The 141616-nt window shown below is 41.3% G+C and overlaps 10 protein-coding genes across 13 annotated transcripts in view; 7 read left to right on the top strand and 3 right to left on the bottom strand.

Moving 5' to 3' along the window:
* Positions 1 to 6911, bottom strand: part of LOC137889172 (mucin-22-like) — a 19265-nt gene extending 12354 nt beyond the window's left edge. The window contains exons 1-8 of the mRNA XM_068732861.1: positions 6901 to 6911; positions 3314 to 3457; positions 3016 to 3154; positions 2614 to 2856; positions 2307 to 2520; positions 2010 to 2192; positions 1263 to 1405; positions 51 to 654 (exon numbers count right to left, since the gene is read on the bottom strand). Of these exons, the coding sequence (XP_068588962.1) occupies positions 51 to 654; positions 1263 to 1405; positions 2010 to 2192; positions 2307 to 2520; positions 2614 to 2856; positions 3016 to 3154; positions 3314 to 3457; positions 6901 to 6911 (1681 nt within the window). The remainder of the gene's footprint in view (positions 1 to 50; positions 655 to 1262; positions 1406 to 2009; positions 2193 to 2306; positions 2521 to 2613; positions 2857 to 3015; positions 3155 to 3313; positions 3458 to 6900) is intronic.
* A 2021-nt stretch (positions 6912 to 8932) lies between these two features.
* LOC137889246 (E3 ubiquitin-protein ligase ZFP91-like) lies at positions 8933 to 14863 on the top strand. The gene is made up of 11 exons (XM_068733019.1): positions 8933 to 9579; positions 9960 to 9991; positions 10091 to 10216; positions 10322 to 10358; positions 10470 to 10556; positions 10682 to 10846; positions 11116 to 11166; positions 11242 to 11320; positions 11441 to 11555; positions 11749 to 11848; positions 12907 to 14863. Exons 1-11 carry the CDS (start codon positions 9245 to 9247, stop codon positions 13748 to 13750), a joined length of 1971 nt encoding a protein of 656 aa, XP_068589120.1. The 5' UTR covers positions 8933 to 9244; the 3' UTR covers positions 13751 to 14863.
* A 5934-nt stretch (positions 14864 to 20797) lies between these two features.
* LOC137889231 (synaptopodin 2-like protein) lies at positions 20798 to 28200 on the top strand. The gene is made up of 8 exons (XM_068732995.1): positions 20798 to 20908; positions 22721 to 22830; positions 23064 to 23148; positions 23238 to 23433; positions 23664 to 24736; positions 24850 to 25661; positions 26687 to 26890; positions 26985 to 28200. Exons 1-8 carry the CDS (start codon positions 20817 to 20819, stop codon positions 27227 to 27229), a joined length of 2817 nt encoding a protein of 938 aa, XP_068589096.1. The 5' UTR covers positions 20798 to 20816; the 3' UTR covers positions 27230 to 28200.
* Positions 28201 to 28296: 96 nt separating this feature from the next.
* LOC137889223 (butyrophilin subfamily 2 member A2-like) lies at positions 28297 to 32718 on the bottom strand. Its single transcript, XM_068732983.1, has 9 exons — positions 32355 to 32718; positions 32093 to 32158; positions 31481 to 31846; positions 31075 to 31368; positions 30898 to 30990; positions 30775 to 30810; positions 30571 to 30594; positions 30434 to 30484; positions 28297 to 30324 (listed from the first exon to the last, which is right to left on the bottom strand). Exons 1-9 carry the CDS (start codon positions 32356 to 32358, stop codon positions 29726 to 29728), a joined length of 1533 nt encoding a protein of 510 aa, XP_068589084.1. The 5' UTR covers positions 32359 to 32718; the 3' UTR covers positions 28297 to 29725.
* A 1297-nt stretch (positions 32719 to 34015) lies between these two features.
* On the top strand, positions 34016 to 41417 carry LOC137889220 (major facilitator superfamily domain-containing protein 8-like). The gene is made up of 12 exons (XM_068732968.1): positions 34016 to 34460; positions 34676 to 34764; positions 34904 to 34947; positions 35343 to 35583; positions 35766 to 35879; positions 36030 to 36174; positions 36365 to 36420; positions 38389 to 38497; positions 38622 to 38756; positions 38850 to 38953; positions 39406 to 39623; positions 39749 to 41417. The coding sequence occupies exons 1-12, from the start codon at positions 34402 to 34404 to the stop codon at positions 39953 to 39955; spliced, it is 1521 nt and encodes a 506-aa protein (XP_068589069.1). The 5' UTR covers positions 34016 to 34401; the 3' UTR covers positions 39956 to 41417.
* A 144-nt stretch (positions 41418 to 41561) lies between these two features.
* Positions 41562 to 50860, top strand: LOC137889214 (uncharacterized). Its single transcript, XM_068732954.1, has 18 exons — positions 41562 to 41726; positions 41913 to 41932; positions 43476 to 43542; positions 43623 to 43792; positions 43892 to 43972; positions 44072 to 44137; positions 44237 to 44404; positions 44792 to 44956; positions 45092 to 45155; positions 45267 to 45357; positions 45446 to 45587; positions 46222 to 46326; positions 46512 to 46611; positions 46814 to 47027; positions 47741 to 47815; positions 47948 to 48050; positions 48545 to 48660; positions 50157 to 50860. Exons 1-18 carry the CDS (start codon positions 41702 to 41704, stop codon positions 50248 to 50250), a joined length of 1866 nt encoding a protein of 621 aa, XP_068589055.1. The 5' UTR covers positions 41562 to 41701; the 3' UTR covers positions 50251 to 50860.
* Positions 50861 to 54275: 3415 nt separating this feature from the next.
* Positions 54276 to 83052, top strand: LOC137889204 (zeta-sarcoglycan-like). Its single transcript, XM_068732929.1, has 8 exons — positions 54276 to 54613; positions 61193 to 61387; positions 65134 to 65235; positions 71549 to 71636; positions 72819 to 72941; positions 73252 to 73324; positions 80370 to 80493; positions 80867 to 83052. Exons 1-8 carry the CDS (start codon positions 54575 to 54577, stop codon positions 81056 to 81058), a joined length of 936 nt encoding a protein of 311 aa, XP_068589030.1. The 5' UTR covers positions 54276 to 54574; the 3' UTR covers positions 81059 to 83052.
* A 769-nt stretch (positions 83053 to 83821) lies between these two features.
* On the top strand, positions 83822 to 85989 carry LOC137889207 (dynactin subunit 6-like). The gene is made up of 7 exons (XM_068732942.1): positions 83822 to 83909; positions 84251 to 84315; positions 84414 to 84519; positions 84609 to 84697; positions 84969 to 85016; positions 85275 to 85417; positions 85533 to 85989. Exons 1-7 carry the CDS (start codon positions 83875 to 83877, stop codon positions 85629 to 85631), a joined length of 585 nt encoding a protein of 194 aa, XP_068589043.1. The 5' UTR covers positions 83822 to 83874; the 3' UTR covers positions 85632 to 85989.
* A 7181-nt stretch (positions 85990 to 93170) lies between these two features.
* LOC137889183 (RNA-binding protein with multiple splicing-like) lies at positions 93171 to 126032 on the top strand. 4 transcript variants are annotated; one of them, XM_068732897.1, is made up of 9 exons: positions 93171 to 93604; positions 106076 to 106153; positions 106795 to 106833; positions 109277 to 109339; positions 111426 to 111576; positions 113650 to 113777; positions 115700 to 115763; positions 122852 to 122968; positions 123698 to 126032. In XM_068732897.1, exons 1-7 carry the CDS (start codon positions 93542 to 93544, stop codon positions 115760 to 115762), a joined length of 585 nt encoding a protein of 194 aa, XP_068588998.1. In that variant the 5' UTR covers positions 93171 to 93541; the 3' UTR covers position 115763; positions 122852 to 122968; positions 123698 to 126032. The 4 variants fall into 4 exon arrangements, with proteins under 4 accessions (XP_068588998.1, XP_068588989.1, XP_068589016.1 ...); XM_068732888.1 differs by having other exon boundaries at positions 115700 to 115769; XM_068732915.1 differs by lacking the exon at positions 113650 to 113777.
* A 5056-nt stretch (positions 126033 to 131088) lies between these two features.
* On the bottom strand, positions 131089 to 133492 carry LOC137889178 (fatty acid-binding protein, intestinal-like). Its single transcript, XM_068732875.1, has 4 exons — positions 133359 to 133492; positions 132846 to 133018; positions 132398 to 132505; positions 131089 to 132309 (listed from the first exon to the last, which is right to left on the bottom strand). Exons 1-4 carry the CDS (start codon positions 133423 to 133425, stop codon positions 132259 to 132261), a joined length of 399 nt encoding a protein of 132 aa, XP_068588976.1. The 5' UTR covers positions 133426 to 133492; the 3' UTR covers positions 131089 to 132258.
* Positions 133493 to 141616: the final 8124 nt, after the last annotated feature.

The raw sequence follows: 141616 nt of genomic DNA, 5'->3' as shown, positions 1-141616 counted from the left end.
GGTGCTAGAGTTATAGGTGCTGCAGTTGCAGCCTTGGCAATTGTAGTTGCAGCTGTTGTAGGTGCTGCAGTCGGAGGTGTGGCAGTCGTAGATAATGCTGTTGTAGGTGCTGCAGTCATAGATGCAGTAGTTGTAGGTGCTGCAGTTGTAGGTAATGATGTTGTAGGTGATAAAGTTGTAAGTAATGCAGTTGCAGCAGTTGTGTTTGCCTTTGTTGTAGGTGCTGTACTCAGAGGTGCAGCAGTTGTAGCCTTGGCAGTTGTAGGCACAGCTGTTGTAGATGCTGCAGTTGTAGGTGAGGTAGTTGTAGGGACTGAAGTCGTAGTTGCTGCTGTTGTAAGTGCTGCAGTTGTAGGTGCAGCAGTCGTGGGGGCTGCTGTTGAAAGTGCTGCTCTGGCCGTTGTAGGTGTTGCAATCGTAGGTGCGGCAGTTGTAGGTGCAGCTGTTGTAGATAATGCAGTCGTAGGTGAAGCGGTTGTAGCGGCTGAAGTCGTAGGTGCTGCTGTTGTATTTGGCGCAGTTGTAGTTGCTGCTGTCGTAGTTGCAGCAGTCGCGTGTGCTGCTGTTGAAAGTGCTGCTGTAGTTGTAGGGAATGCAGTCGTAGGTGCTGCAGTTGTAGCCGTGGCAGTTGTCGGTGTGGCAGGTGTAGATGCTCTAGTCGTAGGAGCGGCCGTTGTAGGTGCTAGAGTTGTAGGTGCTGCAGCCTTGGCAGTTGTAGTTGCGGCTGTTGTATGTGCTGCAGTCGTCGGTTTGGCAGTTGTAGGTGCTGCAGTCGTAGATAATGCGGTTGTAGGTGCTTCAGTTGTAGGTACTGATGTTGTAGGTGCTAATGTTGTAGGTGCTAAGGTTGTAAGTAATGCAGTTGCAGCCTTGGCAGTTATATTTGCCGCTGTTGTAGGGGCTGCAGTTGTAGCTGCTGCTGTTGTAAGTGTGGCAGGTGTAGGTGCTCTAGTCGTAGGAGCGGCCGTTGTAGGTGCTAAAGTTGTAGGTGCTGCAGTTGCAGCCTTGGCAGTTGTAGTTGCAGCAGTCATAGGTGTGGCAGTTGTAGGGGCTGCAGTCATAGATAATGCTGTTGTAGGTGCTGCAGTCATAGATGCGGTAGTTGTAGCAACTGATGTTTTAGGTGCTAATGTTGTAGGTGCCGTAGTTGTAGGTGCTGCAGTCGTAAGTGATGCTGTTGTAGGCGCTCCGGTCGTAGGTGTGGCAGTTGTAGATGCTGCAGTCATAGGTGCTGCCGTTGTAGGTGATGCAGTTGTTGGTACGGCAGTTGTAGCCGTTGCAGTTGTAGGTGTTTTAGATGCTGCCGTTGTAGTTGCTGCAGTCGTAGGTATGGCTGTTGTAGGTGCCGCTGTTGTAGGTATGGCTATTATAGGTGCTGCAGTCGTAGGTGAGGCTGTTGTAGATGCTGCAGTTGTAGAAGTGGCAGTTGAATGTGTGGCTGATGTAGATGCTTTAGTCATAGTAGCGGCTGTTATAGGTGCTGCAGTTGTAGGTACGGTTGTTGTAGGGGCTGCTGTCAAAGGTGCTGCTGTTGTAGGTGCCGCAAATGTAGGTGCAGCAGTCGAAGGTGCGGCAGTTGTAGGTGCTTCAGTCGTAGGTGCCGCTGTTGTAGGTGCCGCTGTTGTAGGTACGGCTGTTGTATGGGCTACAGTTGTAGCTGCTGCTGTTGTACGTTCTGCAGTTGTAGGTGCCACTGTTGTAGTTGCCGCTGTTGTAGGTACGGGTGTTTTAGGGGCTGCAGTTGTAGCTGCTGCAGTTTTAAGAGTGGCAGTTGTAGATGCTGCAGTTGTAGGTGCTGCAGTCATAGATGCTGCTGTTGTAGGTGCTACAGTCATAGATGCTGCTGTTGTAAGTGCTGCAATCGTAGGTGCGGCAGTTGTAGGTGCTGCAGTCGTAGGTGCTGCCGTTGCAGTTGCTGCAGTCGAAGGTGTGGCTGTTGTAGGTGCCGCTGTTGTAAATATGGCTATTGTAGGGGCTGCAGTCATAGGTCCTGCTGTTTTAGGTAACACAAATGTAGGTGCTGCAGTCGTAGGTGAGCCAGTTGGAGGTGCTGAAGTCGTAGGTGCGGCTGTTGTAATTGCTACTGTTGTAGATGCTGCAGTTGCAGGCACGGCATTCATTGGTGCTGTAGTTGCAGATGCTGCTGTTGTAAGTGCCGTAGTTGTAGGTGCTGCAGTCGTAGGTGCTGCAGTCTTAAGTGATGCTGTTGTAGGTATTGCAGTCGTAGGTGAGGCTGTTGTAGATGCTGCAGTCATAGGTGCTGCCGTTGTAGTTGCTGTAGTCGTAGGTGTGGCTGTTGTAGGTACCACAGTTGTAGGTGCTGCAGTCGTAGGTGCGGCAGTTGGAGGTGCTGAAGACGTAGGTGCGGCTGTTGTAGGTGCCACTGTTGTAGGTACGGCTATTGTCGGGGCTGCAGTCGTAGGTGCGGCTGTTGTAGGTGTGACTGTTGTAGGGGCTGCAGTCGTAGATACGGCAGTTGTAGGTGCTGTAGTTGTAAGTGCTACTGTTGTTGGTGCTGCTCTTGTATGTGCTTCAGTCGTAGGTGCTACTGTTGTAGGTGCTGCAGCTGTAGGTCCTGCTGTTGTAGGTTTAGCAGTTGTAGATGCTGGAGACGTAGGTGCTGCCATTGTAGGTGCTGCAGTTGAAGGCGCAGCGTTCGTAGGTGTGGCAGTCGTAGGTGCGGCAGTTGCAGGTACTGCCGTTGTAGGTGCGGCAGTTGTAGGTGGTGCTGTTGTAGATGCTGCTGTTGTAGGTGCCGCAGTTGTCATTGCTGATGTTGTAGATGCCGCAGGCGTAGCCGCAGCAGTTGTAGGTGCTGCAGTTGTAGGTGCAGCTGTTGATGTAGGTGCCTCTATTCTAGGTGCTGCAGTTGTAGGGGCTGCAGTTGTAGGTGCTGCTGTTGTAGGTGCCGCTGTTGTAGGTGCGGAAGTTGTAGGTTCTATTGTTGTGGGTTTAGCAGTTGTAAGTGCTTTAGAAGTAGGTGCTGCAGTTGTCTGTGCTGCTGTTGTAGAAGACGCAGTTGTCTGTGCTGCTGTTGTAGGTGCCGCAGTTGTAGGTGCCGCAGTTGTAGGTGCTGCTGTTATAGCTGCTGCTGTTGTAGATACAGTTGTTGTAGGGGCTGCAGTCGTAGGTGTTGCTGTTGTGAGTGTTGCAGCTGTAGACGCAGCATTTGTATGTGCTTTAGTTGTGGGTGCTGCAGTTGTAGGTGCAGCCGTTGTAGGTGCAACTGTAGTTGTAGTTAAGTCTGTTGTCAGTGCTTCTGTTGTAGGTTTCGCAGTAGTAGGTGCTGCAGTTGTAGCCTTGGCAGTTGTACGTGCGGCTGTTGTAGATGCTGCAGACGTAGGTTTGGCTGTTGTAGAAGACGCAGTTGTTGGTGCCGCTGTTGTAGGTGCCGCTGTTGTAGGTGCCGCAGTTGTAGGTGCTGCAGTTGTAGGTGCTGCTGTAGTAAGTGCTGCAGCTGTAGACGCGGCATTTGTATGTGCTTCAGTCGTGGGTGCTGCAGTTGTAGGTGCAGCTGTTGTTGTAGTTGCGGCTGTTGTAAGTGCTTCTGTTGTAGGTGCCGCAGTTGTAGGTTCTGCAGTTGTAGCCTTGGCAGTTGTAGGTGCGGCTGCAACTGCTAAACCCACAACAATAGAACCTACAACTGCAGGTTCTATTGTGGGTTTAGCAGTTGTAGCTGCTTTAGACGTAGGTGGTGCTGTTGTAGGTGCTGTAGTTGTAGATGCTGCTGTTGTAGAAGATGCAGTTGACTGTGCTGCTGTTGTAGCTGCTGCTGTTGTAGATACGTTTGTTGTAGGGGCTGCAGTCGTAGGTGCTGCTGTTGTAAGTGCTGCAGCTGTAGACGCAGCATTTGTATGTGCTTCAGTCGTGGGTGCTGCAGTTGTAGGTGCTGCCGTTGTTGTAGTTGCGGCTGTTGTAAGTGCTGTAGTCATAGGTGCGGTTATTGTAGGTTCTGCAGTCGTCGGTGCTGCTGTTGTAGCTGCTGCTGTTGTAAGGACATTTGTTGTAGTTGCTGCAGTTGTAGATGCTGCTGTTGTAAGGACATTTGTTGTAGGTGCTGCAGTTGTAGATGCTGCTGTTGTAAGTACTGCAGCTGTAGATGTGGCATTTGTATGTGCTTTAGACGTAGGTGCTGCAGTTGTCGGTGTTGCTGTTGTAGGTGCTGCTGTTGTAGGTGCCGCAGTTGTAGGTGCTGCAGTTGTAGATGCTGCTGTTGTAGAAGACGCAGTTGTTGGTGCTGCTGTTGTAGGTGCCGCAGTTGTAGGTGCTGCTGTTGTAAGTGCTGCAGCTGTAGACGTGGCATTTGTATGTGCTTCAGTCGTGGGTGCTGCAGTTGTAGGTGCAGCTGTTGTTGTAGTTGCGGCTGTTGTAAGTGCTTCTGTTGTAGGTGCCGCAGTTGTAGGTTCTGCAGTTGTAGCCTTGGCAGTTGTAGGTGCGGCTGCAACTGCTAAACCCACAACAATAGAACCTACAACTGCAGGTTCTATTGTGGGTTTAGCAGTTGTAGCTGCTTTAGACGTAGGTGGTGCTGTTGTAGGTGCTGTAGTTGTAGATGCTGCTGTTGTAGAAGATGCAGTTGACTGTGCTGCTGTTGTAGCTGCTGCTGTTGTAGATACGTTTGTTGTAGGGGCTGCAGTCGTAGGTGCTGCTGTTGTAAGTGCTGCAGCTGTAGACGCAGCATTTGTATGTGCTTCAGTCGTGGGTGCTGCAGTTGTAGGTGCAGCCGTTGTTGTAGTTGCGGCTGTTGTAAGTGCTGTAGTCGTAGGTGCGGTTATTGTAGGTTCTGCAGTCGTCGGTGCTGCAGTTGTAGATGCTGCTGTTGTAAGTACTGCAGCTGTAGATGTGGCATTTGTATGTGCTTTAGACGTAGGTGCTGCAGTTGTCTGTGTTGCTGTTGTAGGTGCTGCTGTTGTAGAAGAAGCAGTTGTCGGTGCTGCTGTTGTAGGTGCCGCATTTATATATGTTGCTGTTGTCGGTGCGGCAGTTGTAGGTTCTGCAGATGTTGCCTTGGCAGTTCTAGGTGCTGCTGTTGTAAGTGCTGCAGTTGCAGCAATCGTTGGTGCTGTAGTAGTCGGTGCTGCTGTTGTAGGTACAGCTGTTTTTGTAGTCGCAGCAGTTGTCGCTGCTCCAGTCGTAGGTGCAGCAGTTGTATGTGCTGCTGCGGTTGTAGGCGCTGCTGTTGTAGGTGCTGCTGTTGTAAGTGCTGCAGTTGTAGGAGTGGCTGTTGTAGGTGCCGTGGTAAAAGTAACTAAATTATTATTATTAAAAATGTATATCAAAACAGTTTACTTTTTGCGTTACTTAACCATTCATGATATTATGGTTCTAATACATTAATATACACATTGAATGACATTTTGGCAAGAACTCTCCCATAACTTTATTTTTTGTTTTTCACCACAACTTTTCAACTCAAGAACCTTTAAAAACAATCAAACAACTTACCTATCAGAATAAGGAAAATCGATACTATCCGTCCAACAGCCATCTCGTTTTCTTCTGAATCTATAAAATCAAACAAAACAGAGATTTTCTCAGAGACACATTATGTCAAAAGATTTTACGCTACAGTTATTACTGACTACAATTACAACTTTTTAAAACAATAGCTTTAACATTCACCATTTTTTCCGTATATATCCTACCCCTAGTGTTCAAATTTGAACTAGATTACCAGCAATTTTACAAATTCAAGTCACTGGGAACAGTGGTTATCAGTTATTTTTGATAAAAGGCCCAGTACCTTCACACAGTTAGTCCACAAGACCTGATTTTAGCCTCCCAAAGTCAATGCAATACAAAGGCAAAAAGAAACTATGTCAGGTTTTCAGAATTTAGTGCTAAAACTGAACCGTCTGAAAAATTCCACCTGATTCTTCACACCTCACCGACACATTTCTTCTCATATTCTATCTTCAATTTCTCGTGTTTGTTTTTCATAACTTCTTATCCAATTTTCGCTAACCAATCACTAGAGATCAATGTATCTGCCTAAATGCAATGTCAATTTAAGTTGACAGATATGTGTTGCCATGACAACAGATTTTGTGCCAGTGTTTTAAGAGTGGAGCCGAGCCAGTTAAAAGAGAAAGCTGGAAAAACTGAACTAGCCTAAGATGTCTGGCGATATTGAATTTGACATGCCGTAAATGTTAAATGAATTTGTTATTCACAGGCCATTGAGTTAACAATCAAAGATGTTGGGATAATTCTCCCATATAGACCAGACGTCTATTCTGGGAGGATTTGTGTAAATGTTTCAGATTACTTGGATTTTTGTACATATTACAAAAATATCTGACAACAAAAAGGGCCTACTGGAAATCCCCTGGTCCATTCCTTCCTACAGAAGTGTAAAAATGCGAAGTTATTTTCAGGTTTTAGGACTCATTCCTCCAGCATTCTATTGATACTGTGTAATTGTCCATAAAACAGGTGAATGGAAACACATTTAATGTAATTCCTATTCAAAAACAGGATTGTACCTGTGAACATCAACATCAACACATAGTTTCATAGGATAGTGTCTGGGACCTTTGTCACAGCCCCCACCTATCCGTTCTTTCTTTCTCTCTTTCTCTCTCTCTCTCACTCACACACACACACACACACAGACACACACACACAAAACACCAGTAGTGTTCTTCTACTTCTAGAGAAACACCAACACAAAACATCTTAAAATGTCATTTACATAGTGAGTAAAACACAACTTGTACTTGAGTTGGAATTCAAATGAGCTGAAAAGGAATCTAAAGTTCGCAATCGTAAAATCTAAACTTCGCACTGACCTTTCAACACCATTCGTCTCTCATCTTGCATGGATCTTACACTGATAGGTGTAACGAAAAGCAATCTAATGTTGTCTCACGAAACCAGTTCTACCTGCTATAATCACACCTGTCAGTCATCATAGCAGTGACAACAATGGGAAGGCATCTGTATATTGTTAAACAGGCTGCTGTTCGCAGATTATGTATGAAGGAAGATTTCGGTGTGCGCAAATGTGTTCCATCTGTAATAGCGATTCGTCTGACAGCAGAGCCTGTTTGGATGAGCATGACTTTTCACTGGTAAAAGTGACAAAACAACAAATAGTTATTGTTGTGAGGAAGCTGTTCCTCCCAGTTCCTGGCACATGTTCTGATGGTTCTCATGGACATAAATAGCATCCTGTTCAGCATCAATCCTACCAGTTTATTTTGGCACAGTCATGAGCATAAAAATTCCTTTGAATTCAAGTTACCCTGACACACCCATCAAACTTAATTGTCTTGATTCAGTGGCTGAAAGCTGAAGCTATTTCATGCAGAAGTTGTTTTGTGTTGAGCTGGTAAGAACATAAAACATGAAAAATAAAGAACAATCTTACATAGGGGAGATTGCTCTCTTTTCCAATACCCTGCATACACTCATATCCACATTTCTGTTAGACGCCCAATGCATCATTGGCCTACAGTCTGATCTGTTGGCCATAAAGCAGCAGTGCTGGAGCAGACTGGGTTTAATATAGTATAAAAATATATGATAATGTAAAATGAAACACATAAATAGAATTTAAAATAAATATAAACAATAAACAGAAGAGTAAATCCAGTGTGGTTATATTGCAGTAAGAGAAATGAATAAATAGTCACAAATTTAATTTAGTGAAAGACTGTGGCAATCAGAAGTTTAAAAATTTTTGACTTTGGGAACAGTGAGCAAATCTGTCTCGACAATTCATATAAGAGCAACAGATCATAAATGTAATTTGCCCTAAATCATTTAGGACTTACATTTTTTTTTTAAATGTTGACATACAGGAAGCTGTGCAAGGATCTGACAACCGGAGTGATGTTTTACACTTTCTTAATCTTAATCCATTTCTTTCTTGCTGAGATGTGTACATTCTTGCTGTAATTCAAGGTGAAAAAAGGGCAGATTTTGCAATATTTTTAATGTGAATATTAGAATGTAGGTCTGAGTCGGTGACTACACCAAGATTTCTGACTTGGTTTGATGTCTTTAACATTGAGCACTGCTTTATAAGCGTTTGTCTTTGGCACCAAAACATTTTTTTGTTGTATTTTTAATTGAAACTTTGCACACCCAATCACTGATTTGTTCAATAATGTCCTGGCTCAAAGCCACCTCATTGTTATTGCCTTTAAATGAAAATGATCCCTCTACACAAGACCCACTGATCCTCCACATACCGTATGTTCTGAAAATAATTATTATAATCTGCAGTGAAAACCTTTCAAATTTGTCTGCCTGTACATTCCGATGCATTTTAGATATGTCTTGGTATTTATTCAGAACTAGTAACTCTCTGGCCCTTCCCAACCTTCAAATTTCAGCATCACATCTGTACCATATGTAACCATACTACATTGTTGGCACTCAAGAGTGGACAGTACTTCATGATCCACTTGGCAGTAGACTTGTCACCTTACATACCTGTTGTGACACAGCCTCACTGGGATTAGACTGTCTATTAGTGACCCCATGCTACATTATACAAAATGATTTGTCTGTTTAGATATTTATGAATTTATTTTTATGGATTTAATTGTTTTACATTCTCCAATGTAAGAGGCAATTAGGCTGTAGGTTAAAGAAAAGTAATTAATGGTAGTATCAAACTATTTTAAATGTGTGCCATTAAATGAAAGACACTAATAAATCAAAAAATATATTTTTAAATAGTCTAATTACATTATGGGACTCATGGGACCAAAATAACTGAGATAGATTCATATTGTAACAGGTTTAGCACAACTGCATGAAAACTAAGATCTAAAACGCATGCCTAAATGCAGAGATCCATGAGTTTTAAATTATAACTACATATCCCATAATCACCTTTTTCAATTAGTATGGAAGCCCTTGAGTCCAAACATAATATTTTCGCATATCTGCGCTACTGCTGCAGCTGCTCTTAAAGGAGACGCATCCCAAACGGGCCTATACTCGGTTTAAGAAATATGAGGTTTGCTATAGCTTTAAGAGGTAGATAATGTTAAATGTTTCTAGAATTAAATTATCATACAACGTTAACTTTGTTCTATTAATAAGCGAGTTTTTTAAACGCTAAAAGTCTCTACGACTCAACATTACCATTACTCTTGACCGAGCTAACATAACTTGGTCCCAAAAGGGCCTTCAATGTTACGTTGGTATTACATGTTCTATGTTCATAATTAACGTTAGGTCAACTAACGCTAATTACAAAGGTCTGTAAGGGTCATAACAGTTAAATATGAGCAGCATGGACACGGAGGAAGACGAGGTTTCGGGTATTCGTCCTGGGATTGAGATAACCGGAGACTCAACGGAGGCCGCCCATCCATCCTCGGACTCGACTGAACTGTCAAGCGGGAGAAGAGGAAGTAAAAGGCTAATGAAAACCACAGTAACCTCTCCGGAGTTCGGTGACTCTGGGTCGGGTGTTCGAGTTTTACGAGCCAGGGTAGTTGGAGCTGGCAGGACTAACGTTAATAATTCCACGAATGCCACTTACAGGCAAACACCTAACGTTAAGAGTATGCACCGTGGACGTGGGAGACCTGTGGGATCACGCTCCAAAAACACACAGTAAGTGTCTGCACAAACGCACGTCAAATACTTTGCAGTACACTAGCACTATTGCAACAAACTAACTAACTAACGTTTCGTATCACTCTCAGAGGCTAGTTAGTACTAGTGAGATTGCACTGCAAGGACGCTTAGGGCTGTGATTGTAGGAAGTGTGCTGTGGGGGTTCTTAAAGCTATAGGTTTACCAGATGTTGAAACCCAAACAAATGAGTTAAATGCATGCGTTGTCCTGTCTGTGCTCTTGTTATCCTGTTATTTTTCACTTTTCAAAGGGCAGTTGAGTTATAACTTACTGTGTATATTCCAAGGTATACTACAGATGTTTTTTTTATTTATTTGCACCTGGCTTTTATTTACTGTAGACTCTCTCTCACACAGACCAGCAGTAAAGAAATCCACAGCCAAAAATGGTAAAAAGACACAAAAGTCCTATTCATCTATTTGTAGGAATCTTGTCATTGCTATGTAATACATCTGTCACTAATGCTTGGGCACTCTCACCTCATCAGCATCCAAACACACTCTTGGATCAAAGCTGTCCAAATCTAGAGAAGGCAAAGGAAGACCTCCAACCCAAGCCTCTCGCACCACACCAGCATCAACAGCATGTAAACCTGAAGCGGAGATGGAGGCTGGTAAGACAAATACCACTTGCAGTTTTTTTACTACATACAATAAGACTAGGATCAACGGCAATCATCTGAAATTAAAAGAACATATTCATTATCTCTGTTTTTCAGGAGAGGAAACAGGTGCTTTGAAAGGAAGCAATGACAAGTGAGTGGTATACATCTTATTGAATGAGCAACAGAGAAAATGTTGGAATTCATGTTTGATTTGCCAGGGTGAATTTAATTGTGGCCAGTGTGGTGTGGATGTCCATATTAGCATTGCAGATCCAGATGCAGCTCTTGACGAGGACCCTCCATTCAGAGATGACCCCAAAGACCTCATCTATAAACCCGAGACAAAGACGTATGCTGAGCTCACTGCCTTTCCATAATGACCATTAGTCCTGAATGTTACTTTATATACAAACATGACGAATGTTAAAATGTTAGCTTCAATAGTAAATTAAGCTTTATCTCTTAACTCCTTAGGGAAAAATCAAGGCGGAATACAACGTTAAAACAAAAGGAAGTCAAGAAAGAGGAGTCAGAAAAGGAGGAAGAAGAAGAAGAAGATGACATTAAAAAGGAAGAATCAACAGAGATTGTTGTGCAGAGTGAAGATGGAGTGGGTTATAACACAGCGCCACCCAGGAAGTAAGCAAAATATGGTTTGATCATTAGTTAATGGAACAGAAAGACTGATGGCTGAACAAGCCGACAATAGGTTTCTTTCATACCTCATTGTTACCTGAAGCCGCACGCCCTCACCAACGTCTGACAGCCTGCTTACTGACAAAATGTTTGCACATTACATCATGAAGGAACTTAACAATATAGATATGATCCTATTGGACGTTTGGAAGGCAGGATTAAAGTATTGGTCGGCATTTTAAATTCTGTTTTGTAATCTGTTTTCATTCTAGGAGAGGCCGACAACAAAAAGATGACAAAGGCCCTCGGCTGCCAAAACAAAGGTAACGGTCTTGTAGTTGTATTACTCACTAGTATTTGTATCAACTATGATTATTATACAATTTCTGTCGCCATAGGAAGAAGCCCCCAGTGCAGTACGTCCGCTGTGAAATTGAGGGCTGTGGTACTGTCTTGGCCCACCCACGTTACCTACAGGTTTGCCGTCCTGTCAACTTTTTTTCGTTCTGTTTTAGATCTGTGAACTTACCTTAAGGTGCAAAGTTGGGTGCTTTTTACTGTAATATTTACTCCTTTTCTCTCATCTCTTTATTTCAGCACCATATCAAATACCAGCACTTGCTTAAAAAGAAGTATGTGTGTGATCACCCCTCGTGTGGGCGATTGTTTCGTCTGCAGAAGCAGCTGTTGCGCCATGCAAAACATCATACAGGTGATGTCATGGCACAAATGTGTATTTACTCAGTATCAAGACTGGCAATATACCTTATGTGTATTTGAGTATGAAAATAGTGATTATAATTTCTGAGCTGCTTGAAATGCCAAGGTGGTAAGTGAAAACCTTACATTTTCTGTGTCTATCCTGTCATGTAGTTTATTTATTCTGCTTGTCATCTGTACTTCAGATCAAAGGGACTACATCTGTGAATATTGTGCTCGTGCCTTCAAGAGCTCCCATAACCTGGCTGTGCACAGGATGATTCACACAGGAGAAAAGCCAATCCAGTGAGTAGCAAACTGCACAATATCATGTCACAGTGTGTGCTGTGGGCCAGGAAGAACTTGAAGTCTGGCTTATAGCCATTATTACAAGTAAGAAAGCACATTATTTCAGTTCAGTCTTATTTATGTAGAAATGAACCATTTAAAATAACCCCATAATACATATTGTCCTTAGTTCTTCCTTTAATGTTAACTACAAACATTCTCAGTGTTGCTTGCATGTAGAAATTCATTTTTTTATGCTTTTTTTGTAAAATCTTTTTTTTTTTTTTTTTTTTTAAACACACAAGGCTTCAGAAGATAACACACACATCAAACTTTGTTCTCATTGTTAGCTATTAAAGCGCTTCCCGTCACCTCACTGTTTTGATAAATGGAGCTAAGTTACTTGAATCCTCTACAGTTCACAGAATTAACAATACAATACATACAGTTTATAGTGTATAATAGTATATCAGGATATGAAATGAGAAATAAATTACAATCCATTTTTATAAATGACTTTCTTAACTGTACCTATTGATGAATCTGCATCATCCTGAGTTTTTGACACTCATATTTAGATATTGTGATAACAGCCTTTTCTGTCTGTCATTTCATTATGTGATGCAATTTTGTTGATTTTTTTTTTTTTTAACTTAAATACAGTTCTGAGGTACTTGTACTTTACTTGAGTATTTCAATTTTGTTATTTATTACTTCAACTCCAGCACATTTATCTGACTATTATGAGCATATACATTTTTAGTATACTGTAGAAAACTGCTAGAATCAGTAATATAGCATTATTTATTAATCCATTACAATACCATTTTAAATACTTCATATGAATGTATCAATAATAGTAATGATCCCAAAGTATACAGTATAATATAGCTATCACTGAGACCTTTTTGCCTGCATAGTGAGTACTTTTACTCACTATGTTTTACTTTATTTTTACTTTCACCACTGATTCTGAGTAAATTGTAGTGAAATTGGAGGTCAAGTGTTCACAGATGAGACTCGAGCGTCGGGTCCGTTCAGACTGTAACCTGGTCTTTGTCTCCACCCTGTGGCAGATGTGAGATCTGCGGCTTCACCTGCCGTCAGAAGGCCTCCTTAAACTGGCACATGAAGAAGCACGATGCAGAATCCTCCTACCAGTTCTCTTGCTCCATTTGTAGCAAAAAGTTTGAGAAAAAGGACTCCGTTGTTGCACACAAGGCCAAGAGCCACCCTGAGGTGCTCATAGCTGAAGCCCTGGCAGCTAATGGGGGCTCAGTAATATGCGGTCCCGCCTCGATCCCAGAGACTGTCCCAGTGCTCACCCAGCCCAACCAACCCTCTGTCAGTCTGGAGAATCAGGAAGTAGTGAATAGTACGCTCACTCCACTACAGCAGGTGGGGCTCCCGCTCCCCCCACAGACACAGATAGATGTATCTCTGGGCCAGTTTCTCCAACTGCCCACGCACCAAGTGGTGCAGGTGGCACATCAGCAGCAAGCCCCCACCTTGCTGCACCTCACGGCTGCTACTCCTACTAACTTATCCAGCATCAGCCACCCCCAGCTCATCCAGCTCTCCACCCATCCTGCCAGCACCGCCACGTCCATGACCGTCGCGGACCCTCAGAGCACCCTGCTCACCCTGAGCTCCGTCACCACACTGGCCTCCACAGCCTCCCTGGCTTCCCAGCAGGCTATGCAGTGGGGCAGGGAGACCGATGAGGACGAACACTTACCAGGGGAGGGTGAGCTGTGGGACAGGGTGGTGGTGGGTGGCGCTCATCAGGATGTAGGGGAAATGATGTGGGAGAGTAACGAGGAAAGAAGGAAGGAAGATGAGGGGATTGAATGGGAGAGGGAAGGAGGGAGACAGATTCTTTTACAGTGTGCCGAGGTTCATGGAGATAGTTTAATCTAGATAAAAGGCCACAAAATGTAAACAGGAACTTAATGCACAGGGAAGTTTTGATTTAAGAAAGGAACAAAAGACTGAAGGACATGTCAAAACTTAAAGCTGACATTCTAAATATTTAAAATTATAGACTTTATGTCCATGGAGTGTAACGCAGTAGTTATACAAAGTATGTAGCTTCACAGAGCTACTTATATCAGGGAGTATGATTTATTATGTTATAGATTACATACACTTCTTTTACCACTTACTGAATATTTTGTGACTCTTGTGTTTGTATATATGTGTGTATGTGAAATCATTTTTAGAGATTAAAAAGACTGCAAGATGATAGTACATATTGTACAAAAAGTAACAAATGACATATATATAGATATCCCTCATGTCCATATGTGAATGAATGAATAATTTGGTCAACTCTAGTAGTTTTAGTTCATTAAAACTTTCAGAACAAATTAACTGTGAGCAACAACTAAATGAGTTTCTTGAAGTAAAAAAATCTTTGTTGTAAGATTACAATGAAAGACATATTACAAAAAAAATAATAAAATTTTTAGTCTGGGCCTTTAGACAAATCTACTTTGACGGACAGAAATCTATACTAATTTAATATAATAATATTTAGAAATTCTTTGAGATAGGCAAGATCTTTTCTTTCACAGCAGACATTTTGACTTTTTATAGTAGGAAAAGCACAAGTGTTACTAATATTATTGATGACTCAAGTTTTTTTTAATTTATGTGTCCAAGTCAGTCATGACAGTGAGCCAGCATCCTATGCAACATGTTAAAATGTCTTTTGTGGAAAAGGCCTGTAAGAAAAGATCTAAAATGCCTTCCTTGTATTCACTGTCTTTGTCCTAAATTGTGCCACTTCCCTTCCAAATTGAACTGAACCATCTGATTTAATTTGTTACAGATTGTTGCCTTAATATATTTTTTTCACAGTTAAGACTATGCAGGCAGCAGTATAAGGATGGAAATAGTTTTTCTCATTCATTTTCTTTTGAAGCAATCTAAGATAATAAAATATACCTCTGTGCACTGCCACTACTACTGAGCACTCGTAATCTTATGATCTTAATTTATTAGAAAATGTGTTCAGATTAATAATAATAAACAAACTGTGTTTTGAAGTTGTTGTCTTTTATTCTTGACACATTCTTTAAAGAAGTTGATACATGTCTAGTTGATTTATGTATAAGGAACATAACGCACTAATTAACATCAATATGATTTAGTGGGATTTAGCTAAATTACTATATCTGTCAACATTTTAATGAAAAACAACATTAAAGTACATATGAAAACATATATTTGAATTTTGTTAACGGTCTAATAATTGATCTACCCACACTGATGCCCATATTGAATCCTCATGAATACACCTAATGGAAAATCTTTATGATATACCCATTAAATCAAACTTCATTTAGAAAACAAAAGATCATCTCTATTATATGTTTTTAATCCAACTTTGTTTACAACAATCACCAGGGTATTGTCTTTACAAACCATCAAAAAAAAGGAAATATAATAACCACACAAAATAATCCATCGATAACAGCATTCTTAATTAGTTTATTTAGTTTAGTCGAAATTGTAATTTGCAAATAATATTACATTAATTACATTTGAGAAGGAAAAGGTTTGTGTACATTTGTGAGTACATTTTGGAAAATCGAATTGGTCAGAACATATTTTGTATGGTGGTTTTCCCACATTAGTGTTGTATTATCTGTGGAAGGATGGGTGGGCCACATGGTGACGTTTTTGAGATGAGAAAAAAAGGCAGTACGTCCCCCCCACTAAAAACGCCCCTGTGGCTTGCGGAACCAATTAAATCCCCTCTTGTTTGCGTGCACGCCAACATGAACGCCGACACAAACACGCTCCATTGACGCTCGCCTGGGACGAGCTGCGGTCCGTGTACAAACTGCTAAAGTATCCCAAAAAAAAGAGGTTCCCGCGTGTCCCGAGTTGTTTCGGTGCCAACGCTGACGACGTTAGGGGGCCGCTTGTTTCTCTGCTCGGTCTTCCATCCAGCTCGCTGCTAAAGCCAACCTATATAAACAGGGCTGGAGAGCAAATGGCAGAGCAGGAGGAGCAGCAGCAGATAACCGCGCTGGACACACCGGTGCCTGGCCCGTCGCAGACGGAGAGAGCGGTGGCTCTCGCCCGGCTACTGCATCACGAGTGTGCTCGTCTGCTCCAGTTATACGTGAGTTCTCTGTTTTAACACACTCGTTCTGCTTGCCTCACACCCACACACACACACACACACACACACACACACACACACACACACACACGCCAGGCGGTGTGACCCAATCCCGCTAACGGTCCGTGTGGCTTCTTCTAATGCGAGCATGTTGTTGTACTGAGACAGCTGCCAGCTAAGCTACCTGTCGCATTTGAGTGATGTTTTACTTTTCCTGCGTGTATACAACAACATTCACCAGTACACTTTTGTGTATTCTTGAAAAGGGATGCAGTGTAATCATACTAAAAGCCCCCCCCTCCTCCATTTCCCCTGGGGTACCTAATGGATAGAGTGTATTGGATTTTTTTTGGTTTCCCATCTGTCATGCTTCTGTGCCTCATCCTCCCTTTCAGAACACCTTTTAATTGATCAATATGGCTGTCATTCAGTGCTAGATGTGTAATCGAGCTAAAATAAAATGTGAGGCACAAGTGCAAGGCCAAGAAGCACCTTGCATCCGTCTGCTTTGTACTCCGCATCAAGTTGAAGCAAACATATTGTTCCCGTCCTTTCAGAAAGAGAAGGAGACCTTCTTGTCGGACCACACCCCTGACGCAGGACGCATTGTGTCCCTTTCCCCAGACACCGAGGAGCCTAGCACGGAGCGGCAGGTGCAGTTGCTGCATTCAGCTCTGCGGCAGTGCCTGGGGCTGATCCACTGTGTCATCCTGAAGGAAGAGGAGGAATGGGGTGAGCTGGAGGGCGACTATGAGACCATGAGGAAGAACGTCCGACTGCGGCTGGAGCACTTGCTCAGCAGCACCAAAGTTCTGGTGGAGACTGAGAACGTGACCCTGGAAGTCACCCCAGACCACCAGTGTAATGAGGTACAGTATTTGCTAGCATTAAGTTTGGATTTCTATAGACGCGCACACACAAAACCACCATGTATGTTGATATATTTTGAAGTACCATATTTTCAAATAAGGTCTACAACGAATAGCAGAAGAAAGAAAAAAACAAATAAACTTTCTCCTGACGAAGAGCATTTTTCGTCATCTCCCAAGCTTTCTCAAAATAACTGGGTAATTTAATTTGTGAATAACCAACTCCGACGTGCATTACACACGTTTTAAAAGATTCATATTTTTAAATATTTTTAAAAATATTACTAAACTATTGCATAGTTTTCACAGTTTTTTACTGGAACAACAGGAGCAAAAATGCCCCAATTATGTCATACAGGTGTCTGAGGAACCCTGCACTGTGAAATTCAGCATTGTCTCCCACATGAGTTGCATATATGCTTTTATTATGATATAATGACAATAATTTTCTCATCTACATCAAATCTGTTTGGCAATATTCAACTCTAAAGGGCCCCCACAGTAGGGTATTTCCAAGCTACCAGCCCTAAGCCCTGTCCTAGTAACACAACAGTTAAATGTAAAACCTAAATCTACAGCAAGGGTGTGACTAAACCCTGTATTATATATTGTGTTGGGAGCAAAAACTTAAATCCTGGACTTAATCGCTTAGATATCCATGATAATCTTTAGATTGAGTTTAAAGCTGCAACAATCAATATTTTTATATTAACGATGGATTAAATGTTTAATTTGAAAGGTATCCCTCAAAGTGACAAATCCGAAAAGAATGATCACCCAACCCTGCAGGTCTCTGCTGATCATTGTAGCATCTTTCAGCTCATTGTTTTTGATTTGCAACCTTTGCAACCTTTGCAACTATTCTCAGCACCAAACAGCAGGCAGACAAAGGTAGCAACTGGCTGGCGAACAAAGTGGAGAATTTAGCAGCTAAAAGTTAATATAAGACTTGCATTTGTCAGGTAAACATAAACAGAACTGCAAATGAATGATGATGTTGCTCAAAAATCAGTTGGAACAGAGTTAGATTTATTCAGTTTTGTAAAACTTTGACTTTTTTGGAAGCAAATAGGAACATATTCATGAATGTCTTCGATATTCTCTTAATTTGTTGTTATCCTGCATATTTTCTTCCTCCATCCCTCAGACTTTCAACGTAGTACATTGAAACTGGACATTTACTCTGAAAGTTGAAGCGTGAAAAAAACGTAAACAGTGTTTTACTTCAGCCTACCAATCCACTAAACACCTTTTCTTATCTGTTTTTACGGTATCTTTGTTATGATAAAAGGCAGTGGATGTGAACTTGCTTTCTTCTGTGTAGGAAACCGATGGTGCTGGGGGAGTTTTCGGGCTCAAAATGTGGACCTATCGAGTGCTGCTGGAGCTGGTCCACTGGGCTGACCATGCTGCGCAGACCCTCCATGTCTTGCACACAGAGAGGGCAGGATCAGAAGACGTCTGATTGTCTTGGTTTCAATCCAACAACATCTATGAATGAATTAACTCAACACTAACAGCCAGCTTCCCCTTTTATCTATTCCAAATTGAATATTAAGCTCTGTTGAATATACTCTGTGCAAACTAGAGGTTAAAAAATTGTGCTGCTTAACTAAAATCACAACTAAGCTCCTTTTAACAAAGCCCTGTAGACAGCTTTTCCCAGACGTTGGTATTTCCACAGCAAGTGCTAAAATTACCTCTAGTTTGCCACAGTTGCTATTTTCCGTTGACAAAGAAGTGAGTGCAGACTTTTACTGGTATAAAGTTTGGTTTGGTTTGTGAAGTGGCCGAGTTAGACTCTCCAAAAATTAATTTTTTTGTATACAGTGTGTTATTTATTTTATTTAAGTGGATTTACTATCTGCTGTTCCTAACACTAGAAAATCTACTAACTGCTAGAATGTAGCCAAAAGTACATGACTGATGAACTGTGACTGATGTGCAACTGAATCTGTAGCCATTTGCTATTTTAATAGGTCACTTAGCTTTATTAACATATCTAGTCTAGATAATTCCATATCACATTTTAAATGCGTGTATTGATTTTGGTTTGGAACAATCTGTGATGATCATCAAGTGTCATGTTTGCTGCTCTGGTCACCAAGTTCTCCTGATGTTGTACTTGAATATGCTGCTACACTGTTCACAAGTTTTAACTATAAGACCAGTGCTTCTCAAATCTTTTCTGTCATGTCCTTCTTTGGAAGGTAAAAAAAAATACCTACTTTAAGACATACTGTATTAGACTAATAGTTAATGGTAGGATTGTACTTTCTGTAGCCAAATGTATCAAACACTCCGTAACACAACAACTTTACTGTAGTGTTTAATGCCTGACGCGGCATAATCTCGCTGAGTGAATGATCTGGGACTTCCAGACTTGATATTATGGTGGATTTCTTATTGCCATGCTTTTCTTTTATCTCTGTGATGATTAACTGGATGTGCATTGACGATTAAAACCCACTCTTAACACTTCTTCTTTGTTGCCTTAACTCTACTTTCGACATATTTTTTATAACCTTCTGCTGTGTGTGTGTGTAATGATATCAAAATTAATAATAGTTGCAAAATCCACCAATTTGTTTTCTTTTAAAGTATTTGGTAACACTGAATTTTAGATGTCCCTAATTTCCTGATAATTTTGCTATATAATTCAACATATTTATATAATATAGGACAATTAGAGACGGAGTTGAGCTGATAAGCTCCTAATTAGTTAATTATACATAATGGCTAGCATAGCCTAGAGAGTCTTCTAGTGGAAGCATGCAAATATTAGAAAATATATGAAGGATAGTTTCCTATAATATATTCAATTCATATTTTCTTGGGTTTAAATTGAACGGCTATTTCAAAGAAATGTCTATGTTCCCTACAATTAGAGGTAAATGTGTATTTCCAAGAAAATTCTTTGGACATTTTTAGAAAATTATGGACATAAATAAAGCTTTACGAAATATGTATTTCTTTACTTCTCTTATTGAAACCCTAAAAATATTGAAGTTGCGCAAAAGCTACTGTCAACACCAATCACAGATATGAGTATAGGGATATCCATTGTATTTAGTCCTGTTTTACACAGTGTTGAAAAGTAACTGTGTTGGAATTTACTTATAACACTTTTGAGGCACTATTACTGTAGTCGCGTATTTACATTTCATGCTATTCTATGTTTGTACTCTACCAAATATCAGAGGGAATTTGTTTTCTTCGTTTTAACTCTCCCATATTTATTTCACAGCTTCAATAACTAGTTGCTTTTCAGATGAAGACTTTGCAAAAACATAAGGTTGTAGACACCGACACCCGGACCCATATAGATTGGGGAGGCACTGGCCTAAAACTACCTAGCTGTTTATAGGGTAGGTAAAAATAGCTCCACCCAAACCAGCTACAAAAGTTAAATGCTATAGCACACATTGATGAATTAGTATTAAGTTGCAGGTTTTTTTTTCTGCAGAATATGTATTGGTAGTAAATTCAAGTACATCTTGTTGATAATTCTTATGTACTTTTACTCAAGTAGGATTTAGAATACAGGACTTTTATTTATGATGAAGACATTATTTTTGTGGTGCACTTCTGAAATATGCCATCATTTTAAAATCACGTTTATAAGCAATTATCGTGAAATTAAGAAAAGTAATTTAGTGACAAGCTGGTTAAACAGTGTTAAGTGTACAGATCACAACCAATGTGCCAATGTAGGCTTCACTTCAGTCTGTAACAGGTCTAATTAATTACAAGGCATTGATTTGACTGCACTTCCATGTGAATGCATGGAAGTTAAGTTAACACACCGTATTGAATAGCCGCAATACTGTATCTTCAATCAATTTGAATCTTGAGGTTGAAGGTCTTTATCTTCCTCAAGAGGTAGGTGCACCCCATTTTACCATTAGAACCCCAAAGGATGTTGTGCACATGCGCGTTGGGCAATCTACCGGAGCGCGAGAGGTAGGGGAAGGGAGTCCTAATGGCGGAGAATGTACGGTCGCCTTTTGACTACCGGGAGCCACCGACCCTCGACAGCGACGGGGATGGAAGCAAACCGCCGCCGCCAAGGGGGTGAGTGAGCACAGAAAGCCCCCGGTTTGTTCCCGCGCGCGGTGTTTTTCACCGGGGTTTTGTGAGCAAAATGCAAGAGCCTGAGACGCACGCGCTGCGACCGTGCACGTCTGTTTAGTTAACATTAGAAGCCCTTTTTTCGCGTGCATGAGTCCAGCGTTATAATGGAGAAAACGCAGCGGGGGAAGTGATTTTTCTTTGTTTTCTCGTTGCAGCTGTTGTGTCATGCGAGGATGCGTCTTCCCCTGGCCGCCTCGGCTCGCATGTAATCCCCAGCCTTTTATTTTTGATGTTTTGACGGGACCTAAGTCTCAACGTTAGCTGCTGGAAGCTAACAGGCTAGCTGTGGTTTAGCACTAATGTTAGCATGCACCCAGCAGGAATCGTCCGCTGTGTATGTTGCTGGCCGATGGTGTGCTGTCTTGTCGATAACCCCTGTCATGTCAGATTGTGTAGACTGCAGATCCCAGAACATAATATCCATCAAATCACCTCGTCCATTCAGTGTTATTGTGCTCTGAACACTGCTTGACTGCTCAGCTGGTGCAGATCATGACTCGTGGCTTGCTTGGCTTTGAGTAAACAAAGTTGCTGACCATGGCTAAAATGCACCTGAAAACAGTTGACTCTCACCCGGCTCAGTGCATTTGGGACGCTATGTTGTGCTAATCGGGTCTCTGTTAATGCATGTATACAGTCTGACGTGATTTGGTAAAGGGGTGGGGCCATTTCAATATACAGATACAAATAAATCTGTGATAACCAAGATAGCTGAAATCAGTTTACACACTAGCTGCCTGTTTATAGTAGATCTGTGTCCTCACATCAAAATCAACACCTGTGTTTACAGGTAAACCTAATGGAAACTAGCATTGATGTGGTACTAAAACATATTCTTCAATTATGGCGATTAAACCTAAGTATGATGGACAGGCTGTGATGAACTGTGTGGATTCTTTACTTGAACAAAAGACATATCTGATTAGTGCTGAAATATAAATAATTGATGAGGTTAGATAACAGGAAAATTATTGTCAACATTTTTTTATTTCGGTAACCTAAAGTCAGTTATTAAGGAAAATATATGTGCCGTTTCCAGCTATCAAATATGAGTATTTTCAGCTTTTCTTCTCTTTTTTTTTTTTGCATTATTGTAAATGGCATATTTTTGGATTCTAATGTGTTGATTGGGCAGTACAGGCAATTTAAAAATGTCTCTTTCAGCCCTTGGAAATTATGATGGGTATTTTCCACACTATCCTCTGACATTATGTGATATATGATGAATAGATTAATGGTAAAATTAATCAACATACTGATCAGGAATGTATGAAATTGATAAACTCTTAATAAAACCCTAAAAGGATAATGTAGTTGATGTGTCTCCTTATTTGTCTTTTATATATTTTTCAGGGACTTTTCCTCTACTGTACTTAATATACTAAAACCTGCAATATCTGTAGGATGTGCAGACATCTACATTGTTCAAATGTCTTTGTTTCGATTGCTTGCCCAATCAAAGACATCAACACTTTTCTAAAGTGGAAGAACAAAAATTACACTGTTTACACCACTGCTGCCACCATCACTAGTTAAGTAGTTTGTAGCCTTATTGTTGTTGTGGATGAGTCACCCGCCTAAGAGAAATGTTACGTGAGCAGATTCAATTACTGCTTTGCCACAGGTATCACATGCTCTGCTCATTTCAGCTGCCCGTCGTTCGAATATTTACCAGAGGAAAGTCTCGAGCACTGCTATGCCTGAACGTATCATCATGTTAAAGGAAGCACTGTTATTTCTTTTTTTTTACAGGCGAGTGTGTGGCAGAAAAAGGAAGGGGACACCTGTGAAGGTGTGTGATCGAGCGTATGTAACAGAAGATGAGGAGGAGGAAAGCATGTCAGAACACAGCTACAGCCCCGGTATATATATAAACACACACACACACACACACACACACACACACACACACATTTAACCACCTGCTGTTTGCGTTTTTATCCACTCTGGTGCTTATGATAAACAAGTGTACCATGTTGTAATTAGCAGTGTATTGTAGTACAGAGAGCCACCTTTCAAATTTCAAACATAAGGCTGGTGGTTTGTGATAAAGCAGTTAAGATGTGCTAGATTTAAAGAGTCCACTCTGTCCCAGGTGACGGCCAGTACCCAGAGGGGGCAGAAGACCGCCTCCCTCCACCTGGCAGTCCCTACTACTTGCCCGATCCCACTCAGCTCTGGTATGGAGGACCCTCGCTATAGTAACTGTGCTTAGACATTTTTCTAGGTTGGGCATCCATATTGCTAATGTCACTTGTATGTTTTCCAGTGTGCCAGAGCTGGGGGACGAGGGAGCGAGTGGTGTTCGGGGACCTGTCCTCTTTCATCCACCACCCAACTGCCGGATCAGAGAAGTCCACTGTGGGACCCAGGTGCGGTTGGTTGTCATAGCAATCCGAGACATTGCCAAAGGGGAGGAGATCACAGTGGACTACAGCCTGACGGACTGGGGAGAGAATGCAATGGTGAGATACTAACTGGGGATGTTCAATATTTTTCAGATTGCTAAAAATCCCATGAAAAGACCAAATTGCCAAAGCCTGATGTAGCTCATCCCCTCTGTACCATAAAGCATATTTTTGGGACATATTATGCCTTTAACGATGCAAGATTGATCAAAGAATGTAAATCTTGTGGATAATAGCTACATGTTGAGCTAATTTGGTTTGTTTTCATTTGAAATGTGTCTAACCAGGAGGAAGAGGCTGGCCCCCACCCACTGTCCCTCTCTGTTTCTGATTACCTTACCCCTTCCTGGTCATTATCACCCTCATCCTCCCCACTCACCCACTCGGAGCCCAGTGACTCAGACCGTGAGGAGGACGAAGAGGAGGAAGATGATGATGATGACGACGATGACGAAGAAGAGGAAATTGAGGAAATAAGGGGGCGAATGCTTCGTCGACGCAAGAAGCGCAAGCTGCCCGCAACGGTCGATTCGGAGAAGAAAAGCGCGCCCACCTCCTCCAGAGGCCCTGGGCACCCCTGCTCATCCTTTTCCCACCCAGCACCTGTCGCAACCCCTGCCAGATCCCAGTCCCAGCCCCCAGTCAGCGCCCTGGCACCCCCGACCACCAACATCAACAACAATATTAACATAAACATTGGAAGCTCCAGCGGTGCCACAGTGAGCCGGCGGCAGCACTGCCCATACTGCGGCCGCCACTATCGCTCTCTGGCACGCCACCTGGAGAAGCACCACGCCAACCAGCCAGACGTTAGAACAGCCATGGAGCTGGCACACCTGCACACGCACAGCGCTTCAAATGGCAGCGCCTCACACCCTCACCCCTCATCGTCCTCCGCCTCCGCCACTCACAGTCATTCCTTTGCTGTCCCTCAGCCCTCGGTCCCCAGCCCCGCTCCCCCTCCCCTCTTCTCCAGGGAGAGGGAATCGCCAGCTACACGCTCGAGCACGGGCGGTGTCTCCTTCTCTCTGTCGCTTTCGCCGCCTTCCTCTACTCAGCCTGCGGCCACCAAGAAGGGGCCTAGCGTACCACTGCCCACCTCAAAACGCCACGCGCCCCCGCTGGTGTCACGAGTGAAGAGTCCATCACCACCTCCCCCGTCTGCACCCAGAAGGGGTCGGAGGATGAAGAGAGAAAAGCATGAAGAGCAGCAAAAGGTGGAGGTGGAGAGCTCGAGAAGTCAAGAGGAGCTGGTTCCACCTCCTACTCCAGAACCAGACATAGATCCAAACGAAGATCTGGAGCTGAGTGGAGAAGGAGAAGAAGACGCACCAGAGGAGAAGAATGGAGAGATTGTAAGGTATTGTTGGATTATTATTACCAATTAGATATTTATTGTTCAGGGTTTTGGGGTAGTGTTTTGTGGTTTCAACTGCTTTTTAAAAAGACATTTTTCCCCTCTGTCTTTTCCAGCACACAGAGACATCACATGTCTCCACTGCTCTCTTCCCTCTCCTGTTTGGTCCTCTACCTCCGCCACCAGCAGCACTCCTCTTTCCTTTCTCTAACCCGTTCTCCTCACTCTGCGGAGTCCTGGCGCCTGCTCTGCCATTCCAGCCTGTCCCTGCTCATCCTCTACAACCGCCACAGGGAATGTGAGGTGGCCAAGCTCACTGTCCAGGACTACCACAACCGTATCACTCCTCCGGCCAGCTCCGGCAACATCTCCAGCAACAGCTCCTCCTCTGGCATGGAAGCCCTCCTGTCCCCCTTCGAACGCCATGTCCTCTGTAACCTTCCGCGGGCTAGTGTTTTGGGCAAGCGTGGTCGCATCCAGCCGCTTATTCTCCCGCCACACTGTGAGTCCTGCCTGGACCTACTCCTTCAAACCAGCCCCAATGTGGGCGTGGACCCAGAGAGCCCATATGTCTTCTCCCGGCCCTACCACTCGCCTGCCACACCGCTCCGGGGCACGGACCTTCTGAGAAACCTGGCACGATCCAGCGGGGCCAAAAACCCCGGAGCACTGACAGCGACGCGTGTACGGCGGCAGGTAGCGATACTTACTCAACTGCTACTATTAGATGAGGGCGAGGGCCAGCATGGAGCCACCAAACAGCTGGAGGACTTCCTTGAACGAGAGTACCATGTGACCCAGAACTGCTCCACTATCATACGGGATCCAGCACTGATGGGTCGTGTGGGTCGTGTTGTCCTTTATGGAGAGAAGGAGGGCGTGCTTTTCCGAGGGATGAGCCTGCAGCACATCTGCCTCGAGTTGGATGGTAAAGAGATACATCATGTATTATCTGTCTTCAGGTAAAATGTTGAACTGACTTGGGCCCATCAGCAGGTATTTCAGGCATGCGATGTTTAATTTAATGCAGGTTCTGCTGCCAAGAAAGGATGAACTCCCACCGTGAATAATGGTGTAATAATAATGCAAAGTGTCAACATAACACTCTGTGTTCATTTTAACAGATTATTTTGAATGTGGAATTATTGATGGACTATGGATTGGACTCTGCGAGGAATGTCAGCTTTTTAAAATATAAATATATAAAAGTAGAATAGATATGATATACATCACACTAACACTTCCACACAAGTAATAGGTCCAATGCATCTTTTTTATATCCACTTCTGACGCTACAAAGTATGACGGCTAGTTTAGTGTTCACGGCGTGCAGAAGCACCACTTCAGATCTATTGACGTTTTTTTAATTATTATTTTTTTTAAATCCGGTGCTCAACCTTCGTCAAACTTTCGTAGTGCACACGGCCCTTCAGTCTCATGCCCTTTTATGGGTGCAGACTCCACGTACTTAGTCCAGGAAATAGTCTAACGGTAAGCTAACCGGTGGTTAGCTGTAGCTTCATATTTGGCATACAGGCAGGAGAGCACTACCAGTCTTCTCTCTCATCTAACCATCAGCAAGAACGCAAAAAGCCGTATTTCCCAAAATACAGAACCACGCCTTTTTGTTTCCCTAAGTTGAAAAAAAGAAATCTACACTGTAACATTCTGTATCATGCACCTATACCATTTAATGTCTGGACTATTACATTGTGGAAACATTGTAGATAGGGTTTGAGTTGTAGAAACTTTATCTCCACAAATGTGTTTACAAAGAATCTGCCAGAGGTTCTGTTGGGTTAAGAGGTAGATCTTGCTAGTATCCACCACTTCATTAACAAACATTTTTAACAAGTTACAGCACCGCAGTTGATCCCCTTTCTTCAAATATTAAACTGTATGTCAGTCATTTGATTTGAGTTAACTACCCACCATTTCATCTCTGTCCCACAGTCTTGTCTGGCAACTCAGCTGACTCCTTCTCAGAAGAGTCCGAGGCAGAGGAAGAAAAAGAGGAAGTTAAGGAGAAAGCTGAGGTGATGGTGAAGAAGAAAGGACCAGGGCGACCGCCACGGAAGAAGAGGGCACCCATTCCCGCTCCAGCCAGCCCATCAATAGCCAATGTTCACAAGAGAAGATGCATTCCACCCAAATCAGGTAACCAACCATCTGCCAATATCGGTCTATAACCTCCCGAACTTCAGTCACTTCCTTATAAACCTGATCCAATGCATTCTCCTCTATCTCACAGGGAAGCGTGGTGTACTTAAGCGCCCGTGGTCAGAGGCTGAGCGTGTAGCAGTGGAGACTCACCTAAAGAGGAACCTCATGGAGCTGCGAGTCCCTGCGAAGGCGGACTGTGAGCGCTGCCTCGAACTCTGCCCTCTGCTGGTGAGCAACCAGCGAGACTGGAGGTCGATCAAGTTTTACGTTCACAACCGCATCCAGCTGCTGAAGAAGCAGGGGAGGAGGGAAAGCGCCGCCTCGGTCTGCTAGGTCAAAACAAAGACACGGCACAGGACACATACCATAATGTATAAACCACCAGCAATCATAATGGAGACACAAGGTGGAGTGCAGCTTCTCTTTTTGGGTGGCGTACCTGAAGTTAGGTGCATGCAATGTCTCATCACCCCGGTCATAAGTGAGTTGTGTAGTAATGAGTTGCTCCAGTCAAGGATCATTCACACTCCGTGTGGGGGATGCCCAGTGTCTGTTCAAGATGTACTTTTAAGCTGTTGGACAAGATGTACGCAAAAATGTGAATATGAGTTAAAACACAGTGACTGCTTTTCTTTTTTCTTTTTCTTTTTTTTGTTAAACTTTTTTTTTTTCTGTCATCCTTACTTCATGAAATAGTTGATAGTTGAGTGGAGAACAGCAGGAAACATAGGAGAGAGAGAAGGTGACATGCAACAAATGTCCCTGCAGTGAAGTCAATCCACAGGGTTGCGGTAGGTGCCTTAGACCACCAGGACACTCTACAGCATGTAATCCTTGGTCTAGCGTTTGCTTCCACTGAAGGCTGATGACCAAACATGAATGTGTAAAGCTTTGGAAGAAGAAAACCAATGGTTGTGATCTTTTAAGATCACCACAGATAGACTAAGTATGTACGTATGAACTTGTATAGTTTGTGTTTGATATTGACTGACGTTGTGCCCCCAACCCATGGCGCCCAATTGACGAGCGTATTAAAAAGTATTCTTCATAGTCTCGGACCATTATGCACCTGTGAAGCGGTTCTTGCATACCTCTTCTACCATGGTCGTAGTCGGACTACTGTCTCAAGGCACACCTACTTGAATTTATTGTGTATCAGAATAATTTCAGAATCAATTTATGGTCTTATCCATAATGTAAATACTTCCTAATCTATGAAAAATATACAGTAGTGATGGCATAGTATTGTGTTATGGTGTATATACTGTAAATACTACCTGTACTTATTAAAGTGTATGACATTTTGCTGTGTTTTCTTAAACTGGATTGTAAAGTGAGTTTTACATGGTGGATGGTAGAGTGAAACACAGAAAATAGAAATAACAGATAAATACAAGAGCACACATTGATTGAATTTTATTCAAAAAGCTGAGAGTCACAAAGAGTACACGCACACATCATAAAATAATTTTACATTTTAACATCAATTATTACAGAATAAAAAGTATGTTCTCTATTTAGTAATAGTGCCAGAGTTGGGTTATTGTTAGCTTTTGTATGTCAGTTTGCGGCCAGGCTCACCACTGTGTTAACGCTACCTTCTTAGATCCTTCCCAGTTTCTCTGTCCACCTCTCTCTTTGCCCCCTCTCCCCTTTTTTATTTGAAGGAACCTATGGGGACAAAGAGGAGCAGCCAACATACAACGCCCCTTTCCAGTCTTACTCAAATCCAGGTTTTGAGGTCCAGTAGGATCGCTCCGTCCTGGTTCAACCAATCAACCTGACGTGCCACTGTGTCATCCCACAGGTAATTTAAATCAGTTAACCCATCGGACACTGTTGAGTTTTAATGAAGTCAAAAGACCAGCACCAGCTCGAAATCATCGAGTGTGTAAATATCTTGAAGTACCAGTCCACTAGGAACTTTCTACTGTGTACTGCACCAGGAGATGGATCTTGAGAATACATTTCTAAATTTCACATGGAGCTCTCAAAACAATTTAAGAAGAGAGGGTTTATGTAATTTCTTAGTCCTACTCGGAATGTAACCTGCTGTGTTCGAGAATATACAATATAGTTGTGAATCACGTAAATAACTCAGTCATAAAATGTACTTAAATTCAAAAAAGGAGTCACAGCACAAGCAATAATAACTTCATAAATGATTGTAATTAGTGGGTAAATGAAGTTAGATTAAATGTCAATGTATATTTACTAATAGGGTATAAATGCACAGTAGCATACGTTTTTTTAAATCACTTAAAAGAACCAAAACTTAACAGACAGTGAACATAAAAAATGTAAAAAAAATAAATCTGTATGGGACTACAGATGGAAAATAGCCTCTTGGCTAACTCTGGCGCATTTACAGAAATGTTTTTATTAATGTGCACTGTCCCTTATCAAATAAACCTATAGATAAAATAAATGCTGCTCAATCAGTTTGGATTTGTTGCGGAGCGTTAGATGAGGAGATTGACACCACCGTCATATCTGGAGAGTGGTATCAATCCTTTACTGACGGATCTTTCTGTTATTATTCTGTCTGCAATTGGTCCCGAGTTTGAGCTAATATGATTGTATACAATAAGAAATTTCAACTTTAACATGACTTGTTTAGAAATGTTGGATGGTCGCCCATTTCAGTCACTCAACAGTTTTCCCTGAACTAAAGTAAGTACATAAGGTAAAACAACACTTAAACTTGGTTCCATTATTTTTTTTGTATCTTCTTTTCCCCCTTAACACATGATCCAAATACAGTGCTAACACACAAACACAGATCCTATCAGATTTCATCTGCTTCCTTACAACAGTTGATATCTGATATTAAGATTCAATCTCTTGTGCCGTTGGTTCTACAGAGTTCCCCATGTCACTAGACTGACCCGGTTTTTCCCTCTGTAATATCTCCATAGCCCCTTTGTCATCTTTACCAGGATTGAAAAATGGAAAAATTAACCCTGTGAAGGTAGCTGTTAAACTGCAAATGAGACTCTTATCGTCCACATTATAAAAGGAAAGCTCTCCGCTGTCGTAATTCAGAAACACACCAACCGTCTGGGGTCTGGAGTAGATGGGCAGTAAAACGTTTGGCTCTTTGCTAAACTGAAAGCTATCGGTTTTGTCAGGGGAAGAGGACAGGAACCAGAAACCATTAGATGTACTGGGCGAAAAATCTACTTCCCTAGGGATGAAAGTTGCACTTGTAACTCCTACCCACCAGGACTTTTTGAGACCTACTTTTGGATCTGTTGTCCCCAAAGAAACCTCCCAGTAGTGTTGTCCAGAAGAGAAGCCAGATGTTCCTTTGATAGCTGTGATACAGGTAACCTTACATCCATTGGGAAAGTCACACTGGGCGTCTCTCAGTTTATTATCCTTGACTGTGAGATATCGATTTTCCACTGTATCAAGTTTGACATTCACTGAAAATGTAAAACATTAAACAAACCCAATGAGAAAAGGTCAGATTAGAGATACACTTAGCACACTACGCACATAATTGTTAATTAAAATAAATTCTTAAGTGGTTACCATAGCACTTGCTAGCTGCTGATAGACTTGTTGGCTGGATCACTTCTGATTCTGTAAAGGTACAATAAACATTACAGGATGCAATTTTTGTGTCACTGTTTTACTTTGACTTGAATAGTGACCATGTTACTTCTTACCTTTTGGTAAAAGGGTAAGATTCTCTAGGGAAGAAAATACAAAACAACAGTTCACCCAAAGGTTCTGTTATTTTATAGCCCTCCATGGATTTTTCACATGAAGTTACATTTTGTTGTCATGTGATGTACTACTCAGCATTTTGGGAAATGTATCCAATGTTTTTGGAGCTTGACTCATAGTAGAGTGACTCTGGTTGTTCTTACCTTCAGCTCGGTCGTTATTTGATTTGGCTTTTTTCTCTGAAACATAGAACATTTTCAGGATTTCTTATAAAATATGTATATTTATTACATCACAAACACGTCTCCAAAAAGTCAAAGAATTACCTCTCCGTTTGAAGTACAGCACTCCAAGTAACACTAACATGGCTATGAGGAGCAAAGCAAAAAGCACCCATCCAGCTGTTGAGGATCTCGATTCTAAATGAAAAGCAAGTTTTTATGTATTGTATCTGAGCGAAGAAAAAAAAATTCAATCATTGAACACATTTAAATAATAGTTACCCTGTTTAACAGTTTGAGGCGAGTTTTCCAGGCGCACTCTTGCCTCTTTTGGCTGCTCATCAGAGATGCCTACTGAGCAAGAAACCTCAGTGGGGCTGGAGACAAGAAGCCAACTCTGGACTGACTGAAGACCAGACGAGCTTTTGCAGTAGTTCAGACTTTTTGGTTTAAGAACCTGCTTTTGATCCGACCAGCGCAGATTAGGCTCTGGATACCAGCCTTCAGACTCACAGCTCATATTCACCATGTTATCTTCTTTCCACACTGCTGACAGGAGTGGGGGGGTTCCTATTTCTAGGAAGGAGGAGGACAATAGAAAAACATTTATTGTGAAGCTGAAGGGAAGATTTTAAGATTAAAATCATCCCTTGGTTTTGTGTGTTTTCTCCACTTTCAATATACTCACCTGTCACGATGAGACGGACACTTGCCCTGTCATAACCTTGTTCACTGCTGACGTAACAATTGTAATCTCCTGCATCCTCAATTGTGGCTTTTTCCAGCTTTAGACTCACATCACCTGCCGTCAGCCCAACAGACGCTGCATCCTTTAAGCCAAACGAGACTCGGCCCACATACGAAGCTTCCTGGGATGCATTCTCAAACTTCTTTGCCCGGTAAAACATGACCGGGGAGTCGTAGTGAACACGATACCAAGATACCTCCAAACCCTCTGCACTTTGTGGTGGATTGAGCCAGCATGGTAATGTGGTTGTTTGGCCGCGTTGCACTCTGACAGGGGTCCTGATTAAAACCTCAAGGCTACCTGAAACTTAAATGTTAGTTACTGTAAGTCACTCTGGGTTTTGTTAATATTTAAGATAAGTGCCATTTAAGATGCCCATCAATGTATTACTTGTAATCGTGTTATGAGTACATATAGCTCCTAATTGCTAAAAAAAAAAAAAAAGACTTAATGGGGTTTAAAGGAAAGGTAACAATGGAGAGTCATGCATTGTAAAATACAAGGATAAGGAATATAACATGAATAAAAACAGATAGTAGAGAAGGGACTTACCGGGGGCTGCGCCACACAATGGTGCACCAAGAGCAGCCACAAAGCACATATGCATCATCAGTGCGCCTATAAAATGGAATGAATACAAATTATGACCGAAGGCTATTTGCATGAAAACAACAGCAACATCAGGAAGTCGAAAGGTATCCGCACCTCTCCGCAGTTCACAACATGGCTTAAATCAATACAGATTTAATAACGGCAATTTAACAAAAGCAGAGGAATATTTCGCGATTAATAAACCGCCCAACTCGCAGCTTACCCATTGTTGTAACGCCAGGGTGAAATATCCTTCACGCTACTCTTGGTAGAATATAGTCCTTAAATAGAAAATTAGGAAGGAATACAATTAGAGAGGATTTGAAGTCAGTTTCGTCTTTTTAAGAGTAATTTCTTCGTGAAGGTAGGTTAATGAGGGGGGAGAGAAACGTGCCCCAACACGATGTGTCCTTAGCCAGAGATTTACTTTCACTTACTACCGGAAACAGGCGAGAGGACTTTCATTTACAGTAAATGCTCTCCCGTGAAATCTAGAGGAACGTTTGTAGGGACTTAAATGCATGTGCAGTCTTCCACTTGTTCGTCAGAGGCTTAATTTACCTAAGTTTAACTTCTCCTGACAAAATCATTAATCGCATGAATGAGTATGGAACATAATCGAACAAATACGAAGAAAAACATTACAAAAAAAAAAAAAAAATTGTGAAGTAATTGAAACAAAAAGCGTAAAATTATAATAAAGGGTGTTTTTTTAGTTTAAAAAAAGAAAGATAAATTCGTTTCAAAATCGTATTTGAAATGGCATGTTCCCTTCAGGGTGCATTGTAACTTTGATGATCCTCTGACTTTTCCTCTAACGCCATGATCAGGTCAAATTTATAACATATCCAAATTGGTGTATGACTATAAAACCATGGAACTATGGATGTATAAAGATAACTATTGAAATTCCTATCAGCTAAAGCTTTACTCCCTGTTTGGTGCTGATAAGCAAATGTCAAATATATGGTGCAAAAGAATCAGCTGTTTTGTAGTCTACTGACGGAACGATACACTTTTATTAACTGCAATATCTTACCCATTTCCGCTGTTTTTCACGAGTTTCAAAGTCTGCAGTGTGAGGGAGTGGATCATCTGCCTGGTGTAGTCTATTGTCCAAACAGCAACAGGCTAAGGTTACTTAACGTTTCAGAATACATTCATACCTAAGACATAAGAACACTCAAATAAAGGAGCTTCACCAACAAAACAAATATGTGAATTGTAGGGCATTTTGTCCTTCATACGCAGTAAAATGTGTTATGCAGTTAATTTCTTTGTATTTGTTTTAATGGTTTACTTTTTTGCAAATCGTTTGACAAGCATGGACTAAATTTTGTTCGTCATGCTGCGCTATGACATACATTTTTATTATGGATGCAAAAGCCTAACCCAATCTAAGAACACACCGCGTGGGTTAAAAATAGCACAATAATATAAAATAATCTGTGCTATATATTTGTGCTGGCATAGAAGGTAGGCATTGTCAATCCCAGATGTGCAAACACAGGACAGGGGTTTGTGATTTGTGAATTATCACGTGAGAGCGCTGCCTCGAGATCAGCATTAGGTAAACAGAAGACACCGGATGTTTTGTGATGTTGGCTTCAAAATAAAGGCGTGTAGTTGGTCTCTGTCGAAAAATAGACGGGTAGGTCTTGAGACTGTTCTTTATTCACTTTGACAAACGTATTCGAATTATTTGGCTGAACAGCTCGTTATAAAAAGACAAAAAAAAAGTTAGATGTAATTGCAATTCACATTATTTTTCTACGTTTAACCGGAAGAAGTAGTTTTAATTCAGTTTGACTGTTTGTGTGGTCAAGATTAACGTTAGTTCCGGTTAAAAGGGCTTTGTTTACATTGTTGAATTGAACGGGTTTAGAACGGCTTTTTTATTTATTATTTCTAATAATAACAATATCATTGTGTTTAAATGACAAATGTCATAAAGTCATGCTCTTACACACTCCGGTACAGTAGGTGGCGGCATTCACCTCAAAAGTTAGTTTGTAGTCCGCCAATAAACTAGTTAATAAGAAGAAGCGTCTGTGTGGCGTACTGTCGTTTACACACTTCACCGGCGGTTGGAAACTACTCCACTTAATACTATGTTGTGGTAATAGTAGGTTAACGTAACGTTGTATGTAAGAATGTACAATTTTAGTTCGGAAGAGTTGTAGTTAGCGTTAGCAGTGTAGCTAGTTCACTGCTCCTCGGCTACATGTAGACTTAGCACAAGTTCTGCGTTGTTTACATTTTTAGCAAACATGGCTCAACTTGCTGACTCTGACGAGACAACTCCGTTGCTCAGGGATGATTCAAACAGGTGAGTGCAGAGTTCAATGGCTATTGACTAGACCCCTTAGCCAGTAACCACTGTTACCTGATCTTTAGTGCATTGTTTACAAAACAGACTGCGGAAGCACTAGTATTATCAACCCTACTCTAGATAGATGCATTATGTAAACCATTTCAGGAAAATTGTTTTGGTTTCTGTGTTGACACTAAATCACGTGTGCTGTCTTTTCCTCTTGTGTACAGTGATGACTCTCTGCCTCAGGATGAAGAGTACAAGAGTCGGTGGAGGTCTATCCGAGTTATGTACTTCACCATGTTTCTCAGCAGTGTAGGTGAGCATGCCCACGACTTTAAAAGTAGAAAGCCCATTGCAGAGACACTACACTCGGGGTTCAGCGTGATGTGATTCATAACACAACGTTTAGGATCTTTGACGGGGGGGAATCATCTAAGTTCCATGTGTTCTTTCAGGTTTCACTCTTGTCATCACATCACTGTGGCCCTATCTACAAAAGGTATGTACTGTATGGTTTGCCATGTTCTTTGTAAAAGACTGTTGACTGGTTCTGCTTATGTCATTAATACAAACAAAGACATTTTGTTTTTGTAAGTCTTGGCAGGGTAAAGAGGAAGTGAAAGAAGCTACAAAGAACATTTTGGGGACTTAGTTTTAGATTAGGCTGCACTTGACCTGTGCAGTAGTCAAACTTTGTAGAAAGCAAAGCTAAATACTAGGTCACATTCTAGTTATGAGTCAAATGTAACTGCATGCATCGATAATGGGACTCCCACTTTTAACTGTCTCATATATTTGCATTGTAGCACTGTCCTCAAACCGTCACGCTGCAGGGTATTGTGTAGAACGTGCTCATGATTCCACATGTTTTGTTTTGGGTTATGTTTCTTACAGATCGATGATAGTGCCAATGCCACCTTCTTGGGATGGGTCGTGGCAGCCTACAGTCTCGGTCAGATGATAGCCTCACCCATTTTTGGCCTTTGGTCCAACTACCGGCCCCACAGGGAGCCACTGGTGTGTTCCATCATCATCAACCTGTCAGCCAATATCTACTACGCCTACGCATACCTGCCCAGAACCAATAACAAGTTCCATGTGCTCATTTCCAGAGCCTTTGTGGGCTTTGGAGCAGGTAATTTGTGAAGGCCTGTTTGACATTATTTTGAAATGTCCACACACCTGCCTGTAAATAACTATCCCTCTCATTTAATGCCATGGATTTGCTCATAAACTGTACATATGGCTCCGCTCTACCACATGATAGTGTCACATAAGTAACTTGCTAACATTCGCTTTGGTCTTTTTTTATGTCAGGTAATGTTGCTGTGGTGAGGTCCTATGTTGCTGGAGCTACTTCACTGACGGAGAGGACCAGTGCCATGGCAAACATGAGTGCCTGTCAGGCTCTGGGTTTCATCCTGGGACCAGGTAAAGAAGGCTATATTTTGTTCATATTATGTAAACCATGCCAGGGTCGAGAGCAAATGATGCTGGCCTAGTGAATGATGTGGGGGGGACAACAACAAGCAAATCTTTGGTTTGTATGTTTTAACACTTGCATATCTTTGCATATGTCAGCTCTGCAGGCCTGCCTATCATTCATCGGTGAGCATGGTGTCACGGTAAAGGCTATAGACCTGCAGCTCAACATGTACACTGCTCCTGCTTTACTAGCCACCGTTTTCTGCTTCATCAACATCCTGCTGGTTGTTTTTGTGCTGAGGTGAGGCTTTCAATGCATATATATATATTTTGTTTCCTTGTTTTTCTGTAGACTTTGGAATTTGAGCACATCAAAGATCCACATACTCTTTAATCCATATAGCTATGCTTTTGTCAGTTTATTGTATAGTATTGAGTTTGTCAATGTTATTTTAGAGTGGCTAAGATGTCTGTTGGATATTTGTCAACAGAGCTCACCGTGTTGATGAGCGTGGACGTATTCAAGCCATCAACTACACATCGGAAGGTATTTATTGTCCTACTCCCTTTTTTTTTAATCCCAGATTTTGATTAATGTGGTGATATAGAGTACAGAAAAATAAGTTTGCAGCAGAGGCTTAAGAGATCTATAGAAGTGATAATAAGTTTAGTGTTTGACATCACCAGAAGAGAAAGCACGTCACAAGGCAGTCCTAGTCCAGCCTGTTCTATTAGTACTGCTGAGAAATATATATATATATATATATATATATATATATACAGTTGTGGTCAAAAGTTTACATACACTTGTAAAGAACATAATGTCATGGCTCTCTTGAGTTTCCAGTTATTTCTACAACTCTGATTTTTCTCTGATAGAGTGATTGGAACAGATACTTCTTTGTCACAAAAAACATTCATGAAGTTTGGTTCTTTCATGACTTTATTATGGGTTAACAGAAAAAGTGACAAAATCTGCTGGGTCAAAAATATACATACAGCAACATGAATTAGCAATTTTGGTGACTTAGAAAGTTGTGTCAATGAAATGAGCTTCATAGCATGGCCTCTTAACTTCTTGTGAGTGATTATGAGTGACTACAGCTGGTGACTTCTCTGAGGCCATTTAAATAGGGCTCATTGGATACAAACGCCCACAAACGCTACAATGGGAAAGTCAAAGGAGCTCAGCATGGATCTGAAAAAGCGAATCATTGACTTCAACAAGTCAGGAAAGTCACTTGGAGCCATTTCAAAGCAGCTGCAGGTCCCAAGAGCAACAGTGCAAACAATTGTTTGTAAGTATAAAGTGCATGGCACTGTTTTGTCACTGCCACGATCAGGAAGAAAACGCAAGCTATCACCTGCTGCTGAGAGAAAATTGGTCAGGAGGGTGAAGAGTCAACCGAGAACCACCAAAAAGCAGATCTGCCGAGAATTAGAAGCTGCTGGAACACAGGTGTCAGTGTCCACAGTCAAGCGTGTTTTGCATCTCCATGGACTGAGAGGCTGCCGTGCAAGAAGGAAGCCCTTGCTCCAAAAGCGGCACCTTAAGGCTCGACTGAAGTTTGCTGCTGATCACGTGGACAAAGATAAGACCTTCTGGAGGAAAGTTCTGTGATCAGACGAAACAAAAATCGAGCTGTTTGGCCACAATGCCCAGCAATATGTTTGGAGGAGAAAAGGTGAGGCCTTTAACCCCAAGAACACCATGCCTACCGTCAAGCACGGTGGTGGTAGTATTATGCTGTGGGGCTGTTTTGCTGCCAATGGAACTGGTGCTTTACAGAGAGTAAATGGGATAATGAAGAAGGAGGATTACCTTCAAATTCTTCAAGATAACCTAAAATCATCAGCCCGAAGGTTGGGTCTTGGGCGCAGTTGGGTGTTCCAACAGGACAATGACCCCAAACACACATCAAAAGTGGTAATGGAATGGCTAAATCAGGCTAGAATTAGGGTTTTAGAATGGCCTTCCCAAAGTCCTGACTTAAAATCCCATTGAGAACATGTGGACAATGCTGAAGAAACAAGTCCATGTCAGAAAGCCATCAAATTTAACTGAACTGCACCAATTCTGTCAAGAGGAGTGGTCAAAGATTCAACGAGAAGCTTGCCAGAAGCTTGTGGATGGCTACCAAAAGCGCCTAATTGAAGTGAAAATGACCAAGGGACATGTAACCAAATATTAGCACTGCTGTATGTATGTATGTATATTTTTGACCCAGCAGATTTGATCACTTTTTCTGTTAACCCATAATAAAGTCATGAAAGAACCAAACTTCATGAATGTTTTTTGTGACAAAGAAGTATCTGTTCCAATCACTCTATCAGAGAAAAATCAGAGTTGTAGAAATAACTGGAAACTCAAGAGAGCCATGACATTATGTTCTTTACGAGTGTATGTAAACTTTTGACCACAACTGTATATATTATAAGATAATACATGTACTACTAAATGTGTAGTCATTGCTCTTTGGTTCATGCTTTTATTATCTTCTCCCTTTTCCTGTAGATGGAGATGACATTAGTGAAGAGACGGAGGAGACCATTGATAAGATAGCAGTCCTGACTTCCAACATTCTCTTCTTCATCGTCATGTTCATCTTTGCAGTCTATGAGACGTATGTATTTCATTGCTAGAATAATAGAATATAACAAAGACACTTATTGCTGCTTCACTGCCTCTTTATACTCTGTTGTATATAGTTTTCAAAATCTGACTGTAGATTCTAAATCATTTTTCAGAATTGCCACCCCTTTGTCCATGGACATGTTCGCTTGGACAAGGACAGAAGCTGTGTTGTACAATGGCATCATCATCTGCTGCATTGGATTACAATCCATATTGGTGTTTCTAGCTGTAAAAGTGGCATCTCAAAGGTACCCTTCTTCATACATGTATGGATTAAATCAAAAATATATTTCAGTGTCAAACATTCTCCTCGATTAACCAAATTCATTATTTTCTTTCAGGGTCGGGGATCGTCCTGTGTTTCTAGCTGGCTTGGCCATTATATTCTGTGGTTTCTTTATTCTGCTTCCATGGGGAAATCATTACCCTAAAATCCAGTGGGCAGGTATGCACTGTTCAGTTTCCTCTGTTGAGTAATTAATAGCTGCAGAATGATTTGCCTTTTGGCTCGGTTTGCTGTTTGTTTGTTTTTTTTATTAAAATGATGCTGTTTGGCCTCTGCGTTGAGCGTGGGGACATTAGTATATTGGTGTTTAGTGTTGCCAATTCTTGGGGCTGCAAGAATACAGCTGAGAGTTAAACTGGATGACTTGGAAATGCCCACCGGGCTGCACGGTGCTGTGTTGGCTTGCACTGTCGCCTCACAGCATGTGAGGGTTCGATTCCCGGGCTAGACGGGCCTTCTGTGTGGAGTTTGCACGTTCTCCCCGTGGGTTCTCAGGCTTCCTCCCACAGTCCAAAGACATGCAGCTTAGAACAGGATAAGCGGTTAAAGAAAGATAATGGACTCAGTCTGGCTGAGAATTCATGTTCTGTTTTTTTCTTTTCAAAATACAGACCTCAAAAACAACTCTTTGGTCAGTCGCATGTCTAAAGCCTCCAACAACTCTATAGAGCCAACAGGCTGCCCATATGAACAGACCTGGTGCCAGTACACTCCTGCCATCCATCTGGCCCAGTACATCTCATCTAACATCCTCATCGGGGTGGGATACCCAGCCTGCAACGTGATGTCATACACACTGTATTCCAAAATCCTAGGACCCAAACCTCAGGTAAGAGGACTGTGTTGCTTTAACAAGTTAAAATGATTAGGGTGCTTTTAAACCACTTTGAATGTGCCCATACTTTTCTCTATAGAGAACCCAGAGTGTGGATGTTTTCTATTGTCTGTTTGCAGGGTGTGTACATGGGCTGGTTGACAGCCTCGGGGAGTGGGGCGCGGACAGTGGCCCCAGTCTTTGTCTCCCAGGCCTATACCATCCTGGGACCCCGCTGGGCCTTCAGCTTCATCTGTGGCATGGTGGTAGGGGCCATCGTCCTCCTCAGCTCTGTTTACCACCGACTCGTCACCTTTTCTGTACGCCATGGAAGGACTATACCATAAAGTGAAGATTCACACTGGACAGCCTGATTCGCCTGATATCAGACAGAATTGTCGACTTGTTACGGTCTGTTTCCATCTCCAGACTGACATTGCCTCTAATCGATTTCCATGGGGGTTCGATTTTCTCCAACCAGTGACCAGAGACCAACTATTCAGAGATGTTGGGGGTATTTGTCTCATATAGACCGGCCATCTATTCTGGAAGGATTTGTGTTCAAGTTTTTAGATGACATGTAATAGCTAAAGATTCTATGTAAAGAGTTGGCAGTCGGAGCTTAACGTTGCAGTTGTGGACACAAATGAGGAAGGCTCAAGAAGAGTAGAGGATCGGGGCCGTCATACGCCAACAAAGACGCCACGGAAAATGAAGCTGTGCCAGAGTCTCAACCTCGTAGCAGTACATTGTACATCAGCGCAGAGTGCTGTTCAATACTTTTAACTGATTTAGAACAGCCTTGATAGACGCATCAATGTTGTCTGTAGCGCTCTCCATTGTTGCTTGTATTACTACCCGGTTGCGGTGCACAACGGACAATGCTTAACAATAACGTTCGGCCAATCAGTGCCAGGTGCAAGCCTATCGTTATTCTCCCCGCTGCACTTATTGGTCGATTACGTTTCAAATTGAGAAACCGCTTTCTGATGCCAGACGAATCAGTCGACTGGAACTTGGAGTCGGCGGATTCAAAGGTTTAGATCCAGGCAAGTCACTGATGGAGGTTTCCTTCTGTTATTCTCAACTTAAAACCAAAATTCAGGTTATAATGAAGGCTCTTTGTTGCTGTTACTTACATTAACATGTGGCAACTGAGAAGCCTTTGAGAGTTTGTGACTCAGGGTTGACCTTTAAACACTAAATAAACAAGATAAGGCCAGGTTACTTCTCACCACTCGACCAAAGATGGTTGCTTTGCAAGTTACAGTAAACGGGAGCTTGAACTGCAGCTGCCCTTTCACTGGTTGTGAGAGAAGAAGCCATGTGATGCCTTTTCATAATCTTTTATGGCATTGCCTTGTATGAGGTGGGTCCTTGATGTCAAAGCAATAGTAGTTATGCAATTGCATCGTTGGTCTCAAACATAAATTGGTTAACATTTTTAATACCAGGGCTACTTTAGCAAAAGGTTCTCAGAATGTCTTTGAATTCATTTTTAATATTAAAGTGGAAAATGTAAAGGCATGTGGGGCGTGCATAGGAGCAGCCACCATGATCTAATCAAGGGTACTTTAAAATTTATGCTATCGAATTGTTTGATATTTAGTTTTCATCAAAAGAAAATGTGCTCACTACTGAATTATTTTTGACTAATTGGATGTGACATTCCGTGTACTGTATGTAAAATTGTAATTTTGCTGTTTTGAGTGGAGAAAATGGGAGATGTCAGTTTTGAAGAAGAAATGTAGCGAGAAACAGATTATATGGGGGAATAAATGGAAAAACAGTTCTTCTAATCAAAAGAGATATTAACATGCTCTTATTTCTGTTAACGGTGTCACTGGTGGTTGTGGTTTTGCTAAAATTATTCCGCAAAGCGGCTTCGCTGGTCTGTGCTGTCACAGCGCGCATGCGTACAATATAAAACAAGTTCCGTCCGCCCACGTGATGAAGGCAGAAGCTGGTCGAGAGCGCGCAAACAACATGCACGCCGCAAAAGTTACAGGCTGCTCACATTAATGCAACTTTGTGTGCAATTAACTTGGATTTACGAGTATATGAGGCTTTGGGAAAAGCAGGTGTGACTAAACATGGATATATTTAGAGACGAGAGTGGTAAGAACATGCCTATTAGCCGCTATAAAAAGTGTGTGGCTAGTTTAGCTAACAAGCTAGCTTGATGTCACAGTAGGAAGTTAGCTACCGCTATATACTGATACATCACCGAATAACCCTGTTGGTTTTATTATACACTGCTTCTACATGGAATTACATTGTTTGCTTTGTCTTTTTCTTTTTCAGAGTTTACAGATGTCCGAATGGTAAGTATGTTTTAAACTTTCTTTAGCTTTTGGGCACACACATCAAAGACAACACGACGTTAGCTCCCGTATGTTGGCTCTGTATGTGTGGGTATGATATTACTTAAAGCCTGGGCAACGGTCCGAAACGTTGCAGTAACCGTCGTCCATCTTGTAATTTGAACCTAGTAATGAATTCCCCAGACCAAACTTTGACCAGTTTTACTGCACTCTACACTGCGCATATTCACTTCCTGTTTATTTAGTCTTCATCAAAAGTGCATAGCCAACGTTAACGTTAGTTCCCATACAAAACAATAAGCCAAACAAGATGTGAGTTAGCATTGATAAGTAACTAATATACCCGACACTCTTATTCGTTTGAATTGGTCTGATATATTTAAAACCTGACGTTATAATGCTCATAGCGTCCAGTTGTTTACAGTGAATTACGAAACTGGCGTTGATATTTTTTCCAGGCATTTTGTGAACTAGCAACTGTCATTGTTAAATTTAAGTAGCGTATATATATATATATATATATATATATATATATATATATATATATATATATATATATATATGTATATATGTATATATGTATATATATATGTATATATGTATATATGTATATATGTATATATATATATATATATATATATATATATGTATATATATATATATATGTATATGTGTGTGTGTACAATTAGCCAGTTCACAAGCTGATTTTAAACCTATACAAATCTTAATTAGTGGTGGTCCACACGTACTGTTTACATGCATTCAACCAAAGCTTGCTACAACGTGATTAGTGAATTCAACTCTGACTACAAATTAAAACCAGAAGGTCTTGTCATGTTGCCAAAATCTTGTCCTCATTACCTACAGATGCAGAATCTGTTTATAGAGATTTGTGATAAAGCATAACACATGTGCAGAACCTCCTTTCCTGTGTTGAATGCTACATTGTTTACATTAGTGTCATAATCTCTTTAATTGGAATATCACTACCTTTTACTGCTTACCTGTACAGTTTGCTTATGGCCTGCTGCACGTCTTTTAAGTGGATTGCATCGCCTCACGTATGATTAGATAAAGAAGTTCAAACATTTGTCTTTGTTTACATGCTTTTGTTTTACTTCCTTGAGGCTTTGTCTCATGCTGTAGCTGTGTTTTCCCCACACGTGCCCAATGCTACTGTTGGTGACGTGCACTGCTCAGTTAGCGGCTCTTCTACAGAATATTTCACCAAATTTAGATGCAGTCTCCAGAGTTGTTAGCTATACATGTGTTGACTGTACTTAGCTTGTTGGTGTTGATTCAGTGAGTCATCTTCCCATGGGTAAATGAAAGTGAAACTTTAGGAAGCAGTGCTTTTGCATTAACTCACTGTAACTCCAGTTCACATTCAGTACTGGCATTGGCACACAGCATTGGGCAGCCTTGAGAACACACCTACCTTTCTTTTGTTTGGAGTACAATGGGGCCTAAATTATGGACAATGTTTCAAGGCTGAAGGTACTGAGCTAATTGTATGTATCGCATTTCTCTTTCTCCTCTCTAGCAACGGGTCATGGATTTGTTTGAGTGTCGTCCTGGTTTTCAAAAGATAGTAAGACTTGGCCTTGTTGGTAAGAATATGTCCCATTACACATCTGCCGCACACACAAGTCTGTTTTCAGTGTTTTATTTGTGAAATTATCTTTTCTAGCGAGTATGAAATGCGATGATGAGGATGGAACTGACAGGAGTAGTGATAGAGGATTAAGTGGGTGCCACACTCGGTCATCCGGCTCTATTTACCCGCTTCCACTGCATTACTACGCTTCATCACGTGAAGTTCCTTGCCCGCACTCTGTAAAAGTTGAAGCAAAGGAGAGTGTAAGTTCACTTGTACTTTGCCTGTCTTGTCAAATAGATGGCCTTCTTATGATGTGAAGTGGTTGAAATCTATACAATGTTTTTTTGCATCTATTGTAGGACTCTGAAAGAAGAGCCAGATTATTAGAAGAAGTAAAAAAAGTGAAGGAAAAGGCTGAGAAGAAGCGACTTAAGAAACTGGTAAATTCCGCAATCTCTAATATGAGTTTCATAGTGATGAGTTAATGCCAGATTGTGTAGATTAAACTTTTTTTCATTATGCATATTCTTGTCCTACAGAAACGAAAGGAGCGAAAACGGCTTGAGAAGTTGAGGGAAAAACAGAACCCTATAACAAGTGAAGAGGTAACGATCAACAGTGTCTTTTATTACAAATGGGATCCTCCAACACATTTTCATCAAGCTGCAAGCTTTAACTTTTTTTTTTCTTCTTCTGATTCACAGCAATCTAAAGCAGAGGGGAGCGAACCAGTTAATGATGAACCCAAAATCAATAACATTTCTAGTGATAAACAGTGTTCCTCAGCAAAAGATACAGACAGCAGTGACAGCAGTGAAGGCGAATCCAGTGATGAAGATAGCGACACCAGGAATGACTCGGGCGGCTCTGAGGTACCAATTGCTAATCTTATTCTAATTCATAGTCCTGTCATTTAAGAAGTGAGTCAAAAAAATAATCTGGAATTGATGTGTTATTTACCCCAAACGTTTTGTGTGTGTGGTGTGTCTAGTTTTGTTTGGATTTAAATGATTTGCATATCCTTAGAAGTTTCCCCCATAGTCAAGAGGAAGCATTCGGCTGAATTTTTCTAGATACACAGAGCTACAATACTTTACTACTTACTTTACCGGCCGAAATCTTCTTTCACAATATATGTAATTTCAAATCTCTAATGATATACCTGGTAATTCAATAAATAAATAAATAGTCACTTTGCGTTTCCCACCCCTAAAACGCGCTCGGTCTGATCGTGTCTCTGTTTGTTTTTTCTTTTTAAGGAACTGGACATGACCAGCACTTTTGTGAGAAAAGCTGCTCTTATAGCCAGGCGTAAATTGGAGCAGAAGCCCAAGCCTGAGACGAGGGAGAAAAAAAGGTCCCCCGTCAAAGAAGAACCTAAAATCGTCTCTGACGAACCTAATGAAGACCCGGATGTTGAAAAGGTGAGGGTTAAGTCAGATTCATGATACATGACACATGATAAATAATATTCCTACGACAACCGATTTGACCGTATTATTTGGATTTTGCCCTTTGTTTAGTTTGATCATCTCATTTCTGTCTTTCTGTCCAAACAGGATTCTGCCACCTGCAGCAGCCCTACTTTTGAAGATAATGTAAAAATAAGTACTGATCTGGCAGGTAAGTTTTACCTCATTTACAAACTCTCAGCTATAATTTGTAGATAAATATTTTGTCAATGAGACTTTTTTTTTTTTTTTTTAACTGAAGTTTTTCTTTCTTTTTCTATAGTTATTGGAAATAGGTTTGCAAGTGCTGGAGACTTTAATATGGCTGTGAAATACTTCACAGATGCAATTAAGTACAACCCTACAGAGTTTAAGTAAGAGCATGTCCCTTTACTTCATTTAAAGTAAATTTACACCACCACTGGCTGTTATTAAAGGTCCTAACTGTTATTTCTGCCGCAGGTTGTTTGGCAATCGCTCCTTCTGTTTTGAAAAGATGCAAGAATATGAGAAGGCGCTGACTGATGCCGAGTTGTCTCTCAGCATGTGGCCGGGCTGGGTTAAAGGCCTGTTTAGGAGGGGCAGAGCTTTGGCAGGTCTAAAGGTAAATGGTTTCCCACATGTGCCCTGTTATAAATGTCATGTTGAGTCACTATGGAAAGATAAACTAAATGTGTCCAGCACACAGACTAGCTTATTTATAGAAAACGTGGGCTATAGGTGTTAGCTACCGTGTTTCTTCACATTTAAATAGTTTTGTAATCAAGGCAGGGTAATGTTGATATACTGCCTTTTTTGATTTTACACATTAACTATATACCACAGTATACTTTTGTGTTAATTATAGCCCACGAGCCACTGTTTAGTGTTGATTTCTCCCTTCTATATATAAATCATGGTGTATATATCCATGGGTTATATATCAAAATGTTGGGAGTCCCTTAATGTGATTCACTTCTTAGCAATTTGGCCTTGCTGCACCACCACTGATTTCATTCAAAATGTCATTGAGCTGTGCAGGGTCACATCATTATTTACTCAGACTTGTCTTGACTCGCTGTTGCCTAAACATTAACTGATGACTAATAACTGGGTGGATTTCTCCAGCAGGATGACATTCAATGAGTTTGAGCTTTGATTTAGTCCTGATCTTCTTCTTCTTCTTCTTCTTCTTCTTCTTCTTTTTCTTCTTCTTCTTCTTCTTCTTCTTCTTCTTCTTCTTCTTCTTCTTCCTCCAGAGGTACGAGGAGGCTGGCCAGGCCTTCAGGGAGGTTCTCAAACTGGACAGTTCATATGCAGAAGCTGCCCAGGAACTGATGCGGGTGCAGATAACGCAACTAATGGTGTGTAGTCCCACATTATGTTTCCAGATATGATGTTTATTAATGTGTATTCAAGAAGTCACCACACTAAAAAGCAATGAGAGAGTTTAACTGGTTCTGGTCCTGTCTTAAATAGTATTGAAGGGAAATGGATAGATAATACTTCACTGAAGGGGTTTAAACTGGAATTCTGTGTTCTGTTTCAGGAGTATGGTTTCACTCGGGAGCAGAGCTCAAACGCTTTAATTATTCATGGGACGGTAAAAAAGGCACTAGAGGTGCTGTCCAAACTAAACCACCGGCCTGGTGAGTGTGATTTCACAATCAAGGATTTGATGTGTGTACTGCCATGCATCAGAGGAAATGAAAACATAGCTGTAGCTCACCTGTTTAGAGTTCATTTCCTAAACTCATATTGTAGCTTGAGAGTACACAAGCTACAGTATGAGTAGCTTACTTGCAAGTATGTTTGTACACTACCATTTTTTTATTGTGTCTTTGTCGGTAGGAGCTACTCATTCAAATGGCACTGTCCAACCGGCTCAAGTAGCAAATGTCACCGGAGTCTCTCCAGTCCTTTTGGCCAACACAATCCCTGCTCCTCAGTCCCATGATGCACCAAAACCAGCATTTCAGAACAAACCTTTAGGCCCAGTTCAGAACATGTCGAATGTCCGTAGTCAATCCATGAAGACCAACAATGAAGCCATACACCCACCGCAGTGAGTACAGATTCAGCCACACTGCAACGTTTTTATTATGAATTATTAAAATCAAAGGTTTACTAAATTGATTAACATCATCACTACAACTGCTATAATGTGGATATTCAGTGGCATTCTGTTTAATTCGTTGTTTTTTTAAAATATGGTCACATACACTTTGTGGGTTAGGGTCAACCCCTGTTTTAGTTAAGTTGCATGTTGTAAAATAAATTGGCACCGAGTCTGAATTTTTTTGCCCGGCCCAAGTGGCATCTTAACTGCCTTAATATTCACTATATAACTGAAGGTACTTGCTGGCAAATGAGCTTCATCAAGGCTTCTTCTATGTGACTGGAGGATGATTACTAATGATGTGGAGCTGTGTCCTCTGGCAACTCGTCTCCACTTCGAACAGCCAGAATTCTCCCTTAAATATTTGAACTTTGCCACGCAGATCAATTACATGTAAATTAAAACATAATGGATGCCAATATTGGCCAGTGTGAATGACTGTTAATTGGATGATCAGTTGTTGTATTAGACAAGCTTGTTACGTCCTCTACAGACTGTATACCTATCAGTATTGCTTCTCCTATAATTAGAAAATCATTGAATGCTTTCATGTGGTTTAGACTTTATGAAGATGGTGTTTTCCCTACAAAATGACTGTTGGGATCTCTGCATCCTGGGTTGTTTCACATGTTCTTATAGACTTACTTTTCTTTCAACAGGGAGTTGTTTCCAGTTTGGGTGGGAAACTTGGTTTACCCAGTAACCGAGTCTGTGATAGCCAACATGTTTAGCAGGTAAGAGCATTGGGTTCATTTCTGTGATGATTTTTTTTTTTTTTTTTTTTTTCCCCCCCCAGTTATTTCTTCAGCTTAACCTTTGTAGTCGGATACATGAGTTGCATATTAAGTGTTTGTCTTCTCTTGCAGGGCTGGGGCTGTTAGTAGTGTGAAGGTTCTGACTTACAAACGATGTGCCTTCGTAAACTTTACAAAACAAGAGCATTGTGATGAAGCAATCAGACGCTTCCATGTAAGTACACTTGGAACTCTTAAATTACAATGAGACTATAGACTGCCTAATTTATTTGCACTTCATGGATATTGTTATTGGGTGACAGACACATTTTCATTGTAAATTGCTCATAGCTCTTCCTGCATACATTCTAATGAGGTCAATTATATGCACAAATGTGCGAGTATGTATTGTAATGAGTTTGTAATTACCCCTTGAAGCCCGTGTAAAACTGTAGATGAATTTCAATTAAACAGTTATTTTCTATCTTAATGATGAACCCCTAATAGATTGCCTTAGATTTTCCCCCGTCTCAAAAAAATGTAAATTATTAGGAAATAAACGATTGTACTTCAATGTGAAAAATGCTCTGGAGTTAAAATGCTGCAATCTATTCAGCTCTTTTGAATTTGGTTCCCGAGAAAAATGATTGCTCCCTGTCCTACATGTGCACAGAGAGGAGTAGGTTTCCACCAGGACATTCACTCTAAAACTGTTTTTCACTTCTTCAGGGGTTTGAGCTGAACGGCATGAAGATTGCAGTGAGGTATCCAGATAGGATTCCTCAAGGTTTGGGGATTTCCAGATCTGCCATCAAAGCTGAGGACCTGCAAGATGAGAATATGAGGTCAGTGCTTTTTTTTTTTCTTCTTTTTTTTTTTTAATCCCACATTTTAGGAAATGTGTGAATTTACTTTCTTCTCTGGTGTTAGATAAGAAAGTTGACACCGCTCTCTCATCTCTGCAAGAAGTAGAAGTAGAGAGCTGGAGTTCAGACACAGTTAGCTTCGGGGGAATAATGGAAACTGCCGGCCTTGCAGTCTCGAAGAATAACATGTTATCTGTTCAGTGTCCTTCTGCTGGTTGCCTTGCTACTGCTAATCAGAAATGTTTGTAATTGTTTCTACATGGATTAAACAAAAGGCTGTACAAGGGTTAGTAGTAAGCTTTAGGGGTGTAACGGTTCACAAAATTCTCGGTTCAGTTCAATGCGATACAGTGGTGCCACGTTTCAGTACAGCAAAAAAGCAGAAATGCCAAATCCTCGCTGGGGAGACTCTCAATTAGTCTTTAATAATGAAAGGTCTCGTTTGATACTTAAGATCTTCTCTAAAATATTCCTCTATAAACTCAAACGGACACATTTCCACTCATAGCTCTGCTGGTGTCTAAAGTTTCTGTCCTGCTGGAGAGCAATCCATGTTTTGTTCCTTTATAGTTTGTGTGTTAACTTGTTGTACAGAACAAAATAAACAATAATAAGAACAGGAAAGTCCTCCGCTTTGTGTCCGTCCTCCCTGAAGCCGCTAACCGTTCCTTCAGACGGCCGCTCCGTAGGTCTGATTCCTCCGCTGGTCACGCCGCTCACTAATCGCTCCATTAACAGCTGCTTCCTCCGTAATAAAGCAGACTTTAACTGAACAACAGCTGCTAGTAAAGACAACACGGTCAACAACACCTGTCATCAGTTCTCATGTTGAATTAACCTGGTAGTCGATCGGTAATCAAGACTGTTGTTGTTGTTTGCAGTCTCGTGGCGAGTCAGGGAAGGACAGCGCGGTACGTCGGGTGGGTTGCCGTGTTTGAGTGCAGTGGCTCCACCAATTTCAGCTATATTTTTAATTTTTTTTCAAAAGCAATTTAATATTATTCAAAGGTATTGTTCGGTTCGTAATGCGTACCGAACACGTGTACCGTTACACCCCTAGCAAGCTTATATTTCTCTAAATGAACCTGTGCTAGTTTCCATCATAACAACGGTGTAATTAACTTTCTAGTTTCTGTGCTGCTGTTTTGTCCTACTGAACCCAGTTGATTAGATATAACCTAACTTTCATGAAGGTTAGTGTTCAATTGTTGTTGTACTGCTTTATACCGACATGCATTTCTATTATTGTATCCACCCCATTTATAGCAATGAGATTAGGCTCAATATGTATAAACAGCACCACACTACAGCCTGCAAAATTAAAAAGTGAACATATAACTCAAGAAGGTGGGATAGGACTAGCTTGGAGCAAATAACCGCTCCAAAAAGAGGATCTCGGTCCGCTTCTAAGTGGCTTGTTTATTAAACCGACCGATCACAGAATTAGAAATCATGAGCTCTTTGTTCACATCTAGGCAAAGCGAGTACGCTGAAGCGTGGAACGCAGTTGGAAGCAGAAGACCGTTTCGCTCTTACAGACCAGTCCCAGACTACAGAGGCAACTACTGAAAAGAAAGACGCCTATAAACAGGTCCGACCGGCCCGCTCAATAAAAGCATAACCACTTATACTGTCAAATACAGCATTATCACTAGTATCTACAGGGTTGTAAGGCTTTGCAAATAATTGAAGTATTATCAGTAGACAAGAGAAATTAATGTTTAATTGGTAGAAATTAGTTGTTTTTTAAAGAATAAATGTATTAGTCACTGAAAATGACCAACTTTAAAGAAATTATAGTTTTATATGTTCCGACTTAAAAAATATACTATTATGTGAGCTGATGATTCTAGGTTAATAAATGCTTCTTTATGCCAAAATTGTTGAAGCTTGACAGATATATTTTAAGTCTGTGTACAGTATATCACAGCTGGTGGTGAAGTGTTCAAAGTATTTGTCTGAGACTCTTAAATGATGGTATTAGGCTTTTAAAATGATTTAAAACTAAGCAAGACATTTGTTTTTTACAGTTGATGTACACATATGCAGGAATTATAGAAAAGCCTCACATTACGTTATCTAAGTGATCAATAATCAGAATCACTTGAATACATTTACTTTCATCTTACGTTGACTTAAACGTTGGTTCTTCATTCAACAATTAAAGATTCTTTTATAATCGGTTGTCCTGTCTCTTTACTTCAATATGGTCTTTAACCCAGAGTATGAATTGTTATGCTGATATTATAGCCGATAGCTGCAAGTAAATTCTGGCAAACTAATTGACCTGGGGACATTTGCCCTCTGTCCAGGTGGTAATGGAGCTGATTGAACGTTCAAGCCATAGGTGGCAGTACAAGCTAAGTATTTGAGTGAAGATTGAACTTGGAGAGCTCTCCAAATCTGTATTACTTCCTAGATGAGGGAAACTTCCTGATGGAGTATTTAAACGAACCATTATCGCACATGGAGACTAAGTCCTGTGCTGCATGCCTTCTGTAGTACCTGAAACTATAGTTTGATGTACTGCCTTTCTTAAGCTTCAAGTGAAACTCAGCTAGTGAATAGTAATGATTAATACTGTACCCTATAGATTTCTGTGCTAATTACATTTCCTTGCAGCAAGGATAAACTGCATTCAAGTAAATGTCTGCAGATCTGTGGATTGAGTATCAAAGTTTTATAGAGTCACGCAAGACTGGCATCCCGACAACATGGCTACACCGTGAAAAGATAAGTCCTGTTTATAAACCAAATAAACATACAGAAATGTTAGACACAATGCATTTTAAGCAGAAAAGTGAATTTCTGACCCTATATACTGAACCTGTCACAAATTACTCATTTTAACCAGATGAGCCAAAACTGATGGCGTAACTCCTTCGGGTAAAATACAAATTTGAGTCATTCTGCAGCATTAATGTTCATTCAGGTAGCATCATATTCATAACTCTTGGTCAGAGGTTATTTAAGTCTTCACGAGTGTCTATTTGAGACTTTTTTCGGCACACTTCTAACTTTGACATACTATACTTTCACTTTTTTCAACAAGCTATACTATGTCTCTTCATTGCATCCCCGTTTTCCCTCACTTGCGTCTTTGTCCCTCATGGAGAGAAGCAAGGAAAGCATGCAAGAAGCGTCTCGTTAAGCTATGTGGGTTTCTGATGAAGGCGGATCAGCTGATCACAGCTGGAGTTTTTTGATAGTGTGTCGGTACACATGATCACTGTAACAATACAAATAAAACCAGTCATTGTCACTATACTTATAAAGACAGTAATCATCACTGTCAGAGTAGAGATGTGTTCTCTGTTACCGGTTTAAAAACTGCATTGAATGGTTTTTACTGTGTTCTGTGTACTGCTTAGCACAGGATCTGTATGTTTTGAAATTATGATTGTGATGTCATTGTTAAATAACCCAGAATATGATTGATTTTTTTTTCCAGCACTGGAATTCATTTATTAGCCATACGTGACTGAATGGAAATGACAAATGTAAAACGTGTTTGGTCTCTCCAGCTCTTTGACTTTAATTGTATCCATAATAAAAATGATTGAGAAATAACAGATCATGAAAAGACAAATCTTTCTAATAAATGAAGTTGTTTGTATGACCTTTTCCATACACTATGACTTCTCTCTGACTTTTTTGAAACTTTTAAGACATACAATTTGTATTGCATACCATGCTATGACATTTTACCGACATACTACATCAACTGTCTTTAAAATCAGCTGCTTATAATGTAGAGACTTGACAGTCACAGTAGTTCTAGCACATTGATTTAGTGTTTCGATGGCAGCTTTGACATAGAATCAGAAGACTTGTGATGTGTGCTTGTTTGTGACTGCGCAGCAGCAGCAGGCTACAATAATATACGTTCCTTAAACACTCGCCTTGTGCCACTTCTGTCAGAATTGCCTATGTCTAGGAAAACTCCTGCGATGATCCAGCCTTCACCAGGTTCCTGTATAAGATGTCTCCAGTCATTTTCTCTCCTTATTCAATGTTCTACTGAGTGCAGTACAGGCCGGTGCTGTCTCTTCAAAAGGCAACAATAAGGATATGCAAGACTTTAAAATGTTCATAAGACACAGTGAAATTCTAACACTTGAATTCAAAAGTTTCCCTTCTTTGTAAGTTCTCAAAACTAAATGAAGAAATATGTGTTGGATTAGTTTTGTGTAGTAATCTTGTTTACCTCTCACACTGACAATGAAGGTATGAGAGCTTGAAAAAAAGATAACTCCACATCAGTTCTTTAACCATATAACCAATTATTAACCTATAGAAGGTATGCTCATGACATCGCCATATGCAGAAGTCACCAAGTGCATTCATTTTTGAGTGGCAAACACTCTGCAGGAAAGCATGGCCAGAATGTAAAATGCTGTGGTACAAAAAAATGACATGTATTCAGAAGGACTTCAGAGCTGCATTCATGTTTTACTGTTGATAAAAGCAGAGAAGAAAAGCTAAGAAGTAGAATACCTTGACTGTCTTTGGTCTAGTCAGTGAGTCCATCATCATTTATTTTCCTTTGTGCTTCTCTGGTGTCAAAACAATGTCCAAGGAGCCATTTCAATGATAACAGGCCCTTGCCTTTAGTGCAATTGTCCTTTTAGTTTTTAAGGTATTTATTTGCTTTCTTCCTGGTACATGTATCACAGTCCTTCCCATTCACGGTAACCATAGCAGCTGTGTCGAGCCACTCAGTGACGGTCAGGCGATGTATCATATGAATGCATGATCTAAAGACATTGGAATACATTATTTAGAAGTTTAAATCAAATACAATTTGTCACTTAATCTGGCAGGAAGACACCAGTATAATGTGTGTCACTATGCAATTTGGGCAAATGAGGTGAATCTTGCAGCATCTTAACTCACGCTTTTCTGTTGTGGAGTGACATTACAGGTGCATTCTCACAAACAAAATCTTTCATAGTGCATCTTTGAAGCATAAAAAACATCTGGACAAGGCAGCTGAGCTATTGTTAGAATGCCATCATGGCTCTTACCAAACGAGCCCGTCTCTGCCGCAGGGCGATGATGGAGGATGAGGAAGTGGAGTGGAGCGAGGCTTTGCACCCCAGCAGGCCTGCTGACACATGCCTGCCTCCCTCGCTCTCAGCTGCAGTGCCAAGGTCAGCCAGCCTCTCGAGTCAAACGCCACACTGGAGCGCTGTCTCAGAGGGAAGCGAGAGTTACTAGCAGGTAATGAAATGAGCGCATTTTCTTTTAATTTCACAAGTGGACTTCAAAACGTAAAATTAAGAGAATTTACTGAATACATGTTAAAAAAAAACACTCACCATAAGGTCTATTGAGTAGCTGTTCCAGAAATGTATGTCATAACAAATGATCCTCATCAGCATTTTAATGGAAACACCTGTGTGGGTGTGCAGATCAATAACATCTCCAAAAAAAGTGATATTAAAGAGATGCACGCGTATGCTCGGTTTCATGATCTTTATTTTTGAAAGTACCGGAAGTACCACTGCTAACTCTGTCTGACTTGATGGTTGTTGAGTTCCGAAGGAGAGCGAATCGTCTCAGCTCCCTAAACGCAAAGAGAGCAGCGGACAGAAGCAACGTCCGTACCTGCGCGTGTTAATTAGTGGCTTCTTCGGTCAATAGTTACGGTCCATCAGAAATACCTACAAAGTACTGTTGGTGTGCAGATAAAAAACAATTCCGACTTGTTTAAACCTTTTGATTTTTTTAACTGAATGGGAGTGAGGAATTGCAGAAATCCCCCCCAAAAATTGGATTTCACGTCTAAGTGGAGCGACTATTGACAAGCAGCACCGGGGGCTGAATTTCTTGCGGTTAGCTTTGTTTCAACTTTGTGGAAATATGTAAGTGGGACAAATGAGACTGAAACATGGAGCAGTCGGCTACTCTCGACATAGAGACGCTTAAGGTAAGCGAACAATGGTTTAAAAAAAAAAAAAAAAAAGGTGCACGTTTGATATCATTCTGACAGTTTATCGGCGGAATGTCGACTAGTTCACGTGCAGCAGGGAAGTTAACGTTGTTTTATTCAGCGGTCCAAACTCAAGTTTCGACACGAGTCCTCTCTGCAACAGGTGCACCCACTCATGTAATTATTCCGTTGAAACCCCTGCTAATTAAAGAGGAGCGTAAACTGTCTTTCAGTGGTCTCTTCGCATATGTCTTGCTCCGTACAGCTGATATTCTGTGCATTATGAGCCTATGAATATTCTGCCTGCATGCTTTCCTCATTATCATTCCACTCTTAGCAGAGGAGGCAGTATAACATCTGGGTACAGTATGTGTGCGTCTCGTCTCCGTGCTGCAGTGCATGGAAGCTCGGCGTCGGAACCCCACACAGCAGAGCTACTGTTCGGCTGTGCACTCGAGTCCAGTCTATTGGCCCGCCACATGCACGCACGCGCGCGCACAGCGTCTGTGTCATACTTATCGGTTAAAAAATCGCACCACTGACTCTGAGCTGATCCAGCACTTCCCACTTTGTTGACAAGTATGCAAGTTTTGTCTCTCAGCTAATTTGTCATGTTTGTGCTTTTTTCTTCTTCTTCGAATCACTGGGAGGTGGTTATTAAAGGATCCACTATCTTCTGTAATTAGAATAGAGGGGGGCTTTTGTAAAGATGGCTTTGTGGTATTATTATTATTATTATTATTATTATTATTATTTTTGTTGAGGATGCGCTGCTCAGTTTGGCACTTCGACTGATGAATGCAAATGAAGCCAGTGGGGTTGATGTCCAAACTCGGCCCTGTTGCTCTCCCCAGGGATTTGCTAGGGATTAGCAAGGAAATCTAGTGCACTCTGGGAGAAGTGTCTGTCTGTTGACATCAGCAGTTTGCCGTCTTCTTCCTCTGCCATAGCCATCATCAACACTGAGGAAGGAGCTGCAAACATTTAGAGACTTAGCAAAACCAGCTGTCGTCGTTAATCAATGAGGCAAAGGCCGGAGGTGCCAGGGATGCTTTGTTGCACACTTCTGTGTTGCCAAACACTATATATATATATATATATATATATATATATATATATATATATATATATATATATATATATATTTATTTATTTATTTATTTTTTTTAATTTTTTTTTTTTGCGAAAGTGTCATCAAAAGCATGCAACGGCAAAAAGAAATTCTCTCTGAAAAGCCCTCTGCCAACCGTCTGTGATGTTCAGTCTTGTTGGCTGCATGTTCTGATTGAACAGCTGTGACCTTTCTTTGCGCGCCGGATTCATCGGAGATCTTTGATCCCCACCGGTCTGGTGCTTGCTTGTGGGCTTACCTTTTAGTTGCTTGCTGCCGAAGGAAGTGTTCCCGCCACCCATCCATAAAGGGCAGCCACACTGCAGAAGAAGAAGAAGAACCCATTGAAGGCTGCTATTGTAACTCCACCAGAGATGATGGAGCTGCAAAATTGGATTTCACATCTAAGCGACTATTGACAAGCAGCACCTTCACTCGCATGCTTGATTGTCTCATCAACAAAATGATGAAATGGTTACATCAGTGCTTTGAGCAGCACATTTAAGAAGTGTAATTGGTTTTCCAAGTTACAGTCGTGCATACGGGCCTTCTCCGCCTCTTTGATTGGGCTTTCTATCAAACTAAAAAAAGCCAGCAGAACCAGAATGAATAGGTGCTTTGATACTGTATGACAGACTTGTAGCGTTATTGCGTCCATCCCTTTTCTCTGCTGCAGCCTCAGCGTTCGGACAGTGATCATACGCAGGATGGATGAGCACGAGCTTTGCAGTCATTAGTGCATCTCAAATGTTTTCTTACCTCCAGCTGAGGCGGCCCTGTGGCACCGCTGAGTGAGAGCGCCAGCCGATTTGCTGATTAACACCATCGCGCATTAATAATGTCTCATTTTCTTTCATTAGGGGATTCTCAGCTGCGTTTTGCTGCCTCCGCAGCACGTCACTGTTTGATCAAAACAGCATGTAGAATATCACCCTCTACGCTAATTGGTGAAGATGAGGCTCGCTGGCAGTGGGTAGGGGACTGTTGGGTAATTGCCGGCTTTGGCTGGATCCAGCTGTAACGTCTGCAGTCAAAGCTCTGAGGACCCCCCCCCAGGTGGTAAACCATCCGTAGCTTTGAGAAGATTTCAGACACATCTGTATGTGATAATCTGTTGACATTTGTCTTGAGCATACTATACCACTACATAACTGTCTAGACTTTGCCTTTTTGGATGAGGACTGTGGACTCGGTAATTGTTGGACTGGAAACATTTTTCTCATCTTGGTTGCCTGAGTGCAGAGAAAAGACCTTTTTGTGATTGGACGTTTCAGCGTTGAACCATTCTTAGTTCCAGACTTCTAATTGTGCGCACATTCATGTGGTTGTTGGCAACAGTACAGCTTAATTTGTTGTTTTCAGCCACTGGGGCACAAAACACTATCATTTTGAATCACATTTCTTGGACAAAATTAACCAAGTACATAAACATGGTTTACTTAATAAGGAGCAGAATGCCCTTTTGCTTTCAAGCAGCTCCATGAAAAGTCCTAAATGATACAGTATGTAGCAAGATTCAGGACCGTGTTTTAAGAAGAAAGGCAATGTAAGATAAATCGGATTCATTATTTAGTTTGTGAAGACGTATCAAATTGTGTTAAACTCCACCTGATCTCACGAAACCACTTCTGAATTGTATTAGCAACATGTATGAGGACACACAATGGGGCATGTGCAGTTGGCAGCAGGCATCACGGATGCAGGAAACGGGGCGATGGACTCAACGGCCCCAGTGTTCACGAGTGCAGTTCCTTTTTTTTGCTCCATGAGTTGTGAGCAGTTCGGTCTCATTAGATGTAACGATCCTCAGTTTAACTACTTGGGATTCTGGTAGTTTGTTGATAATTGTTTCAAGAGTAAATGAAGGTGGGTAAGAGATTTATGCTTATTTATGCCAGACAGTTGCGTCATAGCTGCAAACTGAAAGTGTCCATCTGTCCCTGCATTGACCTTTAACTGACCACTGCTCCAATTTCCTAATTATTATTATTATTAGGACTGTTTCTGTAGTTACTACAGTAAAAGGGCAAAAATATGAATTATACAGTTTTGGAGTGGTCATACCCAGTAAACATTCTTCAGTTGCGTAACCATGCTTTTCATAAGTGTTGATTGTCAGACCTACTAAAGCTTACATGAACTGATGAATGGGAGTCATTTCAACATGGTGTGACGTGCCTGCACCGCTCACTTTGTAATCAATATTTTGTTTCTGAAAAGTCAAAGTTGTTTCTCACACCCGCTGCCGTTGGACATCTTGATAAGTCCAGTCCAGCTTGTTTGTGAGAGTCCGCTGTGACCGGCATGCCGAGATGACGGATTGACAAAATGCCAGCCGCTATGCACTCCTCCATTTGCTCTGTGAATAGCCAAGCTTTAGGAGGCATGACTCCACCGGGGTAATGTATGCATTAAAAGTCTCGCAAAGAAATCACAGGATCCACTAGTGTTGGGAACAGTGGGTTGCCATAGAAATTACAAGTGCTGATGTTTCCCCTAGCAACAGTGGATTGAAAATAGACTGAATCTGTCCAGCAGGGGCCATGGCTGTAGGCTAAACGATTTATTTTTTTAATTGTCCGTGTTATTTAAATGTGTCTTTACATTCTGGGTGTCTGTGAGGAGTTTAGAAGTGTGTCGATGATATTTAGTGTATGGTTTCACTGGAGATAAAGTTGTGGTTGTAAAACAAGAAGAAGTAATCTGACACACTGCATTGAGAGTTTGTATTCAGCCTTTGTGTAAGAGCTTCCCATCATGCTCTTGTCCCTCAGCTGTATCACTGGTTAGATTGGAATCATTGACATTTCTAGGCCGGCGACATGGGTCATTTGTATTTGCTGCAAAGTCACAACATCCATTTGTGAGACATCTGCCACCGCTGGCAGAAATGACCATGATTGGTCATCCAAGGAAATGTTCACTTAAAGAGTGCATTAAGTTGTAAGGGAGTGGAGGCTGCCATGTTTGAAGGCCTTTATCCTGTGTTGTTATTGTTCTGGTTTAGAGTTTGTCCAATCGTTCATGTCCTTCCAAGGAACAATTATGGGAAAGATCTGTAAATATAGGCTTCTGTCACAAGGAATGTAGTAATCATTATCAATTAATCTGCCAGTTATTTTCTTGACAAAATTAATAATAGTTTGTATATGCCAGAAAATTGTAGGACATGGCCAGTACAATTTCCCCAAATCCAAGGCCATATATTCAAATAGCGTGATTTGTCCAACCAACAATCCAAACCCAAATATATTCAGTTTCAGCTTCACATATGGCAGCAAATCATTGCATTGGACAAGCTGGATATGAATTTAAAAAAAAATGTAATCAACTTGTTGTTTCAACTCTAGATAGATCCTGTAAAGTAGAGCTGCAACGATTGGTTGTGTGGTCAATAGTTAATAAACAGAATGTTAATTGGCATCTATTGTGATAATTGACTGATCGTTTAAGTCATTTTCAAGCAAAAATGGAAAAATACCATAATTTGCTACTCTTAACATTAAAGTAATTAATATTGTTTTAAGTTTTGTACTGTTGGTTGGACTAAACGATGAAGTCATCTGGACAGCCGGAGGGACATATGCCTATTTCTGGCCCCTGCTGTTTACCAGCTGATACACCACATGCAGCTTGATGCTCACTGTTTTTACAAAACCAAATCCAATGTCTGGGGATCTGTAATCACCAAAATGCATTACCTGCTCACCCTTGTAAGGGATATTGCTTTATTGCAACAATAATCTGTCCCGTCACAGGCTGAGATTCGTTGTGTCCTGGTCGTTCAAACACACTTTCTGCAGCGTTGCTCTTTCTGTAAGCAAGGGAAGTGCAGTTCAATCTGAACTGGTGGAGTGAACAGGAGCACAGGGTACAGTTTCTGCCTCCATTTAAACCTGGGTCAAGTCATTTAGTTCCTCTTGGAAAAGAGCATTTAGCTTGCCGAGCTAAATACTCTTAGCTTGTTCTGCCACAGTTAATGAGAGCTGTCGGAGACGCACTATCTGATGATACCTGCCATCAGAGCCCGATGCTAATGACATGCTGCGTGTGAATAAAGCACGCGGGGCCTGGATTCTGACTTGAGTAATGCATATATTACACTGCTGGGGTCTCACTGGGGATAACTGTGCGCAGGTGTGTCAAAATTGCAATGTGTTTCATGCAATTAACTTGTTTTATACTGACAAGTTGAATATATATAGTTGCTCTTTGGAAGTATGAGGAACTTTCCAAAAAAAATCTTTGACATAATTGGACATAATAAAACTGCTGCTGCGGGACATTTGAACTTGGTTTGTACCAGCAAGTGCTTTGCTCTTTTAATTATCTGTAAAGGGGGAGGTGTGTGATGGCAGGCAGTATGAATTCATCCCAACAGCCGCTGAACAGAACAGTTGAGAGCTCAACCAGCCTCGCAGCCTCTGATGGGGAGTTTCACACTGTCAGCCCGCGGTCACGATCGGCTGGAGAACAGCTCCCGCTCGCCCTCGCCTGGATGACCGCACTTGACAGACATCATCCTCTCTGATCTCAGATCAGAGCTCTCATGTAGCAGCTTCCCAGTGGCTGGCAGGCACTTAGTTACTCAGCCGGAGTGGAGAACATTTCTCTGGCACCAAATTGACCCTCTTTTCTCGTAATCCACCTCCTGTTTTCATTCCTACTGAGTGGCAGAGCAGCAGCCTGTGATTTGCTCGTAATGTCAAATTTCCTACATGAAGACTTGGACTTTAGAGATGTGTTTTTCTTAAGTCATGGAAATGTCAAGGGCTTTGCTTTTCAGGACTGTAAACTATATGAATTGCTACAATTAGTTCATTAGTTTCTAGGTTTGCCTGCATATTTATTTTATTGACTTAACAAAGAATTGCAAACAGATTCTCCACTTCTGGGCCAGTTATTCCCTAGCTAACCTGTAATCGATGAATCTTGACTGATGATTCCCCCTCTCCGGCAGAAATAAACACACCACCATGTTTTTTTTCCAGAGTAAGCACTCTCTGATTTGCTCTGTCTTTTAATAAAATAAAGTCACCCAAATGACACTTTCTTTTAGGCACAGAGTTTGATGAATTACCCTGCTCCTGGTTCAATTTCTAAAAGTGTGTATGGCCGGTGTTCGAGGGCATGTCATTACAGAAGTTGCAAACAAAATTAAGCTGCAACTCTCATTAGAAAATGTCATAAATCAGTTCCCAGTGCGTAACAGATCGAAATATCCTCTTATCACTCCATTTAATTGCCAAGCTTGGATGTTTCACCTTAGCTTGCGTATATGCGTTGCTCTCACTATTAATTCTTTATGCAGTAGCACCACTTTTCTAAAATAATTGTAGGATTACCCATCCATGCCTCAGCCCAGAGTCATTTTTAGTGGTGCTTGCAAGGTAATAATCACTAACAATAGTGAATATATTCCTGAAAGCCGCTAACGGGAAAGCTGCTCTCTGTTTGTTTTCCAGATTACCCAGGAGCAGTTCATCCTCGCGTCCCAATCCCTGCATCTCCAGCGACCGGGCTGTGACGCCGTGTACCCAGTGGGTCTGTACGGCTGGAGGAAAAGATGCCTCTACTTCTTTCTGCTGCTGCTCTTGGTCACCATGATAGTTAACGTGGCCCTCACCGTCTGGATCATAAAGGTCATGAACTTCTCAGTGGTGAGTACAGCGCGGCAAAATAGTCTGTTAGTTAGTTAACTTCCTAGAGCTGTCAATTATTTGCTCATTTAGTTTCATCAGTATTCTAAAATCCAAAGAAATAATATTTGCAATTTGATAAAACAAAGAAAAGCAGCAAATTCTTACATTTGACAAGCTGGAGGTTGTAACTGGCATTTTTGCTTGATAAATAAAAATGAAAAAGTAACTAGTCCCCTGGAACAAAAGAGATGTTTTGTTTCAGTGTAATTTTTGGGGAATTAATACAAGAGTTATTGGGTTGTAAGCATGAGTAGCAGTAGCTTGCGTAGCTAGACAAAGAAAAGGACACACACTGCAGAAGCCCAAACAGAAAACCCAGAGGAAATGTATCCTCTAATGTATTGATGTGAATTTAACGCATTTAAACACCAATGACGTTTCCATCATTGTAAAAAGATAGCAGTTCAAAGAAACTATATTTGTGAAATGTAAATATCAGTTTAGTAATTCCTTCAAAGTCTTAGACTTACAACAAAGAATGCTGAATAGCTAGACTTCTTCACTTTTATTACAATACAACCATATGCCTAGCAATTTGGAAATGTGTCTTGAGGCCCGAAAATTTAACAAAGTACTTTCTATATATATATAAAAAGCATTTAGTCTCAATACTGTGTGAAAATAATGACAATGTCAATCAACTACTTTGCATGGCTTATAGTCTCGAGGTTAATGAAAAGTCCATTCATTCATAATTTTACTGTATGTAGATCCGGTATAATTTTTTAAAATTTTTAATTTCTCTATTTTGACCTTATTCCAAAGCCTAATTTATTCATGTCGACCCATTTGAAAGTGTTACAGGCACCATATCTCACGATGTGTGCTTTGTCTCATGTTGATTTGATAAAGAATTAGAAAAGACTTGGCAGCAAAGACCGGCTCAAACGAAAACCAAACAGACAGATGCTGCGAGCTCCTGTGACATTTCCAGAGACAATGCAAAAACAATTTACCATTTTTTTCAAGATACTAGCGGTGGCAGCATCCTCCCTTTGTGACTGATGCGTCCCCTGACTATTGCCATCACTCCTCTACTCCTTCGCCTCCCATCAATCTGTGTCATGAGTAAAAGACCTTATCAGTGCTGTTGGTGTCGTTCCAGAAAATGTACTTCGCTGCTCCCCATCTCTCAGGACCCAGGCAGCTCAGTAAGAAAACAGGTGCCACTACAGCCCGTCCTGTTGGGATTATAGGTCATGCTTGTATGACCTGGAATCGGAGCATCGTTTCCTAGTAGAATGGCTACTAATGCACCACCGCTGGCATTTACCTCAAAATGAAATTCAATGTTAACACTAATGCCCAGTAGTCTCCAGGGTTGTTTTCTTCGACTTTAGAGAACCCACAAAAGACATTACACAACTGTTTTTGCAGACTCAGTAGTACCCCTCATATCTTGTGAACTGATCTTTTATGTTTAGAAGTGTTGTAAATCACTCTGTTACTTTCATGTTCTTTGGCTAAGAAATTTAAGATGGAGATCACAATAGAGTGGTGCAGGAATGAGTCCTAAAACCTGGAAATGATATTACATTTTTGCACTTCCGGTTAATGGGTCTTTGGAATGTTTTTTTTTTTTTTTTTTTTGTGAGATGCCTGAAATATGGTCTGTGGTTTCCATAAGCTTAAGAGACCTAAACATTTTTCTACAACATAAAACACGTCAGTAGATACCCCTCTTATGAATGAATGAAGTGACTTAAAACACTAACAAATGGCTAAATGAGACTATAAAACGTCATCATGCTGACTATTCCGCCTTTACAGCCTTGCTGTGTATACTCACGCGACCTTGGTGTAGTTCATTTATTGCCTAATATTATTTTATTACTTAAAAATCATAAAAAGGGGTTCACGTTATTTTCTGCAGTATTTCAAATTCAATGACAAAATCCCTTTGGCTTTTTGTTGAGGAAACTAATGTGGTGCAAACCTCCGGGGTTGGCCTACATAAATACGTCATCCCTGCACCACGCTGTACAAATTCCAAAATTTCTTATGTCCTCCAAAAGGTTCCGAGGACTTTGAGATGTCATGCAAAAGACAAAACAATTAACAGCAAGCACATTAATAAACATGGAATGCCTTTTTATGTGCTCAAAATGTTGACTTCGCTCGTAATTCCTGCTCAAAAACCAAACCTGTTCCATCCATTACCAGTTGTTGTTGTTGTTTGTGTGGACAGAAAACATTTCACAAGCGCCCCTGGATGTGTGACTCATTCGCTCTTGACTTCTCTCAGTCAAGTCACAAGGCCTGTTAAGTTTTTTTTCTGGGTTAAGTGTAAAGTATTTGCACCGTCTTTGACATCTCACCTCCTCTGCACTGGATGAGAACGTAGCATACAGAAGCCTTGTAAAGCTCAGATGTGAAAAAGCAGATCCACGTCATTCACAAAACATCCTCTGTCTGCTTGTTGAGGACAGCAGGGTGTCCTTGCATGTCTTTTGACCTACACTTTCATTTGTTCATTTTCTTTCACTGATGCTGAGGAACTCATCCTCAGGCCTTTGGCACTTCCCGACCGGAGTGTTGTAACGTTTTCCTGTTTGTCCCGCCTCCCTCCTACTCGTCTGGCTGAACCCAGCACATCGCCTCCACTTCAGCACAGGAGGGACTTTAACGTCTGGCTGCTGAGTACAAATAAGTCCACTCTCCCCAGCCACCTCCTCTGCTCTTCTGACTTTGTCCTCCCGTCTGTTCCCAATCCTGGCTCTCTATCATGTATGATGGAGTTTCTCTTCACTCTACTCCGCCTCTATAATTTACGATCTCAATCCATTTGTGCAGCTAGCACTATGGACTCTTTCAACGCATCCCACAGGGCCCATCTGTTCACTCGGTCCTAACAAAGCTGCTGTCGAACTTTACTTTGCTCATTGTGGTGTGGCAGGGTACAACTTTGTTTACTACTATCTATCTACAATAGGGGAGGGGGGGGGGATGATTCCTGTAAGAATGAAGATTTTTATCTTCTAAGATTCTAAATCAATTCACAGCTTTCAGAAATGTATTTAAAAAAAAAAAAAAAGTTCTACAAAAGAACTTAGATATTGCTACTGAACTACTCTGGCTGATACTCAGTCAGCTTGATAAGCATCAGCCCTGTTATCTACCCATACATACATACATACATATTTATTCATTATTTTATTTCCTGAGCACTCTAAAAGCAGTGAGCGTACATACAAAGTGGCTAAATGAAAAATGCTACGATTTGGTCCAGCAGGTAGCTAATAGGGCCGATGCTAACCTTATCAAGCTGACTGGAGATCAGCCAGACATGATCAATCCATGTTAAATACAGTCTTCTCGCCAATGTCATTATAAAACTCTGTTTCCACAATAAAGTAAATCTGCATGAGCATGAATCGGATTCTTTTGTCATTACCATGAATATTCTCAACATTCCCTGCCACATTAGCCGGGTTCTTCTCACTCCGCCTCCCACTGCATGCAGCCTGTCACCCCGACACCACCGAGTGTCTGTGGCGGTGTCACCTCGATGTCATGTCCTACTTCTTGCCTGTCACTCAACGCTGCTGCCTGTCCACAAACCCGTTTGGCACGCTGCCGCTACTGCTCTTCCTAATGCAGTTCAGCAACGGCGGGATTCAATGCGTTTTGCATTTGAGAAGCTGTAACCCTTTAAATAAATTGAGAAAATCATCACAACACTGACGATCATGATCATGTTGCAGGATGGAATGGGAAACCTTCAGTTGAAGCAGGATGGGATCCGCCTGGAGGGAATCTCTGAGTTTCTCCTGCCTCTCTACGTGAACGAGATCCAGTCCAGAAGGGTAAGTTGCCTCCTTTGCGCCTCTCAACAGCTTAAACTTGCCTGTTGGTTAATGCTTTGCTGCACTGATAAACAAAGAATAACTACCATCGACTGAACGATCTCTCCAAAGCTGCAGACAAATGGGTATTGATCTCACAATGTTGAAGTTATGATCAATTAATTTGCAACAAAGGGAAGCTTCCCTCGGAGCTCTGACTTGACGATACTTTGATGTTGCCTTATATTTGTGCTTGGATAGGAGAGATTACACTCTTTCTCTCTCTGTCCTGTGCTCCTCTCCTCCTCCTCCTCATTTCCTGTCATCCTCCAACAGTGCACTATCAGGGCCTCCCATCAGCAGGAGATGGGTAATAGGCTGCCTCTCAGCTCCTCTCAGGCCACATACAAACCTACAGGAGATTACAGACGATTACAGAGGGACCAGAGTCCCCCCGCTGGATTTCCAATCAAACCCACACGATAAATTCCCCTCTTCCACTTCCCTTCCTCCCTCTCCTCCTCTTTGATGTTCAGTAGATTAACCAACACGGCTCCAGTGCAAAGTTGATCCAAATTTTCTTCTCCCACACGAATCACAGACGCTCAGTTGGATCATCCTCTTTTTCAGTGATTAGGCATGCTGCAGAAAGCAATTTCAAGCACTGGAAGCTGGTGTTCCGTGTAAATTAGATTTTTGAGGGACGTCAATGGTGGAAGTGACTCGATAGTTGGTACAATTTGCCACAGCAGATTGAGAAACAACTTGAAATTGCCCCCTCGTGCTCTTTGATCTTGTCGTTGGAGCTAAATGTTGATTTAAATATAACAGTCATGTGCTTAGCAATAGCAAACACCTCAAGGCCATAGCAGACGCCCAAGCCGAACATTGGACAAAGCTAATATTTCATTCTCCGGTGCAATACCACCCACAGACATTTTTACAGTCTTGTTTTACAGATGGGCTGTGCAGTGGCCCCCTTATCTACTGGCAGCAGAGATATTTGCGGGACAAAAATCTCTGTGGGTCACTCGATATTTCTTACCTGAGAAAATATGTCAAGCACTGCGAGAGCGGGGATTATGGTTATCCAATGAGTTTACACCGCAGTGCTGTTGTCCAGTCAGATAACCTCCTCTGATCAATAAGTCATTACCACAAACGGCAGTGAACTCCGTAGTACGCCCCAGAAGTTAAATATAGTACGATTATTATTTTTTTTATATATTCACGGAGTCCAAGCTGCTGTCAAGGCCGAACTCAAAGTAGCTTTAGTTTAACTTCTCCTGGATCAATCAGTGCTTTGAATCTTCAGCAGTCACTGAAGCCATAATCTGTGAATACCAAGTGGAAATAACTCCCTCAGTGTTTTTGGCAGGATCTTTGATAGCTGGCAGCAAATAACAGGCTAAGCAGCTCCTTGAATCAGCGCTCTCGGTAGCATTTTGTGAAATGAGTGCTGGTAACTTTGCACAAGCGCTTTACGTCGCTTGCAATCCCTGCCAAGTAAAAACAAAACAAAGAAATGCATTCAGTACAGCAAATGGGTTTTCGGGAGTTGTGCAAACACTTTTATAGGCCATTTGCAGTCACATTGTGTATTACAGATCATTTTTGCATTGATATTTTGCAAAAATAACTTTATATACGACTGCAATTATGCAGCAGTTCGCCACCCACGTTTACAAATACACACACACAGTGAGAATCCCAAAACAGTTTTGCTAAACCTTTTTCTACACCAGTGGCAATGAAATAGCCAAGTTTTGTTACTGGTAACAAAATGAGACTTGATGTTGATACTTCAATCTACCCTATAGAAAAAGTAATTATTTAATTAAATGACTACTGTAATGTGAAAGGGGTCGCTCGTTGTGACAAACCCACAGAGAATTAGCTCCTCAACTCTACTTTAGCATCATGCAGCTAATCGTTTTACAGCGCATTACTTGACTGCTTTGATTCACGGTCACCCCCTGTATGCTACACACCCAGCACTGAACAGCCGACAGACTAAGTCCGACTAGCCGGTGAACATAATTGAGCATTAAGCAGCTAAAGAGCCGTATCATTCCCCTGGGAGTCGGAGGAAACTGAAACAAACTTAAAATGAAAGTAAATATTAGTCTGCACCAAGTGGTTAAAAAGTCAGTTGGTACAGTTTTAACATTAATAATTAGTGTTTAATGTCATAACATAAGTTTACTGTACAAGAACTAAACTGAATGAAATACAATCTATAATGAGCTAAATTATGAATTAATTATCCTCATCAAACAAAGACTAAATAACACGACTACAAATCTGATCGAGAAAATCTGATCAACGGCAACAGTTTTTGCTACTCTATGCTATGGACCTAATTCAGTTGGCGTTCAGGAGTATTATGGATGAATTCTCAGACCTAATAATGATACACTGTATAATGATATTGTAAAATCACAACTTGATATCATAATAGCTTTTTTTTTTAGATAATGTCACCCAGCCACACTATTGTACAGACTGTATTCTGGGTTATATAATGTATCTCACTCTGTACCGTTCGCACTCCAGAACCGTATATTAGTGTTGATGCTTCACATTGTCTGCCTGCTGTGCTCTGCAGTGTATGAACCCAGGCGGTCACGACCGCCTCTCCAGACTTCTGACTTGGTATCAATGCGACTCTGGTAGGTGAAATTTCAAGTGCGGAGTTGATTTCAAAGACTTGAAAATTAGAGCGCCATTGTCGCTTTCACATCTGACATTGTGGACTTTGCGTGGCACTCCTGCTTGAAGGTTCAAGTGTAACATGGACTTCAGACACTCAAACATATGATTGTTTTAATGTGTGAATATGGCTAGGGTAGAACAGTCTGACCCGGGAGTAGGAAGTGGCAGCCATGATAAGATCTGTTTGAATTCTGTGAATGCTAAAGAAATGTGCTTCAATGGTTTCTTTCTTATCGTTTTTACCATAGGGAACACTGGATCATCCTTTACCAAAGGAAAAGAGATAATGACATCCCACAATTCCTTGCGGCAGCAACATTTAAATCGACTCACTATTCTGCCGTCAAACATCTGCCGTCGCTCTGTAATTGTACTCTGGATGCGTTGAAAACATCTTTCTTTGGAGATGTGATTCTGTTTTGGACAGGAATCCTTACTTTTTTCCTTTAGCCTTACACATTTTCTTTCACATTTTTCTTGACCTCGTGAAGTTTTCCTTTGAGGTCAAGGAAAAGAGGTTGGAAAAAGATACGGGTTGTAATTTTTTTGACTATTCGATCACAACCTATGTTGGCCTCTTTTTGCAGCCGCTTTCAGTCCGCTGAGTTGCCTGTCGAGTCTGACAGGCAGATGGATGAATGGAATATTTTGTAGATTATTTTTTTTCCTCCCCCTGGGGGCTTCCCCTATGCATGTCTGCTTATCTATCCATCCATCCATCCGTCAGCGTTTACAGACAGCACACAACACGCACACCTGAAAGGCTTTGGCAAGAAGAGGCCAATACGAGAACCATGAAAAAAGATTTGACAGGACGACCTTAATGTCAAATTTCAAGCATTTTATTGTACTATATTATTATTATTATTATTATTATTATTATTCATTGGCTCCGAATATGCGTGTGAAAGCCACAATACAACTATAATTCCAAGCAGATGAAATCAGTTAGACGCTTGAAATTTCACAACAAAGTGGCTGTAATTTCATACTTTTTCAAATCTGTCACACTCGACTCTTGTTTGTGTCCAACAGGATATGTTGCAACAAACTGGCTGCTGATACATTTACTGTTTCTCTTACTTTTGGAAGCTTTCCATTTTTTAAAGTTTAATGGAGGATAAATTATTCAGTATACAATATTTCTTTTTTTTTTTGCAAAATTCCCATTTTATCTTGTTGAGCTAATGCATTTTTGATTTCAGGTAGATTTTCCGCAAACACCTGAAGGGAATACACAAAGGAAAGAAGTCCTGGGATTTGACTTAGAATAGCTCCTGTTTTGCACACGCATCAGAATAATAATGTCTGCTGCTACTTGAGGACAACAGAGGTCACATTAGATTTGATGAGCAGATGCATTTTTTACCAAAGAGGCCAGTCCACTTAGATATGTTGTTTTGTAAATGAATGTATTCCAGTGAATTTCAATCGTGGTTGAAAGAACTGCAGGAGTGGATTTCAGTGAATAGTTCCTCCTCTCTCCTTGAATGTGTTTAGTTTAGAGAAACAAAACCGGCTGCTGTAGTGTGTTAGCCTGCAGCCTGTTTGGCCTTTGATTTGATTGCACACGGTTAAAGGTCACTGATGCAGACAGCAGGTGGACACGAATGGAGGCAGAAGGCCAGCAAAGTACAGTAGATGTAACTTCTCCACATATGGGTCTCCAGAATTCTCCCAGAATTTCTGACCCTCTCCAGCTAGGGCTTCTTGTTGCGTTGCTGATTTTCACCTCATTAGTGATGGTTCTGTCGAGGTCAAATTTGACAACTGTCTAACATATGAGCAGTAACAATTTGTTGTTTTATTTAAAAAAAGGAGATGTATAAAGCCTTTAGAATTGCCTTGAATTAGACACTCAGCCTCAGTCTGAGAAACAATGTTGTTTGAGGCAACACAGTGCCCAGATAGTTAATCAAATCTCTGCTGTTCAGCCTGTTGGCTCTCCTTATTGTCTCCGGAGACCCTGACTGATCTATAAATAGCATCAGATGCAGGTATATCTTTCATTGGAGTGAAACTTCTCCCTCACCGAGTCTCCCCTGCTTGCATTGGCGATGCATGATTGTAAGCAGCAGTCTGCAGATGAGGGCTAAAGCCATCCACGTGTTTAACGGTCTCTGTATGAAATCAAAGCTTTTTTGCAGCAGTGCCCCAGAGACCTGCACATCCAAGCTTGCTACAGTATTACATTGAAATACAAGGGCCTTTTTAATATATAACAAAATTAAGTATCCCAGAAAACATGTTCCAAAACAGCCTGTGCCCTGCATATAAAAGAGCCTGCCTGCAATATTTGATATTTGGATGGGGAAAATGAAGACGTAATAAGCGTGCCTTTCAACTCGACAATTTTTAAAATTCATTATATGTATTGGTTCAGCTCAGTATGCAAATTAGCTTCTAGCACAATCAAAAATAATTAAAATTCAAATATATTTATGTAAATATTTGGTTAGGATTACATTTAAATTCTGAGCAGAGCTCTTTATCTGTGTTTTTAAAGTCTGCATTTTATTTTGCACTCGCTCGCTCCCAGGAAGGTAGTACCATCATATGAGGTTGCTTTTTAGACCAGTCCATCGAAGCAGTGTGCCATGCTGCTGCTATTCATTGTATGCAGGGAAGCATCCTTTGCCTTACAGCAGCCACGATAATCTTTCAGGCAGACGGGGCCCACTGCACCTACAACAACGGGCTCCATTTATGTGCATTCATTCTGATCTGCACTTGACCTTCCTCAACGGGCGCAGAGACTAAAAAGCCTTTTTTATGGGTTCTCAAAGACGTGTTCAGAGCACCAGCGTCCCAGTCACGGCCCTCAGGAAACCGTTTTTAAGACCGAAATCTTTAAAGGGATGCTTCGAATCAAGAACTCAAATTTCTTCATGAGGCTGTGCTTCCCGGAGAACTCCTTTTCATGATGCACATTTGTATTGGGAAGGAGCAAGGAGGGAATGAAAATACCCCGAATGACCTCTGCGAAGTTGCACACCACACAAGCTTGAGATAATGTGCTACAATTTATTAATTTGCTTATTTTGGGAGCGCATGAAGTTAATTAAACCTGGTAGACTGCATTGCGGCATAACTATTATCTCAATGCTAACATTTCACAGTTGCTTCTGTTCTTTTGGGAGACAGAAGTAATGTACACAAACACTGCTGTATACCTCCAGTGTGTGCATACACATGTGGACCCGTAGAGTATGGTATGTACAGTGAAGTTGCTAAGTGTGGAGATTTAATAAAGACGAGCAGAATTATTTTAACGCAACTGGAGTAGATAATCTGGTTGAACTATTGGCTTGTCTACAACCTGTTTGACTGCTTGTCCTTCTTGCTCTCTTGGACTTTGTTGTAGTGATTAGTAGATCTTAATTATTACTTGAATACAGTGTTATCCAAACCAAATAAAAATATCGAAAAGTACAAAAATAAGACCCAAGTTTAAGATAGTGGCATAATGAGAGGAAAACAAGTAAGAGGAGAATTCATTCAGCTAATATTTCCCCAACTGCTAAAGGTAGTTAAGATCCTATTATAACATATTTCTTCTCTCTTCTCTCTCTCCCCCTCTTTCGGTCTCTCTCTCCTTCCACATCCATGCTTCCCCTAGGATAGCTTGTTGGTCTTGGGGTCAGAAAAGAATGTAACGCTGAACGCCAGAAACGACCAAGGCCAGCTGACCGGTCAGCTCACAGTGGGTGAGTCTCCACTTATGACCACCGTACACTTGGTCCAGTTGGAAGCTGTTTTATTTGAGATCATAAGTGCCTAAGACAGCTGATGGGAAACACCTGCTGTGACATCACTGTCTGAGGTGTGGCCTGAAGGTAGTTTCTTTATTTCTTTATTTTGCCTTTGTTTCATTTAATGTAATTGTCTGGGTATTATTTTACACTTTGGTTCAGCCGTTATCTCTCTCTCTTTCTCTCTCTCTCTCTATGTACAACTTATTAAAAAGTGATCTTGGATTAATCCAGCCCTGACTGTAAATTGCCTGATCAGTCCTATTTTGTTAATGACTTTAATCAAGATCAGCGGAACAATTAATCTTTAAATGCTCTTTAATCGTCTCTGTGCCTTCAGAAAAGACTGTAGTGTCTTCCAGATGCTAACCTTTGAGGCTCTTATTAAAAGGGCAATGGATTCTTCTTATTATTATCTATTTCAACCATCAGTCAGTCCAAATTACCAAAGTCATTTACGTGATTAATGACCACTGGAAAGCATACGACCTGCTTATTAGCATTAATAGCTATTGATCTCAGCCAACGTAAGTTGAGACTGATTTGACAAGACTGGTGATATGACACTTTTTAGACACACTTGACCTTCCTCAGAAAATCAGTGCCTGCTTTTGTAGAAAGTGCATTTTGTCTGAAATTAGACGAAACTTGGCGAGAGTAATTAAATTCCCCAGCCGCCGCCGCCGCCCGTGGATTAATGGAAGAGAGAGGAGGAGAGCGCGACAAAGGCAGACGTTAAAAGATTCTGCATTCACATCTGGAAAAACACCAAAGTCTGGAGAACAAGAATTATTATTCCTCACCAGATTACTCATTTGTCTCCATCCATTGTACGTAAAGGCATGGCTGATCCAGCTTTGTTAGGCGCCTTTCATTTGCAGAGCAAGCACTCTACACAGTATTTCGGATTGCTAATAGTCTTACATGCCCAAACATAGTTTCCCAAAGCTGATTTGCAAAGCCATAAGGCAACCTTTATTTGACAGCCCCAGTTACAAAAAGAACATTATTGTTGACATTGCAGACTCTAAAACTTTTTAGGTGGAAGTCTGTTCTTTTAATGCTTTTTCATTACCTCACTTGGGTGTAATCAGTGTTTATAGTATTCTAGTAACCTGGATGTCTCCCGCTCTGCAGGACCCGAGGCCGTGGAGGCCCAGTGCCAGAGGCTGGAGGTACGAAGTAAAGACGGAAGCCAACTGCTGTTCACTGCAAATGAGGAGGAGGTCATCATGACAACACAGAAGTTCACTGTCACAGGTAAATGTGCTTATAATCGTCTGATGTCTGAGAAATCTGTCCGAAATGACCGAACAAAGACATTTCAAAGGAAACCAGAGCCGGCTTGAAAGAGGGAAAGGGTCTCAGTCTTGGTTAGTTGGTCCATACCAAGGTTTGATTGACAGCTTTTACACCAGATTAAACAAACCAGCACCCTTGGATAGTTTCTTATACGGCACTATAGATGCCGTTTTTAGAGGCTGCCAAGCATTGAGGTTGAATACCAAGCTGTAGTAAACACTAGCTTGGCTCTCATTTTATGAATTATAAAAGTATACATTCTTTTTAGGCTTGGAAGGTGCCGTGTTTGGGCATTCAGTTGAAACTCCCCTGATCCAGGCGAGGGCTTCTGAAGACCTGAAGTAAGTTCATATTCATTGACTTAACAGAACTTCATTAAAGCTTAATGTCACATGTTCATATCCTGTTCAATTAAAATGAAGATCTTTAAATAATGAAGATAAATGTTCCATGGCATTTCAAAGTCAATGCCTGTACTGAAAAAGGAAAAAAACGTGGCAGTAACCATTATTCATGAGTGTAATTATTTTCAAGCACCTTCTTGTAAACTCAAGCGTCTACTGGTCGGCTCGTTATCGCACAAATTTTAAAACTTGACCATCGTTTAATCCGAGGGGTGAGCTAATTTGTTAGTTATTCTCTATTGCAGTCAGGAATTGATTAAAGCATTGAGAGCGTGGATAAAGTTAGTAAGGTTGAGATGCGTATTAAACTTGCACATAACACTCCAAGCATGTGATACCCAGTGCACTCTGCCCGAGGCTCTGAGTCGGTCCATTAACGAGCTATAACGAGTGTGGTTTGTTGTCCACCTTACTGGTCCTGAAGGGAGGGCTGGGATCAAAGTTGGCAGAAAAAGCAGTGTTCTTGCATCTAATTCCTCCTGAGTGAGAGGAATACTGATGTGGTTCACTTTAAAGCAGGCACACACATAGAACACACACACACACACACACACACACACACACACACACACACACACACACACACACACACACACACACAGGATTCACACACACAGGCTCAGCTGAGGGGTGACCATCTGCAATGTGGCAAAAATCTTAACGAGAGGAAACCGAACAGGAGACAGTTGGGACTCAAAAGCTCCAACATGTTGTTTGCTTCATTGTCATTCCCATTTTCTTCGATTTAAATCCATATTCTGTCAAAGGTATTAAACGTATGCATTATTAAAGTTATATTCTGTTTGTGTGTTTTTTAATTTAGTACGTATTGCATTTTCATTTCTTCAGACTATTTCAAAATGGTTCCTTCACTAACAAATTACTGAAATATTTTCAAACAAGCAGATGTACAAACTGTACTGCCAGGGCTTTAAATGAATGTCCCTTTTATCTAAACCCAATTTATTTTCCAAAACCCATGTAAAAGAATTACAGCCATTAAAAAAGCCAAATGTAACAAACAGAATTGTGTGGGCTATTAATGACATGAATTCAAGCCAAACAATGTTTTTATGATGTTGGTTTTTCCTTTTTCTTAGCGTCTGTTTAGAGGAAGTGGGTTGTGAGCAAAGTCAACAAGCTGCCATTACTGCATATCAGTAAACCTGTTCAATGTTTTTCAATAATATTCAATAACTTGTGCCACATGTAGGCTATCCTGTAGAGCCTGCCACATGTTACAATCTAATCATCAAATGTTGTTAAAACAAAGCTTATAAGTAATAAAGATTGCCAATTCCATTCTAAGAATTTACTGATTTGATGTCATTAAAGCTAACTATATCTCTCTACGAGATGAAATATTCTTGACTAAATAAGCAATAATCAAAGTTAAATTTCAGAGACGAAAACAAAATGATTGTGACGACCCCGTCGTCGCTTGTTGTGAGAAGCTAACTGAGAAAACAATTGAACAATCTTGCTTTGACTGCAGTCAGTTAGGCCATTTGCAAAATGTATACTTGAGAGCACACAACAGTAGCTCTGCCTGCAGATTAATCTGTATCCCTATTTAATTTGGTTTGACATAAAGATTCAGTCGCCATCATGGAGCAGAAAATCATCACCATCTGTGACGACTCCCTCTCCCCGCCCTTGTTCCTTTTAATGTCACCAAAGCACTTTTTCATCATCAAGCCGGACAGTAAATTATGAACCGCAGTACCCTGGTGATTGATCACACACGTGTAAATCTAATTTATCTTCCAATATCATTACATTATACTGTAGAATTATAAGACTTACTAAAATAAAAATTATCAATTTAAAATATGTCTTTATGTCATTATTTTTCTCTTTTCCACTTTGCTATATTGCACACAGCACAGCTAATTTAAGACTTTGATTATGCTTTTTATAACGCAAACCTGGAGATTTCTTCTAAAACTTCAACATCTGTGTTCAAAGTGGAATGTGCATCTTTTTTTGCATCCTGGGCCATATTTTACCCATCTCACCACCAACCTGAAAGTGAGACAAGTGAAACTCTCTTTTCAAACCACTCGCCACCTGTTAGTGAACCTCTCTAGCTGATGGAGATACGGCTTGGCTCGCGTCCATCTTGCCCTTCTTTCCCTCTTTAGAGAAATGGCATTCTCTTTGTGCTGTGTTTTATTTCTCTGCAAGCCAACAGTAATCTGGGAGAAAAACAGAGCAGAGACTTAATCAAAGAAATCCACTTGAGATCTCACTTTGCTTTGAAGCACCTGTTCTTCTCCCTGAGCGCTTTTATCTGTGTACGCTAGCGCTCAGGTTTGTCATCATCATGCTGCTTCTGAATAATTGAATATACTGACTATAAGGATTCCATTGGCATTCATTTAAACTATCCTTGTGCAATTCATCGTCAATGAGTTTACAGGATTCTATCTATATTTGCTTCAATCGTTTCTTGTAATTGCAGCCTATTAGGGTGAGTTGAAGGAGATGTACAGGTTTGTATTGCCACTGGATTGGTGTGCACAAGAACTTAATGATGGTTAAGAACCACAGATAACTCACAGATGCAATGGGGAAAACCAACATTATAATTCAGTCAAATTCAGTCAGGTGCTGCCAAACAGGCATTATTTAAAAGATTTCAAAAAACGAGAGGGGGGTTTCTGTATGCCAAAACTGCTGAAATACGTGGGGAAAATATGAAAACGGTCTGAAATAAATAATTTGAGTTACATTTGCTTCTTGTATTTGTGTTCACATTTATTTCAGAATAGAGCAAGAGCACATTACATGGATTAAATGAGTCAACAAATACAAGTCATTTAGGAAATGTATGTAGATGTGAAAACACAAGGGCAAATGCATAGTATAGATTAATTAAACTAGAATAGGATATACAACATGACATTAATTATACACAAAATGATGCATGAATACAATTTAAAAAAGGTTCTATAATAAACACTACATACACTTAGAATGTACTATTAAATTAATATTTGTGTTTTGGTGTATATAGTATTTTATTAACTGCATTGAGGGGAAAAAAGCTCACAAATAACGTGGGGGAGAAAAAGTTGATGCCTTCCAAAATGGTTGTTTTTATGACGATCAAATAATCGACTAAACTTAAAAGATTCAGTGCGCGTCTTGTAGTACAGAGGCAGTAGTGCTGAAGCTTAACAGTTGAGTGGTTTGACTTATAGTTGTTTTGGTTCCCCTGCGTCTCATTTCGTTTTTTCTTTTACTCCTCAGTTCATCCACTTTGTCAACCGTACGCCCCAAAAAAGACATGTTTGTGTGTGGTGACTTATGAATAATTGCGCTTGTGCTGAGGAGCTATCAAGAATAGAGGCCTTGGTGTTGAGGTCTCTAAAACAAGGGCAGTGCCGTTATAAAGTGGATATAGTCCTGCAGGAGAGATGTCCGTTTGTCATGTCCTGCTCTCACCTGACAGTGATCTCTGTAATTTGGTTTCACTCTCAAAATACCCTCTGGTGCTGAGTTCAAGGACAGAAATCAAGACGGTCAATCGCAGGAAATTTGGCTCTGAGGATTCACATTTTGACTCCCGAGCTAACTGCTCACTCAGTCTGATAATGGTAGCGCCCCTCCAACCAGAAATTGTAGCCCTAAATATGAAAATAGTTCTGTCAATTACATAATCGGATCATTTTGTGTCTCATTCTGGAGGATGGTGCTCTGATTCCTGATGTCCCAAATGCATCTGAATAGGCAGGGAAACTGTGAGATAAATGCTGTGATATTTCTCTTGGTAAAGCTGTTTTTCTAGTATCACTGAACATTTCGCTGTGATACTTCTGTCGTCTATTTTGTTCACATTCAGATAGAGTTCGTCTATTCCCTTGACATGTATGGAAGACAGATGGTAGATGGACGTCTGATCAATGTGACAGAAACTCTCCAGGTCTCAGCCGTGTCGAGACAAAACTTTTTTTTTTGCAGTTTCTTTTTTTGATAGCTGCTGCTTAAAAAGCACATAGAATCTGTAGTGAGACAAGTCTGACACTAAGAAGCAAAGGCAGACCAGACAGGATTTGAAGGCTCCCTGCTTTCTCACAGTGCAGACATCACCTGGTACATGTCTAGGCCCAGCATCAGAGAGCAGGAAAACAGCTTTTCATTTGGTTTTCTCCACATCTCTCGGCTACTAGAGAACTCCTCTTCAGATTTAAAAGTCTGTTTGCAGTGCGGCCAGCCGCGTACCCCTCTATGGTTGATCCAAGCAGCTTTCAGGACAGTTTCTGCTTGTAGCTGTGTCCACACAAGAGTGACAGGTTCATTAAGAAGATAAAGGCAGAACAGAACAACTCTTCTTGGTCCCACTTACCTCTGGTCAGACTTTTCTACTGCCAATTTGTTGGGATTGAGATGCAGTGCAGCAGGAGTGTGTTCTTTTTTTTTTTTTTTTTTTTTTTCTAGTTTCGACTGTCGCAAAGAAAAATGGTTGTTCTCTGTTGTTGTGATGGTCTTATTTGGCCATGAGAGAAATGTTTTGACTGCAGAGGAAAGAACATTACATACAGATACATTGGAAATAATAGGTTTACGGAGGGACTTTGGGAGGGACTCGTTTACTGTCATACTCACTCCTCCATTTGTCAGTATAAATAAACTACATGTATCATTGCCATACACGGTCCGGGGTCTGTCAAAACTCTACATATGTTTTTTGCATCACATAGCTAAAGTGGACCGTAAGATGATTGGTGGTAAACTCCTGATCTGTATCACAATTTCAAACGTTAGTCATTTCAGAGTGTCCTCTCCATTAGGGCTGCAACTGACAATTATATCGTAATCAGATTTGTTTTTACTCTCTAGTGTCAGCAGCCGTATCTACAATACCAATCTATTATTGGTTGGGCTACAGTATGGTTTTCACTGATAGCACCAAATGCCAAGCTAAGTCGAAAACAGGAGAACAGTGGAGCAAAACAGGCTGTTATTTTCAAATCTTATCAACAAACTACACTTAGTTGTAAAGTTAAACATATTGTATATTTTTGTCACTTATCCACAATAAATGATCAAAAGCATTCACAAAAACATTATTGTGAATTGAGTTAAAACTGAAACAAGAAAATAACAAAAGACATAATCAACATGTCGTAATTGTGTAAGTTGATCCACAGCATATCTGGGAGAGAAAAAAGAGCAGTAGAAGAAAACAGCAGAGCAGACGTCTACATTTCTACAGGTCTATGGCACTAATAGTCCCAGGTCAAAGACATTTCACAAATCCTCTCCAAACTGTGTCTACTGAAAGCTGATTTAAAGTCAAAGAAGCTTTTCAAATGCAGATGAAATTCATTTGCCTTGCTTTTTTCCTTCCTTATTCCAATAGCGCATAATCCGAAATGTGTGTCACTTTCAGAGGGTATGGAGATTTAAGCGATTTCAAGACGGCACCTTAAAGTCTTCCATTTAAAATTCATTGAAAACAGATTTGGGGAAGATGGGGGGGGGGGGGGGAGAAAATCAATTTGAAACGGTTATGAGTTATGAAAACAAATTCCACATTGATTGGCTCTTGCACTTATCTTTCCCTGTGTACACAAATAGTCCACGGAAGGAAAATGAAAATTGCGTTAGCCTCTGTGTTGTTGAAAGGTCAAATCAGCTGATACAATGATGGGCTGTTTAGGAGCCATACTGGATTAGAATAATGAGAAGAGCTACTTAAACAGGAACAGCAGCTTTAATGCCACAGGTGGAGAAGTAGTTGGTATTACTAACACCCAAAATGTACTAATGTAGCAAGAGTCAAACAGAAACACATGTAGTAAATTGGCTGTACAGGTCTCTATACAGCCAATTTCCAAACTGACCTTTGTATCAAACATCCTACTATAAGCACTTAACATCTTTGAGAAGTTTCATTCTGGGTTCTGCAAGCTGCAAAGCACAGACACCGCCGTCCTTATACTGAAAACACACCAGGCAGCAGCAATAAGTACACGTTTGTGAGGCATGTTCATGTGTTTCAGGCCGGAAGAAAATCTTTATTAGGAATATAGGAATCACAGGACTGTGTTTATTGATTGACTACCGGTAGTCTCTGGCCGCACTTCGCTGCTAAAAGTTAAACTAGCAATCGTCTCTAATAAATTGATTATTTAAATTTAACCATATTGTTACGTAATAAATAATCAAATCGTGCCAATAAAATCTAAAGTCTAGGAAAACAAATATTACCAAGTGACACCCCTACAAACTAATTAAATATTTAGGATTATTATTATTATAGTTAACTTTCACCAAACTTCACTTTTTAGGAAATAGATAAAATATATATCCCTGAAGAAAAAAATGCTTTTTGTGAACTAGATTAAACACATGTTATTGTGCATGCCCTGTATGTAGAATGGTACAATGGAACTTTTATTAGCACATGCTGTCATGTTGATATTTTGCCTGTTCCTGAGGAGATGCTGCACATATACTACGAACAACAGGAGCTCAGGGAAGCTGTGGCACTTCCATAATTACCCAATTTAAAGTGAAAATCTATTTTCATTGTAAACACCGTCCTTAAAACCATGACTTCCATTAATTGATTAAATCGGTTTATCGCCCAGCTTTTATATGCATGTATACATGCATGCATAGGTTTCATTATGTACATCCAGCAATTGTCCCTAATATTTCATATGTTTTGAATTTCCTTACCTTGGAAAGCGTTTTGTGCATATGGCTTGAAAAGTACTCTATATTTTAAAATGATCATTACTATTATGAAACAAATAATATGATTGAATTCCATTATCCTGCCCCAAACAAGTAATGACAGATTCCTAAACTATGAGCTGAATAACAATCAATATAACCATGAACTGATCTCGTAACCTCGGCTATTAAGTTGAGTTTTCAGTAATGCAAACATCTTGAAAGTATACACACAAATGGTTGATTTTATGCACTAAATCTCTTAGCTTGTGCTTTTTAATTTTTTTTTTAGGCTGGAGTCTCCAACACGGACCTTGACCATGGAGGCTCCCAGAGGGGTGGAAGTGAGTGCTGCCAAGGGGCCGCTGAAGGTCAGCGGTCGAAAGGATCTACAGCTGGAGTCCACGGAGGGAGAGGTGAGGAGGATTAGAGGTGACGCTCGAGGTGAAGACTTCGTGCCCTTATTTATTCGTATCCTGTTTAGTTTTTTAATTATAAATGTCAATTAATTTTGTATTTTATTTCCATAGCGTTGGTGTGTGTAATGGGACATAATGTTCTCTTCTGTGTGGAATAATTGTGGAATAATAGACAATTTACAAATTCTATGTTTAAAAAAAAATAATACTTAAAGACAAGATTTAGACTTTACAGCGCTAAACATGGTACAATTGAGGCTTATGAGTGAAGTATTTTACAAATTATACATTTTAACCTTATGATTAAAAAGCACCTTGAGCGATGTTATTTGAATGACTTCTAGCATGTCTCTGATGTTTTATCTCCCAGATACTTTTAGACGCCAAAACCATTCAGCTGGGTAGTCTCCCGCTTGGCGTCTACACAGAGTCGCCCAGTCAGGCCTCCCAGGAGCAGGCCGTATTCGAGGTGTGTGTCTGCCCCAGCGGCAAGATCTACCTGTCTCCTGCAGAGACCAGCTCCACCTGCCAGGCCATGAGCAACATCTGCCTCTGGAGCTGACCTGGGAGCAGTGTTGTCGATGGGGGACATCTCTAACATCTGCTCTGGAGCTGCTGAGATTGAGAATCCTCCGTTGGTACATTTTACAGAGAGTCGAACTCCCCGCAGCGGAGATGGAGCTTGAACTGTAAGCTGAGTTCAGATCCGTACAGAAGTATCCGAGTCGGCTGCCTGTGATGGTCTTTTGGATGTCAAGACAACTGACGGGGTTTGAGGACTGGCTCTCTGAAATCCAGGAATATCACATAAGAACAGGAACATTTCCCACTACCTTATATAGGAGTCAGACGACACACCCTTTATTTTTCTACTTCATTGTAGACATGCAGTGACTATTTTCAAGATTTAGAAAGAGAAAAAGTAAAACACAGGTGCCTTCAGCTTTGAAGGAACTATTGTGACTATTGTGTAATATTGAACCTGTCTTTGTAATCCGAGAGAGATGGTTAAAGTTTTTTAACGTTTTATGTGAGAAAGACAAGTAAGCACAATTCTGTCATGTTTTCTTCCCAAACAATCCAGATTTTTTTTTTTTTTTTTTTCAAATAAGCTCAATAGATATTTTAGTTTTTCTCCTGTTTGCAGCTATTTAATTTGAAATTAAACATGTTTTTATGTGGCACACATTGTACTCTAAAATGAACCAGTTATAAACAAATGCACATGCTGTTTTGAATGCCCAGGTAAAGGTTCACAGGACTTCTTCACTTTAAGGTAAATATTCTACCTTTTCTTCATGATGTTGATGCTACAACAAGAGAGGATTAGGTGAAAAACAGTCTCACAAGAAGGTCCATTTAGAAGCTGTTCTTGGGCTTTCGAGCATATCAAATGATCTTCATCAGCAGATGGAGTTTGCCTAGTTGTCATGGAATTATCTGTTAAAATAACCATTTTATTTATTGTTTTCTAAAAAATGGACCACAAGGTCTATTTAGAAGCCATTCTGAAGCTGTTAATCTTATCATATGATCTTCAACATGGACAAGAAGAAAAACAAAGAACTACAACTCCATGACATCTGGGATAACTTAACCTCTCTAGCTCTTGAATGCTTCACTTTATCAAAGAACAAATTGTGCAGAGAGACTCTCAACCTATTGGGCTATGATCTGGGAGAGGTTTAAAGCTTTCAACTACAACATTAAAAAAAAGATCTTATCAAAATTGGATTATTTTATAATCGGAGATAAAAGATTTCAGTTTGTGCTGTGTTCCATCTTAATGTTTTCTTAACCAGTAACATATATACTGATATTTACAAATCTGAACAAATCTCACAAGTGTCAGCTTTCTAAAATACCAAAACTATTAAAATACACCTTATATTTAGACGAAATACACTCTCTTTACTATGGGTATGCAATTTTCGAGGAGAGGGCTACAAATAGGCTTAGGCCTTAAAAGGTTGATAGATTCATATTAGAGGTATTTTAATTTTGTGGTTTATTTTGAACTATTTTTGTATTGCTTCAAATCACTTCAAGTTAACCCTGATCAGTTAAAATGATATGGTTTTACACACAAAAAAGTACCTCAGGAATATGTTTCAGTTGTGAAGGAGTCCTGTGGGACTTGTTTTGTAATATACTGCGGTGTAGTTTAATCTGTGACAATGTATCATCATTTACAAACTGGGTTTTTTTGGTAGATAAAACCTTAATGTGAAAAGTATCTACAGCTGTCAGATAAATTCTTGAAACTGTTCTTAAGTGCAGCACTTGTTTAGATGTACTTGTTAACTTTCCACCACTGGTAATAAACCTTTTTCACATTCAGTTAAACAGAATGAATAAATACATTTAATACAAGACTATAACCAAAAATGTCAACTTGAAAAAGAACACATAGTTATGGTTGTATAATTGCTGGTAGGCTTTGTTGTGGTCATACATAGCAAAGTATGCATTTCATTCTGAAAACTGGGTATTGCTCAAGTTCCTGTTTCGTCATAGTGAACTCTCGCTGACTTGACACAATTTGAATCCCTTTCAGGTGAGAGTGCATTGGTTAAAGATTTAAAACGATATTATGCGGCCAGAATTCAGCTGCAACAGAGGTTTATCAGAGGGAAACTTTATCTGACTGATAATCGTTTACTTGGCTTTTGGAAGCCATGAACAGGTTATTTCAACCATCATTAGACGAAAATAAACTTCTTCCTTTTTGACTTAAGCTACCACCAAGTTACAATTCTAATGATTTTCTTCCAAAAGCTCATACAGTGAAATCGATGGTAAAAAAAGAAGCTTTTTTTCTGCGGCTCCATCTGTTCCCATTCATTGGCATTTAATGCACCCTGCAGGAGACATGGTGACACTGCAATAAGAGTAAATGATGTACTATATCAAAAACATCAACTGATGTAACAGCATGTCCAAGGCTTCATTGATTTATCTGTTGAGATAATAAGGTTGGTGTATGGCATGTAAATATTTATATTTTCTTACAGTGAAAACAATTATATAAATGGTAGAATAGAAAGTGGGGAAAAAAGACGGGGAAATTATTGTGATCATTTTAGTAGTTTATGAATAGGCTATAAATGATAATATATATAGGCCCTATAGCTAGATAAAATGTAATCTTTTCGCTTATGAATATCAAGGATATGTATATAAACCAGACAGTGTGGACAGGTTGGTTATCTTTTCAACGTTGTCCACACATGTTCATTGCAGTGTCGTTAAATATACAGTAGAGGGCAGCAGAGTTACAGGCTAGCTTTTTTTCAGACAAACGTAATCAACCCTGAGTGCCAACTCTGAACTAGGATTAATAATCAACTATCGACACATTTATTCATCATCGCAAGGATGTCAGACGCAAAGCAAATCATGGCACAGAAAAGGTAGAAAACTACATTTAATCGGAATTAAGCTTTTTTTTTATTATGCCTTAATTTGAGTTTTTAGTAAATAAAAATGCCCATTTATTTTTATAATAATCCGGCATAATCACCGATGGCGACACCCATATTTATATGTCGAGTAGGACAGTAACTAAATATCGAGATATTAATTGTTGATACAACAGCCTGATGATGATCAATAATATTTGTGATCGCAGATTGACAGGATTTGCATGATCCGCTATCTAGCTGTTTGTTCTGCCTGTGATGATGCAGATGTTATGATTGCATCATTGATTTTGATATTTCACATTTCATCTCTTGTGTGTGTGTTCTCGCAGTGCTAAAATTGCAGCCGGGGCTGTTGTGTGTGTTGAAAGCGAAATAAGAGGAGATGTAACCATAGGTGAGAGTTTGATTTTAACCTCACAATAAGCGCCATTTTTCTCATTTATGCTCCAATAAGACGAGACCTTTTTTATTTATTTTATTTTTATTTTACAGGTGCCAGAACAGTTGTCCACCCCAAAGCACGGATCATAGCAGAGGCGGGGCCTATTATCATTGGAGAGGGTAATCTGATAGAGGAGCAGGCACTTATTATTAACAGGTACATTGTGTATTACAACACACATCAACTATTTTAGTCCTCACAGTTTTAACTTATCTTATTTGATCTCATCTGTGCTTTGTCTATAGTTATCCGGAGAATATCATGCCAGACACAGAGGGAGTGGAGCCAAAAACCATGACAATTGGGACCAATAATGTGTTTGAAGTTGGATGTGGTATCCTTATGCATTGCAGGAAACAATGTAATTTGACTGCAGTAGAGTCAGATGACAAATTGGCAGATATTAGCGAATTGCATATGTAGACCCATTTGAGTTTATGTCGGTTGGGAAGTAAGAATAATTTATCTGAGAAAAACAGATTTACGGTCATTTAGAAGCAGTTTTGCCAAGTTTGTCCACCAGAGAGCACTGTCAAGTATAGTTTACTAGTAACTGTTTTAAAATACTAATTCATAGGTTTAAATCCTAAATGATTCTTCCACAGTCTCACAAGCTTTGAAAATTGGGGACAACAATGTGATCGAGTCTAAATGTAAGTACTGTAATCAATAACTATATTACTATGAGGAGTGTGCACCCTGAATACAATCTACTATCATGGTATATGTCATTTTTATATCTCTGTATTAATATAATTGTTATGATAAAGTAGGTTTTCTGGATACCATAACCAATAATGGTGAAATCACATTAAATATACAATATTGTCATAATGCAGATTTGTAACATTGCACACAATGAGCTAAATGACCCCAGAGATATTAATATCTCTGCTAATATTACATCCCAGCTGATCTTGGGAGGAACGTGATCCTGACCAGTGGCTGTATCATTGGTGCGTGCTGCCAGGTCAACACGTGTGAGGTCGTGCCGGAGAACACGGTTGTGTACGGTTCAAACTGCATCCGCCGTGTGCAGAGTGAAAAGCCACAGGTCAGTCTCCGTCAGTGCTCGCTTATGCCTGCGAGGCACAAAGTTTCTTTGGCTTGTGTGCAGATTCATACAACCAGGGATGTTTTATATATATTTTTTTGTATATATCTTACAGTCTCAGACTCTGCAGCTCGACTTCCTCATGAAGATTCTGCCAAACTATCACCACCTGAAGAAGACGGTGAAAGGAAACAGCACACCTGTGAGAAACTAAGATGAAGCTGGATCCTGAGGGACTGTAGCCTATTTCCTCCAACCCAATCTGGCATCTGATGCCACACGCTGACTCAATTCCCTCAACTTACACGTGTCTTTCACTTTCCTGTTGTTTTTTAATGTCTAGCACAATACCTCTGCCACCGAAAAATGACCATCACACTTTCTACATTTCTTCCTGCATATGAGGAATGACATCATTCTCAACACGTAACTGTCTGGTTTTGCACTTGGTTTTAAGATCACTATTAAGACTATTTATGATATATTTAAAATTGCAAATCTCCTGTGCCATTTTTATGTTAATCAATTCTACTCGTATATATATTTATAATTGTTCGAATGACGATACAACAATATTGCAATAAAAACTAATAAAGATTGCAGTTATGCTTGTATTCCTCTGAGTGTTGGTTTTATTTTTCCTATATTTGTTTACCACAAGGAGGGACTATTGAGCAACTGTTTGTTTTCCCTCTGTACTGGCTGCTCTGAAGGCTTTGTTTCAGCAGCTGATACAAAATATCCAATTAAAATAGCATTTATTAGTCGTAAAACAAAACGAATATCTTTATTTATTACGTATTCCATGCTGAAAACAGTAATACATTGTAGTTCATGGGCTACATATAGTCATTAAAAACAATGTGCATTGGTGACTAAGATGATTCACCATATAAAAATTGCAATCAGCAAAAATGATGCGATAAAAGATGACTTTGGGCGTGGTAGTCACCATCTTGGATTCGGTGGTAGCCAGTCCTGTGCTCTCCCACCAGGGGTTGCCAAATTGGTGCCGTGGCTACAGTGGGAATTCCACACAGAGACTGGTTTACTATTGTGATTGACATGGGTGCGGTTGCAACTTGCATTTTCTCTTTGCAGCGTGGTGCTGAATAATGCCTAATGCCCCCCTCCCCATCTCTGAGCCCCTCGGGTTGGTGCTCCCATCTGTGCCACAGCCTCACAGATTTGGGTGCAGATAGGTGTGTGTGTGTGGGGGATAGCCAGTAGCACATCACTACCTGAAACACCTGCCATAAAAAAAAAGTTCTGATCTCATATTTTACAGTTGTTTCTTTTAAACTCTTGCTGCTGTAAAACAAGTGTGAGGCTGCTGTGCTTGGTCTTCAGAGTTTAAGGGCTTTGTGTCGTGCTCAGTGGGCACAGTGCAGCAGCTCCCTGTAGGAGGCACACAGCTGGTGTCGCACACTGCCAATACTCATTTGAACATGTCACGGTGGAGTCCCACGAGGAGTCCACATCAACCAGGGGCTAATTATTTCAGCAGTGGAGTGCAGCCGGGGCCACGTCTAGGCTCCTTTCCGTTCTCACTGCTTCTGTTTTTTTTTTTCCCCCTTACTACTATCGTTTTTTTTTTTTATTTTGGGGTGTTGCCAATGCGTCAGTTTACTTTAACATGACAAGGAAGACAGTTGCTGGGCACAGTTGCACGGATGTGCAGAGTGACAAGGGCCTCCTGGGTGGCAAGTGTGGCCTTTTAATCTGCTGTGGGTTTCTAAAGAGGCAAAATGGCTATGATGATAGCAACTCATGGCAGGAATTTGAGAGGAAGTTCATATGTTGTTCTATTTTTGGATGCGGTTATTTATACCGCTCCCTTACTGTACTGTTGTGAAACTGAATTATCCAGCTTCCACCCGTGTACTTTTGTACATCCCAGTGGTATTTGCTTTTCTTTTCATAGGATTATCTCAACTCAATATTTGGCCTTTGCTACAATATGCAGCATTCTCCGCTGAGTCAATAATATCTTATCGCGAACAAAGAGAGAAGCATGAGATTTCCCGTTTTTAACATAGCACTGGACACTGGGGAAGTGGCTGTAAAAATGTGAGTGAAACACAAGTAAACATTTCTCCAGCATGTAGAAACATATCAAACTATGACTATATATTAAAAAAAGGGGGAAAATAGAGCATCAGCTCTTACAGTACTCTTTGTTACACTGTTACGGCCTGTGTTTCAAGCAGCACATGCAGTTCCAGTCTGGGGGTAGTCCACCGCAGTCAGTCATGGTCAAACAGGCCACCGCTTGGTTTGAGAGGATAAAGGCTTTCTGACAGCTGACCTTTGCTTCCAGGTCCACTCCACCTTTAAAAAGTGAAATGTGACCTATAGACCGCAGTGATTTCCATTGCAATCCTACAGAAATAATTAATTTCATCACAACAGGGACCCTGGATGCCATGCCTTTTAAGCCACGGTAGCGGCATGACTCCCTGGATGACAATGTTGGTCAGTTGGTGCACCACTTTGGTCCAGACTGAAATATCTCAGCAACTGTTGGATGAGTTGCTGTGGAAATTGATATAGATATCCACATTTTCCCAGAGTATGAATCCTAATGACTTTGGTGATGCCCTGACTTTTCCTCCAATACACCATTGAGTTCACATTTCTGTTTTTGAGGAGGGGCGGAAGTATTCAGATACTCTACTTAGGTAAAAGCAAAATCTGTAACTGTGTAGCAAAAAGAGAAAAGATACGATTTAGAATTGACACTAGAAGATTTCAATTCACTGTAAGTAAAGAGTTCTGCAGCTCAAAGCAAACTGCAGAAAGCAAATAAACTTAGTTTTTTTACATACACATGCCGTTCAATAAAGATTAAAGGTGGTGGGAAAGACAAAGACTTCAAGGTTTTAGTTTAACCTTTTATTGGTTGGTTCCACTGCACAACAAAAGAAGACGATAAAACTTTATGTACTTCCCTTAGACCTGCTTTAAGACGTTAAGACAGGACCACTCAACAGCATTCAAAGGGAGCATTACAGCCCATTACATAGACCTGTGTCAACATTTGGGAATTCAAGCCTAGGAGACATACTTAGCATGGTCTGCTCTCTACTCAACCCCTCCTCTGCCCGCTGAACCATGAAAGCTTATAGGACATTCTAATGACACAAACTTGGGCCTATTTCTTGTGTCTCTGCACTTTATCACAACCGCTGGTGTTTTCATATAGGAAGGAAGAAAGACGGTTGTCCTCAGACTCGAGCTCTTGTCAGGTTTCCTTCTCGCGGTTTGTCAGATTTAACACTCGGCTGCACCTGACGACTCCGGCCGCGCTCATGAGGATAAGCGCAGGTTCTACCTCACTGCTCAGTAATGCAACCTAGTTCATCACAAGAGCTCTTGCATTCTCTTTCTCTGAGCCAGTGCGGACAGAAGCTCACGATGAAGATGGTTTTGCTCAAACTAACATTTTTGTTTATTATTTAAATGCCTCGACAACTATTGGATGAATTGATATGAAATTTTGTAAAGACATTCATGTTACCCAGAGGATGAGTCCTTAAAGCTTTAATGATCCCCTGACCTTTCCTCTAGTGCCGCCAGCAGGTCAATGCTTTCAGTAAAATATATCAACATCTACTTGATAGATTTGCACAAAACTTGGTGATCCCCTGGCTACTCCTCACGCGCCACCGTGAGGTTGACATTTGGGGCGACTGTACGGACATCACTTGAAAGGATGGAAAGAAAAGAGAGGAACAACCCAGACAATTCAAAAAAACTTCAAAAAGCGCTTTTTATGCTACACAGAGGTTAAGTAAACAGAGCTTTAGTTGTGAAGAGGCTACTGAAAAAGACTGATTAAAGTAAAACAAAGCAGCAGGCCTCTCATGGCCAATTAGAGTGGGTCAATCTGACCACAAATTGCTCATTGGTGATCTTAGAGGAGGATCAAGGGGCCACTAAGCACAAGGGAGGAACGCTGTGTATCAGTAAGTCACAGGAATGGAATGGCCTGGCTCTAAGCCCAATGAGAGCCACTTACCCCACATCAGGGTGAAGTGTGTTGCTCTGCCTAAACCAGAGCTGCTGTCAGGTCTACAGGCAGGATAGATTGTAACATTGTTCTCCATCTCTCTTTTTTCTTTTGGAGGAAGTTGGTAACTGTGAAGAGCAGGGGTGAGGACTTTGCTTTGATACTGAGTTGCAGGAATGCAAAGAAACAGTGAGAGGGGGGATGAGGCGAGACATCTTCGAGTCATCTGACTGCGACGGAGCGGATTGCAAGGACCGCATGGGGTCCTCCCTCGGGGATTCACCGCTGGTCAATACATCGGCATTGTGTCATGATAGATTCTTGCTTTGGTGCTCATATCAAGCTGGCCTTTTAGCTATGAGTCAGTGATCCAGAAGACCATATTGGATAATCTGATTTGTGTCTCAATCTTCAATTCTGCCTTTGTGTCAGCAGAGGCTCTTGCAATATAGTGTAATGTTTGTCATCTGGGCAGCAAAAGATCTCTTGAAGCAACAGTTTGACATTTTTGGGAGATTTGCTTATTATCTTTCTTGCCGGGGGTTTGATGAGAAGATAGATTTTCCCCTTTCATATCTGTAGCATTATGCTAAATATGGAGCTTAGCTTAGCATAAAGACAGTGGGGAACAGCAAGCCTGTCTATGCAAGTAAAAAAACAACAACAAAATCCACCTACCAGTATCTGAACAATAATGTAGGTTTTTGTACAGATTAAACAAACAAGATACCATATTGACCCAAATATAAACTAATATTGGTTTGTTCTTATTATATTTGAGGACGAGACATTAATGAGAGAGAAAAGGCCTTAGGGATGGGGACTGTCTTTGGTATGAACTGATCAAATCTTCCCAGCAGGACCAGTCTTAAAGTGTTTACTAGACTACATGACTTCCCAAAAACAGCTGTTGGAAAAGGGTGAGGTCATCTAATAACCAGGGTCATCTTTTTGTTTCAATACGGTTACTTTTACTTCTGATGAGAGGCTAGCTTATCTTATGCTAAGCTAACCCTAACTGGCTGCTGGCTGTAGCTTCATATGTAGCCGCACAGACATGTGATACATATAGATCTTCTCATCGAACACTAATAAATCAAAGAGGATATTTACCAAAAAGCCTAATTATTCCTTTCTATTATGTGAAATGAACATGAACTTTGAAATTAAAATAACTTCCTCACCCAGTGTAGCCAACATTGTTGCATCTTCTTATAGCTGTGTCTTGATAACACAAAGCTATCTTCTTGTAAGGCTGGACCGTGTCAAAGCTTGCTGACATGTTACCCAGGACATTGTGACCAGACTGTCTCCTAGCTGCTGCCCCCCCCCCCCTCTCTGTGTGTGTTTTTGTGGGAGGGGGGGCCACCCTCCCTCTCCGAGCATCAGACCACACAGCTCAGCCCTGAGACCTGTCAAACACAGCTGGGACATCTCCCCCCCTCTCTCTCCCCCCTCAACTCCTATCCTCTCCTCCTCCTTCCTACCTCTCCTCCCCCTCCTTGCTCCCCAGACTCCGGCAGGAAGCTTTGATACAGGGGTGTTGAGCAGCAAGGGGAGCATTTCCATTTTTATCTGCTTCGAAGACTCCAAGACCCTCCTCCCTCTCTCCGCATCCTGAACTGCTTCTCATCAGCATAAAAAGAATCTGCCATGTCCCTCCTTCATTGTGTATGCTTCAGATGCAGTGTAATTGATATAGACATGATCTGGGAGGGGAAAGAGCAGAAATCTCTACGACCGATCCGCGATGACTGTTTTTTTTCCCTTCTTTTTGTTGCTTTTTGAGGTGCGAGTTCAGCAAAAATGACTCTCTCTGTTTTCTGCACTGGCTGTCACAAAATGCGAGAGTCTGTCCTGTGCAATAAACGTCATGCAACATATAGTCAAAGTCCCCACTACCGGAGCTACTGTCAGCTCTTGAACTTTTCATCGCGAAACACAAAGCGAGGCAGTTGCTCAAAATAAATGTTTTGAAATGGAGGAGCGATCAAGGCGGCCTTGTCACCTGATCGTTGCTTTTAAGGCTGTTTTGCACCCGGCACCGTAGACAATAATAGGTGTGCCAGTAAAGTTTTGAGTGTTTGCTCATCTCCACTGTTGTTGAGACACCACTTCATGGCTCCAGGGTCTGGCTGTTTCCCCACTCACAGGTCATAAATCAAATAGTCTTGGGGTGAGCCCACAATGGAGTAGTGCAACTTGTTATCATATACAAAATCTTGAGCAATGTACATGTGTCGTCTCCAGTACCTCTTAAGTGCACAGCCATCTAGACAGAAATAAGACGTGTGAGTGATGTGTGGGGAGAAAATATTTGCCTGAAACCACAAAACTATTCAGGGGCCTTGAAATGATAAACCGAGAGTCACGTGGAATTTATTAAACAGTCAGGTTGATAATTGTCTACCGCTCTGGAAGTCTATAAAGATGATGTATTATGCTGAGGGCTACATTTGATGGGATTGAGACAGGGAACGAGAGAGAAAATAGTCCTGAGTGTGCAGGGTAACAGCGCATCTCGTGATGCCAGATTTATGAGCTAAACTGATAGCATGTCATGCAGCTTGAAGGTTAAAGTTTAACAGTCAACAAGTTATGATACGGAACAAATTGGGACTCTTCAAAAACATATGTAAGTAAAATTGAGTGGCAGATTACTTTCCGAAACAAAGACATGTCTGGATTGTTCCCTGGTAGAAGAACGCACTCAAAAAAATGACTCTTAATTACAATATGAGTCATGTGTGGTCTGTTTCTAATCAGGGCAAACTGTTTATCTAACATATGACAGGCAGTGCATTAACCTCATAATGTATTTTACGTACTGTATTTTTCTCCTCCGCTCACCATGTATAAAAACAAGAATCCTGGGCAAAGACAACGCATATTGTACCAAGTCAAGCTACTAGCTGCCTTCCATGTGCAGTCCCTGGGCAACCATACACAGACAGTATTAAATAAAATAAATTAAGAGATGAAACAATATTAGGCAAAACAACAACAAAAAAAACAACAAAAACTATGAACTAACAGCTGCCTCAGGACCACAGACTTGGCCTCTGCATAGGGAAGTTGTGGAGTAATGGCACCATTGGGGGAAATTGCAAGTTCAACAATTAAAAAAATAAAAAAACATGTGTCTTTAATTTTCAATATTTGTAAACGTTTATGTTTAACTACAAACTAAATGTTGTCACATACTTAGTTTATTAGAAATAAAATGTTTTGGCCATGGACCACATCAAGTGCCTATCGACGGTTCGGTCATGACCAGAAGTAATAAAGTTGGAGTTAACAGTGGAATTCAGTATTCAATATATTTCAGATTTACAACCTTAATGTGAACACAATTAAAAATGACATTAAGGTTTAACTATACCCTCATGATCTGTGCATTTATAACATCCGGGCTACATCCCTTTACACAGACACAAGTAGCCTATAGGACTATTAAAGCAGTCAAAGAATAACACAGGAGGTAAAGAACATGAGCATATAAGCCACGGCAGACAACACGCTGTAATAAAATCGCAGGAATTGTTTCAGTGATTAAAATATCAATCAGCTGGTGTAAAAAAAAAACACGATTGGTGATTGGCACCGGTTGTCCACCGTAGCTCTGTACCAGCATTTGATAAAACTCGGCGAAGCCCAGCAGACGGTGCATCCCGCCCTCCACCCCACCCTAAACCCCTCCCTCCATCCCTCCCTCACGCGGAGAGAAGTTTGCCTGCGGCGCAGTCCACTGAACATTTACCGTGTTTCATTTGGGGAACAGCAACAAGAGCCTCCGGAGAAGCCTTCCAGGGAATGTTGAGGAATATCTGACTGCACAGAAACAGCACGCACAGCTGACTTTTTCCTCTCTTTTACAACAGCAACAAACAACAACAAAAATCCGCACCTATATCATTGATGTCGCCTAACTAGTGGGGAAAGCTCGGGTCAGTTGGACAGCGGCCGCACGCGGACTGTTGTCTTGTCGGAGGGTGCTTTATACATTTGGGTCCCAGAGAAGAAGAAGAAAAGGAAGAAGAGAAGCGAAACGGAAGGGGAAAGAAGAAGAAAAAGACAGTCCAAGTGAAAGTGAGAAGAGAGTCCGGCTCAGAATGAATAATAACAAAAGCGAGAAGGAAAACGAGCAGAGTGAATTCACCAACCACGAAGAGGAGGTAGGTATCCGCACGCGAGCACCTACCTGCTGTCTTGATTTTAATAGGTCGGTCCGTGACCCAGAACGATGTCTTAATAAAGCGACTCGTGTTAATGCTCAGCGTGTTTTTTTTTTTTAACCCCCATCGCCTGTTGTGTGACCGATAGTATCACCATATCATCCCTATGATGTTTCCTCCAGATGTGTAAAAAGACGGTCTCGTGTAGATATTTTTTTTTTTTACCTTGGAAAAGTTGCTGGTATATCATTAGAGCCACTGCATGGTGCACTCATAATTATTGTTTATTTTTATTTCATAAAAGGAGTACATCATTCTTTAACATCGTTTTGCACCATTGTGTCCTATGTTAATCCCTCTTTTTTATTTGATATATAGCATATTTTATTTCTCTTTTAATTGCCACCTACCTCATACTGTATTGTGTCTTTTCCTTTTTAAGCAGTTCACACTCTTACTTAAAAGTAAGGAACGAGGCAGGACTTGATACTAGATGAATCAGTAATAAGTAGTTCCTGATTAAGCCTCTGGACTACATTGATTCTGATACGTTACCTGACAACAGACCTAAGTGTTGGCGGTACTGGCTTACTGTAGCGTGAAGCCAGACACTGAAAAGCAGCAGTGAAGGGAATGCAGTGCCAGGGAGCGAATTAGTTTTTCACTGAAGCTGAGGGAGCAATTGAAGTTCAAACAACTGCTGCTGCAACATGTACGCAATAAGTCTTTGTAACCCAGACCCCACTGCATAGCAGTCAAGTGAGAGCGGCCTCTCTATCAATAAGACTTCATTACATTTTAACACACCAGAATGATATTGTTTATGCAAAAAAATAGATACATAAACATGTGAGGTAATCCACTTAGTGCCTGGTGGAAATGTATTTTTCCCCCAGTTTCTTCCTCCTTTCCTTTGCAAACATTGCACAATCTGTATCCGTGAAATCTACTTCTCGGTAAATAATTTGTACTGGTGCTCTTTGCATGGGGTGATTTTTCTTCGGGGCGGAAGAATCTCTAATCAGACGACAGACTTGTTGTTTCAGAGCTCCGTGTGCCAAGTGATGCAAGAAAGGTATATCGGATTATATCGGATATTTCTCTTGGAGAAATTTGATTAAGGCTCAGCGGACTGCTCGTCACTTTGTAACTGAATAGCCAAACATACGCGGCCTGATGCAATACCATATTTGGTCCACTGTTGAGGTTACTATGGATGCAGGGAGTTACTGGAGCAGCACACAGATGAGGTACAGACTAGAGACCGACTTCTTGGAAACCTGATGGAGAGTTTCAGTTTATTCACCTTGTGACCTTATGTACTCGGTACGGTACTGCAGTCGAGGTATTTCAGAGGCTGTACACTGTGTGTACCAGCACTTCACTGTAGGGCTGCAACTAATGGTTACTGTCAACAAAGATCAAGAAATAAACTTGTACATTGTCAGTGAATTGAATAGCATTTTACTTGACAAATATGATGGTCGCAAGTTCTCAGGAAAACGCTACAAAATGCGAGACGTTCAGTTAAAAGTCATATAAAACAGAGAACGGCAAATCTTCACATTTTAGAAGCTTGGAGCTGCATTTTGCCTAATAAATGACTTAAACGATTAATAGATTTCCGGTTGATCGATTAATCGACAAATCGTGTCAGCACCAACATCTTTGCATCAAGCAGATCATCATTTTAACTAAAGAGGACAAAACAGCTTTGATTTAGAGCCAAAGCAATTGGTCAATTAATCGAATGGTCGATAGATTATTGATAACAGTTTGATAATCCGTCTCGCATTTGATTCATGTTTTCTGACATGTGATAGACCAAACAGTTGATCGAGCAATTTTGAAAAGCAGAGTAATCGGCCACAATCCGTCGAGAATAGTCGTGAAATAACCGTCGGCTGCTCCAGCTCTACTTTACTTGATGAATCTCAGGACTACAATCGTTGCGATGTCCAACGTGCAGGAGGACCAGACGGGGGTCGTCCCCTTGCATTGTGCAGAAAGGCAGACAGAGAAGACAGAGAGAGCGATGGCCTGAGGAGTCTAATGCTTGTGGAAATGTTTGGAAGCCGTCCAGGCAGGCGGGGACTTAAATTTACTCGGGTGAATTAACGTAAGGTTAGACAGCGCCGCTTCATCATCTGTGTAATGATGTGTGTTGCATGCAGAGAAGCAGCAGTAAGGTTTTTTTTTTTTGGGGGGGGGGGGGGGGGGGGGGTATTGTAACACACACATTCACACTCACACAAGCGAGCAGGTGTGAAAGGATGTTTTACACAAAAAAAAGAAACACATAAGGCTAAGAATAATGTGACTAATTTATGAGTATGACTTGCAGTTTTCCCGCGTGATTCATGGACATTCGAGTTTAGTCATTCTGTTCACAGAAGCAGAGCTGAGTATACGGACAATAAAACTGCTTTATGGATGATTGATTGACTAATGTGACATTTTCAACCCTGTTTTAAGTCTTTTAGAGCTCCTCCCATCACAATCCTCTGCTCACAAACGCGCTGAATTCAGGCTTTGCGCGTAACAACACTAAAGTAACCATAAACTCTGATCTTATGGGAGCCAAAGTTTAACAGCCTCGCCGGTATGACTCTCACATGCTGAACAACAGCGGCATTCCCCCCCGCTCCTTTTTGCTCCGTGTAGTACGCGACTCAATAGATCACTGATTCGCACCAGTTAAAAACGCCGTGGCGGGCTCGGCTCCTCGCGCCCGCCTCATTGCTCAAACCTCACACGGCATCATCACTGCACGCCAACACTTGACGATGCTTAATGTTTATCTTCCTGCGGAGCAGTGCTCACCAAACATGGTCTTGTTGCGGACAAGGTATGCAGGTTTCAGCCCCCAGTGGCATCTAATCTCCCAAGCTGGTTTGATAAAGCTTTGTTATCAGGCCTTCTGGATGCTCTCACGTACTGTGGCACTCAACGGCCACTGATGTCGTCGAGGTGACACACCGTCTCTTCACATGGCGAACATCAAAGATATGGTTCCAGCAGCTGTGGGTTTCCAGGCCTTGTATGGACAAGAGAAACGGAGGACTCTTCAGGGCACATTTGAATCATTCATTTTTAGTGCCAAAATGTTTAGCTGGTTGAGCAACTATATAGATAAAGAATGAATAATCGGTAATCTTTCAAGCAAAAATGCCAAACATTCCCCATTTCCAACTACTAAAATGTCAGGATTTGCTGTTTTTTTTCCCCCTGGTTTGTGTGAACTGAAAATCTTTGGCTTATGAACTCCTGCACATAATTGGCATCATAATTGAATCATTTTCATTACTTGCAGCCCAAATTTGAATTATCCATTTCCTAATTTAAGTCATTTATCAAGCACAGCTTTACTCTTTACGGGTTCAACAACAGTTTGGTCAGTGCTGAAAACAATCATTTATTCATTTGTGATTATAGTTCGGCCTGTTTTGTGTTAATGAATAGAAGTACAAAGTGAAGTGCAGGTAGTGAGTACATGGAATGCATCAAAGTTAACCAAGTCACCCGACTAAGCTTGACCTTTGACTTCCTTTTCTATCAATTTCCCCTGAAGCTAACTGGTGTTTATTTAAGACTTGCCCAGCCTCCTCAGCCCTGGAGGTCCACTGTCAAACCGCACCTGATTTCTTTTTCTTTTTTGGACAAATGAGTGAACACAGAGTGTCTTCTCCTGGACGCAACAGTCGAAACGCAGCAGGAGTTTGAACCCCGAAAAGTATCTGTTGATTCTAGTCCTAGCCGACCATAAACATGTAAGTGGATCTTTACAAGCGTCCAAAGAGAAACAGAATATCACTCAAGCGGAGTTCAGCAAATGCGCTGAAGCTCCCTGGGGTGTAATTGGATTGTGCTTGGCCTGCTCCGGGTATCCACCGGGTCCTCTTCAAATAGCAGGTCATGTGGCCAGCGTGACCTTTTCCATGAGGAGACGTAGGTGGGGAGAGTTGTGCTGGTGGAGAAGCACGGCGAGGCGGAGGGAGGCCGCGGCGGTCCGTCGCACAGCGATGTGTGTGTGTGTGTGTGTGTGTGTGTGTGTGTGTGTGTGTGTGTGTGTGTGTGTGTGTGTGTGTGTGTGTGTGTGTGTGTGTGTGTGTGTGTGTGTGTGTGTGTGTGTGTGTGTGTGTGTGTGTGTGGGTCCGTACTCGGTGCATGTACCTACGAAAAGGGCACGCAGATATGTTAACGCTCCGTGACATGAAAACGTTATCGGAGGGGAGCTCAGAGGGTAAAGTGGCCATGATAGGGCGACAGGGAAAACAGACAATGAATGTCACGTATCGTTGAAGACGACGCAAGCAGAGGCTCAGTGTAGATTTAAGAGTATGAAGTGAAATTACAAAAATAGATATACCGTATAAGTTAACATACCCAGTAACAACAGGCTCACACAAACCGTTAAAACCCTGCTCCGTCTGCCCGTCTGATAGGTAGGAGTTTATTTATAAAAGCGCGAGGGGAATTGTCATCTTATCTTAGCCATTTGTCAGCTGTGCGACAAGAGGTATTTGAAAAGACAACAACAAGGCTTAGCGTCAGGAACGGCTGGCAAAGGATCCTGCTTCGCTGATGTGAGACAAAAAGAAAAAAAAAGATAAAGAATTGTACTGGATATTTAAATATATATATATATATATATATCTATATATATATATATATATAGATATATATAGATATATATACAGCTATATATAAACCATCAAAACTGGCCGAGAGTGAGGACTGACGCCCTTTTATACGGTGCTGCTTTCATTTAAAGGCCTGAGATGACGACGTCTGAATTTGCTTTGTAATTAATGATACACTGTGAGAAGTGTGAGTCTGTGCCTAGACAGCGTCAGCCATCTTGCCTTGCTTTGTCATACTGTATTCGGGTGCTTGCTCCGTCACCTCCACTTTAATATTGCTTACTCACAAGCTATAATTATCCACCGTACAGTATACAGTGTCTCTTCTCTCATCCCTCCTTCTGCACTCGTTTTCAGTCAATACTTCTCTACTTCATCTAATTTCTTTTCTCTATGACCCCCCCCTCCCCCATGCGTCCTCCCCCTTCTCTCCTTCTCTCCTTCTCCCTTTCTACACTTTTATCTCCCTTCCCCTCCATTTCCTTGACCCACCCTTTTTCTTCCCTCTCTTTATCTTGTTCTGTAGCCGTTTCCTCCCTCCTTCCCTCCACCCTGGTACTGTTTATAATTTGCCACTCTTCTTCTCCCCTTTCATACCACTCCCTTCTTTTTCATCCTGCTCTCTCTCTCTCTCTCTCTCTCTCTCTCTCTCTCTCTCTCTCTCTCTCTCTCTCTCTCTCTCTCTCTCCCTTCCTCCCTCCCTTTCTCCATCGCCTAGCTTAGTCCCAGTAGACAAACTCCTTATCCCTTATCGCGCCATACGTTGAAAGCATGACCCTGAGATCTCTGAACAGAAGGACCGTTTATGGTCATGGGAAGAGCCCTAAAGACAAGAGTGAGCCAGGCAGAACGGTAACAAGGAGAAACTTGTCTCACCGACTATCCAACTGTGAGCAAGGTCAAGATTAGCTTGAAAAGATGGGAAAAGTTGAAACAAGTAAAAGTTGGTGGATTAGTCCATTAAATGCTCTAACTAGGTCTGATGCTGTCCGGTTTAGTGATATACTTTTCCAGGAAAAGAAGACTGACTTTCTCGTCAGTCAATCCACTTTACAGAAAAGTAAAAACACCTATTGTAGGAGTTCATTGTGATGCAATATGACGATGATTGTGTAACTTCTCTGACATTTTTTTTTTAGTTGCTGCCCTAGATTCGCTACCCTCACTATGCAAAACCATCGAGCAATACAGCTGGTTTCCCTCAGATGCATTCAAGTAGAGCTGCACAGATTAATTGTCAACAACATAATCTACAGATTGATCGACAATGAAAATAAATGAGTTGCAGCCCTACGTTCAAGTAACCTTTGAAGCAGGACTGTGTAACTTCTGCAGAACGGCGGCCAATAGTGGCAATTATGGGTCGAATGCTAAAACATAATGTAACAACTGTGCAAGTAGATAAAAGGTCAGCAAACATTGGCTCGATTGTTTTGTGTCAACTTTTTTATTTGTAAGAGGCAGATTGTCTTCTAAAAAGTGAAATAGTCATGCTTTAAAACAACAGACAGACTCTGAACACATCCTGAAAATGAACTATATTTAGTGCTAAAAGTCAACCGGTTGACAGATAATACTTTGTCTATATTATTTATCCATTATTTATATTTGTCTATATATAATATAGGTTATATATTATTGTAGATTATTGATATTTTGGATTTGGAGTACTGGTTGGACAACAAAGCACGGTCATATTGTTTTTTTTGTTTAACTTGTGATATACATTTGTTTGGACAATTCATACAAATCCATAAAAAAACCATAAACGGACTGAAAACATAATACATTTTTTTTTTTGGATCTTTAAGTGCTGTCGCTGATAAACAAAGGAACAGCTGCACCAGCGCATAAAGAGAACACATTGGCAGCAGGCTTACATTTCTTCACGGAGACACAGAGGATGACTGAGTATCTACTGTTGTTTTTGTCTCCACTTGCACGGGACACTTAAACCCTCTGCCCACCCAGCCTTTAAAACCAAACAGTTTAAGGTGTCCACTTGGGCAGGCGGCAACAAAGGGGGTCCAGGAAAGGCAGAGTCGGACTTGGCCGATTAGTTTGCGTTAATGAGTGCTTCGGAATGTGAAGTCCGTTCCGGGAGACGCATCAGATAAGAGAGATGAAGAAGAGAGCAAACCAGTAGGAAATATTTTGATGAAGTCTTAAGCTGTCAAACTGAGGCGTAGCAGACGGTCGATGAATGGGTCGCTCCTCTCTTCCACCCGCCGTTCAAATGACACCTTAAGGCCTTTTTTCCGTGAGGTCAAAAAAAATGGTTGATACGAAAGAAAGCGCACATATGTCATTAAGACACAGGGGTGTTCTTTTCCAGGTTAGATTTAAAACAAGGGAAACTGTAATGGAGAGGGGAAGAAAAGAGCAAGAGCAGGAAAATTGCAGTAAAGTGGGCGCTTGCTTGCTTTTCCTAGGTCATTTGTTTTAAATGTCCTTTAAAGGTTAACCTGTTGGAACATTTACAGGCCCTTACCGAGCTGTAATTGTTGGTCGAAAGCACTTGTGGGAGTACGAGAGAGAGAGAGAGAGAGAGAGAGAGAGAGAGAGAGAGAGAGAGAGAAACAAAGAAACTCTCCTCTCAGGGTTCACTGGTGACGTTGGGAGTGTGCTCAACCTCACAGTTGACCCCTGACCCACGCAATAACCCGAGCCTAACCTGTGCCCTCTGACCCCTCGAATGCGAAACTTGACCCGTTGAACCCCGGCGATTAACGGACAAACAGAGTCATCCATTTATGGTCGCCTGACACCTCTCGGGCCTGCAGTCTGTCACTCTTCGCATTCTCCGACACAGAGGATGAAGTGGAAGAAAAAAAAAAAAAAAACTTGCGAGGATGACGGATGTCAACGCAGAGCAGTGACAACTGGGTTAGCAGAAGAGTGTGGGAGTCTGTCAGTTTTTAATAAGGCGCCACTCAACTGATGCAAGAGCTCAACCTGCCCTGTCCTCACTCAGGCTTATGGGTAGACTTCGATTTTAGCTTGATCACAGCGAGGGTAGACTTGTGCGTGGATTTGAAAAGCAACTAGTGTGGGTTTGCAATTCAATATTTTATCTGGGCTTTGATATTGGTACGCAGGTAATCTCAGCGTCGTTGCATGCGCACACTCACCCTACAATAGGCTACTGTACCCTCCCTTTCAAGGCTTCGAGGTCAGAGCCGTGTCCTGCCACATCTGGCTCGAAGGACCTGTATCTATTAACTTGGCTGTCAAATGCGCACACACACACACACACACACACACACACACACACACACACACACACACACACACACACACACACACACAAAGGGAGGGAGAAAGAAACACATAGTAATCATCTCACATCGCACCAAGGTCGTGTCCCTCATTTCAGCCAGAATGGACGGTCAAAAAAGCACTCAATTAAAGTCGGAGCAAATATCTGGGAAAGTCACACCGTGCGGCAGAGTGTAATGAGGCAATAGGTGTAACGCGTTTTCTAAGTCCACAACGCAAGCTGAATAGAGATGACACATGAATAAGTTGCGAGGCCATTTAATTAGACGTATCAAGCAGCTTTCTTAATGGCTGACAAATTGCATCCTGCCCTGGAGAAAATCAGAGATAATGCTAAGTTTTGAACGGTGTTCCAGTCAGCTATGGAGTCAATTCTGGCTTTGTTAATTAAAGCTTCATGACATTTGATAGTGGAAAGACGGTTTGGTGGAAGGACCGGGCCTGAGTGAGCTTTGCATTTTTATTAGTTGAGCCAGGAAAAACCCCCATCATTGAGCTAAAGTTATCCTCCTTTTGTAATTCTATTACTTAGTCTCATTTAAAGGATGATTTTGGTTTTATAACAACTTGGATCTAATTATGTTTAGGTTTAGCCACCGTTTCTATTGGTGGCAGTAGTATTCTCACAAAATAAATTGCTGACATTTCAAACACAAGCAGTTAGAAGATCAGACAGGTTTCCTCTAGAAAACCCTTAAAGGTAAGCCAGATGTATTTGGAGGTGAATACAAAGGGGAATTGTAAAATTATTATGCAAATTGTTCGTTCTTACCATCCAGACCGACTTCCTGCTACACATTTGACCTACTGTACTATTCGTCGAGGAGTTATTGCACTTTCGTTTGACTTCCAAATGAAGTGGTTTGGAAAAGCTGGCTACGCCATTGTTATTTTACAGCCTTTATGATGGTCTGAATGATTGGGTTTCTTGCCAAGCTGGACTAGCAATGTCATTGTGTCCCCAGTCGTGCAAAATTGATAGGTTGATTCTTCGATTAGTTGATTGACAGAGAATATTCAACAGTAATAACACAAACCATGCGACTATCTGTGGCTTTTCTCAGTCATATACGGTAATAAACTAAATATTTTAGGCTTTTGGACTGTTTGATAACGTAATTTTGGGCTCTGGGATAATGATGGCATTTTTCAAAATGTTCTGACATTTTATTGGCAAAAGGATTAATTGAGAAAATAATTAAGATGAATAATTGATGATAAAAATAATCGTTAACACTTCCCAGATCTCAGAAATTACTTTTGTGCGTACAATGTTATCGCAACGTGCAGAAACCAAAAAAAAAAAAAAAAAAAAGCAATCTTCAAGTAGTTTTGATGAACCAGTTATCCTTTAAGATAATGCCAAACAGAGCCCTCACCCCTCCTCCGCCAGCCTTTAGGGTGGCACCAGCAAACCTTTCAAGGTGCAATGATAGAGTATCAATAAGGTGATGACCTCATCCGGGGCTTGTGGAGTCAAGAATCACTGATTAGAGGTGCATTGATCCCGTGGGACTTGCTGCAGAAGTGGCCTTAATAGGATGTGATGTTTTTGGCCTGGGGCTCCAAACTCTGCTGTAGTCTGCTAAGGCGTTGCCAGGGAACTGCACCGGTACGCCGGCTGTGAGGTCCTCAGCTGGCTTGTGGTAGGTAGGAACTGCTGTTTTTGATCGAGGCCTGCCTCTCGTGTTGGTGGGTGAGCATGCCATAAATGGTCAATGATTCAAAAGCCCACACCAGGCCACTCAGCACTATGGAAATGTAGGTATGTGACTCACGAGGAGCCAATAAAACAATGCTTCTAAAACCCAACAAAACGGTGGCAGAGGGCGTATCTTTGATTTTTTTTTTTTTACGAATCTGCAGAATCTGCTCAACCCCTGGCTTGACCTTTTTAGTTTACTACATCGTGAAACTTTGATGTTTCATTTTACCTGGTGGCAAGGCAGCGTTTACAGCGCCTCTTCGAGCGATTGTCAACGCGGCGTAAATAACGAACTAATGTCGTAATCAGCAGCAGATGTGTGCGGGAGAGAGCCACATATGTCTGTGAATCATTCAGCTGCACACCGGACACACGTCGAACCGATCATGTATCACAACAGCTGATGTCAGGAAGTCTCAGGAAAGAGGTCCGACACAGCCAAGAATGTCCCATTGTTCTGTGTGCGGAGAGGACTCATTGTTGTGTTTGTTAGTCTGAACTCATGCAGAACATCCAGCTCTCGAGTTGGCCTCATGACCGAAGATAGGAGTTAAAATCCAAAATGGAATCTCAGATAACTTGGCGAGGGCGAGTTAGATGACGATGATTTTCTTAAGATGTGTGCCAACCTTCTGTTGAAGGTACAATTTGAGGAAATGCTGCAGTCTGCATGATTATCATGTCAAAATACCTCGTTGTATTGCTGTAATATTATTTTAAAAAGTCAGGGCCAATATATTTACTTAACAGTGTTGCGGAGGTTTTCACTCATGCGTCATTTTGTAGCTTCAAGTCCTTAATAGACATTTCAAATCTACAGTTTTGATGAATTGGTTGTCTACGCCGAAAAACAACTTTTTTTTTTGATTTTTTTTGTTTCATCACGTCTTCTGTTTCTACTGCATTTTTTTTACTGCCATACTATTAGATTTATTTATCAGCCCTAACTGCTGTCAGCGACTGCCTGATTGATACCATCCTGTTCTGACTCTTTGTTCCTATGTAACTCCATATAAGGAGTCCCTCTGAAAGACTTTATTTAAACAGACCTGCCAGAGACAGAGCCCAGTGACAGCCCTGCAGGGTTCAGCTTGACTCAGATAAGATAAGATAAGATAAGAGCGAAGGTGAGAAAGTCGCCGAGGTGAGATATTTTGGCAGGATGGCCAGTTTGGCACTCGCCAGCTATTGCTCCCCCAGTTGCTAAGCTCCTTTGTTTGTGTGTTGCTCTGCCTTTGGCATCAGCGGTGCGTATCAGGTTACATGAGGGAATGAGGTGTAGTGTTAGTTCAGCAGTTTCTTTGTCCCCGGAGTTGTGAATCTACTATCTAATGAATGTGGGAGCTATGACTCTACTCCGTGTAATTGCATACCTACGGCTTTATCCTAAATTCAGCCTTAAATAGAATCAGAATATTGAATAAATAATTAAATTACACATTGAAATCCACTATCACATTATTGATGTGGGTGTGTGTAGGGTGGAGCTGCTGGAAGTCTGTTTGAGGCTCACAGTCTATTGTTTCATTTTGATGTCTCATGTGCACGAAAGCAATTATTTTCTTGTACCAAGCCAACTTAAATTAGGTGATAATTCCAGGTATGAGGTGTGATTAGTGCCTGGTAATTCAATAAAAGTGTCTGAAATGATGTCATGTCTGCCTCAGTTATCTTGGTACCACTTAACTGGAGATGTATAGGATTTACATTGTTGTCATTTGTTTTTTAAAGCTTGAGAGAAACGTAGCTTATTGTTAGAAACACCTGCGTTAACAACTCTTTACCATACTGACCCATTATTAAGGACAAACAATTGACATGTAACATGTAAATTACAAGTTGAACTGTCCTGTTTATTTGCCTCCAAAAAGGAACCAGATCTGCATTTGTCAGCAGCGGCTGGACGTCTCAACACCTGTGTCTTGTAGTGCTGTAGTCTGTGTTTACTCCATGTGTGCATATATGTTGAAAGATCTACTGCTGTTCACACAATAGACATGGCAGCCTGATAGTGTTATTTAACATATCGTTGTTACATTTCTGTTGGCATTAAGCACACAAGATATAATAATAATAATAATAAGTGACCTTTTTACCTTCGGAGGGAGTTCTGTTGGACATTTGAGTGGCAGGCCTTCAGATGCACGTTGCTCTACTGCACTCTTTACATTTTACTGCACGGTAATTCAGTTGTTCTCCTGTACAGTGTCCCCCATAGTTTCCAAGGCAATATTTCTAGTGCGTCCCTTTTTCTTAGCACATGAAGTGCGACAGATGAGTTCGTCCCCAAGTTTTTCGTCTCTCAGGGTTGACGTTTGAGGTTGTTGCGGTTTAAAATGTTGGTTTCAGGTATAGCTGTTTTGAAAATAGTGTTAAATTGAGATTTTCTCACTGAAAATGTTAGTGCTGTCATGTTTCCCACCTTCTCTGACTCAATAGGCTACGGACCGCAACAATTACATTTCCCTTTAGTCTCTCTTTGCGAGCATATACATTGTAATTCCCCAGCAATGCCAGCTCAAGTTGAAAAGTTGAAAAGTTCAAATGTAAAACAGAGGCTAGAGTTGCGAGGGAGGATTGCGTAAAACTCAGCAGGCCGTAGATAACACAGGAGAATACAATAAACTTACTGTAAAAAAAAAAAAGGTGTGTTTGCAGAGCTGAAAGACACCCCTATCGGTGTTTGAAGAGTCTATCTTTTAGTGAGAGAACTGTTTAACTCATGTTCAGTGTCCTTTTCCTCATTACCTCATCTGTTACTGTCAGGTACTGTATTCAAGGTAGCTATTTATAACTAGTGGAGGTTAATGAAAAATACATGATCTCTTTTCTTGTCTTCCTCAGGTCCGAACGCTATTTGTCAGTGGGCTACCGCTGGATATTAAGCCGCGGGAGCTCTATCTGCTGTTCAGACCATTTAAGGTATGTTTGTATGTTTTAAATGGATGGGCTGCTGCTATTCTTAGCAGCTTTTTTCTTTTCCAGCCGTCAATGGGACCTCCATTAATGGTGATGAAATAAACGGCAATGGAAAACTCTCCCGCGAGGTTCAAGTGTCTGTGTTCCAAAAGCCGAGGTTCAATCACATCTTGATCCGCGGGAAGCTTACGTGTGTGTGAGTCTCATGGAAAAATGGCTCGCTGCCTGCGAAACAAAAACAAAGCTATTTGCTGCACCTCAGAAACTTTGCGTTGTCAGAGGCACAAAGAGTCCCAGAGTTTAGCTCTAGTGGCTGCATGTAGAGATTTTTTTTTTTGTACCGTGGACATGAGGCAGTTAAAGTGAATAATGGCACGATTGCCATGCATCTAATCTCTCGTAGATAATGCCCATGGTATGTACTCCGAGTGAGCGCTTTAGATCGTGAGCAGTAAATCTTGATTTATCAGCTAAGGCGCAACATTTGGTCCATATGGTCTTCATAAGGGCTCTTTTGATTCGTAAAACAATGTATCTAGTCAGTTATGCAGCTGTGCTTTAAGTTGGCACAAACAGAATTATACATTTACATCACATTAAAGCTGTTTTGTTCACCTTTTTGACATTTTCTTTGTTTGTTTCAGGGCTATGAAGGCTCCTTGATCAAACTCACTTCTAAGCAGGTATGCTACAAGACTCACTGAGGGCTGTGTTTCCACACAAAGAAACAAAATGAAAACATCAGTCACTCTCTCATCATGCTGATACTGTTTGCATTACTTTTTCTTGGTCATCAACACCTTCAATTTTTTTTTTTTTGTCTTTCCATTGTCGTGTTTTGCTTTTTTTCTTCTCTGTGTTTTCGTCTTGGGGACTGTGACAGATTAGCACCCTTTGTCAGCTGGTACCTGGAATTGGAAAAAATAAAAGTTTATTGGGGGGGAGGTAAGGGAAAAAGCGTTGCAGCAACTTGCCTTTGGCAGTCGGATAGTATATGCTTGTAGTTACAGACAGTCAACTCCGGTGGGATGTGCGGGGATGGGGAGGGAGACGGGGAAAGAATTTTGAGGTGCCAAAGCGAGTGTTTTGACAAGAGCAGTACTGACGGTTACGTTTTGCCTCTAGGGGCGAAAGGACTGAAAATGAGCTCAGCTGACAGGTGTCCACATCAAGAGTTAAGCAATTTAGCTTCATGTCAGTGTACTTATTACCAAATTACACCGTTTCCCTGACGTGACATGCTCATTAGGAGGGGTTTAGGGCGATTTTGACCGAATGTACTGACTATAATACCGCTAAACTAAGAACAAAGGAAAGACGTTTTTTTTCTCCCAGTGGTGAAATTTCCTCAGAACAAGTAAGATCCCATTGCATGGTTTGGGATTTCCCCCCTTTTTTTTTTGTTTCATTGTGGTTTCGTGCTGTAAAAATCTTTCAAAAGGCAATAAGCAACTACGTTTTGTGTCTAGTATAAAGAGTATTTTTACATAAAAAACACGTAAAGAGTAACCGAACACTCCCTGAAATCTTGCTTTTGCTGACCTCTGTTGGTTTAATCTCTCACCTCGCTGCAGTGAAGTGTTCTCCAGGACCCTGTGACATCGAATGCGGTTACAGGTGCAACAGAGCCCACTTCCACACCCAGATTAATGGGTTTCGAAGTTTTCTTTCAGAGAAGGCAGTAAAATACTGCTTTTCAATCTGGTGTTGAGTAAATCTTTAAATGATCAGAGACTCAAAGGCTACTGCTTTCCAAGTTCCATAATGTAGAAAATGTGGCCTGTGCAGGTTTTGTTCGTTTAGTTTTGCCTGTTTAATGAGTAAGTGAGACGCTCTTTGTGCACTTTGGCCACCCGTTGCAGCTCCCCACCTTGCCTCGCACTTTCATAATGGCCATCTTCCCCATGACAGACGTCAAGTTGCTTAAGTTCAGGTATCGCAAAGCAGTGTTCATCATTCCTCGGGCCCCTATTTGTTTTCGTGACTCATCCAGACTCATGGCGATGACAATGACGGCGTAAATCAATCGATCCCCCTCCCTTCAAGTCCGAGAACACACAGCCATCTCCATATATAGCAAGAGCCAGATCTCAGACCCTTTCTATTTATATTCCTGTTACGCTTCCTCCTCCTGACGTCTTCACTTAGTCCGTCTTTCTTTCTTTTTTTTTTTCCATCTTTCTTCTTTTCTTTTTTCCCTCCTCCTCTTTCTCTCTACTTGTTCAAAATTCCCATAACCCAAGACTGCTTTTCCAGATCACGCAGTGTAGCCCCATGGGAGCAACATGTTTAGAGATTTTATTCTCTCCTCACCCCCACCTCCACTCAGCATCCCCATCCACACACACGGATACACCGCAGCAAATGTGCATTCTTTGTTCATATCTGCAACAGCAGTTTGAAATCTGACACCCAAACCTGCATCACTGTGTTTTTTTGTTGTTGTCTTTTTTTTGGTGTTTTTTTGCCTCTCCCTCTTGCTTACTCACCTTTACTATTGCGGGCACAGGCTCTAGAGTGATGTCACCAGAATACAAAACAAGCACTGGTGAAATAGATGTATTACATGTTTTTCAACTGACAGGCCTGTTTGAGGAGGTCTTAAAAACTGTTCCTAGCTCTCGCTTTCTTTCGTTTTCCTTCTCACCTTCAACCTCTGAATTCTCATTCCCAAGACCCCCCCCCCCCCCCCCTCTCCGCCATTAATCTTATTTTCTATCTCTTCTCCTTTTTCAGCTTTTACCCCCCCCCCCCTCTCTGCGTCTCTTACACTCACTCACGCACTTTCTTGCTCTCACATTGCCCGTATTTGGGCATATGGGAGGTGAACGATGAACTCTCCTTGTACAATGTTAGCGGCCAGCCTCCATTTCTCTCCTCTCTCTCGCTCTCTCTTTCTCTTTCTCTTTCTCTCTCTCTCTCTCTCTCTCTCGCCACGGTTTTATAAACGGGAAGAGAGAGAGGGAGAGACAGAGAAATGGGGGGGGGGTATGATATAAAAATGAAATAATGAAAACAAAAAAAGAAAAGAAAAACATGTCCATGTCACTCAGACAGAAATGCCGACTCAGTTTTCCTGCCTTAAACCATGTTTCTTTCTTTTGTTCTGTCTTCTTGTCTCCCCAGCCAGTGGGGTTTGTCAGCTTTGACAGTCGATCAGAGGCGGAGGCTGCTAAGAATGCCTTGAACGTAAGTGTCATGCCCTCCTCGTGCTCCTCTCAAGCACCGGCTCGGCGCTAGCATATCTTGTGATGACTCGAAATTGCATCTCTCTCTGCCTCCTGTGCAAATGCATCTGATATCAGGGAAATCCAGACATTCCTACATTTTTTATCGTGCGCAAAAAAAAAAAAAAAAGACGGAGAAGGCGGTGAAGACAAACATATCGTGGCTGTTCTAAATACGTATGTTTCTGGTTGGGTAAATAAAGCCTTTTTTTCTGAAAAGCTTTGCCATGGATCCTGCAAGGTCAGGAGGACCATTAGCTCTTCTTCTACATATACATAGCATATATTGATCTAGGGTTTAATTTTAATCTCACTTATTTCAGAATGTAGCTCAGTAGAGAGCCTTGATGAGGCAGAATATGAAAGAGAGCCCATCCTCACAGGGTTTTATTCAGCTCTCTTGAAACAAAGCACAGATAGACCGTAATGAACACCAGCTCTCGCCCTGCTTTATTTTCCCACTTGTTTTATTTTTAAGGCGTCTAGATATACACCACATCTTTTACTGTAATGCTTCTTAAGTTTTTGTTCATCCCTTTGTCACAAAAAAAGATCAGTTTTTATCATCCTCCTAAAGTGGGACTGTGACAACGTGAGTGGAGTCTTGTCAACTTTCATTGAGTTTTTTGGAGCGCATCAAAGGCAGAGCAGAGAGTTGAAGAAAGTATAAAAATTATCATCTTATTATGAGCCAACAATAGTCAGACTGTTCCCAAAGAATCGCTCAGTGGGGCTGAGAATTGAACAGTGCTCTTGTTTTTCGGGGAAAGCAGCGTCCCGGGGGTCATATGGAGATAAGCCAGATTTTGCAAACATCTATCTGCATATTGAAATATGAGAAAGACAGAGGGAAGGAAGGGGGATTTGTTTTCCCGTCAAAGCGGAACAGATATCTTTTTAAAAACACTTGATTCTCCCAACAACACCATTGCAACAGCTACGATCATCACCGAAACAAAGCATGCGGAAGGGCTAAGGAGCCGTAAGACACATTTTAAGGTAGAGATCGGAGATGTGCTCGGGCCTCATTATATCCATGTACCTTATTATACCTCTGTAGCCTCGACCGGCTGAAGCTGCGAGCGCACTGAGCCAAGGCAATCCTAGTTAATTCCCTCCCCTTCATGAGAAGAGTCATCCCTCGCTTGTTTCAGCTCAGCGTTGCTCGAGCCTGCAGGGACAAGCAGAGAAAACCATCTCTCGCTCTTTAGCTGCAGAGAACTTTACTCTTTACTACTTTTCTCCTCTATTGATCGGACCGTCGGTGTTTTCCTGTATGTGTCTCTTGAAAGACAACCAAACAAGGTTAATTTGAGGGTGCTTACAGTTGCTGGTGAAATTCTTCCAGGCCTTGTCGCCTCCACAGCGGGCAAACAAATAGCTGATTTATTTTTTGGGGTGAAAAAGACCTCTGTTTATGTCACTTTTGTTGTTTTCCCTCAGAAAAAAATATTTGGACTACTGCACATGCGGAGATCAAACTGTAAGAGAGAAAGCAACCTTTACTTGGCTTGTCGTGAGCACTGGTGTATCTGAAGGCTTTTAGCAGTGGCATCTCAAGAATTTGGCAGAGTTTTTTTGGCTTTCTTGAAGCGGTGATGCTGGCAATATGTCATGACGAATGGCGTATTTGATGTCATGATATTAGGTTACAGTTACAGAGTTCAGTAGGGAGAGAAAAGCCTCGTGGCTTGTCTGACCGTGGTGTGAATGACATCCTACGCCAGCCAGCTTTGTGTCATCAGGTTCTGATTTTCAGCAGTGGGTGTTACCGGTCATCACGTACGTCTAACCAGGATAACACTATAATCCACAGTGAGCCTTTCATAACGGCGGGCTTCATAGTCTGAGCAACTGAAAATGTTTTTTTAAGAATAGAAATGATAATAAACAATATAAGTTATATTATAAAAAACAGAATATGTAAAAAAAAAAAAGTGAGTCCTTGTGATATTTGCACTTTTTGATCAACTCTGTTTCAAGAGCATGCATGAACGCTTGCTAAGAAACAATATTTTTGCTAACGCATCTTTCCGTTTTGATCTCAGGGGGTCCGGTTTGATCCAGAGATCCCCCAGACCCTTCGGCTGGAGTTCGCCAAAGCCAACACCAAGATGGCCAAGAACAAGCTGGTTGGCACCCCCAACCCCCTTCCCTCCCAGCAGAGCCCCGGGCCACAGTTCATTAGCAGAGACCCGTGTGAGTACGCCGAACATTTGTCGTGTCTGTGTTGCTGCTTCCTTTGGCCATTAGTTTGATATGGTTTGAGGCCACTGGACAGCTGTTAGCCATTATTTGTCATTAGTAGAGAAGTTGTGCTGTGACTATACATGAAAAATGAAGATTGACTCGGATGCTGAAAAGTGAAAAGCGGATTCTTCTTCTATTGGTGTAGTGTTTTTTCCCCCCATTGAAACCTTGTCATTGTGTGGAAACAGGTTAATAGCATTTCTCTTAGTAACCTGTAACCAAAATTGGATCATCCCCAACTCCTGATGATATGATAATTGTTTGAAATCAGATTCTGTGCCGTAGTGAGTTAACTTGATTAGCATTCTACCCCTAAACAACACATTCCCTCCTGCTAGATTAATGACTCATAAACAGCTCATGTTCATTATTAGCCATTGCTCTATTTATTTAGAATCAAAGCCTTTCTTTCGTTTCGGGTGTGTATTGAATATGCCAATGCAGCTCTGTACTTTTTTTTTTTTTTTTTTTTTTTTTTTCCAATTCTCCATTTAGTTAAATATTTTTCTGAGGGGTTAAAGGATTCTGCAAGAATCAGGCATTGATAGTTGAACATAGGCCAGCTGTGGTTGTACATTCCTCCTAAATGACCAAACCGCTCTTATCTTGGATCTTTTTTTTTTCGCCAGAGAGAGGGTGTGTACGTGGGGCCTCAGTGGAAAATGGAAGGAAACGATTAATGAAACCATGACGTAATCACCAGGAGAGAAATTGCTGTCATTTCCTGATAAGAGATGTTTAAATCAGCCAGTTGTTCTGATCATGCTGTGATTAACACTGAGCAGGAGACACAGAGCTCAGGGAAAATGCTCCTTAAGATTGTGCGGCTATCTGATGGTTGGCCAATGTTTCTTATGATTCTGCATTTTAAATGTACACTTACCCTGTACCACTCTGCACTGTCACCTATCTCTTCACTCATGCACTATGCTCTTTTTTTTTCCCTTTACCCTCGACTCGAGTAATTCATCATATCTGGGATGGTTTCCTCTCATTTTATCCTGAATTAAGTGGGTAATTGACTGTTTGGTAATCCCCGCCCTCTTAACGAGTGTTGCTACGCCTGTTAAGCTTTCCGTTCTCACACGGGACATATGCAGTTTTAGAATAATAATAGAGACAGACTTACCACTCGAAATATTTTTGAAGTAATGTGCCTATGATTTCAAGCAGAAGAACGGCAACTGTCAGAGCTGTAGCTAAATAGATAATCAGGCCAATGTAAGTTTCGTGAGTTGGTTCAGAACCTCATCTCCGGCTGATTTAGTAATGTTTCCAGCTGACTCATTTCAAAACAAGAATTGGGGTAAAAAGGGGTCTTGGATATGCACTTGATGCTACATACTAGCTTTTGGCACTGATCACCAGTTCATGCACCCTTAGAAGACACGTAGTGTAATGCTAAATTAATAAAATCTGTTGTTCTTGTATTGCAGTGTAGACCTAGACAATCCTAGTATTTTTAGTATGATAAGAAAACAATTTAAGATCATGTTCTTTCAAACTGTATGTTTGAAAAGCAGTACAGAGCTGCCAAAAATGCCCCAAATCTAATTGCATGGTTGCTTCTGTAGGTAGTAAGCTTGTGGATGAACATGCTATCGATTGTAGCTCAGACTTGAGCAGATAAACACATATTTTAATTCATTCCATACACTTTTGCTTTTTTGTTTTCAGAAAAAATAAACACTCCATCCTCCAAATAATCTGCCAAGTATTATCGCTCTCACTACAGCCCAATGCACACCGCTTTGGCATGTCGAGAAACCCCAGGCTTGACAGGTCTGCCATGCCTAGTTATGGTTGCTAAGCAATGATTGGACGTCGCTGTTTGACGGTTTAGCAAACGGTCAGGAAATGAAATGAAACGAGAGGAAGCTACTTCGGATAACTCATAACCCCCCCTGTAGTCCACCTCCACGACCACGTACACCGCCTCCGCCTCCACCCTGTCTCTCTAGCCACCCACCCATCCGCTGGCCACTCTCCTCACTCCACTCCTCCTTTTTCTTCTTTCCACAGATGAGCTCACAGTGCCTGCTCTATATCCCAGCAGCCCAGATGTGTGGGCCTCATACCCGCTGTACCCGGCGGAGCTGTCGCAGGCCCTCCCACCTGCTTTCACCTACCCCTCCTCGCTCCACGCTCAGGTAACCTGCAAACCCGTCCCCTCCTCCTCCACCATTACCACCAACACCACCATCACCGCCTCCACCACCGCCCCTCACCTTTTTCTGAGCCCACCGCACAAACAGCTGCTGCCGCCAGCCCTGAAATCACTCTCTTCTCCATACCACAGATGCACCCCAGAGCACACGCCACCCAGTCTCTGTATTTTGCAGATTTACCGATCTACCGACTAGTTGTCCAGATCTACTTCTGCTGGTTATTGTTTTGAAGTCAAAGGGGTAGTTAAAAACTGCCATTTCTGAAATACTGATAGTTCATCTGCTGTCAAGTTGCTCCATAAAAGCAGGAAGCGGAGCAGGAATTTGATGTATCGGATTTGTTTATTGATAGTGAAATAATTGACTTCATGAATATTTGATTTACAGGGTGTAGTCCATTTTTGCAGACACGTTAATGCTGTTTTACCCGTCTCTAGAGATGCTATCTGATCTCATTAACTTCCAGGAATCTAACCAAATTGAACTAATCTCAATCTTCACCAAGACAGGCATCCATGGGTTTGTCTTATAAGTGCTCTAAGTAGGACAAATAGAACTGAAAATAGCTCATGGTTATACAGTGGAAGTTGAATTAATGCTGATTGCAACCAGTCACTATAGTTCTGACTCATACCATGTCACTTTATTAATCCCAATTAGTGGCACCATCAGAACAACTAAAAGCTTCAGTGGTTTGAAAGGTTTGCATCATCGTTTGACCATCACCTACTTCACTAATCAAATCCCCCTTTTTCAACCAACCATGATCCAGTTTATTGAGGCCTTCTAATCTGCACTGCTCCACTGTGAGTTCACATGAGAGTTCCTTATTGATCTCTTGAAATTCCTCTCATGGAGCGTGTTTGGTGCCGGCTGACCCTGATAAGATCTCAGCATTAGATGTTCTGTTTCTGAATTCTTGTTTGCTGATTGTTTTTTTTGAAGCTTGCAATGATTTCTCAGTAGTTAACTCGTTACAGTATCAGTGTTGATTAACGTCTTTTATCTCTGCTAGAGGGTCTATAGATGTCATATATAATGCAGATGCTAAAGTTATTTAGGTATAAAGGCCCCTAGCAAAGGCTTTATAGCTCAGATGATGTCAGAATTTGAAATGAGTGCGAGGTGAATCTGCCTAGCTGGCATTTTTCTATATGCGAGCACACACTGACACACACAAAGGGAATCTGGCTTTGTGGTTTCAAGAGGGGGTTGTGAGTAATGTTTGCATCTTATAACCTCTTCTGACCTTGTGAAGATGCAGATGTGAGACGTAAATATATGTATATTAACAGGTCTTACGGCAGGCAGACACACACACACACACACACACACACACACACACACACACACACACACACACACACACACACACACACACACACACACACAAGACCAAATGATCAAATCTAATTTAACAGGCTCAGCTTTCTAGCTCCCTGGTCAATCAGCTGCTGTCATCTTTTTCAGCAGGCGTACAGTAATGATATTGGATTGCTCATAAATGTTAGCAAGGCAATAGTTCTCAGGAAAAGAACAATTGAAATTGTCACCCTGTAAAACCCGCTATTGTTTTTATACTTTGGACTAAACATATGAAATAAAACGTTTTAATTAATGATCTTAAGAGGTGCTTGTAGCTGGATGTTGTTAGCTTTGGACTGAGCCAGGTGAGCTGTTAACCCTTCTTTCTAGTCTTTATGCTAAGCTAAGCTAAGCTAACCAGCCGCTGGCATTCCTTTTCAAATGTTTTAAAAATGTTACAGGAATAAAAAAAATTCACTTTTACTATGGAAAAGTATTCTGAATTGAATTGAATATTACTTTTAGTATGTATAAATATATACCGTATAGACTAATATTTGTATATGTGTGTGCGTGTGTATTAATGTATGTGTGTTTAGATTCGCTGGCTCCCACCTGCAGATGGAACTCCTCAGGGATGGAAGTCCAGGCAGTTCTGCTGAAGTATGTGTGAGTAACACACACACACACACACACACACACACACACACACACACACACACACACACACACACACACACACTTACACACACGGCCCTACAATGACCAAGAAGTGCACGTTGCGCCGTGCCGTGAAAAACCTTTAGTAAATGTTATGACACTTTGTTTAAACAGGCACAGAGGTATTCCTAAACATATGGCGAGGAATATCTCCGTGCACATGACGTGTGCGTCAAGTGAGCACCCTCTGCTCGCCCTCAAACCTCCGACCAGCTTACCGCCAAACTAACCAAGTAATTAGTCACATTTACTGCTAGTTGATTTCAAGTACGAGCACAAAACAAACTAGCCTTTGAGAAGTAAATGTGAGACTTTTAAAGCCCAGCGGGCCAATGTAACCACAGCCGCTCCTCGCACATCATCGTAAGACATGAAAGATGCGATATGAAGGGGAACGCTGTTTTCCCCACTCAGGTCACTGGGTACAGAGGGTCGACTTTTCCCATTGATGTGATGCTTGATCTGAGGCATCAAAGGCAGTGCGTCAAACAGAATGTACAACGAGCTCCTATGCCAACGTTTTATTAAAACAGACAAGCTAAAATGCTAATATCAGCTGCTTTGATAGGTAATGTTGTAACCTGTGGTCAAAGTCACTCATCACATGTACTCAAGCACTGGGCTCGAGTACAGTTTTGAGATACTTCCTCTACTTGAGTATTTCTATTTCATGCTGCCTTTTTACTTCGCTAAGTTGTTATTCAGAAGTACTTTTTACTTCACTACATTGACATACTATCACCTAATGATGCTGTGATAAACGTGTTCATTTGGAGTCGTGCTTCAGGTGAGCTGACCATTCTAAGTCTCAGTTTTACTCTCAGTTTAGCTCTGTTTTAGTCTTAACTCTAAATATGTCTTAATCTTGATATCTTGCTCTTTTAGCTGCTAATAATTATCTAGTCACTAACTCTATCTACCATTTGATGCTGGGTTTATTGGAACGTTTTTCGCTGCAAACAGACATGAAAGTGGTAAGAGTGAACCCAAACAGTAAATTTGCAGGTGGAAAAAATAAAACGATGAGCTGGAAAATGATGAAATGCTCTGTAGAGCTGAGGGATGATGATTATCTGTGGGTTCGTCGCTATAAGTGAGCCCTTTCACATTGTACGTCATTTCATCCGCCATTAATGTAAATATATTGATTAGTGCAGCTTTAAATAGAGGATCAGAATATTTCTTCCACCACTTATCATGAACTGATTTCTGAACAAAATCACCTTTTCTACACTGAATTGGTTCTTCGTTAGGATCATACATGCTGAGTAGTTTTTGCGGAGGATCAGAGGGAACATAGTGGTTCCACAGATCCTGATATTCATTGCACTTGTATGTGAGGGAAAGTTTATTATTGCGTACGCGTAATAAAAAAAAAAACACTGAATATTGTCCTGTAATAATGTTGGTAATGTACAGCAGATATTAGGAAATGTTTGTCATTTTGTCAAACCCTGGCAGGATGAAATACATTTTTTAATTCATAAAACCTTTTTGGCCATTTCCGCATTCTGACAAAGTGCACAGTGGAGAATTATAAAGGCAGAAAGAGACGGAGGATGTGATGCTCCAAGAGGTCGTAAATGTGGAACATGCACCATGATCTGCTGAGGTACCTGGTTATTGCCGGAAGGGCCATTCTTATGAATCTTTATTAAAAAATGATTACCATGGGGCTGTATTTAAAATAAATTGCAGATGAATTCATTTTTACTGGAGCTGCAGACAGGAAATAGAGCAGTTGGATTCTAATAAGTGCTAAGATAAGTACATGAGGCAACTATAACCATGCGTGAGCTACACTGCGCATGAGCCTCGCTCATCTGGCTCAGACAAACTCAAACGCTCTTGTGCTCGTAGAAAAACAAACCCACAACAAATCCCCTGCTAGTCTGTGTATCTCTGTTGGCTGACTGGGTGTGTGTGTGTGTGTGTGTGTGTGTGTGTGTGTGTGTGTGTGTGTGTGTGTGTGTGTTTGTGTTTGTTTGCACTCGGCGCCAGTCACACTGTCACCAGTAACCTCCCTCCAACTCTCGGGACAGGAAGAAACATGTTCTCCCGAGCCCTTAGGGAGTGAATGGGGAGTGGGTGGCTAGCGTGGAGGCTCACATTCATCAAGCTGTTGATTGCTGCTAGTCCTGTAGTCCCCTTGTAACCCTTCATCTTTGCTGACTTATCTATTTTTAAACACTAAACAAACATAAATAAAAAACTGTTTGAGTAATTTGATGTTTTGGGGGATTTCATCTCTGTCAGGGGGGTAAAAGGAGGAAGGGAGTGGAGGAGGGACGGGCTTTGAGGAAATAATTACTCCTCTATCAAACCAGGAGGAAGTCATTTGGCCGGTCAGGCTGCCCCAGTGGATATTAGCCCCTCAATGAAACAACAACATCCCCACATCCGGCTCTCAGTGGAGGGTGAAGTGAAGCTGAGACATCCAGCCAGAATATTGTGATAATTACAGGCCACTACAGCAGGTATACACATAAGCAACACACTCAAATTATGTAGTGTGCAGCGTACAGGCCCAGGCGAAACACACAACGACGCGCACACAATCAAAAAGGTTCTGGTCATCCAAACGTTAAAAGAAAGATTTTAGTAATCTTAATCTGTTTTAGTTAGTCCAGGTTTTAATATATCTGTCTTTCAAATCTCTGCTGCCATCCCAGTACCATCGAGGTGAGAGGTGGGAGAGATTTTGTTGGTGTTAGTCATAGCATTGAAAAATGACTTATCGATAAGTCAGCAGCTTCGTGTTACTCCAGAAAACCACAGACCTCACTGTGAACTGTTTTTTTGGAACTACTTTTTTCTAGTAAGAACGGGACCATTGGAGAATTGGTCACAGTCATTTTATTCATCTTTATTGTGTTGTGGTGGAGGAATCTCAGACTGATAGAGAGATGTGTTAAAACTACATCCAAAACTACACAACAACATGTAAAAAAAACTACATATCACTTTAGGTAAGTAACAACATATAGATATAATTTCCAAAACACAGACTTCTTGGCATTCGCTAACCATACGATACTGCGTGTCAATAAAGCTAACAACAACTTTTCCGTTGGTAGAAAATCTGAGATTGGTCCACAATATAAGTTATTTCCATTCCCCATTAGCACGGCCATTATATCTCCAAAGTAAATCTACATATAAAGTCAAATCTAATGGTCCTCATGATTCACTGTATCTGTGTGGTAACCATGATTAAAGAAAGAAGCGCTGGTCACTTCCGACAGTCACCTGTCAGTGTTCAGTTAGCCTTGCTGCTCCGTTTGTCCCTGATGTTTTGCAGCTTTGCAAACAAACCGCTTGTGTTTTTTTTTGGCCCTTCTTGTCTGTCAAGTTAGAAACAGAGTTACTTGATGTCTTGATGTGGGCTGTGACGAGGGTGTTACTTTTTTGTGCAGTGCAATCCGCTAAGCACAACGCTTGCAAAACACTTTGAAACAATTTTTAGCTGCAAGAGAACAAGAATGCACTTGAGCTGAGGTTACAGAGAGAAGCTGTCTGTGTTGCGCCCGCTATTGTACAATCTGTCCGCTGTGAATGGGTCGTGCGCATTGAAAAAGAGGCAGCGCTTGTGAATTGTTACTCGTGCCGAAAAGGCGTCCGGGGTGACAGCAGACCTTCACAATGGGAAATCAAAGACGCTTCCAGCTCCACAGTCCTGAGAGGCTTGTGGTCGGTCAGTGTTTGTCTCGGCATCTGACGAACGGGGACCGCTCACGGTCAGAGTATGTGGCTCGCCTTAGGAAGTCGAACCGTGGGAGACGTGTGTGTGTGTGTGTGTGTGTGTGTGTGTGTGTGTGTGTGTGTGTGTGTGTGTGTGTGTGTGTGTGTGTGTGTGTGTGTGTGTGTGTGTGTGTGTGTGTGTGTGTGTGTGTGTGTGTGTGAACAGCTGAAAGTGAGGAAGTGTTCAGGGGTCTTTTAGTCATCGCTGGTAATGACTTGTCCTAATCACCTGGCATCCTGCCTGTCAAAGGGTTTGCCATTTTGAAAAGTTTATTTGCAGCAGTTCCCCTTCATGCAATTTTGGAGCTGGTCGCTACGCACTATTGACTCTTTAAAAATACATTACACTGTACGTTTTTTGTTATTGTAATACCCCGGGAGGCTTAGGCTAGTCATTCATCTGAATGTTTGTGAAGCAGAATTATATTTGACATTCATGCTCCGGCACAGAGCTAGATCCAAAGACAACCTAATAGTGGACATTAATGCCTAGTGAACTGCAGGCAAAGGTAATCCGGATTTTCCATCTGACAAGACATGGTGGGGGAGTGTAGTGTGTATGTGTATCATGCATGCATGCCTGTGTGTGAGCCTGAGAGAGACGTGTGTGTGTGTGTGTGTGTGTGTGTGTGTGTGTGTGTGTGTGTGTGTGTGTGTGTGTGTGTGTGTGTGTGTGTGTGTGTGTGTGTGTGTGTGTGTGTGTGTGTGTGTGTGTGTGTGTGTGTGTCTGGCTGTCTGCCCTGAGGAGCTTTTTGGCCAATAGCCCGACAAAACCAATGGTTCCTGTACAAAGTTGGACTAACTCCCACTGGAGAGTTGAGGGCCAGCTGGGGCCCCTTCTAATAAGGAAGTGGGACTTTATTCCTTCACCCCCCTACTGACACATAACACACACACACACACACACACACACACACACACACACACACACACACACACACACACATAGAGTATAGCAACACTGTGGCCTTGTCCCTGCACTGGGTCTCAGGAGCTAGATACATGTCAGCAGCTGCATTCATCACCACCCAGCTCCAGCAGCTATTGCTGGTATGTGAGAAACACAGCCAGGGCCTAAAGGCTTTTCTCCAGATTAAAGGGGCTTCAGATGTGGCTCTTTTTCATGGCCGCGCTGCACAGGTAGAGATCTTAAAGGGGCCATACCAGTGTTAGTAGGAAGTTTTAGCTAATGAATTACAAATTGAGTGCGCTTTGCATTTTCACGGCCCATTCTTGAATATGGGCTCTTCAGTTTTACACTTCTAGGCAGTTGTTGGTTTGACTTGTTTTCCTCATGACATGAAAATTGGTGAGAAGACTCTTAAAACACACTTGTGTTGTGTAGTCCATCACCATGTACGCAATTGATACCAATATGATAGTGTGTCTATATAATGTCAATAGTATGACTACAGGACTGTATTAAAAAAAAAGCTTTAGAATTTTCTGAAGGGAGATTTTACTGATATTTTATAGAAATGGCAAATATGCATTTTCACAAATCCTCTTCTTTCTGAAAATAACACAAGTGCTGTATCTGTTAATGTATTAAATTTAAACTATAGTTCAATAATTGAAGCATTTGTTAACGGAATACCGACATCCGTAGCAGGATTATTTCCAAATAGAAAAGATTCCATCCAATGGGGTTTTTCACAACCTGGCAACCATATATTTCATAAGTGTGCTATAAGGGATTTGTCGTAAATGGGTTGAACTAGTTTGTGGTCCTTTAACAACGACTACAGACTGTGGAGCAAAGCGCTCTCAAATGATGGATATACAACATCTCTCTTCATTTGCAGCATGAGATCAATGATCACTGATAGCACACACTGGAACACTTGCTAGCTGAAAACCAAAAAAAAAAAAGGAAACAGTGCACACATTCATGAGAAACCGAGTCACCTCCCACATTGTCAAACACTACTTGTTTACCTATCTCACATTATTCGCCTGGGCCGAGTTATTGGATGTAACACATTAAGCTCGCGAATCACTAAACCGTTCCCTAATCCGCACAGACATGTTCAATGATCAACCCAATCTTTAACCTTGGCGTCTCAGCCAGAACAAATATGGTGGTCTGGAAGTATGCGCCGCGTTAGCTTAGCCGAGCGGCTGTATAACGCATCGATTCCCTCATCCTTGATTGAACGCGCAACAGGGCATTAGCTAGGCCAGCCGTGCCCCTTCCAAAAACGCACTGTTCTCTGATCGGGGAACGGTTCCCAACCCGTCTCCCCGTCATTGCCTGCAACAGCCTCTCTGTTTCTTTCTCTTACGGTCATGTTTGGTTTACTAATTGTTTATTGTTCCAAAGAGTCCCCCTCTCCCCGAACCCAAGTTACCACGGGCCTCCAAGACATGTCTATTTTTGGTGATACATCTGGGGGTGGGTGCAGGGGGGTCGGAGGGTTGACCTTTCTCTTCGGTCTGCTGGTGTTGCGGATAGTGGAGTTGTGGTGGAAAGGGATCATGGGAGATATGGTTGTTAGGCAGCAGTTCAACATAAGTATTTAAGACTATTGTCAGCCAACATCCTGTTTGTCACAGTTGGACTTTGAGCTTGAAAGAATTTGCAAAACAGTCTTTTTAAAAAGGGGGGTAGTCCCCGTAGTTAGAGTGTGTGCTACACATCCTGAGGAAAGAGTTTTATAATGTCTTCTGTGGCTGCGGAGGAGCTTTGATGAGTCTGAGAAAATGACTTTAGAGACATCGCTTGAGTAATCTTGGCGTGAGCATAAAGACTGCACCTTTACAGAAAGCCTGCATTACGAAACTGTGTGTGTGTGAAGTTTAAAAGGTGTGGCCGTTTACCAGACAGAGAGCATCAAATGAAAGCTCAAGTTGCTTTGTGGGAAGTGTAGCAATCCAGTGTTTGTGGAGCTCGTATTAGGGACTAAATATCATGATATAGGTTCTTCTTTGATTTTGGATTTTTTTTTGGATTTTCTTTTTTTTCCCTCTTTTGAATCCAACATCCCTTTTAAAGCTACACACAGCTGTACTTTGCCATAACAGCGCCGAAGAAGCTTTACATTGTGAGGCTGTGTCTCGTTTGAGTGCAGCTTTTGAGTTTGACGGATATGGCAAAAGCTGGCGAAGGTTGCATTGTATTACCCTGTCTTTATCCCTTATAAATCATGAATATATAGTGGTCAAATGCAATAACAGACATTTTAAACAATCCACGTTGAATCAACACAACAAGAACACGCCGCTAGAAGTCAAGGTTCTGTTGCAGCTTGTTCGATTCAGTAAAACTCCGCCTTCTTTTGGGTCCTCAGGTTCCTGATGTGTGATGGTGGCCGTGGCCGGCTGTGACGGGCGTTGCTGATTGCCTCTCGTATCCAATTAGAAAGCAGGACTGACCTGACTCCAGCTCACGGAGCAGCGTACCGTCGGTGAGTTTTACGGCTCGGACTTCATGACCGCTGATCCCAGCGAGCGCGGATTAAAGGTGTAAATCTCACCTCGCCTCTCACTTCTGGCACAGTGTCTGATATGAAATTGTAGATTTGTAGAAGAGGCTGTGAAAGCCCAGATTTATTATTTTATTTTTGTGGTGGGGGTGGGAGGGTGTGGGGGGGGGGAGGGGGGGATTGTATTGTACTGCCAAAGACATGTGCTGGAATACACAGCAGCACCAAGCCGTATTGACAGCGTGTCGACTTTCATCTGTGTATGTTTCAGGTTTTTGCTCAACAGAAGATGTTTTGAAAACAAACCCACAATCACAGTGTTATAAATGTGTTGGGGATAAAAGTGTGTGTGGTCTTGGCTTCTGGAAGGCAAGCGCGAGAAAATTGAGGGGAAAACAAGCAACGCGTTCGGTGTGTGTGTGTGTGTGTGTGTGTGTGTGTGTGTGTGTGTGTGTGTGTGTGTGTGTGTGTGTGTGTGTGTGTGTGTGTGTGTGTGTGTGTGTGTGTGTGTGTGTGTGTGTGTGTGTGTGTGTGCTTCGGTGTTTGTGTGCCTACCTATGGTGCGCGTGATTTTATGGGCGTGCAGATGTGTTTGTGTCGTGCAACAGTTCCCGCACGATCCCCTGTGTTTTCATTAGTGTACAAGGTTCGTGTGCGGTGACCATGGAAACCTCACCCCGTTCCTTGTGTCTCTCTCCCTCTCTCTCTTAGGCAGCAGCAGCCTCTTGGGCCTCAGGACATTCTAGACCCCAGCCTCCATCACACATCGAGCCCCCCCCCTCCCTCCCCCCAAGTCCTTCCAACTCTTTTTTTATACTGTTACATACTCAAGATTTACCGGCAGCGCTTCGGCTACACCTCCTCTGACACCTCCATGAAAGGTACCGGGGCGTGCACGGCAAAGGCGCACACACACCCTTTGTTAACCAGTCGACTGCATCGCCTGTCTAACGTTAGCAGGTCTCTTGCTGTGCATTCTGTATATGCAAGTGTAAAGGCAGCCCACCAGAGGAGTGCGAACACATTTGATGCAGTCACTGCGCACGGCCAGACGTACAGAAGTGTGTCTAAAGCGCTGCCGGGTAACGTTATTATACGACTATAATTATTACTATTCTGTATATCATTCATATTAATGTTATTATGATTATTAAATACATGTTGAAGCATGACTTTGCAACAAAAAAAAGTGAGAAAAAAAACAATGCTGTACATTTCTAGATATTTTAAAGAAATACAAAAAAGTATTTTTGTAATCAAGACTGTTTGAAATGGTTCTGTTTGATTGGTTCATGTTGTGATAAGTGTGTGAGAAATTTTCACACTTTCTTTTTTTTTTTTCGCCCTTCCTGTTTTGTGCCATTATAAAATGGTAAGTCGCCCTGCTATACCAAAGCAGTCCTGTGGGTTTGCTTTAGTCTTTTCTACATACTGTGTGGTTTTAGGGTTGCTCATGTGTGTGTGTGTCTTTGTGTGGCGTCTTTACCTGATGAAGCAAACATATTAGTCCTTTGTCTGATGTGCTTTGGTTGCAGCCAATGTGTGAAAAACGCACCTGATCCCGCCCGTCATTTTGCAGTTCGAGGTAATCAGATGTGTTAAAAAAAAAAGAGGCATTGACAAGAATGAGCCATCGCCGGTGAAGGTAGAGTTACACCAGAGACTGCAGCACATGGCAAACTGAGCCCTGCTATAATAAGGAATTTGCTCCTTCATTGTGTAGCAGGAGGACAGCAGCACAGTATCGAGAAACAAAAGACCAAAGGCATTTTATTTTACACTGGAGAGCTATCTAGGCTAGTGGAATTATTCCGTTTTTGACTGCTTTGTAGTCCTCAGTCTGATTTCTTATGAAGTGTGACTTTATTTTTGCTGTATGTCTCTTTTGGTGTCACTCCAAAGAGCCACTCTGCATCTGAAAGGATATTCACTTTAAGCAATTTGTCTCTTTTGTCTATTTTTAGGGAGCCAACGTGATTCAACTTGCTTTTGTAAATTTACATAGTGATGATTGGAGTGTGGAAAAAAAACCAAAAAATCTTTTGTAATCGTGTGTATTCTGGGCCCGCAATAACGTCTTATGCTGTTTGACATATCATCGAGTGATCATATTCCTGTGACATTTTGACGCCAAAATCCTCATTCATGTCGCATTCGTACGAAAACAAACAGTGACTCTTGTACTTTTCTGATGAGGCCAAGTCACATTTCAGTGACGTGACGATCAAAAACGGAAAAACGGCAAGAAAAACAATTTTCCCTGCAATGTTTAGCCCAGGTGTGTACAATGATATTGGAGTGGTTGAATCATATAGTCAGTGTTTGTAATGAATAATAATAATAATAATAATAATAATATGCACATCATGTCAACTGATTTTCTGGAGCAGTTCTTGCTTTTACAGACATTTTTTAAGCCAAGTGTGGCACCAAATTTATTAGAACAAGTATTTATAAGATGTGTGTGTGTGTGTGTGTGTGTGTGTGTGTGTGTGTGTGTGTGTATGTGTGTGTTTTTATGGGTATTATGTTTTTAAAGTTAGAAGATGCCCATTATATAATTCAGTGTAAGTATTACTGTAAGTTTAATTGTATATTCATTTGGTAATTTTCTAGAGCTTCTTTTTGTGTTTGTATCTGATATATGAATACGGTTTTACCTGCATAATTCACTGTGAAATCCAGAGAGAATCTTTGAACGAATGGATCTTTTTGTGTTTTGCCAGCAGTACGGTACAGAAGTTCCTGGAAATTGATATGATGATCCCTCCCTTTGTCATTGGTTTCAGTATACCATGTGCGTACCTGTGTGTTCTGTGCATGTTCACGGCATGTGTGTGTGTTCTTCTTTTCTTTTTCTTAATGCATACAGTACTGTTGATATTTATGTACTTTAGCCGCTGTAAGGAGAAACTGTATTTCAGTGAATTGCAGAGCGTTTGTTTGTTTGAAACCAAAAAAAAAAAAAAAAGGTGATCAAAATGAGTTTTTATGAAAATGTTAAATGAAGACATTTCAGGCCGTCTGCCATTAAAGATTGACGTCATCCCTGCAGTCGTTATTTCATCTTTATGAATGTGATTGGGCTTGCTTTAAGTTTTTTTTTTGTGTGTTTTTTCAAACCAAACCAAACTGACAAACAGCTCTTAAAAAAAATCAAATCAGCCAAAAATATAAATGATTACATCATCAAATCTTTTATGAGTTACATGAATACTCAAAGAGTAAACAGAAATATCAGTATAATTCTTTAACCACCAATCCATAAAACGTGTGTGTGTGTGTGTGTGTGAGCTAAGTAGAAATCGTAGTTTAAAGATTTGATTTATGTTATCAACGTATTAAAGGTGAAAAAGCTTTCCTCTTTTTTTCCACCAACTGATCGGTTCCTGTTGGCAGTCTTGTCTCTCCATATTCTAAGAGAATTAATACTTCCATTTTTCACGTTTTGACTGCACTTACAACTTTTTTTTTTTTTTACCCACAAAGAAATCCACCTGCGTAAGGCTCCTCTTCCTTTCCCTCACACTTGTCATTGGATAACACCTCCCCCACATCAAAACATGATGTGGGATCCTATAAAGTGGTTTGTGTACCAGGGGAGCTGGAGCCCTCTCACTGCCCTCTATAAGAATAGCCCGCCTAACCCAGGAGCTGGCTACTCCTGAGACCGAGACCAAAGCCAATTTCAGTAACTGTCTTTGCGGCCTCAGCTCTCTTCTGTGTGCTCGGTCACACCGGGTGACACGCAGCGGCTTCTCACATGACGCGCGCTCCAGTCTTGTGCCCGGAGGGGCTACAGGCAGGGTGTCAAGAGTGGAGTAAAGTGGGGGATAAAAGCGCCTGTGTGAGCATGCGTGGGGGGCGAGGGGAGATATTCATCTGGGTGCATGCATGCATACGCCCGACTGGCAACACTTTGTAATGGTGTTACTCCCTTTGATGAGTCCATTAAAGAGGTGTTTCTGTCCCGTTTCAACCGTCCTCTTCCAGCCGCGGCGTGCCAGACTAAATGTCCTTGCTGAAATGTGTCTGTTTTTGCTTGGCACTGAACGATGGAGCCCCCCATTTTGTATTAATTTCCCTATCTGCTGTGTCGCTTTGCCCACTGCGGTGAAACATTGACCACCTCCAGTTCCAAAAGTTTTTGAAACAACGTCTTCTTGTGACCTTTTGTCGCAATTTTATCTTCTATATTGTAAGCAGTTCAACCAATGAGTGATTTCCCCTTTTTCAAATTGTTTTTAAAATCACACCGCTCAGCCTCCCTGGGGCAGTTTATTCTAAAGTGCTGCAAAGGAGGCTCCGACTGATTGTAGAAGCTCAGATCCAGGAGGAGCAATGCGGATTCCGTCCTGGCCGAGGACAGCGGACCAGCTCTTTACCCTGGCAGGGCTGGTGGGGTCATGGGGGCCGTCCAGTCTGCATGTGTTTTGTGAACTTGGAGAAGGCTCACAGCTGTGTGAGTCCTGTGGGGGGTGCTGCGATCCACCCGGCCCTTTTATAGCCAAAGTGAGAGCTGTGAACTGAAACTCGTCAAACAAGCACACTGCGTTTTTTGGCTCACTTACGACATGTTGAGAACCGTTGAGAAACAATCAAAATGCTCCCAACTTCGGATCTTGCACCTTGGTTGTTTTACCAATGATACATCTAGATTATCTAATATTATCAATAAGACCACAGTGAACAGTCTGATCATTTTTTTCTTAAACTTGATGTCTAACTGGGAATTCATCATCTTCATACATACCGTACTTTTCATAATAATAACACTTCCGTATTCCCACGTTTGGTAAAAGTCTCTTCTGAGCATGTGCAGCGGCTGATATCCTATATAATGCCCAAGTCTCGAGGCATTTGAAAAGGTTCAGATAGAGTATGCAGCGCTGACTAACTGGTGACTCATTTGTCTGCACAGTCATTGTCTAAACAGTGATTGGCCATTAGGGGGGTTCTGTCTTCCTGGAAAGCTTTCCCAACCAAAAGCCCCGACCCTCCCCACCGCGCTGTTGGTGTCTTTTGTGATCGTTACACTTTTCAGATGAGCTGAAGACTTCAGAGTGAGTCAGTGAATTTGATTTCACAGCAGGTGTGGGGGGTGATGGAGAGCGAGGAGTGTTTTCTCCCTCCACTGTCCTCTCTTCGCTCCCCTCATTCTCACTCTCTGTCTTTTCTCTGTCCACCTCTCACTGTTTTTCCTCCTCCTCCTCCTCCTCCTCCTCCTCTTCCTCGCTCATCCACGACTTCTATCTCCCTTGAGCGGGCCCCTGCTCCCTCAGTCTCACAGCAATCAAAACACTGAGGGCTAACGCTCCCACGACTTCCCTGTTTCTCACTGATTTCATGTTGCTTCAGTCTACTCCTTGGATAAGTACATAGAGATATTGTTTTAATAATCTGAGCAGAGATCCAATAATTATGTAGGTGTGTGTGTGTGTGTGTGTGTGTGTGTGTGTGTGTGTGTGTCTGTCTGTACAAATAGGGTGCGTGTCATATGATAACTTGACTGAGGATGACATCATAGAACAACCAAAGGCCCTTTCTCTCGGAAGATAAAGGGCTCGACAGCGCCACCCAATGGTAATGAAGACACATTACAGGATTCATCTACAGTACACAGGACACTGTTCCCATAATCAGGGCTGAGAGAAGTATTTAGATCCTTTATTTTGGTAAAAGTAGCAATACCGCAATGTACAATATACCATTACAGGTAGAGGTTCTGCATTCAAAACACTTTTAACTGCTGTTTACACTCGTGGTGTGTTCAAACTGTAGGAATTATGAACCTATTTCGTACATTTAATCCACTTTAAGTGCAAAATCTATGTGGAAGAAGAAGTGCTCACATAATTTACTTAAGTAAAAGTAAAAATTGAAGTAGCCTACTCATGCAGAATGGCCTTAGCGCTATGGATTATTAAGGTGGAGCTAAATTTAACTATTTCTTTCATATACAGTTAGGTACTTTAATCTATGATAGTGTCAAAATCCTAATCTGAAAACGATTTAGTAATTTAATATGTGAAATAAATGTACAACCCTATATAATGTCAAAAATTGTCCTTTAGTACAGTATTTGAGTAAATGTACATTGTTACTTTCCACCAATGCCAATTTAACAGTAACTACCAGTGTAAAAAAAACGTGTGCTGGAGTAAAAAGAACACTGTACATCCTGATGTCAGTAATCATCTGTATACACTAAATGTACTGTATGCATGTGGATTGTTCAAAGATGAATGGATGTATGCCAAAGCACATCTGCTATTAACTGTAAGACTGGACACAACTACAACCTTGTTAAAAACTATTGCTGAGATGGAAAGCATAAGAGTCATTTCGGACTGCAGATCCAAACGCAAAGCAAGGAGACCCACCAACCCATTTCTCCTTGCACTAAAATCTGCAGGCTCACAGCATCTGAGGGGTCTCAGAGGACTCCACTCCCTGTGGTGGATTCAGGGGTGAACCGGTGTTCAAAGCAGCCCCGCCTCTACCAGATTAGCCCTTAGCGCGGTGGGTTTATACCTCCATGAAAGACGGTGCCACTCAGGCCTCGGGGGGGGGGGGGGGGACGTCATCTCAGGGTGTCCAGGTTTAGATGGGCCTCCGTAGGGGTGACACCTTTACTCTTTATTAGTTATCAAGTGTGCTTGGAAGATATCTTCTGGTCTATTTTAAATTTTGCAATGGCTTTTTTATAAATCCAGCAAAAAAAGACACACAGTAGGGCTCGATAGTGAAGACATTTGTCTGATGTGATGTATTACAATGAAACACCAGTTCTCTGTATATTGATCATGTAAAATATTGTCGTACATATTGTGATATAGATCTTAACCCTCTTGTATGGAAGCACATTTCTGCCAGAAAAAAATGTAAATAGATGAAAAGTTTCTCATGATCAAAAAATCTCATTGTTGAGCCAACATTTTGACATCTTAGTAAATAAAAATGTTGATGTACACTGAGCATTTATATGTTTTTACAACTACTTTTCATCTACTTTTTTTTCTCTTCCTGGCACAAATGGGCTTCAATAATATTTGGTTAAAAACTGCTGAGGAGCACTTAGTGAGGACTCATAATCCACAATCCAAAAGAGTTTTAAAAATACATTTACAACTTTCATTCTGTGCTGAAGTATCTAATGGTTCGACTCTAAAGTAAAAGTAGAAACATGTCGCCCTCTTGTGGTCAGAGATGCTCAGTGCATATACTTTTATTTTCCTCTCACCATTGCAAAGAAAAAAACATGTCCTTCATCATCATCATGTGAGGAATCCTCATTTCCCTAGCACCCAAAGGCCAGCACATGACAGCACGAGACCCTGCTGTCATCATGTGACCGGACTGCGCTCAGGCTATGTTGGAGGGACTTTAAAGCGGCGTCTGTAATGCTGAAGTAATGTTATCCTTCCCTTAATCAAAACAGCGTATGAACTTATCATGCTCATAAAATGTCATCACAAGACAGGATTATTTTTTTATCTTAATCACTCAATAAAAGTTGACTTATCTGGCCTAGAGGCAACATGAGTTTGTAGACCTTTGGAGCAACAGTTAAACTTTAATATTCATTCATTCAATAAAGGGCCAGTGTGAAGGGGTTTGAGGCAGCAATGGTATATAATATCTAAAACTATGATTGTATTAGTGTATAATCCCCTGAACCTAAGAATCGTGCTTTCATGAGCTCAGAATGAGCTCTTCTTATCTACAAAGGGAACGCGTCCTCTTCACGAAGCCCGCCATGTTGCAACATCAATGTTTCTACTGAAGATCAGAATGAGCAAATCAAACACTGGGTCTGGGGAAGGCCTTTTTGTTTTTTTAAGTTAACTGAAGATCATGACAGTTCTCCGATACGCTTGTGAAATTACGGTTAAATTACTGCCGAGTGCAAAACCCCTGAATTCCGTTGCTCCTGAAGTAGGCGTGCGAAGGTCCTGAACCGTTTTGCACACGAAACCTCGGCCTTGGAAAGTGGAGGAGTATTCAGTCGGTTGCAATCCGAAACTGCACCACTAGATGCCTCTAAATCCTACATGCTGCCTCTTTAAAATGACTTTAAAATAACGCCAAGGCACAAGTGATTCATGAAAATTGTTTAATTGTTACAGACAATACAATATATAAGAACCATTAGTGCAAATAGACACATGTCATGTTGTGTGGGGTCGTTATTGCACTGCTTCCCATCACAATGATGCAGTCCAGTGTGGGATGATATGTGGTTGTTTGATGCAGTTAAAAGCACACTGAAGTCAAGTTTAAGTAGCTGTGGTCCATCCTTACTCCAGCTGGAACTATTCATGCTGATATTTTTGGTATTTTTTTGGCCCAGATTTTGAGGTATTCATGTCTAGGATTTATGCGTCCACCCTAATACTGTGGAGGTGGAAGGATTTCCTTTGGCGTTGCTCACAGTGTTGAAAATGACATTTAAAAAAAAGGTACAGTAGCATGTATCTCCAGAAACAAAGCACCCGTTGCCTTGGATAATCCACAACACATGGACAGCTTTCACTGGAACTACATCGTACCAATGAAGTAGTTCCCTCTGAAAACTGTAGGCAACGTGCTCTGTGGATTATCATGAGCAACTGGGACATGGCTTCTGAAAAGACAAGCTGCGGTTGAATTTTTTTTAAATGACACCTTTCAATGCAGGAAGAAACACAAACAAAATGCCGTTCTCCTCTTTTGTAGTTGGGTGGCAATATAAATCTCAGAGACAATTATATAAAAATCTTGGCAGAGAAAAACCCAAACTATCTGCATGGCTAGATACCACAAGAGTCTTTGGAGACTGGTTGCTAAGATTCTCTAAGGCACATTACGCTGACATGGTGACGGATGTTTTTCTCTCTGTTATACTCTCCTTTAGTCGTCGTCATGCCTCACACTAAATACTTCAGTTGATTATCGGATTTTGTTCACCTGCCTGCCCAGCTGCATGTAGTTAAGTAAAGTTTAAGTAGGATATCTTTAAATTGAACAATCATTACCTGTTTATTCCACTTTTTCTCGGTTTGATTCAAGTTATTTAGGTTTCCAGACCTTTTTTTTCATTGCTACTTACAGTTGGACACTTCGGAAAGCTATTCGTCTCTCAGTACTCTGGAAAATGTCACCATATTTGTGAGTTGTATGACGTAGAACACACTTGACTTAGCCATGTCTCATTGTTAGAAAAAAAACAACAATACAGATCTATGTTGTGTCGTCTATATAAAAATAAAATATGAACTTTAGACACAAGGTTACTGCTTCTTGAAAGTCCTCTTGGCCTCCACTCCCTCATAGTTGTAACTCTGAAAAAAGAGAGGCGTGTTACTTTATGGAAACAAAACAAATGAGCATATTGCATATTATTGATGAAATACATCTTGATCTACTGACCTGTACGAGCTCTCCTCCCACCAGAGCCCTGGTGGTGGTCAGGACCTTGCTGTTGTCTTTCCTGGTAAATTTGCCTTTCAGCACGTCACCCTCCATCTCCCACGAACCCTGGTTAAAAATATACATAGAAGCTCTTTGATGCTCCTCTTATGTTGTGTTACATTTGTGTATATTTGCATCATCATTGGTAACATTTGTTTAGTTTTGATGGTATTTTCCATATTCAGTCAATCCCTCATTTCAGCTCTACATATCCACTGTAGAATAATTATTCACTGGAACTTTTCCATTGGCTTTAGTTGGCTTGTTTTGCACTTTCCCCATTTAAATCCATCAAACTTTTTTTTTTAAAAGCGATTCTTTCCTTAAGTAAACCATTCGTCGTTGCGTTGAAATGGACCTGCTGCTGTTGGTTTAATCGTGTCTGAAACCACTTTAGCTCACTCACTGAGACTTCAGTGCCGTCGGCCAGGCTGTAGTCGAACAGGACGCCCAGGGTGAAGTCGATGTCTTTAGTGCGGAAGGTGCTGGACTCTTTGATGTGGAAGTTGTCCCCGGTCTGCTCGATGGTGATCTTCAGGTTGTCGTGCTCTGCCAGCTTTCGCTTCACGATATTAATACCTTAAACAGAAAAGAAATACAGTCTTCACTATAGTCCGCTTTCCAAGTCTATTCGACTGTGTCCAAGTCCAAAGAAAGATCTTTATTTAGCTACTGCTATTATTATAGGTAGCACCATAAACACCTCCAGCTTATCAACACCTCGCTGCTCGGTGTAATACTCACACAGCAATGTCAAACTACATGGAAACACATGACACGGTGACATGCGTTGCTCTCATGAATTAGATCAGAAGGCCAGACTCAGCAGAAAAATGGAGCTGAAGTACAACATGACTTCTGTGACCCATTCAGGCTCTCTCTCTCTCTCACACACACACACACACACACACACACTCACCCATTTGCTCCATGAACTTGTCATAGTTGTCGCTGCGGTCGACCTTCCAGGTTCCGTTGAACGTCATGACTGCAGGCTTGCTGTGGGTTGAAGGCAGCTGGTGATGAGGCACAGGCAGACCGTGGGATTGCGAATGCCCGTTGGCCTCCCTTTATATACCCCCCTCCCTTCTCCCTACCAGATCCCCCCCCCCCGAACTGGCACGGAAGACTCTCTTCTTTATCTCACAGATTATCTGTCTGCTGATGTGGCCTTTTACAGACTGTGTCAAACGCAGGGCGACTGCCGCACGACCTCGAGGATACACAGATAAATAAGTTGAGGGCAACTTCTCTCAGTTAGTCTGGCGCAGTTAAACACTGTGGCACTGTTCTGCAGGTGAGGACGGGGGGGAAAAATGAGTGGGCTGCTTTAACGGCTGCCCTTGGCAGTGACCCAACTGAGCCCCTTTCTGTTCCTCCATCTTTTCTCGGTGGCCCTGTTTGTGCCTGGCATGAAAATGAGTCCTAAAGGACTTTCTATTTGACACTGACAGCTTGAGCTGGCTTCCTTACAATGAGTAGTGGCCCAGTATTTAAAAAGAAGACTGGAAACTTTACATTTGTCCAGAAGAGAAAGTTAGACCATATAAGTCCAAGTGTTTGCAAATTTATAACACCATAAACATTCGTAATCTGTATGTGTAAGAAAATCCATTAGCAGACACTTGTCTCTTTATTTTTTAAATGTTTGTGTGATTCATACATCTGTGAAGTCTGCATTCATTGCGTGGTGATGTAGTTTAAGCACAAATTGATTTTAAAAGTTTGTCATATATTGACAAACCCATCCCACAGCTTATGCTTTTCTGAGGCTTTCAGCTGTATCACATGGTCTTCATCAGTGGAAAGAGTTTGCTCAGTAGTGGATTTGTAGACATTTCAACTGCCTTATTGTTTCGATTTTTACATTGTACAGAAATTGATGGAAATCAATGGATGCCTGAAATGTTATAGAATACAGTCAAACCTGTTACTTGTCAATTTGAGAAATGAGAAAAGGCGTGTTATAAAACAACACTGGCACCGCTCTTTAAAGTGGAGTCTTGAGATGACTGTGAGGACTTGATGTGTGAACAATGTATTCAGTATTCTCTCAGTGTCCATGTCCAGCAGTCCAGCTCCGAGTACACAGCTTTTTCTCTCAAGAATGCAGCGATAGTGCCCCATTGTCCAAGGACACAAACTGAATGACAACTACTTTGGTGCTTTAATGTAACAGCATTAGCAGAGGGGCAGTTGAATTACACAGAGAAATCAAATATGTTATAGAAAGAAACATCCATACATATACGTACACACACACATACATACATACATACATACATACACACACATACATGCATACATACATACATACATACATGCATACATCCATCCATCCATACACACACACACCCATCCATCCATACACACACACACATACATACACATACATCCATACACACACACACACACACACACACACACACACCCATCCATCCATCCACCCATACATACATACATACATACATCCATATACATACATACATCCATATATCCATACACACACACACACACACACACACACACACACACACACACACACACACACACACACACACCCATCCATCCATCCACCCATACATACATACATACATACATGTTCTATTTCTCTCGCATGCTGCATGGTTAAAAAGCCTTTAGAAACAAAGATCCACAGATGAATGAGTGTAGTTTGTCTCACATAGCATGATGGATGTTGTTTATAAAATGGTTGGAGGATTAATCTATGGGGGGGGGGGGGGGGGCGACACAATTTCCGTGCTCAATTTGTCTGATTAATGAGCTTTCAATGTTCAGTAACACATAGGCATTGAAATAATAGCTGTAATGTTTGGGGTGTCACTACACGATGGGTAAACATTGAAATAGTCTAGTTAGGTTGTCCTTAAGAGTCTACTTCAAATATGACTGCAGGGGTGGGAATGCTAATGTCATACTATTACAATTACATAACATAAATGATGCGTTTTGTAATGTTTCTCAGACTGTAAATGTTGTTAAAAAGTAATGATAGAGTCTGATTACTGCCGAGTCTGCCAACCCATAATCCTTTCTTATTGCTGTCAATAAAGACAGTTTGTACTTTGACTCTTCATTAAGCTCATCTGATACAATTTGTACTCTAGACTGTCGCTGTGATGCCACTTCAACCTGCCACCATAATTAAAACAGATGCAATTACTGTTTAATATATCTTCTATATCAGCAGAAAAAAACACACCCAGTCTGCCCATCCCTAACCACCTTCACCACGTTGTTAATGATGTTGCAAGTGCAGCCTGTAGAGATTTCTCTCTGTGTCTCTGGGGGCTGATGTTAGACTTTGATGTCATGCACTGATGTGGCTCTATATAATCTCACTAATGACTCTATTGTTAATATAATTAGTTGAATGATAGTTTTACACAATGGTGTGCCCCAGTGGTCTCAATTAATCTTATTAGCGTTCTGGCACTTTTCCAGTGTACATTAGAGTTACATGTCTACATTCACACAAGTAAAACAACCCCGTGGAAAACATCAAAGACCTGTAATCTAATCAGAAATTGATAATAATCAGAATATTTTTTATTTATCCCTGGCAGATTCTTCTATTTAATTTTATTTTGTATTAACAATTTGATGCATGGGCCAAAGTATTAAAAGTAACAGTAATTTATATTTATAATAAATAAAAGCTCCGCTGCAGACAGTGGTGGAAAAAGTACAGGGATCATTTATTTAATAGTAGCAACACCACAGAGAAGAAATCCTCTCACAAGTAAAAGTCCTGGATTCCAAATTGTACTCAAATATATATATATATATATATATATATATATATATATATATATATATATATATATATAATAATCTTATTTGTTGATCATATTTTGTAATAATAACCTCATTATCACCCCCTTGTACATAAGTACAATACAATGCAATACGATATATTATATTGTTCCCACAGGGCAATTTGTCTCAGTACAAGTACAGCACTGTCGTAAATGCACTTAGTTACTTACCACCACTGCCTGCTTGTGGTGAGATTTGTACTGGTTCACTGATGACGGATGATTTAACTAGGGCTGAAACAATTGGTATACAATTTAATAAAATTGGTAAAATCTTTGTTTAGTTGATTAGTTGATCATTTGATAATGAATTAATAACTTAAAGCCTGTGAAAACTTTGTATTTGTTCAGAATGGAACATTCAGATTCTGTGCTTTCAATCCCACAGCTGTCATTGAATTGGGATTCAAATGCTGCAAAACTCTGACAGGTGAACTGAGCCTCGCCCGCGTTTAAACCAGTGAGAAAAGTAAGGCCATACCCACAAATACAGAAATCCATCGTGAGAAATAACCAAAATAGTTTGGTTGAATATTTAGTGTTCATGCAGGACTCGCTCATTGTAAGGAACTGATTAAGAAACCTTTAAGTCATTCTTCAAGCAACAACACAACACATCTGATGGTTTGAGCTTCATACCACTGAAAACTGAATCCCTTTTAGGTCTTTTGTAGACCAAACAATTAAACATACTGTAGTTTAAATTTAACATATTAACCATATTTCCCCATGATGTTCAGAATAAACAGGATTTCTGGAAATACATATTTGCCTCATTTAAATGCAAGATAAGGAAAGAGTATAAGGCCATGTGAGAAGTAAAAAAGAGAAATCCATCCACACTATACATAATAGAAATCTCTGAATATTGTCCAATCACTAGGGGCCGTATTTGTCTCCAGTCACAGCTAACTCTCTGAGTTGTCATTGCTAATCAAAGATTTTATGATATGATATCCTGAAGATGTGTGTGCTACTATGACAGAAACCCTTTTCAGTGATGTAGTACTCCATCTAGTGGACCACAGACGCAGCTGCAGTGTCTACTTCACTTTCTTGTTGGGGACACTTTAATGTCCATACGGTTAAAACCACTAGAAATAGTGAAATCTGGGTTCAATCTTTCAGGAGTTACAGTTTAGGGATTTAAGTTATGTTGAGCAAAGTGTAACACTGATATATATTTATAGGCTTTTTCGTCTCATAAGCAAAAATATTTATATATTTAAATATCCTGTCTTAAAGCTATAATATTTTACTTAATGTTAAATGTTGGTTAAAATTAGTTTTGGCTGGAATTTGATGTGAGTGTCCCGGGACAGAGGATGTCACATGCGTACAGATTGTAAAACCCTCTGAGGGCAAATTTGTGATTTATGATTTTGGGCAATACAAAATAAATTAATTGAATCTGATTGCTGCAGTCCAGAAAAAACCTAGATGCATACATTCTGTAAGACAAAACACAATCCTGTACCAAATATATCCCTGCTGCCTCTGGAGAGACGTGAAAGTCAATATTATTGAGACTCAGCAATGAGGCAATATTTAAATTTCAAATGAGCCTCAGACAGTAGAGAAAGCTTGCATTCAGTCACCCTGACACGAGTGTACACGAATAGCGAAGAGGCGAGCTCATTACGCATTGACTGACGAATAGCCGGTGCATTATGCTGAATGAGAAACACTGTGTCAGAGAGGGGAAATGGGATAATTGATCCAAATTAGGAAAGAGTGACCTAAAGCACTAAGCGTAAGGCAGAGTGTGAGTGGTGTTAATACGTCTTCTCAAATAAAGTAGGGACTCTCAGTCCTGCATGTATAAATGCAATCGTCTATGCTGTGAAGTGAAGGAATGTGTGCAGGTCCATTTGGTTGAGAGCTTCGGCTTTTGGAAGAACACCACAATGGTAGAAGTGGAGTGAATTAATTTCTGCAGGACATGCTTTTATTAAAAGGCCCAATAGTTTTCTGCATAGTTTAATGGCTTGAATGTTTTTACAGCATCCCATATGAAGATTACTGCCAGAAATCGTGGAATAAGATAAAGACAAATCTGCGTCTTAATTGTTGGCTCTCCACTTGGTAATAGCTTCTCCCCTATCCCCCTCATTCACCCTTCCATATTTATTTTCCTGCATCGATGATGCGTTCCAGCTTCCAGCGAGGGATTACACGTCTCTCTTGGTCTACATCCCAGAGCCTCTGCTGGGACTGGTGCCGCCACCCACCACAGGACCTCCGCTGCTCCGGGGCCTACCAGCATGGCTCGTATGTGGGTTTATAAATGATCCGGGACCAGGCGCCATGCAGTGCCATCCCTCAAACAACCCTGGTAGGCCCATGCACATGAACTCACAGAATTAAATGATAGTGCTACACCACTGCTAGTCCCTGTCTGAACATACAGTGAGGTCTATATGGGCCAGAGTTTCAGAGCAACAAAATGAGGGATAAGATGGATATTTTCCAACATGAGCTTTGTCGATAAATACAGCAAACAGCAGTGATTACTACGTCTTTTAGTTGGAGGAGACCAACTGACCTTATCGTATAAGATGCAGTGATGAATTTTGTAATTATCTCCAGTAATTAAGCTGATTTCAAGTATGGAGGCACAAGTGTGTCTATAAATGACGTCCTCGTGATCCGGGACTGCATCTGTTTCTGTACAAGATGTCTTTGTTGCAGGTTAACAACAAGGGTTGACTACAAGATATTAGAATGAATTAATGAATTCAGAAATGAAATGAATAAATAAATGAAATACATTGCTCATTGGGCCAGAATGTAGAATCCGCTCATATCTTCTCATATATTTTCATATTGCATTGTGTTTTTCGGTCTTCACAGAAAGGATTTTTGGTAAGAATTAACATGAATTAAAGATAATCTTGTCTTCCCCGCCAAGCGTGTTCTGATTAAAAAGTTTGCACAAAGTTGTCAAACTTTGTCCGAAAGGTCCACAAGTGCGTCTGTATTTCTGTGGATGAACGTCATGTTGTACTACCTAAGAAGGTCCTTGGAGTTCAGCAATAAATGTAAAACATGAATCTATAATTCCAACACTCCATCTTGATTGAAGAGCTGTTAATTACAATAATTTCACCTCCCTCGGCTGATTTTAATTTGCACTCAGTGCATTTGACCCAATTTGGTTTTGATGAAGTTGACATTTTCAGTAAAGTTCAGGTGAGAGAAATGTTTCAGCAGAGAGAACTTTCCGGTTGACATCACAAGGCTGACTCTTGCAGACATTTTACTGTAAACGGGTCATTTCGGTGCAGCTGACGGGCATCAGCGTTTTTTGTGCCGCTCATGACAAGTTAACACCTTCTTTTCCTCACCAGATGTCTAATCTTAATGACTCGATCCAACATATGGGCAAACAAACAGAGGCTTGTTCTTCATCTGTGTGACCGTGGAGCAAACCTCCAACCCAGGTTGTTAAAGTGCTTAATAGTCATCAATAGCCACTAGTTATCAAATCCTCCACAATTACTCTTCCGCAGGGTGTAAGGTGACTGTCCTCCAGCATCCTGTAAGTAATATTCTGTGACAAACGTCTCCTTTCTCACAAGTTCTTCTAATACCCACGCAGCACTTCCCACCTAATCTTGACGTTTCCTCTCCTCCACTCGGTCGCGGAGGGTTTTGTGCCGAGAGGACGAACTCTAAGCTCTTAATTGCAGGTGGTGTGCGTGTACGCTTTTCCCAATCCCAACCCCCTTTTGTTCGCAGTGCTGTGGGAGAAACAAAGGTTCCCTTTTTTTTTTCACTCCCTGCCTTGACTCTCAGAAGCAGTGTTGGGGACGAAGGAAGGATTAAGTCAAACATTTCTCATGACCTCTGAGGCCTGCGGTTGGAGGGAAGCTTGCATGGTGCTTACAATGCGCAACCTGGCAGAGGTGTGTGTGTGTGTGTGTGTGTGTGTGTGTGTGTGTGTGTGTGTGTGTGTGTGTGTGTGTGTGTGTGTGTGTGTGTGTGTGAGAATGATCACATGCCCAAAGTGGTGGAAAATTCAACAATACATTTTACTACAGCACAATGATACAATACATATCTAAAAATACTCCCCATTCAGTATCTTTTTCAAGACCTATTAATGTGTCGAATATTCAGACATTCCCTCAAAACAGTAATCATGTGCTAATATAATTCTGAACGGTGCCGCTGCAAAAAATCTCCCCCGCTGAGACTGAATGAGTCATAAAGCGTGGAGCGGGCTGCTACAGTTAACTGTTGTTGTTCATTTGTTTCCCATTACAGAAGCTCCATTTTGGCTAATTAGTCTTGACAGTAACTTTTCCCTGCGGTGTTGATTAGATCTAATTAATGACTGCAGGCAAGACGGAGGACTGGTGCCCTGAAGGAGCCATTTACATGCATCCCTGGGTAATTGAAGCTCTCCTTTTTCGTTGCCACAAAGACAAAACTATTCCCCAATATTTGCGTATTTTGTTCTCATTATTGTTTGTTTTTATCGATATTCTGTCAATCTACAGTTGTTGGCATTTGGAGCATTATATGATGTCAGTAGATGTCTATAGATTTTATGTGACGTTATGTTATGTGGCGTTGTGCCTTTTCTAAGTTTTCTAACTTCACTTAAATGCATGAATGTGAAGCAGGCTGTACTAGAAGAAAAAGCAAACACAAGCAAGTTTAAATGGAAATGGAAACTACGTGGTTGTAATGTTGTGATATGACTTTTTAAAACGTGACGTTTCTTTGAAAGTTTTGCCAGTAAGCTCCCTTGACCTTTTTTCAACATTGCATCATACAATCATAATCTTTCCGTAATAACTCATCCAAAGCTGCCCGCCAACTCCCATTAGTCCCACCGAGTGGAGGGCTTAAGGGGATTAGATCTGAGGTGAATGTCTCGCAGGAAAGCACCATGCCGAACTATGCATGTTGCAGGGGAGCAGATCGTCAGGACAATCTGATTAACAGCGTGAAAACGTAGCTTATCTGCGATGACTTGAAACCTCCATATAAAGGCCGCAACAGCCACAGGGAGAGAGAGAGAGAGAGAGAGAAGAGAGAAGAGATGAGATGATTATGGTGCGAGAGATTCGTCACGAATGTACTGTACATCTGCCAACATCTGCCAACATGTCACAGCAACTATATTTTTTATTGAAAGTGGATGGATTCATTTTGGGAAATACTCTACTTCAAAAGTTTGATGATTGGTGAAGATACCACTGTCCTTTCTGGTCGTTAAATATGAAGCTACTGCCAACGGTTAGCTTAGCTTAGCGTAAAGACTGGTGACAGGTGGAAACAGCTAGCATTGCTCTATATGAAGGTAACAATCCATCTCTAAAGCTCA

The sequence above is a fragment of the Cebidichthys violaceus genome, unplaced genomic scaffold (assembly GCF_023349555.1).
Source record: "Cebidichthys violaceus isolate CVI_PGR_0920_01 unplaced genomic scaffold, fCebVio1.0.p SCAF_108, whole genome shotgun sequence".
NCBI lineage: Eukaryota > Metazoa > Chordata > Actinopteri > Perciformes > Stichaeidae > Cebidichthys > Cebidichthys violaceus.
The sequence above is the reverse complement of the archived record's forward strand: the minus strand, read 5'-3'. Positions and strand labels throughout refer to the sequence as shown.

Coding starts and splice junctions, on each gene's coding strand:
- LOC137889246 (XM_068733019.1), top strand. CDS start 9,245: ATGAGCAGCATGGACACGGAGGAAGACGAGGTTTCGGGTATTCGTCCT. Junction 11,167..11,241: donor CCTCGGCTGCCAAAACAAAG/GTAACGGTCTTG, acceptor CTGTCGCCATAG/GAAGAAGCCCCCAGTGCAGT. Junction 11,321..11,440: donor CCCACCCACGTTACCTACAG/GTTTGCCGTCCT, acceptor TCTTTATTTCAG/CACCATATCAAATACCAGCA.
- LOC137889231 (XM_068732995.1), top strand. CDS start 20,817: ATGGCGGAGAATGTACGGTCGCCTTTTGACTACCGGGAGCCACCGACC. Junction 25,662..26,686: donor CATCTGCCTCGAGTTGGATG/GTAAAGAGATAC, acceptor TCTGTCCCACAG/TCTTGTCTGGCAACTCAGCT. Junction 26,891..26,984: donor ATGCATTCCACCCAAATCAG/GTAACCAACCAT, acceptor TCTATCTCACAG/GGAAGCGTGGTGTACTTAAG.
- LOC137889223 (XM_068732983.1), bottom strand. Junction 30,991..31,074: donor GCCTCAAACTGTTAAACAGG/GTAACTATTATT, acceptor CTTTTCATTTAG/AATCGAGATCCTCAACAGCT. Junction 30,811..30,897: donor GCTGTACTTCAAACGGAGAG/GTAATTCTTTGA, acceptor TCTATGTTTCAG/AGAAAAAAGCCAAATCAAAT.
- LOC137889220 (XM_068732968.1), top strand. CDS start 34,402: ATGGCTCAACTTGCTGACTCTGACGAGACAACTCCGTTGCTCAGGGAT. Junction 34,461..34,675: donor CTCAGGGATGATTCAAACAG/GTGAGTGCAGAG, acceptor TCTTGTGTACAG/TGATGACTCTCTGCCTCAGG. Junction 35,584..35,765: donor CTTTGTGGGCTTTGGAGCAG/GTAATTTGTGAA, acceptor TTTTTATGTCAG/GTAATGTTGCTGTGGTGAGG.
- LOC137889214 (XM_068732954.1), top strand. CDS start 41,702: ATGGATATATTTAGAGACGAGAGTG. Junction 44,138..44,236: donor ACCCTATAACAAGTGAAGAG/GTAACGATCAAC, acceptor TCTGATTCACAG/CAATCTAAAGCAGAGGGGAG. Junction 47,816..47,947: donor ATAGCCAACATGTTTAGCAG/GTAAGAGCATTG, acceptor CTTCTCTTGCAG/GGCTGGGGCTGTTAGTAGTG.
- LOC137889204 (XM_068732929.1), top strand. CDS start 54,575: ATGGAGCAGTCGGCTACTCTCGACATAGAGACGCTTAAG. Junction 61,388..65,133: donor AGGTCATGAACTTCTCAGTG/GTGAGTACAGCG, acceptor ATCATGTTGCAG/GATGGAATGGGAAACCTTCA. Junction 73,325..80,369: donor AGGGCTTCTGAAGACCTGAA/GTAAGTTCATAT, acceptor TTTTTTTTTTAG/GCTGGAGTCTCCAACACGGA.
- LOC137889207 (XM_068732942.1), top strand. CDS start 83,875: ATGTCAGACGCAAAGCAAATCATGGCACAGAAAAG. Junction 84,316..84,413: donor AAGAGGAGATGTAACCATAG/GTGAGAGTTTGA, acceptor TTTATTTTACAG/GTGCCAGAACAGTTGTCCAC. Junction 85,017..85,274: donor CAATGTGATCGAGTCTAAAT/GTAAGTACTGTA, acceptor ATTACATCCCAG/CTGATCTTGGGAGGAACGTG.
- LOC137889183 (XM_068732897.1), top strand. CDS start 93,542: ATGAATAATAACAAAAGCGAGAAGGAAAACGAGCAGAGTGAATTCACC. Junction 109,340..111,425: donor CTGCTAAGAATGCCTTGAAC/GTAAGTGTCATG, acceptor TTTTGATCTCAG/GGGGTCCGGTTTGATCCAGA. Junction 113,778..115,699: donor CCTCCTCGCTCCACGCTCAG/GTAACCTGCAAA, acceptor ATGTGTGTTTAG/ATTCGCTGGCTCCCACCTGC.
- LOC137889178 (XM_068732875.1), bottom strand. CDS start 133,425: ATGACGTTCAACGGAACCTGGAAGGTCGACCGCAGCGACAACTATGAC. Junction 132,506..132,845: donor CCGACGGCACTGAAGTCTCA/GTGAGTGAGCTA, acceptor ATTTTTAACCAG/GGTTCGTGGGAGATGGAGGG. Junction 132,310..132,397: donor TGGGAGGAGAGCTCGTACAG/GTCAGTAGATCA, acceptor CTCTTTTTTCAG/AGTTACAACTATGAGGGAGT.